This window comes from Schistocerca gregaria, unplaced genomic scaffold (genome assembly GCF_023897955.1).
Source record: "Schistocerca gregaria isolate iqSchGreg1 unplaced genomic scaffold, iqSchGreg1.2 ptg000378l, whole genome shotgun sequence".
In the NCBI taxonomy this organism is placed as follows: Eukaryota; Metazoa; Arthropoda; class Insecta; order Orthoptera; family Acrididae; genus Schistocerca; species Schistocerca gregaria.
Genome location: NW_026061824.1, coordinates 17,933,847 through 18,078,025, shown reverse-complemented (window position 1 = coordinate 18,078,025; position 144,179 = coordinate 17,933,847).

Sequence of the window (144,179 nt, the reverse complement as noted above, 5' to 3'; positions counted from 1 at the left end):
AAGTAATAGCCAGTAGGAAATAGTACAATTCAAGTTTTAGTTGTGGATTATTCACTTTTGAGCCGGCTTTGGTTGCTTGGACATGATCTAGGACCTTAAGAGTTTGCATGAAAGGAGGACTAGCAGCCGCGTTGCACGGAAGAATGTAAAAGTGTTCATATGTAGTAAAAACCTGAGAAATCCGTCCGTTTTCGTCATTTATTATCGAATCGACTTAAAGCCAGATCGTCACATATCCGCTTTTCTCTCTGAGACGGTTACATTTATCGTCTGCAAAGCTATGTCGCGTGCTGCGGTATGCGGAGACACTAAAAGCACCATAGTAGAACACAGAAGTAGCTTCTAAGTTGAAGCAATAGCCAGTAAGAAACAGTACAATTCAAGTTTTGGTAATCGATTATTGATTTTTAGCCGGCTTTGGTGCCCTGGACATGAGGTGGAACCTTAAGATTTTGCATGAAAGGAGGACTAGCTGCCGCGTTGCACGGGAGAATGTGAAAAGGGTTCATATGTAGTAAAAACCTGAGAAATCCGTCCGTTTTCGTCATTCGTTATCGAATCGACTTAAAGCCAGATCGTCACATTGGCCGCATTTCTCTCTGAGACGGTTACATTTATCGTCTGCAAAGCTATGTCGCGTGCTGCGGTATGCGGAGACACTAGAAGCACCATAGTAGAACAGAGAAGAAGCTTCTAAGTTGAAGTAATAGCCAGTAAGAAGCAGTACAATTCAAATTTTGGTTATCGATTATTGATTTTTAGCCGGCTTTGGTGCCTTGGACATGAGGTGGAACCTTAAGATTTTGCATGAAAGGAGGACTAGCAGCCGCGTTGCACGGGAGAATGTAAACAGTGTTCATATGTAATAAAAACATGAGAAATCCATCGGTTTTCGTCATTTGTTATCGAATCGACTTAAAGCCATATCGTCACATTGGCCGCTTTTCTCTCTGAGACGGTTACATTTATCGTCTGCAAAGCTATGTCGCGTGCTGCGGTATGCGGAGACACTAAAAGCACCATAGTAGACCACAGAAGAAGCTTCTAATTCGAAACAATAGCTAGTAAGAAGTAGTACAATTCAAGTTTTAGTTGTCGATTATTCACTTTTTAGCCGGCTTTGGTTTCTTGGACATGACCTAGGACCTTACGATTTTGCATGAAAGGAGGACTAGCAGCCGCGTTGCACGGCAGAATGTGAAAAGCGTTCATATGTAGTAAAAACCTGAGTTATCCGTCCGTTTTCGTCATTTGTTATCGAATCGACTTAAAGCCAGATCGTCACATTGGCCGCTTTTCTCTCTGAGGCGGTTACATTTATCGTCTGCAAAGCTATTTCGCGTGCTGCGGTATGCGGAGACACTAAAAGCACCATAGCAGAACACAGAAGAAGCTTCTAAGTTGAAGTAATAGCCAGTAAGAAGTAGTACAATTCAAGTTTTAGTTGTCGATTATTCACTTTTTAGCCGGCTTTATTGGCTTGGACATGACCTAGTACATTAAGATTTTGCATGAAAGGAGGACTAGCAGCCGCGTTGCACGGGAGAATGTGAAAAGGGTTCATATGTAGTAAAAACCTGAGAAATACGTCCGTTTTCGTCATTTGTTATCGAATCGACTTAAGGCCAGATCGTCACATGGCCGCTTTTCTCTCTGTGACCGTTACATTTATCGTCTGCAAAGCTATGTCGCGTGCTGCGGTATGCGGAGACACTAAAAGCACCATAATAGAACACAGAAGAAGCTTCTAAGTTGAAGCAATAGCCAGTAAGAAGCAGTACAATTCAAGTTTTGGTTATCGATAATTGATTTTTAGCCGGCTATTGTGCACTGGACATGAGGTGGAACCTTAAGATTTTGCATGAAAGGAGGACTAGCAGCCGCGTTGCACGGGAGAATGTGAAAAGGATTCATATGTAGTAAAAACCTGAGAAATCCGTCCGTTATCCTCATTTGTTATCGAATCGACTTAAAGCCAGATCGTCACATTGGCCGCTCTTCTCACTGAATCGGTTACATTTATCGTCTGCAAAGCTATGTCGCGTGCAGCGGTATGCGGAGACACTAAAAGCACCATAGTAGAACACAGAAGAAGCTTTTAAGTTGAAGCAATAGCCAGTAAGAAGTAGTACAATTCAAGTTTTAGTTGTCGATTATTCACTTTTTAGCCGGCTTTGGTGGCTTGGACATGACCTAGGACCTAAATATTTTGCATGAATGGAGGACTAGCAGCCGCGTTGCACGGGAGAATGGGAAAAGTGTTCATATGTAGTAAAAACCTGAGAAATCCGTCCGTGTTCGTCATTTGTTATCGAATCGACTTAAAGCCAGATCGTCACATTGGCCGCTTTTCTCTCTGAGACGGTTACATTTATCGTCTGCAAAGCTATGTCGCGTGCTGCGGTATGCGGAGACACTAAAAGCACTATAGTAGAACACAGAAGAAGCTTCTAAGTTGAAGTAATAGCCAGTAGGAAATAGTACAATTCAAGTTTTAGTTGTGGATTATTCACTTTTGTGCCGGCTTTGGTTGCTTGGACATGATCTAGGACCTTAAGAGTTTGCATGAAAGGAGGACTAGCAGCCGCGTTGCACGGAAGAATGTAAAAGTGTTCATATGTAGTAAAAACCTGAGAAATCCGTCCGTTTTCGTCATTTATTATCGAATCGACTTAAAGCCAGATCGTCACATATCCGCTTTTCTCTCTGAGACGGTTACATTTATCGTCTGCAAAGCTATGTCGCGTGCTGCGGTATGCGGAGACACTAAAAGCACCATAGTAGAACACAGAAGTAGCTTCTAAGTTGAAGCAATAGCCAGTAAGAAACAGTACAATTCAAGTTTTGGTTATCGATTATTGATTTTTAGCCGGCTTTGGTGCCCTGGACATGAGGTGGAACCTTAAGATTTTGCATGAATGGAGGACTAGCTGCCGCGTTGCACGGGAGAATGTGAAAAGGGTTCATATGTAGTAAAAACCTGAGAAATCCGTCCGTTTTCGTCATTCGTTATCGAATCGACTTAAAGCCAGATCGTCACATTGGCCGCATTTCTCTCTGAGACGGTTACATTTATCGTCTGCAAAGCTATGTCGCGTGCTGCGGTATGCGGAGACACTAAAAGCACCATAGTAGAACACAGAAGTAGCTTCTAAGTTGAAGCAATAGCCAGTCAGAAGCAGTACAATCCAAGTTTTGGTTATCGATTATTGATTTTTAGCCGGCTTTGGTGCCCTGGACATGAGGTGGAACCTTAAGATTTTGCATGAAAGGAGGACTAGCTGCCGCGTTGCACGGGAGAATGTGAAAAGTGTTCATATGTAGTAAAAACCTGAGGAATCCGTCCGTTTTCGTCATTCGTTATCGAATCGACTTAAAGCCAGATCGTCACATTGGCTGCATTTCTCTCTGAGACGGTTACATTTATCGTCTGCAAAGCTATGTCGCGTGCTGCGGTATGCGGAGACACTAGAAGCACCATAGTAGAACAGTGAAGAAGCTTCTAAGTTGAAGTAATAGCCAGTAAGAAGCAGTACAATTCAAGTTTTGGTTATCGATTATTGATTTTTAGCCGGCTTTGGTGCCTTGGACATGAGGTGGAACCTTAAGATTTTGCATGAAAGGAGGACTAGCAGCCGCGTTGCACGGGAGAATGTAAAAAGTGTTCATATGTAATAAAAACATGAGAAATCCATCGGTTTTCGTCATTTGTTATCGAATCGACTTAAAGCCATATCGTCACATTGGCCGCTTTTCTCTCTGAGACGGTTACATTTATCGTCTGCAAAGCTATGTCGCGTGCTGCGGTATGCGGAGACACTAAAAGCACCATAGTAGACCACAGAAGAAGCTTCTAATTTGAAACAATAGCTAGTAAGAAGTAGTACAATTCAAGTTTTAGTTGTCGATTATTCACTTTTTAGCCGGCTTTGGTGGCTTGGACATGACCTAGGACCTTAAGATTTAGCATGAAAGGAGGACTAGCAGCCGCGTTGCACGGCAGAATGTGAAAAGCGTTCATATGTAGTAAAAACCTGAGTTATCCGTCCGTTTTCGTCATTTGTTATCGAATCGACTTAAAGCCAGATCGTCACATTGGTTGCTTTTCTCTCTGAGACGGTTACGTTTATCGTCTGCAAAGCTATGTCGAGTGCTGCGGTATGCGGAGACACTAAAAGCACCATAGTAGAACACAGAAGAAGCTTCTAAGTTGAAGTAATAGCCAGAAAGAAGTAGTACAATTCAAGTTTTAGTTGTCGATTATTCACTTTTTAGCCGGCTTTGGTGGCTTGGACATGAACTACGACCTTAAGATTTAGCATGAAAGGAGGACTTGCAGCCGCGTTGCACGGGAGAATGTGAAAAGTGTTCATATGTAGTAAAAACCTGAGAAATCCGTCCGTTTTCGTCATTTGTTATCGAATCGACTTAACGCCAGATCGTCACATTGGCCGCTCTTCTCTCTGAAACGGTTACGTTTATCGTCTGCAAAGCTATGTCGCGTGCTGCGGTATGCGGAGACACTAAAAGCACCATAGTAGAACACAGAAGAAGCTTCTAAGTTGAAGTAATAGCCAGTAAGAAGTAGTACAATTCAAGTTTTAGTTGTCGATTATTCACTTTTTAGCCGGATTTGGTGGGTTGGACATGAGGTGGAACCTTAAGATGTTGCATGAAAGAAGGACTAGCAGCCGCGTTGCGCGGGAGAATGTGAAAAGTGTTCATATGTAGTACAAACCTGAGAATTCCGTCCGTTTTCGTCATTTGTTATCAAATCGACTTAAAGCCAGATCGTCACATTGGCCGCAGTTGTCTGAAACGGTTACATTTATCGTCTGCAAAGCTATGTCGCGTTCTGCGGTATGCCGAAACACTAAAAGCACCATAGAACACAGAAGAAGCTTCTTAGTTGAAGTAATAGCCAGTAAGAAGTAGTACAATTCAAGTTTTAGTTGTCGATTATTCACTTTTTAGCCGGCTTTGGTGGCTATGAGATGACCTAGGACCATAAGATTTTGCATGAAAGGAGGTCTAGCAGCCGCGTTGCATGGGAGAATGTGAAAAGTGTTCATATGTAGTAAAAGCCTGAGAAATCCGTCTGTTTTCGTCATTTGTTATCGATTCGACTTAAAGCCAGATCGTCACATTAGCCGCTTTTCTCTCTGAGACGGTTACGTTTATCGTCTGCAAAGCTATGTCGCGTGCTGCGGTATGCGGAGACACTAGAAGCACCATAGTAGAACACAGAAGAAGCTTCAAAGTTGAAGCAATAGCCAGTAAGAAGTAGCACAATTCAAGTTTTAGTTGTCGATTATTAACTTTTTAGCCGGCTTTGGTGGCTTGGACATGACCTAGGACCTTACGATTTTGCATGAAAAAAGGACTAGTAACCGCGTTGCACGGGAGAATGTGAAAAGTGTTCATATGTAGTAAAAACCTGAGAAATCCGTCCGTTTTCGTCATTTGTTATCGAATCGACTTAATGCCAGATCGTCACATTGGCCGCTTTTACCTCTGAGACGGTTACATTTATCGTCTGCAAAGCTATGTCGCGTGCTGCAATATGCGGAGACACTAAAAGCACCATAGAACACAGAAGAAGCTTCTAAGTTGATGTAATAGCCAGTTAGAAGTAGTAAAATTCAAATTTTAGTTGTCGATTATTCACTTTTTAGCCGGCTTTGGTGGCTTGGACATGACCTAGGACCTTAAGATTTTTCATGAAAGGAGGACTTGCAGCCGCGTTGCACGGGAAAATGTGAAAATTGTTAATATGTAGTAAAAACCTGAGAAATCCGTCCGTTTTCGTCATTTGTTATCGAATCGACTTAAAGCCAGATCGTCACATTGGCCGCTTTTCTCTCTGAGACGGTTACATTTATCGTCTGCAAAGCTATGTCGCGTGCTGCGGTATGCGGAGACACTAAAAGCACTGTAGTAGACTACAGAAGAAGCTTCTAAGTTGATGTAATAGCCACTAAGAAGTAGAACAATTCAAGCTTTAGGTATCGATTATTGACTTTTTACCCCTCTTTGGTGCCTTGGACATGAGCTAGGACCTTAATATCCTGCATGAAAGGAGGACTAGTAGCCGGGTTGCACGGGAGAATGTGAAAAGTGTTCATATGTAGTAAAAACCTGAGGAATCCGTCCGTTTTCGTCTTTTGTTATCGAATCGACTTAAAGCCAGATCGTCACATTGGCCGCTCTTCTCTCTGAAACGGTTGCATTTATCGTCTGCAAAGCTATGTCGCGTCCTGCGGTATGCGGAGACACTAAAAGCACCATAGTAGAACACAGAAGAAGCTTCAAAGTTGAAGCAATAGCCAGTAAGAAGTAGCACAATTCAAGTTTTAGTTGTCGATTATTCACTTTTTAGCCTGCTTTGGTGGCTTGGACATGACCTAGGACCTTAAGATTTTGCATGAAAGGAGGACTAGCAGCCGCGTTGCACGGGAGAATGTGAAAAGTGTTCATATGTTGTACAAACCTGAGAATTCCGTCCGTTTTCGTCATTTGTTATCAAATCGACTTAAGGCCAGATCGTCACATTGGCCGCAGTTGTCTGAAACGGTTACATTTATCGTCTGCAAAGCTATGTCGCGTTCTGCGGTATGCCGAAACACTAAAAGCACCATAGAACACAGAAGAAGCTTCTTAGTTGAAGTAATAGCCAGTAAGAAGTAGTACAATTCAAGTTTTAGTTGTCGATTATTCACTTTTTAGCCGGCTTTGGTGGCTATGACATGACCTAGGACCATAAGATTTTGCATGAAAGGAGGTCTAGCAGCCGCGTTGCATGGGAGAATGTGAAAAGTGTTCATATGTAGTAAAAGCCTGAGAAATCCGTCCGTTTCCGTCATTTGTTATCGATTCGACTTAAAGCCAGATCGTCACATTGGCCGCTTTTCTCTCTGAGACGGTTACATTTATCGTCTGCAAAGCTATGTCGCGTGCTGCGGTATGCGGAGACACTAAAAGCACCATAGTAGAACACAGAAGAAGCTTCAAAGTTGAAGCAATAGCCAGTAAGAAGTTGCACAATTCAAGTTTTTGTTGTCGATTATTAACTTTTTAGCCGGCTTTGGTGGCTTGGACATGACCTAGGACCTTACGATTTTGTATGAAAAAAGGACTAGTAACCGCGTTGCACGGGAGAATGTGAAAAGTGTTCATATGTAGTAAAAACTTGAAAAATCCGTCCGTTTCCGTAAGTTGTTATCGAATCGACTTAAAGCCAGATCGTCACACTGGACGTTCTTCTCTCTGAGACGGTTACATTTATCGTCTGCAAAGCTATGTCGCGTGCTGCGTTATGCGGAGACACTAAAAGCACCATACTAGAACACAGAAGAAGCTTCAAAGTTGAAGCAATAGCCAGTAAGAAGTAGTACAATTCAAGTTTTAGTTGGCGATTATTCACTTTTTAGCCTGCTTTGGTGGCTTGGACATGACCTCGGACCTTAAGATTTTGCATGAAAGGAGGACTAGCAGCCGCGTTGTACGGGAGACTGTGAAAAGTGTTCATATGTAGTAAAAACCTGAGAAATCCGTCCGTTTTCGTCATTTGTTATCGAATCGACTTAAAGCCAGATCGTCACATTGGCCGCTTTTACCTCTGAGACGGTTACATTTACCGTCTGCAAAGCTATGTCGCGTGCTGCAATATGCGGAGACACTAAAAGCACCATAGAACACAAAAGAAGCTTCTAAGTTGATGTAATAGCCAGTTAGAAGTAGTAAAATTCAAATTTTAGTTGTCGATTATTCACTTTTTAGCCGGCTTTGGTGGCTTGGACATGACCTAGGACCTTAAGATTTTATATGAAAGGAGGACTTGCAGCCGCGTTGCACGGGAGAATGTGAAAATTGTTCATATGTAGTAAAAACCTGATAAATCCGTCCGTTTTCGTCATTTGTTATCGAATCGACTTAAAGCCAGATCGTCACATTGGCCGCTTTTCTCTCTGAGACGGTTACATTTATCGTCTGCAAAGCTATGTCGCGTGCTGTGGTATGCGGAGACACTAAAAGCACCGTAGTAGAACACAGAAGAAGCTTCTAAGTTGATGTAATAGCCACTAAGAAGTAGAACAATTCAAGCTTTAGGTATCGATTATTGACTTTTTACCCCTCTTTGGTGTCTTGGACATGAGCTAGGACCTTAATATCCTGCATGAAAGGAGGACTAGTAGCCGGGTTGCACGGGAGAATGTGAAAAGTGTTCATATGTAGTACAAACCTGAGGAATCCGTCCGTCTTCGTCTTTTGTTATCGAATCGACTTAAAGCCAGATCGTCACATTGGCCGCTCTTCTCTCTGAAACGGTTGCATTTATCGTCTGCAAAGCTATGTCGCGTCCTGCGGTATGCGGAGACACTAAAAGCACCATAGTAGAACACAGAAGAAGCTTCAAAGTTGAAGCAATAGCCAGTAAGAAGTAGCACAATTCAAGTTTTAGTTGTCGATTATTCACTTTTTAGCCTGCTTTGGTGGCTTGGACATGACCTAGGACCTTAAGATTTTGCATGAAAGGAGGACTAGCAGCCGCGTTGCACGGGAGAATGTGAAAAGGGTTCATATGTAGTAAAAACCTGAGATATACGTCCGTTTTCGTCATTTGTTATCGAATCGACATAAGGCCAGATCGTCACATGGCCGCTTTTCTCTCTGTGACCGTTACATTTATCGTCTGCAAAGCTATGTCGCGTGCTGCGGTATGCGGAGACACTAAAAGCACCATAATAGAACACAGAAGAAGCTTCTAAGTTGAAGCAATAGCCAGTAAGAAGCAGTACAATTCAAGTTTTGGTTATCGATAATTGATTTTTAGCCGGCTATTGTGCACTGGACATGAGGTGGAACCTTAAGATTTTGCATGAAAGGAGGACTAGCAGCCGCGTTGCACGGGAGAATGTGAAAAGGATTCATATGTAGTAAAAACCTGAGAAATCCGTCCGTTATCCTCATTTGTTATCGAATCGACTTAAAGCCAGATCGTCACATTGGCCGCTCTTCTCACTGAATCGGTTACATTTATCGTCTGCAAAGCTATGTCGCGTGCAGCGGTATGCGGAGACACTAAAAGCACCATAGTAGAACACAGAAGAAGCTTTTAAGTTGAAGCAATAGCCAGTAAGAAGTAGTACAATTCAAGTTTTAGTTGTCGATTATTCACTTTTTAGCCGGCTTTGGTGGCTTGGACATGACGTAGGACCTAAATATTTTGCATGAATGGAGGACTAGCAGCCGCGTTGCACGGGAGAATGTGAAAAGTGTTCATATGTAGTAAAAACCTGAGAAATCCGTCCGTGTTCGTCATTTGTTATCGAATCGACTTAAAGCCAGATCGTCACATTGGCCGCTTTTCTCTCTGAGACGGTTACATTTATCGTCTGCAAACCTATGTCGCGTGCTGCGGTATGCGGAGACACTAAAAGCACTATAGTAGAACACAGAAGAAGCTTCTAAGTTGAAGTAATAGCCAGTAGGAAATAGTACAATTCAAGTTTTAGATGTGGATTATTCACTTTTGAGCCGGCTTTGGTTGCTTGGACATGATCTAGGACCTTAAGAGTTTGCATGAAGGGAGGACTAGCAGCCGCGTTGCACGGGAGAATGTAAAAGTGTTCATATGTAGTAAAAAACTGAGAAATCCGTCCGTTTTCGTCATTTATTATCGAATCGACTTAAAGCCAGATCGTCACATATCCGCTTTTCTCTCTGAGACGGTTACATTTATCGTCTGCAAAGCTATGTCGCGTGCTACGGTATGCGGAGACACTAAAAGCACCATAGTAGAACACAGAAGTAGCTTCTAAGTTGAAGCAATAGCCAGTAAGAAGCAGTACAATTCAAGTTTTGGTTATAGATTATTGATTTTTAGCCGGCTTTGGTGCCCTGGACATGAGGTGGAACCTTAAGATTTTGCATGAATGGAGGACTAGCTGCCGCGTTGCACGGGAGAATGTGAAAAGGGTTCATATGTAGTAAAAACCTGAGAAATCCGTCCGTTTTCGTCATTCGTTATCGAATCGACTTAAAGCCAGATCGTCACATTGGCCGCATTTCTCTCTGAGACGGTTACATTTATCGTCTGCAAAGCTATGTCGCGTGCTGCGGTATGCGGAGACACTAAAAGCACCATAGTAGAACACAGAAGTAGCTTCTAAGTTGAAGCAATAGCCAGTCAGAAGCAGTACAATCCAAGTTTTGGTTATCGATTATTGATTTTTAGCCGGCTTTGGTGCCCTGGACATGAGGTGGAACCTTAAGATTTTGCATGAAAGGAGGACTAGCTGCCGCGTTGCACGGGAGAATGTGAAAAGGGTTCATATGTAGTAAAAACCTGAGAAATCCGTCCGTTTTCGTCATTCGTTATCGAATCGACTTAAAGCCAGATCGTCACATTGGCCGCATTTCTCTCTGAGACGGTTACATTTATCGTCTGCAAAGCTATGTCGCGTGCTGCGGTATGCGGAGACACTAGAAGCACCATAGTAGAACAGAGAAGAAGCTTCTAAGTTGAAGTAATAGCCAGTAAGAAGCAGTACAATTCAAGTTTTGGTTATCGATTATTGATTTTTAGCCGGCTTTGGTGCCTTGGACATGAGGTGGAACATTAAGATTTTGCATGAAAGGAGGACTAGCAGCCGCGTTGCACGGGAGAATGTAAAAAGTGTTCATATGTAATAAAAACATGAGAAATCCATCGGTTTTCGTCATTTATTATCGAATCGACTTAAAGCTATATCGTCACATTGGCCGCTTTTCTCTCTGAGACGGTTACATTTATCGTCTGCAAAGCTATGTCGCGTGCTGCGGTATGCGGAGACACTAAAAGCACCATAGTAGACCACAGAAGAAGCTTCTAATTTGAAACAATAGCTAGTAAGAAGTAGTACAATTCAAGTTTTAGTTGTCGATTATTCACTTTTTAGCCGGCTTTGGTGGCTTGGACATGACCTAGGACCTTAAGATTTTGCATGAAAGGAGGACTAGCAGCCGCGTTGCACGGCAGAATGTGAAAAGCGTTCATATGTAGTAAAAACCTGAGTTATCCGTCCGTTTTCGTCATTTGTTATCGAATCGACTTAAAGCCAGATCGTCACATTGGCCGCTTTTCTCTCTGAGACGGTTACGTTTATCGTCTGCAAAGCTATGTCGCGTGCTGCGGTATGCGGAGACACTAAAAGCACCATAGTGGAACACAGAAGAAGCTTCTAAGTTGAAGTAATAGCCAGTAATAAGTAGTACAATTCAAGTTTTAGTTGTCGATTATTCACTTTTTAGCCGGCTTTGGTGGCTTGGACATGAACTACGACCTTAAGATTTTGCATGAAAGGAGGACTTGCAGCCGCGTTGCACGGGAGAATGTGAAAAGTGTTCATATGTAGTAAAAACCTGAGAAATCCGTCCGTTTTCGTCATTTGTTATCGAATCGACTTAACGCCAGATCGTCACATTGGCCGCTCTTCTCTCTGAAACGGTTACATTTATCGTCTGCAAAGCTATGACGCGTGCTGCGGTATGCGGAGACACTAAAAGCACCATAGCAGAACACAGAAGAAGCTTCTAAGTTGAAGTAATAGCCAGTAAGAAGTAGTACAATTCAAGTTTTAGTTGTCGATTATTCACTTTTTAGCCGGCTTTATTGGCTTGGACATGACCTAGTACATTAAGATTTTGCATGAAAGGAGGACTAGCAGCCGCGTTGCACGGGAGAATGTGAAAAGGGTTCATATGTAGTAAAAACCTGAGAAATACGTCCGTTTTCGTCATTTGTTATCGAATCGACTTAAGGCCAGATCGTCACATGGCCGCTTTTCTCTCTGTGACCGTTACATTTATCGTCTGCAAAGCTATGTCGCGTGCTGCGGTATGCGGAGACACTAAAAGCACCATAATAGAACACAGAAGAAGCTTCTAAGTTGAAGCAATAGCCAGTAAGAAGCAGTACAATTCAAGTTTTGGTTATCGATTATTGATTTTTAGCCGGCTTTGGTGCCCTGGACATGAGGTGGAACCTTAAGATTTTGCATGAAAGGAGGACTAGATGCCGCGTTGCACGGGAGAATGTGAAAAGGGTTCATATGTAGTAAAAACCTGAGAAATCCGTCCGTTTTCGTCATTCGTTATCGAATCGACTTAAAGCCAGATCGTCACATTGGCCGCATTTCTCTCTTAGACGGTTACATTTATCGTCTGCAAAGCTATGTCGCGTGCTGCGGTATGCGGAGACACTAGAAGCACCATAGTAGAACAGAGAAGAAGCTTCTAAGTTGAAGTAATAGCCAGTAAGAAGCAGTACAATTCAAGTTTTGGTTATCGATTATTGATTTTTAGCCGGCTTTGGTGCCTTGGACATGAGGTGGAACCTTAATATTTTGCATGAAAGGAGGACTAGCAGCCGCGTTGCACGGGAGAATGTAAAAAGTGTTCATATGTAATAAAAACATGAGAAATCCATCGGTTTTCGTCATTTGTTATCGAATCGACTTAAAGCCATATCGTCACATTGGCCGCTTTTCTCTCTGAGACGGTTACATTTATCGTCTGCAAAGCTATGTCGCGTGCTGCGGTATGCGGAGACACTAAAAGCACCATAGTAGAACACAGAAGAAGCTTCTAATTTGAAACAATAGCTAGTAAGAAGTAGTACAATTCAAGTTTTAGTTGTCGATTATTCACTTTTTAGCCGGCTTTGGTGGCTTGGACATGACCTAGGACCTTAAGATTTTGCATGAAAGGAGGACTAGCAGCCGCGTTGCACGGCAGAATGTGAAAAGCGTTCATATGTAGTAAAAACCTGAGAAATCCGTCCGTTTTCGTCATTTGTTATCGAATCGACTTAACGCCAGATCGTCACATTGGCCGCTCTTCTCTCTGAAACGGTTACATTTATCGTCTGCAAAGCTATGACGCGTGCTGCGGTATGCGGAGACACTAAAAGCACCATAGCAGAACACAGAAGAAGCTTCTAAGTTGAAGTAATAGCCAGTAAGAAGTAGTACAATTCAAGTTTTAGTTGTCGATTATTCACTTTTTAGCCGGCTTTATTGGCTTGGACATGACCTAGTACATTAAGATTTTGCATGAAAGGAGGACTAGCAGCCGCGTTGCACGGGAGAATGTGAAAAGTGTTCATATGTAGTACAAACCTGAGAAATCCGTCCGTTTTCGTCATTTGTTATCGAATCGACTTAAAGCCAGATCGTCACATTGGCCGCATTTCTCTCTGAGACGGTTACAATTATCGTCTGCAAAGCTATGTCGCGTGCTGCGGTATGCGGAGACACTAAAAGCACCATAGTAGAACACAGAAGTAGCTTCTAAGTTGAAGCAATAGCCAGTCAGAAGCAGTACAATCCAAGTTTTGGTTATCGATTATTGATTTTTAGCCGGCTTTGGTGCCCTGGACATGAGGTGGAACCTTAAGATTTTGCATGAAAGGAGTACTAGCTGCCGCGTTGCACGGGAGAATGTGAAAAGGGTTCATATGTAGTAAAAACATGAGGAATCCGTCCGTTTTCGTCATTCGTTATCGAATCGACTTAAAGCCAGGTCGTCACATTGGCCGCATTTCTCTCTGAGACGGTTACATTTATCGTCTGCAAAGCTATGTCGCGTGCTGCGGTATGCGGAGACACTAGAAGCACCATAGTAGAACAGAGAAGAAGCTTCTAAGTTGAAGTAATAGCCAGTAAGAAGCAGTACAATTCAAGTTTTGGTTATCGATTATTGATTTTTAGCCGGCTTTGGTGCCTTGGACATGAGGTGGAACCTTAAGATTTTGCATGAAAGGAGGACTAGCAGCCGCGTTGCACGGGAGAATGTAAAAATTGTTCATATGTAATAAAAACATGAGAAATCCATCGGTTTTCGTCATTTGTTATCGAATCGACTTAAAGCCATATCGTCACATTGGCCGCTTTTCTCTCTGAGACGGTTACATTTATCGTCTGCAAAGCTATGTCGCGTGCTGCGGTATGCGGAGACACTAAAAGCACCATAGTAGACCACAGAAGAAGCTTCTAATTTGAAACAATAGCTAGTAAGAAGTAGTACAATTCAAGTTTTAGTTGTCGATTATTCACTTTTTAGCCGGCTTTGGTGGCTTGGACATGACCTAGGACCTTAAGATTTAGCATGAAAGGAGGACTAGCAGCCGCGTTGCACGGCAGAATGTGAAAAGCGTTCATATGTAGTAAAAACCTGAGTTATCCGTCCGTTTTCGTCATTTGTTATCGAATCGACTTAAAGCCAGATCGTCACATTGGTTGCTTTTCTCTCTGAGACGGTTACGTTTATCGTCTGCAAAGCTATGTCGCGTTCTGCGGTATGCGGAGACACTAAAAGCACCATAGTAGAACACAGAAGAAGCTTCTAAGTTGAAGTAATAGCCAGTAAGAAGTAGTACAATTCAAGTTTTAGTTGTCGATTATTCACTTTTTAGCCGGCTTTGGTGGCTTGGACATGAACTACGACCTTAAGATTTTGCATGAAAGGAGGACTTGCAGCCGCGTTGCACGGGAGAATGTGAAAAGTGTTCATATGTAGTAAAAACCTGATAAATCCGTCCGTTTTCGTCATTTGTTATCGAATCGACTTAACGCCAGATCGTCACATTGGCCGCTCTTCTCTCTGAAACGGTTACATTTATCGTCTGCAAAGCTATGACGCGTGCTGCGGTATGCGGAGACACTAAAAGCACCATAGCAGAACACAGAAGAAGCTTCTAAGTTGAAGTAATAGCCAGTAAGAAGTAGTGCAATTCAAGTTTTAGTTGTCGATTATTCACTTTTTAGCCGGATTTGGTGGGTTGGACATGAGGTGGAACCTTAAGATGTTGCATGAAAGGAGGACTAGCAGCCGCGTTGCACGGGAGAAAGTGAAAAGTGTTCATATGTAGTACAAACCTGAGAATTCCGTCCGTTTTCGTCATTTGTTATCAAATCGACTTAAAGCCAGATCGTCACATTGGCCGCAGTTGTCTGAAACGGTTACATTTATCGTCTGCAAAGCTATGTCGCGTTCTGCGGTATGCCGAAACACTAAAAGCACCATAGAACACAGAAGAAGCGTCTTAGTTGAAGTAATAGCCAGTAAGAAGTAGTACAATTCAAGTTTTAGTTGTCGATTATTCACTTTTTAGCCGGCTTTGGTGGCTATGAGATGACCTAGGACCATAAGATTTTGCATGAAAGGAGGTCTAGCAGCCGCGTTGCATGGGAGAATGTGAAAAGTGTTCATATGTAGTAAAAGCCTGAGAAATCCGTCTGTTTTCGTCATTTGTTATCGATTCGACTTAAAGCCAGATCGTCACATTAGCCGCTTTTCTCTCTGAGACGGTTACGTTTATCGTCTGCAAAGCTATGTCGCGTGCTGCGGTATGCGGAGACACTAAAAGCACCATAGTAGAACACAGAAGAAGCTTCAAAGTTGAAGCAATAGCCAGTAAGAAGTAGCACAATTCAAGTTTTAGTTGTCGATTATTAACTTTTTAGCCGGCTTTGGTGGCTTGGACATGACCTAGGACCTTACGATTTTTCATGAAAAAAGGACTAGTAACCGCGTTGCACGGGAGAATGTGAAAAGTGTTCATATGTAGTAAAAACCTGAGAAATCCGTCCGTTTTCGTCATTTGTTATCGAATCGACTTAAAGCCAGATCGTCACATTGGACGCTTTTACCTCTGAGACGGTTACATTTATCGTCTGCAAAGCTATGTCACGTGCTGCAATATGCGGAGACACTAAAAGCACCATAGAACACAGAAGAAGCTTCTAAGTTGATGTAATAGCCAGTAAGAAGCAGTACAATTCAAGTTTTGGTTATCGATTATTGATTTTTAGCCGGCTTTGGTGCCTTGGACATGAGGTGGAACCTTAATATTTTGCATGAAAGGAGGACTAGCAGCCGCGTTGCACGGGAGAATGTAAAAAGTGTTCATATGTAATAAAAACATGAGAAATCCATCGGTTTTCGTCATTTGTTATCGAATCGACTTAAAGCCATATCGTCACATTGGCCGCTTTTCTCTCTGAGACGGTTACATTTATCGTCTGCAAAGCTATGTCGCGTGCTGCGGTATGCGGAGACACTAAAAGCACCATAGTAGAACACAGAAGAAGCTTCTAATTTGAAACAATAGCTAGTAAGAAGTAGTACAATTCAAGTTTTAGTTGTCGATTATTCACTTTTTAGCCGGCTTTGGTGGCTTGGACATGACCTAGGACCTTAAGATTTTGCATGAAAGGAGGACTAGCAGCCGCGTTGCACGGCAGAATGTGAAAAGCGTTCATATGTAGTAAAAACCTGAGAAATCCGTCCGTTTTCGTCATTTGTTATCGAATCGACTTAACGCCAGATCGTCACATTGGCCGCTCTTCTCTCTGAAACGGTTACATTTATCGTCTGCAAAGCTATGACGCGTGCTGCGGTATGCGGAGACACTAAAAGCACCATAGCAGAACACAGAAGAAGCTTCTAAGTTGAAGTAATAGCCAGTAAGAAGTAGTACAATTCAAGTTTTAGTTGTCGATTATTCACTTTTTAGCCGGCTTTATTGGCTTGGACATGACCTAGTACATTAAGATTTTGCATGAAAGGAGGACTAGCAGCCGCGTTGCACGGGAGAATGTGAAAAGTGTTCATATGTAGTACAAACCTGAGAAATCCGTCCGTTTTCGTCATTTGTTATCGAATCGACTTAAAGCCAGATCGTCACATTGGCCGCATTTCTCTCTGAGACGGTTACAATTATCGTCTGCAAAGCTATGTCGCGTGCTGCGGTATGCGGAGACACTAAAAGCACCATAGTAGAACACAGAAGTAGCTTCTAAGTTGAAGCAATAGCCAGTCAGAAGCAGTACAATCCAAGTTTTGGTTATCGATTATTGATTTTTAGCCGGCTTTGGTGCCCTGGACATGAGGTGGAACCTTAAGATTTTGCATGAAAGGAGTACTAGCTGCCGCGTTGCACGGGAGAATGTGAAAAGGGTTCATATGTAGTAAAAACATGAGGAATCCGTCCGTTTTCGTCATTCGTTATCGAATCGACTTAAAGCCAGGTCGTCACATTGGCCGCATTTCTCTCTGAGACGGTTACATTTATCGTCTGCAAAGCTATGTCGCGTGCTGCGGTATGCGGAGACACTAGAAGCACCATAGTAGAACAGAGAAGAAGCTTCTAAGTTGAAGTAATAGCCAGTAAGAAGCAGTACAATTCAAGTTTTGGTTATCGATTATTGATTTTTAGCCGGCTTTGGTGCCTTGGACATGAGGTGGAACCTTAAGATTTTGCATGAAAGGAGGACTAGCAGCCGCGTTGCACGGGAGAATGTAAAAATTGTTCATATGTAATAAAAACATGAGAAATCCATCGGTTTTCGTCATTTGTTATCGAATCGACTTAAAGCCATATCGTCACATTGGCCGCTTTTCTCTCTGAGACGGTTACATTTATCGTCTGCAAAGCTATGTCGCGTGCTGCGGTATGCGGAGACACTAAAAGCACCATAGTAGACCACAGAAGAAGCTTCTAATTTGAAACAATAGCTAGTAAGAAGTAGTACAATTCAAGTTTTAGTTGTCGATTATTCACTTTTTAGCCGGCTTTGGTGGCTTGGACATGACCTAGGACCTTAAGATTTAGCATGAAAGGAGGACTAGCAGCCGCGTTGCACGGCAGAATGTGAAAAGCGTTCATATGTAGTAAAAACCTGAGTTATCCGTCCGTTTTCGTCATTTGTTATCGAATCGACTTAAAGCCAGATCGTCACATTGGTTGCTTTTCTCTCTGAGACGGTTACGTTTATCGTCTGCAAAGCTATGTCGCGTTCTGCGGTATGCGGAGACACTAAAAGCACCATAGTAGAACACAGAAGAAGCTTCTAAGTTGAAGTAATAGCCAGTAAGAAGTAGTACAATTCAAGTTTTAGTTGTCGATTATTCACTTTTTAGCCGGCTTTGGTGGCTTGGACATGAACTACGACCTTAAGATTTTGCATGAAAGGAGGACTTGCAGCCGCGTTGCACGGGAGAATGTGAAAAGTGTTCATATGTAGTAAAAACCTGATAAATCCGTCCGTTTTCGTCATTTGTTATCGAATCGACTTAACGCCAGATCGTCACATTGGCCGCTCTTCTCTCTGAAACGGTTACATTTATCGTCTGCAAAGCTATGACGCGTGCTGCGGTATGCGGAGACACTAAAAGCACCATAGCAGAACACAGAAGAAGCTTCTAAGTTGAAGTAATAGCCAGTAAGAAGTAGTGCAATTCAAGTTTTAGTTGTCGATTATTCACTTTTTAGCCGGATTTGGTGGGTTGGACATGAGGTGGAACCTTAAGATGTTGCATGAAAGGAGGACTAGCAGCCGCGTTGCACGGGAGAAAGTGAAAAGTGTTCATATGTAGTACAAACCTGAGAATTCCGTCCGTTTTCGTCATTTGTTATCAAATCGACTTAAAGCCAGATCGTCACATTGGCCGCAGTTGTCTGAAACGGTTACATTTATCGTCTGCAAAGCTATGTCGCGTTCTGCGGTATGCCGAAACACTAAAAGCACCATAGAACACAGAAGAAGCGTCTTAGTTGAAGTAATAGCCAGTAAGAAGTAGTAAAATTCAAGTTTTAGTTGTCGATTATTCACTTTTTAGCCGGCTTTGGTGGCTATGAGATGACCTAGGACCATAAGATTTTGCATGAAAGGAGGTCTAGCAGCCGCGTTGCATGGGAGAATGTGAAAAGTGTTCATATGTAGTAAAAGCCTGAGAAATCCGTCTGTTTTCGTCATTTGTTATCGATTCGACTTAAAGCCAGATCGTCACATTAGCCGCTTTTCTCTCTGAGACGGTTACGTTTATCGTCTGCAAAGCTATGTCGCGTGCTGCGGTATGCGGAGACACTAAAAGCACCATAGTAGAACACAGAAGAAGCTTCAAAGTTGAAGCAATAGCCAGTAAGAAGTAGCACAATTCAAGTTTTAGTTGTCGATTATTAACTTTTTAGCCGGCTTTGGTGGCTTGGACATGACCTAGGACCTTACGATTTTTCATGAAAAAAGGACTAGTAACCGCGTTGCACGGGAGAATGTGAAAAGTGTTCATATGTAGTAAAAACCTGAGAAATCCGTCCGTTTTCGTCATTTGTTATCGAATCGACTTAAAGCCAGATCGTCACATTGGCCGCTTTTACCTCTGAGACGGTTACATTTATCGTCTGCAAAGCTATGTCACGTGCTGCAATATGCGGAGACACTAAAAGCACCATAGAACACAGAAGAAGCTTCTAAGTTGATGTAATAGCCAGTTAGAAGTAGTAAAATTCAAATTTTAGTTGTCGATTATTCACTTTTTAGCCGGCTTTGGTGGCTTGGACATGACCTAGGACCTTAAGATTTTTCATGAAAGGAGGATTTGCAGCCGCGTTGCACGGGAGAATGTGCAAATTGTTCATATGTAGTAAAAACCTGAGAAATCCGTCCGTTTTCGTCATTTGTTATCGAATCGACTTAAAGCCAGATCGTCACATTGGCCGCTTTTCTCTCTGAGACGGTTACATTTATCGTCTGCAAAGCTATGTCGCGTGCTGCGGTATGCGGAGACACTAAAAGCACCGTAGTAGAACACAGAAGAAGCTTCTAAGTTGATGTAATAGCCACTAAGAAGTAGAACAATTCAAGCTTTAGGTATCGATTATTGACTTTTTACCCCTCTTTGGTGCCTTGGACATGAGGTAGGACCTTAATATCCTGCATGAAAGGAGGACTAGTAGCCGGGTTGCACGGGAGAATGTGAAAAGTGTTCATATGTAGTAAAAACCTGAGGAATCCGTCCGTTTTCGTCTTTTGTTATCGAATCGACTTAAAGCCAGATCGTCACATTGGCCGCTCTTCTCTCTGAAACGGTTGCATTTATCGTCTGCAAAGCTATGTCGCGTCCTGCGGTATGCGGAGTCACTAAAAGCACCATAGTAGAACACAGAAGAAGCTTCAAAGTTGAAGCAATAGCCAGTAAGAAATAGCACAATTCAAGTTTTAGTTGTCGATTATTCACTTTTTAGCCTGCTTTGGTGGCTTGGACATGACCTAGGACCTTAAGATTTTGCATGAAAGGAGGACTAGCAGCCGCGTTGCACGGCAGAATGTGAAAACTGTTCATATGTTGTACAAACCTGAGAATTCCGTCCGTTTTCGTCATTTGTTATCAAATCGACTTAAAGCCAGATCGTCACATTGGCCGCAGTTGTCTGAAACGGTTACATTTATCGTCTGCAAAGCTATGTCGCGTTCTGCGGTATGCCGAAACACTAAAAGCACCATAGAACACAGAAGAAGCTTCTTAGTTGAAGTAATAGCCAGTAAGAAGTAGTACAATTCAAGTTTTAGTTGTCGATTATTCACTTTTTAGCCGGCTTTGGTGGCTATGACATGACCTAAGACCATAAGATTTTGCATGAAAGGAGGTCTAGCAGCCGCGTTGCATGGGAGAATGTGAAAAGTGTTCATATGTAGTAAAAGCCTGAGAAATCCGTCCGTTTCCGTCATTTGTTATCGATTCGACTTAAAGCCAGATCGTCACATTGGCCGCTTTTCTCTCTGAGACGGTTACATTTATCGTCTGCAAAGCTATGTCGCGTGCTGCGGTATGCGGAGACACTAAAAGCACCATAGTAGAACACAGAAGAAGCTTCAAAGTTGAAGCAATAGCCAGTAAGAAGTTGCACAATTCAAGTTTTAGTTGTCGATTATTAACTTTTTAGCCGGCTTTGGTGGCTTGGACATGACCTAGGACCTTACGATTTTGCATGAAAAAAGGACTAGTAACCGCGTTGCACGGGAGAATGTGAAAAGTGTTCATATGTCGTAAAAACTTGAAAAATCCGTCCGTTTCCGTAAGTTGTTATCGAATCGACTTAAAGCCAGATCGTCACACTGGCCGTTCTTCTCTCTGAAACGGTTACATTTATCGTCTGCAAAGCTATGTCGCGTGCTGCGGTATGTCGAAACACTAAAAGCACCATAGTAGAACACAGAAGAAGCTTGTAAGTTGAAGTAATAGCCAGTAAGAAGTAGTACAATTCAAGTTTTAGTTGTCGATTATTCACTTTTTAACAGGCTTTGGTGGCTATGACATGACCTAGGACCATAAGATTTTGCATGAAAGGAGGATTAGCAGCCGCGTTGCATGGGAGAATGTGAAATGTGTTCATATGTAGTAAAAACCTGAGAAATCCGTCCGTTTTCGTCATTTGTTATCGATTCGACTTAAAGCCAGATCGTCACATTGGCCGCTTTTCTCTCTGAGACGGTTACATTTATCGTCTGCAAAGCTATGTCGCGTGCTGCGTTATGCGGAGACACTAAAAGCACCATACTAGAACACAGAAGAAGCTTCAAAGTTGAAGCAATAGCCAGTAAGAAGTAGTACAATTCAAGTTTTAGTTGTCGATTATTCACTTTTTAGCCTGCTTTGGTGGCTTGGACATGACCTAGGACCTTAAGATTTTGCATGAAAGGAGGACTAGCAGCCGCGTTGTACGGGAGAATGTGAAAAGTGTTCATATGTAGTAAGAACCTGAGAAATCCGTCCGTTTTCGTCATTTGTTATCGAATCGACTTAAAGCCAGATCGTCACATTGGCCGCTTTTACCTCTGAGACGGTTACATTTATCGTCTGCAAAGCTATGTCGCGTGCTGCAATATGCGGAGACACTAAAAGCACCATAGAACACAGAAGAAGCTTCTAAGTTGATGTAATAGCCAGTTAGAAGTAGTAAAATTCAAATTTTAGTTGTCGATTATTCACTTTTTAGCCGGCTTTGGTGGCTTGGACATGACCTAGGACCTTAAGATTTTTCATGAGAGGAAGACTTGCAGCCGCGTTTCACGGGAGAATGTGAAAATTGTTCATATGTAGTAAAAACCTGATAAATCCGTCCGTTTTCGTCATTTGTTATCGAATCGACTTAAAGCCAGATCGTCACATTGGCCGCTTTTCTCTCTGAGACGGTTACATTTATCGTCTGCAAAGCTATGTCGCGTGCTGCGGTATGCGGAGACACTAAAAGCACCGTAGTAGAACACAGAAGAAGCTTCTAAGTTGATGTAATAGCCACTAAGAAGTAGAACAATTCAAGCTTTAGGTATCGATTATTGACATTTTACCCCTCTTTGGTGTCCTGGACATGAGCTAGGACCTTAATATCCTGCATGAAAGGAGGACTAGTAGCCGGGTTGCACGGGAGAATGTGAAAAGTGTTCATATGTAGTAAAAACCTGAGGAATCCGTCCGTTTTCGTCTATTGTTATCGAATCGACTTAAAGCCAGATCGTCACATTGGCCGCTCTTCTCTCTGAAACGGTTGCATTTATCGTCTGCAAAGCTATGTCGCGTCCTGCGGTATGCGGAGACACTAAAAGCACCATAGTAGAACACAGAAGAAGCTTCAAAGTTGAAGCAATAGCCAGTAAGAAGTAGCACAATTAGAGTTTTAGTTGTCGATTATTCACTTTTTAGCCTGCTTTGGTGGCTTGGACATGACCTAGGACCTTAAGATTTTTCATGAAAGGAGGACTTGCTGCCGCGTTGCACGGGAGAATGTGAAAATTGTTCATATGTAGTAAAAACCTGAGAAATCCGTCCGTTTTCGTCATTTGTTATCGAATCGACTTAAAGCCAGATCGTCACATTGGCCGCTTTTCTCTCTGAGACGGTTACATTTATCGTCTGCAAAGCTATGTCGCGTGCTGCGGTATGCGGAAACACTAAAAGCACCGTAGTAGAACACAGAAGAAGCTTCTAAGTTGATGTAATAGCCACTAAGAAGTAGAACAAGTCAAGCTTTAGGTATCGATTATTGACTTTTTACCCTTCTTTGGTGCCTTGGACATGAGCTAGGACCTTAATATCCTGCATGAAAGGAGGACTAGTAGCCGGGTTGCACGGGAGAATGTGAAAAGTGTTCATATGTAGTAAAAACCTGAGGAATCCGTCCGTTTTCGTCTTTTGTTATCGAATCGACTTAAAGCCAGATCGTCACATTGGCCGCTCTTCTCTCTGAAACGGTTGCATTTATCGTCTGCAAAGCTATGTCGCGTCCTGCGGTATGCGGAGACACTAAAAGCATCATAGTAGAACACAGAAGAAGCTTCTAAGTTGAAGTAATAGCCATTAAGAAGTAGTACAATTCAAGTTTTAGTTGTCGATTATTCACCTTTTAGCCGGCTTTGGTGGCTATGACATGACCTAGGACCATAAGATTTTGCATGAAAGGAGGTCTAGCAGCCGCGTTGCACGGGAGAATGTGAAAAGTTTTCATATGTAGTAAAAACCTGAGAAATTAGTCCGTTTTCGTAATTTGTTATCAAATCGACTTAAAGCCAGATCGTCACATTGGCCGCTTTTCTCTCTGAGACGGTTACATTTATCGTCTGCAAACCTATGTCGCGTGCTGCGGTATGCGGAGACACTAAAAGCACCATAGTAGAACACAAAAGAAGCTTCTAAGTTGAAGTAATAGCCAGTAAGAAGTAGTACAATTCAAGATTTAGTTGTCGATTATTCACTTTTTAGCCGGCTTTGGTGGCTTGGACATGACCTAGGACCTTAAGATTTTGCATGAAAGGAGGACTAGCAGCCGCGTTGCATGGGAGTATATGAAAAGTGTTCATATGTAGTAAAAACCTGAGAATTCCGTCAGTTTTCGTCATTTGTTATCGAATCGACTTAAAGCCAGATCGTCACATTGGCCGCTTTTCTCTCTGAGACGGTTACATTTATCGTCTGCAAAGCTATGTCGCGTGCTGCGGTATGCGGAGACACTAAAAGCACCGTAGTAGAACACAGAAGAAGCTTCTAAGTTGATGTAATAGCCACTAAGAAGTAGAACAATTCAAGCTTTAGGTATCGATTATTGACATTTTACCCCTCTTTGGTGTCTTGGACATGAGCTAGGACCTTAATATCCTGCATGAAAGGAGGACTAGTAGCCGGGTTGCACGGGAGAATGTGAAAAGTGTTCATATGTAGTAAAAACCTGAGGAATCCGTCCGTTTTCGTCTTTTGTTATCGAATCGACTTAAAGCCAGATCGTCACATTCGCCGCTCTTCTCTCTGAAACGGTTGCATTTATCGTCTGCAAAGCTATGTCGCGTCCTGCGGTATGCGGAGACACTAAAAGCACCATAGTAGAACACAGAAGAAGCTTCAAAGTTGAAGCAATAGCCAGTAAGAAGTAGCACAATTAAAGTTTTAGTTGTCGATTATTCACTTTTTAGCCTGCTTTGGTGGCTTGGACATGACCTAGGACCTTAAGATTTTGCATGAAAGGAGGACTAGCAGCCGCGTTGTACGGGAGAATGTGAAAAGTGTTCATATGTAGTAAGAACCTGAGAAATCCGTCCGTTTTCGTCATTTGTTATCGAATCGACTTAAAGCCAGATCGTCACATTGGCCGCTTTTACCTCTGAGACGGTTACATTTATCGTCTGCAAAGCTATGTCGCGTGCTGCAATATGCGGAGACACTAAAAGCACCATAGAACACAGAAGAAGCTTCTAAGTTGATGTAATAGCCAGTTAGAAGTAGTAAAATTCAAATTTTAGTTGTCGATTATTCACTTTTTAGCCGGCTTTGGTGGCTTGGACATGACCTAGGACCTTAAGATTTTTCATGAGAGGAGGACTTGCAGCCGCGTTGCACGGGAGAATGTGAAAATTGTTCATATGTAGTAAAAACCTGATAAATCCGTCCGTTTTCGTCATTTGTTATCGAATCGACTTAAAGCCAGATCGTCACATTGGCCGCTTTTCTCTCTGAGACGGTTACATTTATCGTCTGCAAAGCTATGTCGCGTGCTGCGGTATGCGGAGACACTAAAAGCACCGTAGTAGAACACAGAAGAAGCTTCTAAGTTGATGTAATAGCCACTAAGAAGTAGAACAATTCAAGCTTTAGGTATCGATTATTGACATTTTACCCCTCTTTGGTGTCTTGGACATGAGCTAGGACCTTAATATCCTGCATGAAAGGAGGACTAGTAGCCGGGTTGCACGGGAGAATGTGAAAAGTGTTCATATGTAGTAAAAACCTGAGGAATCCGTCCGTTTTCGTCTATTGTTATCGAATCGACTTAAAGCCAGATCGTCACATTGGCCGCTCTTCTCTCTGAAACGGTTGCATTTATCGTCTGCAAAGCTATGTCGCGTCCTGCGGTATGCGGAGACACTAAAAGCACCATAGTAGAACACAGAAGAAGCTTCAAAGTTGAAGCAATAGCCAGTAAGAAGTAGCACAATTAGAGTTTTAGTTGTCGATTATTCACTTTTTAGCCTGCTTTGGTGGCTTGGACATGACCTAGGACCTTAAGATTTTGCATGAAAGGAGGACTAGCAGCCGCGTTGTACGGGAGAATGTGAAAAGTGTTCATATGTAGTAAAAACCTGAGAAATCCGTCCGTTTTCGTCATTTGTTATCGAATCGACTTAAAGCCAGATCGTTACATTGGCCGCTTTTACCTCTGAGACGGTTACATTTATCGTCTGCAAAGCTATGTCGCGTGCTGCAATATGCGGAGACACTAAAAGCACCATAGAACACAGAAGAAGCTTCTAAGTTGATGTAATAGCCAGTTAGAAGTAGTAAAATTCAAATTTTAGTTGTCGATTATTCACTTTTTAGCCGGCTTTGGTGGCTTGGACATGACCTAGGACCTTAAGATTTTTCATGAAAGGAGGACTTGCTGCCGCGTTGCACGGGAGAATGTGAAAATTGTTCATATGTAGTAAAAACCTGAGAAATCCGTCCGTTTTCGTCATTTGTTATCGAATCGACTTAAAGCCAGATCGTCACATTGGCCGCTTTTCTCTCTGAGACGGTTACATTTATCGTCTGCAAAGCTATGTCGCGTGCTGCGGTATGCGGAGACACTAAAAGCACCGTAGTAGAACACAGAAGAAGCTTCTAAGTTGATGTAATAGCCACTAAGAAGTAGAACAAGTCAAGCTTTAGATATCGATTATTGACTTTTTACCCTTCTTTGGTGCCTTGGACATGAGCTAGGACCTTAATATCCTGCATGAAAGGAGGACTAGTAGCCGGGTTGCACGGGAGAATGTGAAAAGTGTTCATATGTAGTAAAAACCTGAGGAATCCGTCCGTTTTCGTCTTTTGTTATCGAATCGACTTAAAGCCAGATCGTCACATTGGCCGCTCTTCTCTCTGAAACGGTTGCATTTATCGTCTGCAAAGCTATGTCGCGTCCTGCGGTATGCGGAGACACTAAAAGCATCATAGTAGAACACAGAAGAAGCTTCTAAGTTGAAGTAATAGCCATTAAGAAGTAGTACAATTCAAGTTTTAGTTGTCGATTATTCACCTTTTAGCCGGCTTTGGTGGCTATGACATGACCTAGGACCATAAGATTTTGCATGAAAGGAGGTCTAGCAGCCGCGTTGCACGGGAGAATGTGAAAAGTTTTCATATGTAGTAAAAACCTGAGAAATTAGTCCGTTTTCGTAATTTGTTATCAAATCGACTTAAAGCCAGATCGTCACATTGGCCGCTTTTCTCTCTGAGACGGTTACATTTATCGTCTGCAAACCTATGTCGCGTGCTGCGGTATGCGGAGACACTAAAAGCACCATAGTAGAACACAAAAGAAGCTTCTAAGTTGAAGTAATAGCCAGTAAGAAGTAGTACAATTCAAGATTTAGTTGTCGATTATTCACTTTTTAGCCGGCTTTGGTGGCTTGGACATGACCTAGGACCTTAAGATTTTGCATGAAAGGAGGACTAGCAGCCGCGTTGCATGGGAGTATATGAAAAGTGTTCATATGTAGTAAAAACCTGAGAATTCCGTACGTTTTCGTCATTTGTTATCGAATCGACTTAAAGCCAGATCGTCACATTGGCCGCTTTTCTCTCTGAGACGGTTACATTTATCGTCTGCAAAGCTATGTCGCGTGCTGCGGTATGCGGAGACACTAAAAGCACCGTAGTAGAACACAGAAGAAGCTTCTAAGTTGATGTAATAGCCACTAAGAAGTAGAACAATTCAAGCTTTAGGTATCGATTATTGACATTTTACCCCTCTTTGGTGTCTTGGACATGAGCTAGGACCTTAATATCCTGCATGAAAGGAGGACTAGTAGCCGGGTTGCACGGGAGAATGTGAAAAGTGTTCATATGTAGTAAAAACCTGAGGAATCCGTCCGTTTTCGTCTTTTGTTATCGAATCGACTTAAAGCCAGATCGTCACATTGGCCGCTCTTCTCTCTGAAACGGTTGCATTTATCGTCTGCAAAGCTATGTCGCGTCCTGCGGGATGCGGAGACACTAAAAGCACCATAGTAGAACACAGAAGAAGCTTCAAAGTTGAAGCAATAGCCAGTAAGAAGTAGCACAATTAAAGTTTTAGTTGTCGATTATTCCCTTTTTAGCCTGCTTTGTTGGCTTGGACATGACCTAGGACCTTAAGATTTTGCATGAAAGGAGGACTAGCTGCCGCGTTGTACGGGAGAATGTGAAAAGTGTTCATATGTAGTAAAAACCTGAGAAATCCGTCCGTTTTCGTCATTTGTTATCGAATCGACTTAAAGCAAGATCGTTACATTGGCCGCTTTTACCTCTGAGGCGGTTACATTTATCGTCTGCAAAGCTATGTCGCGTGCTGCAATATGCGGAGACACTAAAAGCACCATAGAACACAGAAGAAGCTTCTAAGTTGATGTAATAGCCAGTTAGAAGTAGTAAAATTCAAATTTTAGTTGTCGATTATTCACTTTTTAGCCGGCTTTGGTGGCTTGGACATGACCTAGGACCTTAATATTTTGCATGAAAGGAGGACTAGCAGCCGCGTTGCATGGGAGTATATGAAAAGTGTTCATATGTAGTAAAAACCTGAGAATTCCGTCCGTTTTCGTCATTTGTTATCGAATCGACTTAAAGCCAGATCGTCACATTGGCCGCTTTTCTCTCAGAGACGGTTACATTTATCGTCTGCAAAGCTATGTCGCGTGCTGCGGTATGCGGAGACACTAAAAGCACCGTAGTAGAACACAGAAGAAGCTTCTAAGTTGATGTAATAGCCACTAAGAAGTAGAACAATTCAAGCTTTAGGTATCGATTATTGACATTTTACCCCTCTTCGGTGTCTTGGACATGAGCTAGGACCTTAATATCCTGCATGAAAGGAGGACTAGTAGCCGGGTTGCACGGGAGAATGTGAAAAGTGTTCATATGTAGTAAAAACCTGAGGAATCCGTCCGTTTTCGTCTTTTGTTATCGAATCGACTTAAAGCCAGATCGTCACATTGGCCGCTCTTCTCTCTGAAACGGTTGCATTTATCGTCTGCAAAGCTATGTCGCGTCCTGCGGTATGCGGAGACACTCAAAGCATCATAGTAGAACACAGAAGAAGCTTCTAAGTTGAAGTAATAGCCATTAAGAAGTAGTACAATTCAAGTTTTAGTTGTCGATTATTCACCTTTTAGCCGGCTTTGGTTGCTATGACATGACCTAGGACCATAACATTTTGCATGAAAGGAGGTCTAGCAGCCGCGTTGCACGGGAGAATGTGAAAAGTTTTCATATGTAGTAAAAACCTGAGAAATTAGTCCTTTTTCGTAATTTGTTATCAAATCACCTTAAAGCCAGATCGTCAAATTGGCCGCTTTTCTCTCTGAGACGGTTACATTTATCGTCTGCAAACCTATGTCGCGTGCTGCGCAATGCGGAGACACTAAAAGCACCATAGTAGAACACAAAAGAAGCTTCTAAGTTGAAGTAATAGCCAGTAAGAAGTAGTACAATTCAAGATTTAGTTGTCGATTATTCACTTTTTAGCCGGCTTTGGTGGCTTGGACATGACCTAGGACCTTAAGATTTTGCATGAAAGGAGGACTAGCAGCCGCGTTGCATGGGAGTATATGAAAAGTGTTCATATGTAGTAAAAACCTGAGAATTCCGTCCGTTTTCGTCATTTGTTATCGAATCGACTTAAAGCCAGATCGTCACATTGGCCGCTTTTCCCTCTGAGACGGTTAAATTTATCGTCTGCAAAGCTATGTCGCGTGCTGCGGTATGCGGAGACACTAAAAGCACCATAGTAGAACACAGAAGAAGCTTCTACGTTGAAGTAATAGCCAGTAAGAAGTAGTACAATTCAAGTTTTAGTTGTCGATTATGCACTTTTTAGCCGGCCTAGGTGGCTTGGACATGACCTAGGACCATAAGATTTTGCATGAAAGGAGGACTAGCAGCCGCGTTGCACGGGAGAATGTGAAAAGTGTTCATATGTAGTAAAAACCTGAGAAAGCCGTCCCTTTTCGTCATTTGTTATCGAATCGACTTAAAGCCAGATCGCCATATTGGCCGCTCTTCCCTCTGAGACGGTTACATTTATCGTCTGCAAAGCTATGTCGCCTGCTGCGGTATGCGGAAACACTAAAAGCACCATAGTAGAACACAGATGAAGCTTCTAAGTTGATGAAATAGCCACGAAGAAGTAGTACAATTCAAGTTTTGGTATCGATTATTGACTTTTTCCCTTCTTTGGTGTCTTGGACATGAGCTAGGACGTTAATATCCTGCACGAAAGGAGTACTAGCAGCCGCGTTGCACGGGAGAATGTGAAAAGTGTTCATATGTAGTAAAAACCTGAGAACTCCGTCCGTTTTAGTCATTTGTTATCGAACCGACTTAAAGCGTGATCGTCACATTAGCCGCTCTTCTCTCTGAAACGGTTACATTTATCGTCTGCAAAGCTATGTAGCGTGCTGCGGTATGCGGAGACACTAAAAGAACCATAGTAGAGCACAGAAGAAGCTTCTAAGTTGAAGTAATAGCCAGTAAGAAGTAGTACAATTCAAGTTTTAGTTGTCGATTATTAACTTTTTAGCCGGCTTTGGTGGCTTGGAAATGACCTAGGACCTTAAGATTTTGCATGAAAAAAGGACTAGTAACCGCGTTGCACGGGAGAATGTGAAAAGTGTTCATATGTAGTAAAAACCTGAAAAATCCGTCCGTTTCCGTAAGTTGTTATCGAATCGACTTAAAGCCAGATCGTCACATTGGCCGTTCTTCTCTCTGAAACGGTTACATTTATCGTCTGCAAAGCTATGTCGCGTGCTGCAATATGCGGAGACACTAAAAGCACCATAGAACACAGAAGAAGCTTCTAAGTTGATGTAATAGCCAGTTAGAAGTAGTAAAATTCAAATTTTAGTTGTCGATTATTCACTTTTTAGCCGGCGTTGGTGGCTTGGACATGACCTAGGACCTTAAGATTTTTCATGAAAGGAGGACTTGCAGCCGCGTTGCACGGGAGAATGTGAAAAGTGTTCATATGTAGTAAAAACCTGAGGAATCCGTCCGTTTTCGTCATTTGTTATCGAATCGACTTAAAGCCAGATCGTCACATTGGCCGCTTTTCTCTCTGAGACGGTTACATTTATCGTCTGCAAAGCTATGTCGCGTGCTGCTGTATGCGGAGACACTAAAAGCACCGTAGTAGAACACAGAAGAAGCTTCTAAGATGATGTAATAGCCACTAAGAAGTAGAACAATTCAAGCTTTAGGTATCGATTATTGACTTTTTACCCTTCTTTGGTGCCTTGGACATGAGCTAGTACCTTAATATCCTGCATGAAAGGAGGACTAGTAGCCGGGTTGCACGGGAGAATGTGAAATGTGTTCATATGTAGTAAAAACCTGAGGAATCCGTCCGTTTTCGTCTTTTGTTATCAAATCGACTTAAAGGCAGATCGTCACATTGGCCGCTCTTCTCTCTGAAACGGTTGCATTTATCGTCTGCAAAGCTATGTCGCGTCCTGCGGTATGCGGAGACACTAAAAGCACCATAGTAGAACACAGAAGAAGCTTCTAAGTTGAAGCAATAGCCAGTAAGATGTAGTACAATTCAAGTTTTAGTTGTCGATTATTCACTTTTTAGCCTGCTTTGGTGGCTTGGACATGACCTAGGACCTTAAGATTTTGCATGAAAGGAGGACTAGCAGCCGCGTTGTACGGGAGAATGTGAAAAGTGTTCATATGTAGTAAAAACCTGAGAAATCCGTCCGTTTTCGTCATTTGGTATCGAATCGACTTAAAGCCAGATCGTCACATTGGCCGTTTTTACCTCTGAGACGGTTACATTTATCGTCTGCAAAGCTATGTCGCGTGCTGCGGTATGCGGAGACACTAAAAGCACCATAGAACACAGAAGAAGCTTCTAAGTTGATGTAATAGCCAGTTAGAAGTAGTAAAATTCAAATTTTAGTTGTCGATTATTCACTTTTTAGCCGGCTTTGGTGGCTTGGACATGACCTAGAACCTTAAGATTTTTCATGAAAGGAGGACTTGCAGCCGCGTTGCACGGGAGAATGTGAAAATTGTTCATATGTAGTAAAAACCTGAGAAATCCGTCCGTTTTCGTCATTTGTTATCGAATCGACTTAAAGCCAGATCGTCACACTGGCCGCTTTTCTCTCTGAGGCGGTTACATTTATCGTCTGCAAAGCTATGTCGCGTGCTGCGGTATGCGGAGACACTAAAAGCACCGTAGTAGAACACAGAAGAAGCTTCTAAGTTGATGTAATAGCCACTAAGAAGTAGAACAAGTCAAGCTTTAGGTATCGATTATTGACTTTTTACCCTTCTTTGGTGCCTTAGACATGAGCTAGGACCTTAATATCCAGCAAGAAAGGAGGACTAGTAGCCGGGTTGCACGGGAGAATGTGATAAGTGTTCATATGTAGTAAAAACCTGAGAAATCCGTCCGTTTTCGTCTTTTGTTATCGAATCGACTTAAAGCCAGATCGTCACATTGGCCGCTTTTCTCTCTGAGACGGTTACATTTATCGTCTGCAAAGCTATGTCGCGTGCTGCGGTATGCGGAGACACTAAAAGCACCATAGTAGAACACAGAAGAAGCTTCAAAGTTGAAGCAATAGCCAGTAAGAAGTAGCACAATTCAAGTTTTAGTTGTCGATTATTAACTTTTTAGCCGGCTTTGGTGGCTTGGACATGACCTAGGACCTTAAGATTTTGCATGAAAAAAGGACTAGTAACTGCGTTGCACGGGAGAATGTGAAAAGTGTTCATATGTAGTAAAAACCTGAAAAATCCGTCCGTTTCCGTAAGTTGTTATTGAATCGACTTAAAGCCAGATCGTCACATTGGCCGTTCTTCTCTCTGAAACGGTTACATTTATCGTCTGCAAAGCTATGTCGCGTGCTGCGGTATGTCGAAACACTAAAAGCACCATAGTAGAACACCGAAGAAGCTTGTAAGTTGAAGTAATAGCCAGTAAGAAGTAGTACAATTCAAGTTTTAGTTGTCGATTATTCACTTTTTAACCGGCTCTGTCGGCTATGACATGACCTAGGACCATAAGATTTTGCATGAAAGGAGGACTAGCAGCCGCGTTGCACGGGAGAATGTGAAAAGTTTTCATATGTAGTAAAAACCTGAGAAATTAGTCCGTTTTCGTAATTTGTTATCGAATCGACTTAAAGCCAGATCGTTACGTTGGCCGCTTTTACCTCTGAGACGGTTACATTTATCGTCTGCAAAGCTATGTCGCGTGCTGCAATATGCGGAGACACTAAAAGCACCATAGAACACAGAAGAAGCTTCTAAGGTGATGTAATAGCCAGTTAGAAGTAGTAAAATTCAAATTTTAGTTGTCGATTATTCGCTTTTTAGCCGGCGTTGGTGGCTTGGACATGACCTAGGACCTTAAGATTTTTCATGAAAGGAGGACTTGCTGCCGCGTTGCACGGGAGAATGTGAAAATTGTTCATATGTAGTAAAAACCTGAGAAATCCGTCCGTTTTCGTCATTTGTTATCGAATCGACTTAAAGCCAGATCGTCACATTGGCCGCTTTTCTCTCTGAGACTTTTACATTTATCGTCTGCAAAGCTATGTCGCGTGCTGCGGTATGCGGAGACACTAAAAGCACCGTAGTAGAACACAGAAGAAGCTTCTAAGTTGATGTAATAGCCACTAAGAAGTAGAACAAGTCAAGCTTTAGGTATCGATTATTGACTTTTTACCCCTCTTTGGTGCCTTGGACATGAGCTAGGACCTTAATATCCTGCATGAAAGGAGGACTAGTAGCCGGGTTGCACGGGAGAATGTGAAAAGTGTTCATATGTAGTAAAAACCTGAGGAATCCGTCCGTTTTCGTCTTTTGTTATCGAATCGACTTAAAGCCAGATCGTCACATTGGCCGCTCTTCTCTCTGAAACGGTTGCATTTATCGTCTGCAAAGCTATGTCGCGTCCTGCGGTATGCGGAGACACTAAAAGCATCATAGTAGAACACAGAAGAAGCTTCTAAGTTGAAGTAATAGCCATTAAGAAGTAGTGCAATTCAAGTTTTAGTTGTCGATTATTCAACTTTTAGCCGGCTTTGGTGGCTATGACGTGACCTAGGACCATAAGATTTTGCATGAAAGGAGGTCTAGCAGCCGCGTTGCACGGGAGAATGTGAAAAGTTTTCATATGTAGTAAAAACCTGAGAAATTAGTCCGTTTTCGTAATTTGTTATCAAATCGACTTAAAGCCAGATCGTCACATTGGCCGCTTTTCTCTCTGAGACGGTTACATTTATCGTCTGCAAACCTATGTCGCGTGCTGCGGTATGCGGAGACACTAAAAGCACCATAGTAGAACACAAAAGAAGCTTCTAAGTTGAAGTAATAGCCAGTAAGAAGTAGTACAATTCAAGATTTAGTTGTCGATTATTCACTTTTTAGCCGGCTTTGGTGGCTTGGACATGACCTAGGACCTTAAGATTTTGCATGAAAGGAGGACTAGCAGCCGCGTTGCATGGGAGTATATGAAAAGTGTTCAAATGTAGTAAAAACCTGAGAATTCCGTCCGTTTTCGTCATTTGTTATCGAATCGACTTAAAGCCAGATCGTCACATTGGCCGCTTTTCCCTCTGAGACGGTTAAATTTATCGTCTGCAAAGCTATGTCGCGTGCTGCGGTATGCGGAGACACTAAAAGCACCATAGTAGAACACAGAAGAAGCTTCTACGTTGAAGTAATAGCCAGTAAGAAGTAGTACAATTCAAGTTTTAGTTGTCGATTATGCACTTTTTAGCCGGCCTTGGTGGCTTGGACATGACCTAGGACCATAAGATTTTGCATGAAAGGAGGACTAGCAGCCGCGTTGCACGGGAGAATGTGAAAAAAGTTCATATGTAGTAAAAACCTGAGAAAGCCGTCCCTTTTCGTCATTTGTTATCGAATCGACTTAAAGCCAGATCGTCACATTGGCTGCATTTCTCTCTGAGACGGTTACATTTATCGTCTGCAAAGCTATGTTGCGTGCTGCGGATTGCGGAGACACTAAAATCACCGTAGTAGAACACAGAAGAAGCTTCTAAGTTGAAGTAATAGCCAGTAAGAAGTAGTACAATTCAAGTTTTAGTTGTCGATTATTCACTTTTTAGCCTGCTTTGGTGGCTTGGACATGACCTAGGACCTTAAGATTTTGCATGAAAGGAGGATTAGCAGACGCGTTGCACGGGAGAATGTGAAAAGTCCTCATATGTAGTAAAAACCTGAGAAATCGGTCCGTTTTCGTCATTTGTTATCGAATCGACTTAAAGCCAGATCGCCATATTGGCCGCTCTTCCCTCTGAGACGGTTACATTTATCGTCTGCAAAGCTATGTCGCCTGCTGCGGTATGCGGAAACACTATAAGCACCATAGTAGAACACAGATGAAGCTTCTAAGTTGATGAAATAGCCACTAAGAAGTAGTACAATTCAAGTTTTGGTATCGATTATTGACTTTTTCCCTTCTTTGGTGTCTTGGACATGAGCTAGGTCGTTAATATCCTGCACGAAAGGAGGACTAGCAGCCGCGTTGCACGGGAGAATGTGAAAAGTGTTCATATGTAGTAAAAACCTGAGAACTCCGTCCGTTTTAGTCATTTGTTATCGAACCGACTTAAAGCGTGATCGTCACATTAGCCGCTCTTCTCTCTGAAACGGTTACATTTATCGTCTGCAAAGCTATGTAGCGTGCTGCGGTATGCGGAGACACTAAAAGAACCATAGTAGAGCACAGAAGAAGCTTCTAAGTTGAAGTAATAGCCAGTAAGAAGTAGTACAATTCAAGTTGTAGTTGTCGATTATTAACTTTTTAGCCTTCTTTGGTGGCTTGGAAATGACCTAGGACCTTAAGATTTTGCATGAAAAAAGGACTAGTAACCGCGTTGCACGGGAGAATGTGAAAAGTGTTCATATGTAGTAAAAACCTGAAAAATCCGTCCGTTTCCGTAAGTTGTTATCGAATCGACTTAAAGCCAGATCGTCACATTGGCCGTTCTTCTCTCTGAAACGGTTACATTTATCGTCTGCAAAGCTATGTCGCGTGCTGCAATATGCGGAGACACTAAAAGCACCATAGAAAACAGAAGAAGCTTCTAAGTTGATGTAATAGCCAGTTAGAAGTAGTAAAATTCAAATTTTAGTTGTCGATTATTCACTTTTTAGCCGGCGTTGGTGGCTTGGGCATGACCTAGGACCTTAAGATTTTTCATGAAAGGAGGACTTGCAGCCGCGTTGCACGGGAGAATGTGAAAAGTGTTCATATGTAGTAAAAACCTGAGGAATCCGTCCGTTTTCGTCATTTGTTATCGAATCGACTTAAAGCCAGATCGTCACATTGGCCGCTTTTCTCTCTGAGACGGTCACATTTATCGTCTGCAAAGCTATGTCGCGTGCTGCGGTATGTCGAAACACTAAAAGCACCATAGTAGAACACCGAAGAAGCTTGTAAGTTGAAGTAATAGCCAGTAAGAAGTAGTACAATTCAAGTTTTAGTTGTCGATTATTCACTTTTTAACCGGCTCTGTCGGCTATGACATGACCTAGGACCATAAGATTTTGCATGAAAGGAGGATTAGCAGCCGCGTTGCATGGGAGAATGTGAAAAGTGTTCATATGTAGTAAAAACCTGAGAAATCCGTCCGTTTTCGTCATTTGTTATCGATTCGACTTAAAGCCAGATCGTCACATTGGCCGCTTTTCTCTCTCAGACGGTTACATTTATCGTCTGCAAAGCTATGTCGCGTGCTGCGGTATGCGGAGACACTAAAAGCACCGTAGTAGAACACAGAAGAAGCTTCTAAGTTGATGTAATAGCCACTAAGAAGTAGAACAATTCAAGCTTTAGGTATCGATTATTGACATTTTACCCCTCTTTGGTGTCTTGGACATGAGCTAGGACCTTAATATCCTGCATGAAAGGAGGACTAGTAGCCGGGTTGCACGGGAGAATGTGAAAAGTGTTCATATGTAGTAAAAACCTGAGAAATCCGTCCGTTTTCGTCATTTGTTATCGAATCGACTTAAAGCCAGATCGTCACATTGGCCGCTTTTACCTCTGAGACGGTTACATTTATCGTCTGCAAAGCTATGTCGCGTGCTGCAATATGCGGAGACACTAAAAGCACCATAGAACACAGAAGAAGCTTCTAAGTTGATGTAATAGCCAGTTAGAAGTAGTAAAATTCAAATTTTAGTTGTCGATTATTCACTTTTTAGCCGGCTTTGGTGGCTTGGACATGACCTAGGACCTTAAGATTTTTCATGAAAGGAGGACTTGCAGCCGCGTTGCACGGGAGAATGTGAAAATTGTTCATATGTAGTAAAAACCTGAGAAATCCGTCCGTTTTCGTCATTTGTTATCGAATCGACTTGAAGCCAGATCGTCACATTGGCCGCTTTTCTCTCTGAGACGGTTACATTTATCGTCTGCAAAGCTATGTCGCGTGCTGCGGTATGCGGAGACACTAGAAGCACCATAGTAGAACAGAGAAGAAGCTTCTAAGTTGAAGTAATAGCCAGTAAGAAGCAGTACAATTCAAGTTTTGGTTATCGATTATTGATTTTTAGCCGGCTTTGGTGCCTTGGACATGAGGTGGAACCTTAAGATTTTGCATGAAAGGAGGACTAGCAGCCGCGTTGCACGGGAGAATGTAAAAAGTGTTCATATGTAATAAAAACATGAGAAATCCATCGGTTTTCGTCATTTGTTATCGAATCGACTTAAAGCCAGATCGTCACATTGGCAGCTCTTCTCTCTGAAACGGTAGCATTTATCGTCTGCAAAGCTATGTCGCGTCCTGCGGTAAGCGGAGACACTAAAAGCACCATAGTAGAACACAGAAGAAGCTTCTAAGTTGAAGCAATAGCCAGTAAGAAGTAGTACAATTCAAGTTTTAGTTGTCGATTATTCACTTTTTAGCCTGCTTTGGTGGCTTGGACATGACCTAGGACCTTAAGATTTTGCATGAAACGAGGACTAGCAGCCGCGTTGCACGGCAGAATGTGAAAACTGTTCATATGTTGTACAAACCTGAGAATTCCGTCCGTTTTCGTCATTTGTTATCAAATCGACTTAAAGCCAGATCGTCACATTGGCCGCAGTTGTCTGAAACGGTTACATTTATCGTCTGCAAAGCTATGTCGCGTTCTGCGGTATGCCGAAACACTAAAAGCACCATAGAACACAGAAGAAGCTTCTTAGTTTTAAGTAATAGCCAGTAAGAAGTAGTACAATTCAAGTTTTAGTTGTCGATTATTCACTTTTTAGCCGGCTTTGGTGGCTATGACATGACCTAGGACCATAAGATTTTGCATGAAAGGAGGTCTAGCAGCCGCGTTGCATGGGAGAATGTGAAAAGTGTTCATATGTAGTAAAAGCCTGAGAAATCCGTCCGTTTCCGTCATTTGTTATCGATTCGACTTAAAGCCAGATCGTCACATTGGCCGCTTTTCTCTCTGAGACGGTTACATTTATCGTCTGCTAAGCTATGTCGCGTGCTGCGGTATGCGGAGACACTAAAAGCACCATAGTAGAACACAGAAGAAGCTTCAAAGTTGAAGCAATAGCCAGTAAGAAGTTGCACAATTCAAGTTTTAGTTGTCGATTATTAACATTTTAGCCGGCTTTGGTGGCTTGGACATGACCTAGGACCTTACGATTTTGCATGAAAAAAGGACTAGTAACCGCGTTGCACGGGAGAATGTGAAAAGTGTTCATATGTAGTAAAAACTTGAAAAATCCGTCCGTTTCCGTAAGTTGTTATCGAATCGACTTAAAGCCAGATCGTCACACTGGCCGTTCTTCTCTCTGAAACGGTTACATTTATCGTCTGCAAAGCTATGTCGCGTGCTGCGGTATGTCGAAACACTAAAAGCACCATAGTAGAACACAGAAGAAGCTTGTAAGTTGAAGTAATAGCCAGTAAGAAGTAGTACAATTCAAGTTTTAGTTGTCGATTATTCACTTTTTAACAGGCTTTGGTGGCTATGACATGACCTAGGACCATAAGATTTTGCATGAAAGGAGGATTAGCAGCCGCGTTGCATGGGAGAATGTGAAATGTGTTCATATGTAGTAAAAACCTGAGAAATCCGTCCGTTTTCGTCATTTGTTATCGATTCGACTTAAAGCCAGATCGTCACATTGGCCGCTTTTCTCTCTGAGACGGTTACATTTATCGTCTGCAAAGCTATGTCGCGTGCTGCGTTATGCGGAGACACTAAAAGCACCATACTAGAACACAGAAGAAGCTTCAAAGTTGAAGCAATAGCCAGTAAGAAGTAGTACAATTCAAGTTTTAGTTGTCGATTATTCACTTTTTAGCCTGCTTTGGTGGCTTGGACATGACCTAGGACCTTAAGATTTTGCATGAAAGGAGGACTAGCAGCCGCGTTGTACGGGAGAATGTGAAAAGTGTTCATATGTAGTAAGAACCTGAGAAATCCGTCCGTTTTCGTCATTTGTTATCGAATCGACTTAAAGCCAGATCGTCACATTGGCCGCTTTTACCTCTGAGACGGTTACATTTATCGTCTGCAAAGCTATGTCGCGTGCTGCAATATGCGGAGACACTAAAAGCACCATAGAACACAGAAGAAGCTTCTAAGTTGATGTAATAGCCAGTTAGAAGTAGTAAAATTCAAATTTTAGTTGTCGATTATTCACTTTTTAGCCGGCTTTGGTGGCTTGGACATGACCTAGGACCTTAAGATTTTTCATGAGAGGAGGACTTGCAGCCGCGTTGCACGGGAGAATGTGAAAATTGTTCATATGTAGTAAAAACCTGATAAATCCGTCCGTTTTCGTCATTTGTTATCGAATCGACTTAAAGCCAGATCGTCACATTGGCGGCTTTTCTCTCTGAGACGGTTACATTTATCGTCTGCAAAGCTATGTCGCGTGCTGCGGTATGCGGAGACACTAAAAGCACCGTAGTAGAACACAGAAGAAGCTTCTAAGTTGATGTAATAGCCACTAAGAAGTAGAACAATTCAAGCTTTAGGTATCGATTATTGACATTTTACCCCTCTTTGGTGTCTTGGACATGAGCTAGGACCTTAATATCCTGCATGAAAGGAGGACTAGTAGCCGGGTTGCACGGGAGAATGTGAAAAGTGTTCATATGTAGTAAAAACCTGAGGAATCCGTCCGTTTTCGTCTTTTGTTATCGAATCGACTTAAAGCCAGATCGTCACATTGGCCGCTCTTCTCTCTGAAACGGTTGCATTTATCGTCTGCAAAGCTATGTCGCGTCCTGCGGTATGCGGAGACACTAAAAGCACCATAGTAGAACACAGAAGAAGCTTCAAAGTTGAAGCAATAGCCAGTAAGAAGTAGCACAATTAAAGTTTTAGTTGTCGATTATTCACTTTTTAGCCTGCTTTGGTGGCTTGGACATGACCTAGGACCTTAAGATTTTGCATGAAAGGAGGACTAGCAGCCGCGTTGTACGGGAGAATGTGAAAAGTGTTCATATGTAGTAAAAACCTGATAAATCCGTCCGTTTTCGTCATTTGTTATCGAATCGACTTAAAGCCAGATCGTCACATTGGCCGCTTTTCTCTCTGAGACGGTTACATTTATCGTCTGCAAAGCTATGTCGCGTGCTGCAATATGCGGAGACACTAAAAGCACCATAGAACACAGAAGAAGCTTCTAAGTTGATGTAATAGCCAGTTAGAAGTAGTAAAATTCAAATTTTAGTTGTCGATTATTCACTTTTTAGCCGGCGTTGGTGGCTTGGACATGACCTAGGACCTTAAGATTTTTCATGAAAGGAGGACTTGCTGCCGCGTTGCACGGGAGAATGTGAAAATTGTTCATATGTAGTAAAAACCAGAGAAATCCGTCCGTTTTCGTCATTTGTTATCGAATCGACTTAAAGCCAGATCGTTACATTGGCCGCTTTTACCTCTGAGACGGTTACATTTATCGTCTGCAAAGCTATGTCGCGTGCTGCAATATGCGGAGACACTAAAAGCACCATAGAACACAGAAGAAGCTTCTAAGTTGATGTAATAGCCAGTTAGAAGTAGTAAAATTCAAATTTTAGTTGTCGATTATTCACTTTTTAGCCGGCTTTGGTGGCTTGGACATGACCTAGGACCTTAAGATTTTGCATGAAAGGAGGACTAGCAGCCGCGTTGCATGGGAGTATATGAAAAGTGTTCATATGTAGTAAAAACCTGAGAATTCCGTCCGTTTTCGTCATTTGTTATCGAATCGACTTAAAGCCAGATCGTCACATTGGCCGCTTTTCTCTCTGAGACGGTTACATTTATCGTCTGCAAAGCTATGTCGCGTGCTGCGGTATGCGGAGACACTAAAAGCACCGTAGTAGAACACAGAAGAAGCTTCTAAGTTGATGTAATAGCCACTAAGAAGTAGAACAATTCAAGCTTTAGGTATCGATTATTGACATTTTACCCCTCTTTGGTGTCTTGGACATGAGCTAGGACCTTAATATCCTGCATGAAAGGAGGACTAGTAGCCGGGTTGCACGGGAGAATGTGAAAAGTGTTCATATGTAGTAAAAACCTGAGGAATCCGTCCGTTTTCGTCTTTTGTTATCGAATCGACTTAAAGCCAGATCGTCACATTGGCCGCTCTTCTCTCTGAAACGGTTGCATTTATCGTCTGCAAAGCTATGTCGCGTCCTGCGGTATGCGGAGACACTAAAAGCACCATAGTAGAACACAGAAGAAGCTTCAAAGTTGAAGCAATAGCCAGTAAGAAGTAGCACAATTAAAGTTTTAGTTGTCGATTATTCACTTTTTAGCCTGCTTTGTTGGCTTGGACATGACCTAGGACCTTAAGATTTTGCATGAAAGGAGGACTAGCTGCCGCGTTGTACGGGAGAATGTGAAAAGTGTTCATATGTAGTAAAAACCTGAGAAATCCGTCCGTTTTCGTCATTTGTTATCGAATCGACTTAAAGCCAGATCGTTACATTGGCCGCTTTTACCTCTGAGACGGTTACATTTATCGTCTGCAAAGCTATGTCGCGTGCTGCAATATGCGGAGACACTAAAAGCACCATAGAACACAGAAGAAGCTTCTAAGTTGATGTAATAGCCAGTTAGAAGTAGTAAAATTCAAATTTTAGTTGTCGATTATTCACTTTTTAGCCGGCTTGGGTGGCTTGGACATGACCTAGGACCTTAAGATTTTGCATGAAAGGAGGACTAGCAGCCGCGTTGCATGGGAGTATATGAAAAGTGTTCATATGTAGTAAAAACCTGAGAATTCCGTCCGTTTTCGTCATTTGTTATCGAATCGACTTAAAGCCAGATCGTCACATTGGCCGCTTTTCTCTCTGAGACGGTTACATTTATCGTCTGCAAAGCTATGTCGCGTGCTGCGGTATGCGGAGACACTAAAAGCACCGTAGTAGAACACAGAAGAAGCTTCTAAGTTGATGTAATAGCCACTAAGAAGTAGAACAATTCAAGCTTTAGGTATCGATTATTGACATTTTACCCCTCTTTGGTGTCTTGGACATGAGCTAGGACCTTAATATCCTGCATGAAAGGAGTACTAGTAGCCGGGTTGCACGGGAGAATGTGAAAAGTGTTCATATGTAGTAAAAACCTGAGGAATCCGTCCGTTTTCGTCTTTTGTTATCGAATCGACTTAAAGCCAGATCGTCACATTGGCCGCTCTTCTCTCTGAAACGGTTGCATTTATCGTCTGCAAAGCTATGTCGCGTCCTGCGGTATGCGGAGACACTAAAAGCACCATAGTAGAACACAGAAGAAGCTTCAAAGTTGAAGCAATAGCCAGTAAGAAGTAGCACAATTAAAGTTTTAGTTGTCGATTATTCACTTTTTAGCCTGCTTTGTTGGCTTGGACATGACCTAGGACCTTAAGATTTTGCATGAAAGGAGGACTAGCTGCCGCGTTGTACGGGAGAATGTGAAAAGTGTTCATATGTAGTAAAAACCTGAGAAATCCGTCCGTTTTCGTCATTTGTTATCGAATCGACTTAAAGCCAGATCGTTACATTGGCCGCTTTTACCTCTGAGACGGTTACATTTATCGTCTGCAAAGCTATGTCGCGTGCTGCAATATGCGGAGACACTAAAAGCACCATAGAACACAGAAGAAGCTTCTAAGTTGATGTAATAGCCAGTTAGAAGTAGTAAAATTCAAATTTTAGTTGTCGATTATTCACTTTTTAGCCGGCTTTGGTGGCTTGGACATGACCTAGGACCTTAAGATTTTGCATGAAAGGAGGACTAGCAGCCGCGTTGCATGGGAGTATATGAAAAGTGTTCATATGTAGTAAAAACCTGAGAATTCCGTCCGTTTTCGTCATTTGTTATCGAATCGACTTAAAGCCAGATCGTCACATTGGCCGCTTTTCTCTCAGAGACGGTTACATTTATCGTCTGCAAAGCTATGTCGCGTGCTGCGGTATGCGGAGACACTAAAAGCACCGTAGTAGAACACAGAAGAAGCTTCTAAGTTGATGTAATAGCCACTAAGAAGTAGAACAATTCAAGCTTTAGGTATCGATTATTGACATTTTACCCCTCTTCGGTGTCTTGGACATGAGCTAGGACCTTAATATCCTGCATGAAAGGAGGACTAGTAGCCGGGTTGCACGGGAGAATGTGAAAAGTATTCATATGTAGTAAAAACCTGAGGAATCCGTCCGTTTTCGTCTTTTGTTATCGAATCGACTTAAAGCCAGATCGTCACATTGGCCGCTCTTCTCTCTGAAACGGTTGCATTTATCGTCTGCAAAGCTATGTCGCGTCCTGCGGTATGCGGAGACACTAAAAGCATCATAGTAGAACACAGAAGAAGCTTCTAAGTTGAAGTAATAGCCATTAAGAAGTAGTACAATTCAAGTTTTAGTTGTCGATTATTCACCTTTTAGCCGGCTTTGGTGGCTATGACATGACCTAGGACCATAAGATTTTGCATGAAAGGAGGTCTAGCAGCCGCGTTGCACGGGAGAATGTGAAACGTTTTCATATGTAGTAAAAACCTGAGAAATTAGTCCGTTTTCGTAATTTGTTATCAAATCACCTTAAAGCCAGATCGTCAAATTGGCCGCTTTTCTCTCTGAGACGGTTACATTTATCGTCTGCAAACCTATGTCGCGTGCTGCGGTATGCGGAGACACTAAAAGCACCATAGTAGAACACAAAAGAAGCTTCTAAGTTGAAGTAATAGCCAGTAAGAAGTAGTACAATTCAAGATTTAGTTGTCGATTATTCACGTTTTAGCCGGCTTTGGTGGCTTGGACATGACCTAGGACCTTAAGATTTTGCATGAAAGGAGGACTAGCAGCCGCGTTGCATGGGAGTATATGAAAAGTGTTCATATGTAGTAAAAACCTGAGAATTCCGTCCGTTTTCGTCATTTGTTATCGAATCGACTTAAAGCCAGATCGTCACACTGGCCGCTTTTCCCTCTGAGACGGTTAAATTTATCGTCTGCAAAGCTATGTCGCGTGCTGCGGTATGCGGAGACACTAAAAGCACCATAGTAGAACACAGAAGAAGCTTCTACGTTGAAGTAATAGCCAGTAAGAAGTAGTACAATTCAAGTTTTAGTTGTCGATTATGCACTTTTTAGCCGGCCTTGGTGGCTTGGACATGACCTAGGACCATAAGATTTTGCATGAAAGGAGGACTAGCAGCCGCGTTGCACGGGAGAATGTGAAAAGTGTTCATATGTAGTAAAAACCTGAGAAAGCCGTCCCTTTTCGTCATTTGTTATCGAATCGACTTAAAGCCAGATCGTCACATTAGCTGCATTTCTCTCTGAGACGGTTACATTTATCGTCTGCAAAGCTATGTCGCGTGCTGCGGATTGCGGAGACACTAAAATCACCGTAGTAGAACACAGAAGAAGCTTCTAAGTTGAAGTAATAGCCAGTAAGAAGTAGTACAATTCAAGTTTTAGTTGTCGATTATTCACTTTTTAGCCTGCTTTGGTGGCTTGGACATGACCTAGGACCTTAAGATTTTGCATGAAAGGAGGATTAGCAGCCGCGTTGCACGGGAGAATGTGAAAAGTCCTCATATGTAGTAAAAACCTGAGAAATCGGTCCGTTTTCGTCATTTGTTATCGAATCGACTTAAAGCCAGATCGCCATATTGGCCGCTCTTCCCTCTGAGACGGTTACATTTATCGTCTGCAAAGCTATGTCGCCTGCTGCGGTATGCGGAAACACTAAAAGCACCATAGTAGAACACAGATGAAGCTTCTAAGTTGATGAAATAGCCACGAAGAAGTAGTACAATTCAAGTTTTGGTATCGATTATTGACTTTTTCCCTTCTTTGGTGTCTTGGACATGAGCTAGGACGTTAATATCCCGCACGAAAGGAGTACTAGCAGCCGCGTTGCACGGGAGAATGTGAAAAGTGTTCATATGTAGTAAAAACCTGAGAACTCCGTCCGTTTTAGTCATTTGTTATCGAACCGACTTAAAGCGTGATCGTCACATTAGCCGCTCTTCTCTCTGAAACGGTTACATTTATCGTCTGCAAAGCTATGTAGCGTGCTGCGGTATGCGGAGACACTAAAAGAACCATAGTAGAGCACAGAAGAAGCTTCTAAGTTGAAGTAATAGCCAGTAAGAAGTAGTACAATTCAAGTTTTAGTTGTCGATTATTAACTTTTTAGCCGGCTTTGGTGGCTTGGAAATGACCTAGGACCTTAAGATTTTGCATGAAAAAAGGACTAGTAACCGCGTTGCACGGGAGAATGTGAAAAGTGTTCATATGTAGTAAAAACCTGAAAAATCCGTCCGTTTCCGTAAGTTGTTATCGAATCGACTTAAAGCCAGATCGTCACATTGGCCGTTCTTCTCTCTGAAACGGTTACATTTATCGTCTGCAAAGCTATGTCGCGTGCTGCAATATGCGGAGACACTAAAAGCACCATAGAACACAGAAGAAGCTTCTAAGTTGATGTAATAGCCAGTTAGAAGTAGTAAAATTCAAATTTTAGTTGTCGATTAGTCACTTTTTAGCCGGCGTTGGTGGCTTGGACATGACCTAGGACCTTAAGATTTTTCATGAAAGGAGGACTTGCAGCCGCGTTGCACGGGAGAATGTGAAAAGTGTTCATATGTAGTAAAAACCTGAGGAATCCGTCCGTTTTCGTCATTTGTTATCGAATCGACTTAAAGCCAGATCGTCACATTGGCCGCTTTTCTCTCTGAGACGGTTACATTTATCGTCTGCAAAGCTATGTCGCGTGCTGCTGTATGCGGAGACACTAAAAGCACCGTAGTAGAACACAGAAGAAGCTTCTAAGATGATGTAATAGCCACTAAGAAGTAGAACAATTCAAGCTTTAGGTATCGATTATTGACTTTTTACCCTTCTTTGGTGCCTTGGACATGAGCTAGTACCTTAATATCCTGCATGAAAGGAGGACTAGTAGCCGGGTTGCACGGGAGAATGTGAAATGTGTTCATATGTAGTAAAAACCTGAGGAATCCGTCCGTTTTCGTCTTTTGTTATCAAATCGACTTAAAGGCAGATCGTCACATTGGCCGCTCTTCTCTCTGAATCGGTTGCATTTATCGTCTGCAAAGCTATGTCGCGTCCTGCGGTATGCGGAGACACTAAAAGCACCATAGTAGAACACAGAAGAAGCTTCTAAGTTGAAGCAATAGCCAGTAAGAAGTAGTACAATTCAAGTTTTAGTTGTCGATTATTCACTTTTTAGCCTGCTTTGGTGGCTTGGACATGACCTACGACCTTATGATTTTGCATGAAAGGAGGACTAGCAGCCGCGTTGTACGGGAGAATGTGAAAAGTGTTCATATGTAGTAAAAACCTGAGAAATCCGTCCGTTTTCGTCATTTGGTATCGAATCGACTTAAAGCCAGATCGTCACATTGGCCGTTTTTACCTCTGAGACGGTTACATTTATCGTCTGCAAAGCTATGTCGCGTGCTGCGGTATGCGGAGACACTAAAAGCACCATAGAACACAGAAGAAGCTTCTAAGTTGATGTAATAGCCAGTTAGAAGTAGTAAAATTCAAATTTTAGTTGTCGATTATTCACTTTTTAGCCGGCTTTGGTGGCTTGGACATGACCTAGAACCTTAAGATTTTTCATGAAAGGAGGACTTGCAGCCGCGTTGCACGGGAGAATGTGAAAATTGTTCATATGTAGTAAAAACCTGAGAAATCCGTCCGTTTTCGTCATTTGTTATCGAATCGACTTAAAGCCAGATCGTCACATTGGCCGCTTTTCTCTCTGAGACGGTTACATTTATCGTCTGCAAAGCTATGTCGCGTGCTGCGGTATGCGGAGACACTAAAAGCACCGTAGTAGAACACAGAAGAAGCTTCTAAGTTGATGTAATAGCCACTAAGAAGTAGAACAAGTCAAGCTTTAGGTATCGATTATTGACTTTTTACCCTTCTTTGGTGCCTTAGACATGAGCTAGGACCTTAATATCCAGCATGAAAGGAGGACTAGTAGCCGGGTTGCACGGGAGAATGTGAAAAGTGTTCATATGTAGTAAAAACCTGAGAAATCCGTCCGTTTTCGTCTTTTGTTATCGAATCGACTTAAAGCCAGATCGTCACATTGGCCGCTTTTCTCTCTGAGACGGTTACATTTATCGTCTGCAAAGCTATGTCGCGTGCTGCGGTATGCGGAGACACTAAAAGCACCATAGTAGAACACAGAAGAAGCTTCAAAGTTGAAGCAATAGCCAGTAAGAAGTAGCACAATTCATGTTTTAGTTGTCGATTATTAACTTTTTAGCCGGCTTTGGTGGCTTGGACATGACCTAGGACCTTAAGATTTTGCATGAAAAAAGGACTAGTAACTGCGTTGCACGGGAGAATGTGAAAAGTGTTCATATGTAGTAAAAACCTGAAAAATCCGTCCGTTTCCGTAAGTTGTTATCGAATCGACTTAAAGCCAGATCGTCACATTGGCCGTTCTTCTCTCTGAAACGGTTACATTTATCGTCTGCAAAGCTATGTCGCGTGCTGCGGTATGTCGAAACACTAAAAGCACCATAGTAGAACACCGAAGAAGCTTGTAAGTTGAAGTAATAGCCAGTAAGAAGTAGTACAATTCAAGTTTTAGTTGTCGATTATTCACTTTTTAACCGGCTCTGTCGGCTATGACATGACCTAGGACCATAAGATTTTGCATGAAAGGAGGATTAGCAGCCGCGTTGCATGGGAGAATGTGAAATGTGTTCATATGTAGTAAAAACCTGAGAAATCCGTCCGTTTTCGTCATTTGTTATCGAATCGACTTAAAGCCAGATCGTCACATTGGCCGCTTTTCTCTCTCAGACAGTTACATTTATCGTCTGCAAAGCTATGTCGCGTGCTGCGGTATGCGGAGACACTAAAAGCACCGTAGTAGAACACAGAAGAAGCTTCTAAGTTGATGTAATAGCCACTAAGAAGTAGAACAATTCAAGCTTTAGGTATCGATTATTGACATTTTACCCCTCTTTGGTGTCTTGGACATGAGCTAGGACCTTAATATCCTGCATGAAAGGAGGACTAGTAGCCGGGTTGCACGGGAGAATGTGAAAAGTGTTCATATGTAGTAAAAACCTGAGGAATCCGTCCGTTTTCGTCTTTTGTTATCGAATCGACTTAAAGCCAGATCGTCACATTGGCCGCTCTTCTCACTGAATCGGTTGTATTTATCGTCTGCAAAGCTATGTCGCGTGCTGCGGTATGCGGAGACACTAAAAGCACCATAGTAGAACACAGATGAAGCTTCTAAGTTGATGAAATAGCCACTAAGAAGTAGTACAATTCAAGTTTTGGTATCGATTATTGACTTTTTCCCTTCTTTGGTGTCTTGGACATGAGCTAGGACGTTAATATCCTGCACGAAAGGAGGACTAGCAGCCGCGTTGCACGGGAGAATGTGAAAAGTGTTCATATGTAGTAAAAACCTGAGAACTCCGTCCGTTTTAGTCATTTGTTATAGAACCGACTTAAAGCGTGATCGTCACATTAGCCGCTCTTCTCTCTGAAACGGTTACATTTATCGTCTGCAAAGCTATGTAGCGTGCTGCGGTATGCGGAGACACTAAAAGAACCATAGTAGAGCACAGAAGAAGCTTCTAAGTTGAAGTAATAGCCAGTAAGAAGTAGTACAATTCAAGTTTTAGTTGTCGATTATTAACTTTTTAGCCGGCTTTGGTGGCTTGGAAATGACCTAGGACCTTAAGATTTTGCATGAAAAAAGGACTAGTAACCGCGTTGCACGGGAGAATGTGAAAAGTGTTCATATGTAGTAAAAACCTGAAAAATCCGTCCGTTTCCGTAAGTTGTTATCGAATCGCCTTAAAGCCAGATCGTCACATTGGCCGTTCTTCTCTCTGAAACGGTTACATTTATCGTCTGCAGAGCTATGTCGCGTGCTGCAATATGCGGAGACACTAAAAGCACCATAGAACACAGAAGAAGCTTCTAAGTTGATGTAATAGCCAGTTAGAAGTAGTAAAATTCAAATTTTAGTTGTCGATTATTCACTTTTTAGCCGGCGTTGGTGGCTTGGACATGACCTAGGACCTTAAGATTTTTCATGAACGGAGGACTTGCAGCCGCGTTGCACGGGAGAATGTGAAAAGTGTTCATATGTAGTAAAAACCTGAGGAATCCGTCCGTTTTCGTCATTTGTTATCGAATCGACTTAAAGCCAGATCGTCACATTGGCCGCTTTTCTCTCTGAGACGGTTACATTTATCGTCTGCAAAGCTATGTCGCGTGCTGCGGTATGCGGAGACACTAAAAGCACCGTAGTAGAACACAGAAGAAGCTTCTAAGATGATGTAATAGCCACTAAGAAGTAGAACAATTCAAGCTTTAGGTATCGATTATTGACTTTTTACCCTTCTTTGGTGCCTTGGACATGAGCTAGTACCTTAATATCCTGCATGAAAGGAGGACTAGTAGCCGGGTTGCACGGGAGAATGTGAAATGTGTTCATATGTAGTAAAAACCTGAGGAATCCGTCCGTTTTCGTCTTTTGTTATCAAATCGACTTAAAGGCAGATCGTCACATTGGCCGCTCTTCTCTCTGAAACGGTTGCATTTATCGTCTGCAAAGCTATGTCGCGTCCTGCGGTATGCGGAGACACTAAAAGCACCATAGTAGAACACAGAAGAAGCTTCTAAGTTGAAGCAATAGCCAGTAAGAAGTAGTACAATTCAAGTTTTAGTTGTCGATTATTCACTTTTTAGCCTGCTTTGGTGGCTTGGACATGACCTACGACCTTAAGATTTTGCATGAAAGGAGGACTAGCAGCCGCGTTGTACGGGAGAATGTGAAAAGTGTTCATATGTAGTAAAAACCTGAGAAATCCGTCCGTTTTCGTCATTTGGTATCGAATCGACTTAAAGCCAGATCGTCACATTGGCCGTTTTTACCTCTGAGACGGTTACATTTATCGTCTGCAAAGCTATGTCGCGTGCTGCGGTATGCGGAGACACTAGAAGCACCATAGAACACAGAAGAAGCTTCTAAGTTGATGTAATAGCCAGTTAGAAGTAGTAAAATTCAAATTTTAGTTGTCGATTATTCACTTTTTAGCCGGCTTTGGTGGCTTGGACATGACCTAGGACCTTAAGATTTTTCATGAAAGGAGGACTTGCAGCCGCGTTGCACGGGAGAATTTGAAAATTGTTCATATGTAGTAAAAACCTGAGAAATCCGTCCGTTTTCGTCATTTGTTATCGAATCGACTTAAAGCCAGATCGTCACATTGGCCGCTTTTCTCTCTCAGACGGTTACATTTATCGTCTGCAAAGCTATGTCGCGTGCTGCGGTATGCGGAGACACTAAAAGCACCGTAGTAGAACACAGAAGAAGCTTCTAAGTTGATGTAATAGCCACTAAGAAGTAGAACAAGTTAGCTTTAGGTATCGATTATTGACTTTTTACCCTTCTTTGGTGCCTTAGACATGAGCTAGGACCTTAATATCCAGCATGAAAGGAGGACTAGTAGCCGGGTTGCACGGGAGAATGTGAAAAGTGTTCATATGTAGTAAAAACCTGAGAAATCCGTCCGTTTTCGTCTTTTGTTATCGAATCGACTTAAAGCCAGATCGTCACATTGGCCGCTTTTCTCTCTGAGACGGTTACATTTATCGTCTGCAAAGCTATGTCGCGTGCTGCGGTATGCGGAGACACTAAAAGCACCATAGTAGAACACAGAAGAAGCTTCAAAGTTGAAGCAATAGCCAGTAAGAAGTAGCACAATTCAAGTTTTAGTTGTCGATTATTAACTTTTTAGCCGGCTTTGGTGGCTTGGACATGACCTAGGACCTTAAGATTTTGCATGAAAAAAGGACTAGTAACTGCGTTGCACGGGAGAATGTGAAAAGTGTTCATATGTAGTAAAAACCTGAAAAATCCGTCCGTTTCCGTAAGTTGTTATCGAATCGACTTAAAGCCAGATCGTCATATTGGCCGTTCTTCTCTCTGAAACGGTTACATTTATCGTCTGCAAAGCTATGTCGCGTGCTGCGGTATGTCGAAACACTAAAAGCACCATAGTAGAACACCGAAGAAGCTTGTAAGTTGAAGTAATAGCCAGTAAGAAGTAGTACAATTCAAGTTTTAGTTGTCGATTATTCACTTTTTAACCGGCTCTGTCGGCTATGACATGACCTAGGACCATAAGATTTTGCATGAAAGGAGGATTAGCAGCCGCGTTGCATGGGAGAATGTGAAATGTGTTCATATGTAGTAAAAACCTGAGAAATCCGTCCGTTTTCGTCATTTGTTATCGATTCGACTTAAAGCCAGATCGTCACATTGGCCGCTTTTCTCTCTCAGACGGTTACATTTATCGTCTGCAAAGCTATGTCGCGTGCTGCGGTATGCGGAGACACTAAAAGCACCGTAGTAGAACACAGAAGAAGCTTCTAAGTTGATGTAATAGCCACTAAGAAGTAGAACAATTCAAGCTTTAGGTATCGATTATTGACATTTTACCCCTCTTTGGTGTCTTGGACATGAGCTAGGACCTTAATATCCTGCATGAAAGGAGGACTAGTAGCCGGGTTGCACGGGAGAATGTGAAAAGTGTTCATATGTAGTAAAAACCTGAGAAATCCGTCCGTTTTCGTCATTTGTTATCGAATCGACTTAAAGCCAGATCGTCACATTGGCCGCTTTTACCTCTGAGACGGTTACATTTATCGTCTGCAAAGCTATGTCGCGTGCTGCAATATGCGGAGACACTAAAAGCACCATAGAACACAGAAGAAGCTTCTAAGTTGATGTAATAGCCAGTTAGAAGTAGTAAAATTCAAATTTTAGTTGTCGATTATTCACTTTTTAGCCGGCTTTGGTGGCTTGGACATGACCTAGGACCTTAAGATTTTTCATGAAAGGAGGACTTGCAGCCGCGTTGCACGGGAGAATGTGAAAATTGTTCATATGTAGTAAAAACCTGAGAAATCCGTCCGTTTTCGTCATTTGTTATCGAATCGACTTGAAGCCAGATCGTCACATTGGCCGCTTTTCTCTCTGAGACGGTTACATTTATCGTCTGCAAAGCTATGTCGCGTGCTGCGGTATGCGGAGACACTAAAAGCACCGTAGTAGAACACAGAAGAAGCTTCTAAGTTGATGTAATAGCCACTAAGAAGTAGAACAATTCAAGCTTTAGGTATCGATTATTGACTTTTTACCCCTCTTTGGTGCATTGGACATGAGCTAGGACCTTAATATCCTGCATGAAAGGAGGACTAGTAGCCGGGTTGCACGGGAGAATGTGAAAATTGTTCATATGTAGTAAAAACCTGAGAAATCCGTCCGTTTTCGTCATTTGTTATCGAATCGACTTAAAGCCAGATCGTCACATTGGCAGCTCTTCTCTCTGAAACGGTAGCATTTATCGTCTGCAAAGCTATGTCGCGTCCTGCGGTAAGCGGAGACACTAAAAGCACCATAGTAGAACACACAAGAAGCTTCTAAGTTGAAGCAATAGCCAGTAAGAAGTAGTACAATTCAAGTTTTAGTTGTCGATTATTCACTTTTTAGCCTGCTTTGGTGGCTTGGACATAACCTAGGACCTTAAGATTTTGCATGAAAAGAGGACGTGCAGCCGCGTTGTACGGGAGAATGTGAAAAGTGTTCATATGTAGTAAAAACCTGAGAAATCCGTCCGTTTTCGTCATTTGTTATCGAATCGACTTAAAGCCAGATCGACACATTGGCCGCTTTTACCTCTGAGACGGTTACATTTATCGTCTGCAAAGCTATGTCGCGTGCTGCAATATGCGGAGACACTAAAAGCACCATAGAACACAGAAGAAGCTTCTAAGTTGATGTAATAGCCAGTTAGAAGTAGTAAAATTCAAATTTTAGTTGTCGATTATTCACTTTTTAGCCGGCTTTGGTGGCTTGGACATGACCTAGGACCTTAAGATTTTTCATGAAAGGAGGACTTGCAGCCGCGTTGCACGGGAGAATGTGAAAATTGTTCATATGTAGTAAAAACCTGAGAAATCCGTCCGTTTTCGTCATTTGTTATCGAATCGACTTGAAGCCAGATCGTCACATTGGCCGCTTTTCTCTCTGAGACGGTTACATTTATCGTCTGCAAAGCTATGTCGCGTGCTGCGGTATGCGGAGACACTAAAAGCACCGTAGTAGAACACAGAAGAAGCTTCTAAGTTGATGTAATAGCCACTAAGAAGTAGAACAATTCAAGCTTTAGGTATCGATTATTGACTTTTTACCCCTCTTTGGTGCATTGGACATGAGCTAGGACCTTAATATCCTGCATGAAAGGAGGACTAGTAGCCGGGTTGCACGGGAGAATGTGAAAATTGTTCATATGTAGTAAAAACCTGAGAAATCCGTCCGTTTTCGTCATTTGTTATCGAATCGACTTAAAGCCAGATCGTCACATTGGCAGCTCTTCTCTCTGAAACGGTAGCATTTATCGTCTGCAAAGCTATGTCGCGTCCTGCGGTAAGCGGAGACACTAAAAGCACCATAGTAGAACACAGAAGAAGCTTCTAAGTTGAAGCAATAGCCAGTAAGAAGTAGTACAATTCAAGTTTTAGTTGTCGATTATTCACTTTTTAGCCTGCTTTGGTGGCTTGGACATAACCTAGGACCTTAAGATTTTGCATGAAAAGAGGACGTGCAGCCGCGTTGTACGGGAGAATGTGAAAAGTGTTCATATGTAGTAAAAACCTGAGAAATCCGTCCGTTTTCGTCATTTGTTATCGAATCGACTTAAAGCCAGATCGACACATTGGCCGCTTTTACCTCTGAGACGGTTACATTTATCGTCTGCAAAGCTATGTCGCGTGCTGCAATATGCGGAGACACTAAAAGCACCATAGAACACAGAAGAAGCTTCTAAGTTGATGTAATAGCCAGTGAGAAGTAGTAAAATTCAAAATTTAGTTGTCGATTATTCACTTTATAGCCGGCTTTGATGGCTTGGACATGACCTAGGACCTTACGATTTTGCATGAAAGGAGGACTTGCAGCCGCGTTGCACGGGAGAATGTAAAAAGTGTTCATATGTAGTAAAAACCTGAGAAATCCGTCCGTTTCCGTCTTTTGTTATCGAATCGACTTAAAGCCAGATCGTCACATTGGCCGTTCTTCTCTCTGAAACGGTTACATTTATCGTCTGCAAAGCTATGTCGCGTGCTGCGGTATGCCGAAACACTAAAAGCACCATAGCAGAACACAGAAGAAGCTTCTAAGTTGAAGTAATAGCCAGTAAGAAGTAGTACAATTCAAGTTTTAGTTGTCGATTATTCACCTTTTAGCCGGCTTTGGTGGCTATGACATGACCTAGGACCATAAGATTTTGCATTAAAGGAGGTCTAGCAGCCGCGTTGCACGGGAGAATGTGAAAAGTGTTCATATGTAGTAAAAGCCTGAGAAATCCGTCTGTTTTAGTCATTTGTTATCGATTCGACTTAAAGCCAGATCGTCACATAGGCCGCTTTTCTCTCAGAGACGGTTACATTTATCGTCTGCAAAGTTATGTCGCGTGCTGCGGTATGCAGTGACACTAAAAGCACAATAGTAGAACACAGAAGAAGCTTGAAAGTTGAAACAATAGCCAGTAAGAAGTAGTACAACTCAAGTTTTAGTTGTCGATTATTAACTTTTTAGCCGGCTTTGGTGGCTTGGACATGACCTAGGACCTTAAGATTTTGCATGAAAAAAGGACTAGCAGAAGCGTTGCACGGGAGAATGTGAAAAGTGTTCATATGTAGTAAAAGCCTGAGAAATCCGTCTGTTTTAGTCATTCGTTATCGAATCGACTTAAAGCCAGATCGTCACATTGGTCGCTCTTCTCTCTGAAACGGTTACACTTATCGTCTGCAAAGCTATGTCGCGTGCTGCGATATGCGAAACCACTAAAAGCACCATAGTACAACACTGATGAAGCTTCTAAGTTGAAGTAATAGCCAGTAGGAAGTAGTCCAATTCAAGTTTTAGTTGTCGATTATTTACTTTTTAGCCGGCTTTTGTGGCTTGGACATGACCTAGGAACTTAAGATTTTGCATGAAAGGAGGACTAGCAGCCGCGTTACATGGGAGTATGTGAAAAGTGTTCATATGTAGTAAAAACCTGAGAAATCAGTCCGTTTTCGGCATTTGTTATCGAAACGACTTAAAGCCAAATCGTTACATTGGCCGCTTTTCCCTCTAAGACGGTTAAATTTATCGTCTGCAAAGCTATGTCGCGTGCTGCGGCATGCGGAGACACTAAAAGCACCATAGTAGAACACAGAAGAAGCTTGTACGTTGAAGTAATAGCCAGTAAGAAGTAGTACAATTCAAGTTTTAGTTGCCGGTTATGCACTTTTTAGCCGGCCTTGGTGGCTTGGACATGACCTAGGACCATAAGATTTTGCATGAAAGGAGGACTAGCAGCCGCGTTGCACATGAGAATGTGAAAAGTGTTCATATGTAGTAAAAACCTGAGAAATCCGTCCGTTTTCGTCATTTGTTATCGAATCGACTTGAAGCCAGATCGTCACATTGGCCGCTTTTCTCTCTGAGACGGTTACATTTATCGTCTGCAAAGCTATGTCGCGTGCTGCGGTATGCGGAGACACTAAAAGCACCGTAGTAGAACACAGAAGAAGCTTCTAAGTTGATGTAATAGCCACTAAGAAGTAGAACAATTCAAGCTTTAGGTATCGATTATTGACTTTTTACCCCTCTTTGGTGCATTGGACATGAGCTAGGACCTTAATATCCTGCATGAAAGGAGGACTAGTAGCCGGGTTGCACGGGAGAATGTGAAAATTGTTCATATGTAGTAAAAACCTGAGGAATCCGTCCGTTTTCGTCATTTGTTATCGAATCGACTTAAAGCCAGATCGTCACATTGGCCGCTCTTCTCTCTAAAACGGTTACATTTATCGTCTGCAAAGCTATGTCGCGTGCTGCGGTATGCGGAGACACTAAAAGCACCATAGTAGAACACAGAAGAAGCTTCTAAGTTGAAGAAACAGCCAGTAAGAAGTAGTACAATTCAAGTTTTAGTTGTAGATTATTCACTTTATAGCCGGCTTTTGTGGCTTGGACATGACCCAGGACCTTAGGATTTTGCATGAAAGGAGGACTTACAGCCGCGTTGCACGGGAGAATGTGAAAAGTGTTCATATGTTGTAAAAACCTGAGAAATCCGTCCGTTTTCGTCATTTGTTATCGAATCGACTTAAAGCCAGATCGTCACATTGGTCGCTCTTCTCTATGAAACGGTTATACTTATCGTCTGCAAAGCTATGTCGCGTGCTGCGATATGCGAAAACACTAAAAGCACCATAGTACAACACTGAAGAAGCTTCTAAGTTGAAGTAATAGCCAGTAAGAAGTAGTCCAATTCAAGTTTTAGTTGTCGATTATTTACTTTTTAGCCGGCTTTGGTGGCTTGGACATGACCTAGGACCTTACGATTTTGCATGAAAGGAGGACTAGCAGCCGCGTTGCACGGGAGAATGTGAAAAGTGTTCATATGCAGTAAAAACCTGAGAAATTCGTCCGTTTTCGTCATTTGTTATCGAATCGACGTAAAGCCAGATCGTCACATTGGCCGCTTTTCTCTCTGAGACGGTTACATTTATCGTCTGCAAAGCTATGTCGTGTGCTGCGGTATGCGGAGACACTAAAAGCACCATAGTAGAACACAGAAGAAGCTTCTAAGTTGAAGTAATAGCCAGTAAGAAGTAGTACAATTCAAGTTTTAGGTATCGATTATTGACTTTTTACCCTTCTTTGGTGCCTTGGACATGAGCTAGGACCTTAATATCCTGCATGAAAGGAGGACTAGCAGCCGCGTTGCACGGGAGAATGTGAAAAGTGTTCATATGTAGTACAAACCTGAGAAATCCGGCCGTTTTCGTCATTTGTTATCGAACCGACTTAAAGCCAGATCGTCACATTGGCCGCTTTTCTCACTGAGACGGTTGCATTTATCGTCTGCAAACCTATGTCGCGTGCTGCGGTATGCGGATACACTAAAAGCACCATAGCAGAACACAGAAGAAGCTTCTAAGTTGAAGTAATAGCCATTAAGAAGTAGTACAATTCAAGATTTAGTTGTCGATTATTCACCTTTTAGCCGGCTTTGGTGGCTATGACATGACCTAGGACCATAAGATTTTCATGAAAGGAGGTCTAGCAGCCGCGTTGCACGGGAGAATGTGAAAAGTTTTCATATGTAGTAAAAACCTGAGAAATTAGTCCGTTTTCGTAATTTGTTATCAAATCGACTTAAAGCCAGATCGTCACATTGGCCGCTTTTCTCTCTGAGACGGTTACATTTATCGTCTGCAAACCTATGTCGCGTGCTGCGGTATGCGGAGACACTAAAAGCACCATAGTAGAACACAAAAGAAGCTTCTAAGTTGAAGTAATAGCCAGTAAGAAGTAGTACAATTCAAGATTTAGTTGTCGATTATTCACTTTTTAGCCGGCTTTGGTGGCTTGGACATGACCTAGGACCTTAAGATTTTGCATGAAAGGAGGACTAGCAGCCGCGTTGCATGGGAGTATATGAAAAGTGTTCATATGTAGTAAAAACCTGAGAAATCAGTCCGTTTTCGTCATTTGTTATCGAATCGACTTAAAGCCAGATCGTCACATTGGCCGCTTTTCCCTCTGAGACGGTTAAATTTATCGTCTGCAAAGCTATTTCGCGTGCTGCGGTATGCGGAGACACTAAAAGCACCATAGTAGAACACAGAAGAAGCTTCTACGTTGAAGTAATAGCCAGTAAGAAGTAGTACAATTCAAGTTTTAGTTGTCGATTATGCACTTTTTAGCCGGCCTTGGTGGCTTGGACATGACCTAGGACCATAAGATTTTGCATGAAAGGAGGACTAGCAGCCGCGTTGCACGGGAGAATGTGAAAAGTGTTCATATGTAGTAAAAACCTGAGAAAGCCGTCCGTTTTCGTCATTTGTTATCGAATCGACGTAAAGCCAGATCGTCACATTGGCTGCTTTTCTCTCTGAGACGGTTACATTTATCGTCTGCAAAGCTATGTCGCGTGCTGCGGATTGCGGAGACACTAAAATCACCGTAGTAGAACACAGAAGAAGCTTCTAAGTTGAAGTAATAGCCAGTGAGAAGTAGTACAATTCAAGTTTTAGTTGTCGATTATTCACTTTTTAGCCTGCTTTGGTGGCTTGGACATGACCTAGGACCTTAAGATTTTGCATGAAAGGAGGATTAGCAGCCGCGTTGCACGGGAGAATGTGAAAAGTCCTCATATGTAGTAAAAACCTGAGAAATCGGTCCGTTTTCGTCATTTGTTATCGAATCGACTTAAAGCCAGATCGCCATATTGGCCGCTCTTCGCTCTGAGACGGTTACATTTATCGTCTGCAAAGCTATGTCGCGTGCTGCGGTATGCGGAAACACTAAAAGCACCATAGTAGAACACAGATGAAGCTTCTAAGTTGATGTAATAGCCACTAAGAAGTAGTACAATTCAAGTTTTGGTATCGATTATTGACTTTTTCCCTTCTTTGGCGTCTTGGACATGAGCTAGGACGTTAATATCCTGCACGAAAGGAGGACTAGCAGCCGCGTTGCACGGGAGAATGTGAAAAGTGTTCATATGTAGTAAAAACCTGAGAACTCCGTCCGTTTTAGTCATTTGTTATCGAACCGACTTAAAGCCTGATCGTCACATTAGCCGCTCTTCTCTCTGAAACGGTTACATTTATCGTCTGCAAAGCTATGTAGCGTGCTGCGGTATGCGGAGACACTAAAAGAACCATAGTAGAGCACAGAAGAAGCTTCTAAGTTGAAGTAATAGCCAGTAAGAAGTAGTACAATTCAAGTTTTAGTTGTCGATTATTCACTTTAAAGGCGGCTTTGGTGGCTTGGACATGACCTAGGACCTTAAGATTTTGCATGAAAGGAGGACTTGCAGCCGCGTTGCACGGGAGAATGTGAAAAGTGTTCATATGTAGTAAAAACCTGAGAAATCCGTCCGTTTCCGTCTTTTGTTATCGAATCGACTTAAAGCCAGATCGTCACATTGGCCGTACTTCTCTCTGAAACGGTTACATTTATCGTCTGCAAAGCTATGTCGCGTGCTGCGGTATGCGGACCCACTAAAAGCACCATAGCAGAACACAGAAGAAGCTTCTAAGTTGAAGTAATAGCCAGTAAGAAGTAGTACAATTCAAGTTTTAGTTGTCGATTATTCACTTTTTAGCCGGCTTTGGTGGCTATGACATGACCTAGGACCATAAGATTTTCCACGAAAGGAGGTCTAGCAGCCGCGTTGCATGGGAGAATGTGAAAAGTGTTCATATGTAGTAAAAGCCTGAGAAATGCGTCCGTTTTCGTCATTTGTTATCGATTCGACTTAAAGCCAGATCGTCACATTGGCCGCTTTTCTCTCTGAGGCGGTTACATTTATCGTCTGCAAAGCTATGTCGCGTGCTGCGGTATGCGGAGACACTAAAAGCACCATAGTAGAACACAGAAGAAGCTTCAAAGTTGAAGCAATAGCCAGTAAGAAGTAGCACAATTCAAGTTTTAGTTGTCGATTATTAACTTTTTAGCCGGCTTTGGTGGCTTGGACATGACCTAATACCTTAAGATTTTGCATGAAAAAAGGACTAGTAACCGCGTTGCACGGGAGAATGTGAAAAGTGTTCATATGTAGTAAAAACCTGAAAAATCCGTCCGTTTCGGTAAGTTGTTATCGAATCGACTTAAAGCCAGATCGTCACATTGGCCGTTCTTCTCTCTGAAACGGTTACATTTATCGTCTGCAAAGCTATGTCGCGTGCTGCGGTACGTCGAAACACTAAAAGCACCATAGTAGAACACCGAAGAAGCTTGTAAGTTGAAGTAATAGCCAGTAAGAAGTAGTACAATTCAAGTTTTAGTTGTCGATTATTCACTTTTTAACCGGCTTTGGTGGCTATGACATGACCTAGGACCATAAGATTTTGCATGAAAGGAGGACTAGCAGCCGCGTTGCACGGGAGAATGTGAAAAGTTTTCATATGTAGTAAAAACCTGAGAAATTAGTCCGTTTTCGTAATTTGTTATCAAATCGACTTAAAGCCAGATCGTCACATTGGCCGCTTTTCTCTCTGAGACGGTTACATTTATCGTCTGCAAACCTATGTCGCGTGCTGCGGTATGCGGAGACACTAAAAGCACCATAGTAGAACACAGAAGAAGCTTCTACGTTGAAGTAATAGCCAGTAAGAAGTAGTACAATTCAAGTTTTAGTTGTCGATTATGCACTTTTTAGCCGGCCTTGGTGGCTTGGACATGACCTAGGACCATAAGGTTTTGCATGAAAGGAGGACTAGCAGCCGCGTTGCACGGGAGAATGTAAAAAGTGTTCATATGTAGTAAAAACCAGAGAAAGCCGTCCCTTTTCGTCATTTGTTATCGAATCGACTTAAAGCCAGATCGTCACATTGGCTGCTTTTCTCTCTGAGACGGTTACATTTATCGTCTGCAAAGCTATGTCGCGTGCTGCGGATTGCGGAGACACTAAAAGCAACATAGTAGAACACAGAAGAAGGTTCTAAGTTGAAGAAACAGCCAGTAAGAAGTAGTACAATTCAAGTTTTAGTTGTAGATTATTCACTTTATAGCCGGCTTTTGTGGCTTGGACATGACCTAGGGCCTTAAGATTTTGCATGGAAGGAAGACTTGCAGCCGCGTTGCACGGGAGAATGTCAAAAGTGTTCATATGTTGTAAAAACCTGAGAAATCCGTCCGTTTTCGTCATTTGTTATCGAATCGACTTAAAGCCAGATCGTCACATTGGCCGTACTTCTCTCTGAAACGGTTACATTTATCGTCTGCAAAGCTATGTCGCGTGCTGCGGTATGCGGACCCACTAAAAGCACCATAGCAGAACACAGAAGAAGCTTCTAAGTTGAAGTAATAGCCAGTAAGAAGTAGTACAATTCAAGTTTTAGTTGTCGATTATTCACTTTTTAGCCGGCTTTGGTGGCTATGACATGACCTAGGACCATAAGATTTTCCACGAAAGGAGGTCTAGCAGCCGCGTTGCATGGGAGAATGTGAAAAGTGTTCATATGTAGTAAAAGCCTGAGAAATGCGTCCGTTTTCGTCATTTGTTATCGATTCGACTTAAAGCCAGATCGTCACATTGGCCGCTTTTCTCTCTGAGGCGGTTACATTTATCGTCTGCAAAGCTATGTCGCGTGCTGCGGTATGCGGAGACACTAAAAGCACCATAGTAGAACACAGAAGAAGCTTCAAAGTTGAAGCAATAGCCAGTAAGAAGTAGCACAATTCAAGTTTTAGTTGTCGATTATTAACTTTTTAGCCGGCTTTGGTGGCTTGGACATGACCTAATACCTTAAGATTTTGCATGAAAAAAGGACTAGTAACCGCGTTGCACGGGAGAATGTGAAAAGTGTTCATATGTAGTAAAAACCTGAAAAATCCGTCCGTTTCGGTAAGTTGTTATCGAATCGACTTAAAGCCAGATCGTCACATTGGCCGTTCTTCTCTCTGAAACGGTTACATTTATCGTCTGCAAAGCTATGTCGCGTGCTGCGGTACGTCGAAACACTAAAAGCACCATAGTAGAACACCGAAGAAGCTTGTAAGTTGAAGTAATAGCCAGTAAGAAGTAGTACAATTCAAGTTTTAGTTGTCGATTATTCACTTTTTAACCGGCTTTGGTGGCTATGACATGACCTAGGACCATAAGATTTTGCATGAAAGGAGGACTAGCAGCCGCGTTGCACGGGAGAATGTGAAAAGTTTTCATATGTAGTAAAAACCTGAGAAATTAGTCCGTTTTCGTAATTTGTTATCAAATCGACTTAAAGCCAGATCGTCACATTGGCCGCTTTTCTCTCTGAGACGGTTACATTTATCGTCTGCAAACCTATGTCGCGTGCTGCGGTATGCGGAGACACTAAAAGCACCATAGTAGAACACAGAAGAAGCTTCTACGTTGAAGTAATAGCCAGTAAGAAGTAGTACAATTCAAGTTTTAGTTGTCGATTATGCACTTTTTAGCCGGCCTTGGTGGCTTGGACATGACCTAGGACCATAAGGTTTTGCATGAAAGGAGGACTAGCAGCCGCGTTGCACGGGAGAATGTAAAAAGTGTTCATATGTAGTAAAAACCAGAGAAAGCCGTCCCTTTTCGTCATTTGTTATCGAATCGACTTAAAGCCAGATCGTCACATTGGCTGCTTTTCTCTCTGAGACGGTTACATTTATCGTCTGCAAAGCTATGTCGCGTGCTGCGGATTGCGGAGACACTAAAAGCAACATAGTAGAACACAGAAGAAGGTTCTAAGTTGAAGAAACAGCCAGTAAGAAGTAGTACAATTCAAGTTTTAGTTGTAGATTATTCACTTTATAGCCGGCTTTTGTGGCTTGGACATGACCTAGGGCCTTAAGATTTTGCATGGAAGGAAGACTTGCAGCCGCGTTGCACGGGAGAATGTCAAAAGTGTTCATATGTTGTAAAAACCTGAGAAATCCGTCCGTTTTCGTCATTTGTTATCGAATCGACTTAAAGCCAGATCGTCACATTGGTCGCTCTTCTCTATGAAACGGTTATACTTATCGTCTGCAAAGCTATGTCGCGTGCTGCGATATGCAAAAACACTAAAAGCACCATAGTACAACACTGAAGAAGCTTCTAAGTTGAAGTAATAGCCAGTAAGAAGTAGTCCAATTCAAGTTTTAGTTGTCGATTATTTACTTTTTAGCCAGCTTTGGTGGCTTGGACATGACCTAGGACCTTACGATTTTGCATGAAAGGAGGACTAGCAGCCGCGTTGCACGGGAGAATGTGAAACGTGATCATATGTAGTACAAACCTGAGAAATCCGTTCGTTTTCGTCATTTGTTATCAAATCGACTTAAAGCCAGATCGTCACATTGGCCGCAGTTCTGTCTGAAACGATTACATTTATCGTATGCAAAGCTATGTCGCGTGCTGCGGTATGCAGACACTAAAAGCACCATAGTAGAACACAGATGACGGTTGTAAGTTGATGTAATAGCCAGTAAGAAGTAGTACAATTCAAGTTTTAGGTATCGATTATTTACTTTTTACGCTTCTTTGGTGCCTTGGACATGAGCTAGGAACTTAAGATGTTGCATGAAAGGAGGACTAGCATCCGCGTTGCACGGGAGAATGTGAAAAGTGTTCATATGTAGTAAAAACCTGAGGAATCCGTCCGTTGTCGTCATTTGTTATCGAATCGACTTAAAGCCAGATCGTCACATTGGCCGCTCTTCTCTCTGAAACGGTTACATTTATCGTCTGCAAAGCTATGTCGCGTGCTGCGGTATGCGGAGACACTAAAAGCAACATAGTACAACACTGAAGAAGCTTCTAAGTTGAAGTAATAGCCAGTAAGAAGTAGTCCAATTCAAGTTTTAGTTGTCGATTATTTACTTTTTAGCCAGCTTTGGTGGCTTGGACATGACCTAGGACCTTACGATTTTGCATGAAAGGAGGACTAGCAGCCGCGTTGCACGGGAGAATGTGAAACGTGATCATATGTAGTACAAACCTGAGAAATCCGTTCGTTTTCGTCATTTGTTATCAAATCGACTTAAAGCCAGATCGTCACATTGGCCGCAGTTCTGTCTGAAACGATTACATTTATCGTATGCAAAGCTATGTCGCGTGCTGCGGTATGCAGACACTAAAAGCACCATAGTAGAACACAGATGAAGGTTGTAAGTTGATGTAATAGCCAGTAAGAAATAGTACAATTCAAGTTTTAGGTATCGATTATTTACTTTTTACGCTTCTTTGGTGCCTTGGACATGAGCTAGGAACTTAAGATGTTGCATGAAAGGAGGACTAGCATCCGCGTTGCACGGGAGAATGTGAAAAGTGTTCATATGTAGTAAAAACCTGAGGAATCCGTCCGTTTTCGTCATTTGTTATCGAATCGACTTAAAGCCAGATCGTCACATTGGTCGCTCTTCTCTCTGAAACGGTTACATTTATCGTCTGCAAAGCTATGTCGCGTGCTGCGATATGCGAAAACACTAAAAGCACCATAGTACAACACTGAAGAAGCTTCTAAGTTGAAGTAATAGCCAGTAAGAAGTAGTCCAATTCAAGTTTTAGTTGTCGATTATTTACTTTTTAGCCAGCTTTGGTGGCTTGGACATGACCTAGGACCTTACGATTTTGCATGAAAGGAGGACTAGCAGCCGCGTTGTACGGGAGAATGTGAAAAGTGTTCATATGTAGTAAAAACCTGAGAAATCCGTCCGTTTTCGTCATTTGTTATCGAATCGACGTAAAGCCAGATCGTCACATTGGCCGCTTTTCTCTCTGAGACGGTTACATTTATCGTCTGCAAAGCGATGTCGTGTGCTGCGGTATGCAGAGACACTAAAGGCACCATAGTAGAACACAGAAGAAGCTTCTAATTGAAGTAATAGCCAGTAAGAAGTAGTACAATTCAAGTTTTAGGTATCGATTATTGACTTTTTACCCTTCTTTGATGCCTTGGACATGAGCTAGGACCTTAATATCCTGCATGAAAGGAGGACTAGCAGCCGCGTTGCACGGGAGAATGTGAAAAGTGTTCATATGCAGTAAAAACCTGAGAAATCCGTCCGTTTTCGTCATTTGTTATCGAATCGACTTAAAGCCAGATCGTCACATTGGCCGCTCTTCTCTCTGAAACGGTTACATTTATCGTCTGCAAAGCTATGTCGCGTGCTGCGGTATGCGGAGACACTAAAAGCACCGTAGTAGAAAACAGAAGAAGCTTCTAAGTTGAAGTAATAGCCAGCAAGAAGTAGTACAATTCAAGTTTTAGTTGTCGATTATTCACGTTTTAGCCGGCTTTGGTGGCTTGGACATGACCTAGTACCTTAAGATTTTGCATGAAAGGAGGACTAGCAGCCGCGTTGCACGGGAGAATGTGAAAAGTGTTCATATGCAGTAAATACCTGAGAAATCCGTCCGTTTTCATCATTTGTTATCGAATCGACTTAAAGCCAGATCGTCACATTGGCCGCTCTTCTCTCTGAAACGGTTACATTTATCGTCTGCAAAGCTATGTCGCGTGCTGCGGTATGCGGAGACACTAAAAGCACCGTAGTAGAACACAGAAGAAGCTTCTAAGTTGATGTAATAGCCACTAAGAAGTATTACAATTCAAGTTTTAGGTATCGATTACTGACTTTTTACCCTTCTTTGGTGTCTTGGACATGAGCTAGGACCTTAATATCCTGCATGAAAGGAGGACTAGCAGCCGCGTTGCACGGGAGAATGTGAAAAGTGTTCATATGTAGTACAAACCTGAGAAATCCGTCCGTTTTCGTCATTTGTTATCGAACCGACTTAAAGCCAGATCTTCACATTAGCCGCTTTTCTCTCTGAGACGGTTGCATTTATCGTCTGCAAACCTATGTCGCGTGCTGCGGTATGCGGAGACACTAAAAGCACTATAGTAGAACACAAAAGAAGCTTCTAAGTTGAAGTAATAGCCAGTAAGAAGTAGTACAATTCAAGATTTAGTTGTCGATTATTCACTTTTTATCCGGCTTTGGTGGCTTGGACATGACCTAGGACCTTAAGATTTTGCATGAAAGGAGGACTAGCAGCCGCGTTGCATGGGAGTATGTAAAAACTGTTCATATGTAGTAAAAACCTGAGAAATCAGTCCGTCTTCGTAATTTGTTATCGAATCGACTTAAAGCCAGATCGTTACATTGGCCGCTTTTCCATCTGAGACGGTTAAATTTATCGTCTGCAAAGCTATGTCGCGTGCTGCGGTATGCGGAGACACTAAAAGCACCATAGTAGAACACAGAAGAAGCTTCTACGTTGAAGTAATAGCCAGTAAGAAGTAGTACAATTCAAGTTTTAGTTGTCGATTATGCACTTTTTAGCCGGCCTTGATGGCTTGGACATGACCTAGGACCATAAGGTTTTGCATGAAAGGAGGACTAGCAGCCGCGTTGCACGGGAGAATGTGAAAAGTGTTCATATGTAGTAAAAACCTGAGAAAGCCGTCCCTTTTCGTCATTTGTTATCGAATCGACTTAAAGCCAGATCGTCACATTGGCTGCTTTTCTCTCTGAGACGGTTACATTTATCGTCTGCAAAGCTATGTCGCGTGCTGCGGATTGCGGAGACACTAAAATCACCGTAGTAGAACACAGAAGAAGCTTCTAAGTTGATGTAATAGCCACTAAGATGTAGAACAATTCAAGTTTTAGGTATCGATTATTGTCTTTTTACCCTTGTTTGGTGCCTTGGACATGATCTAGGACCTTAATATCCTGCATGAAAGGAGGACTAGCAGCCGCGTTGCACGGGAGAATGTGAAACGTGATCATATGTAGTACAAACCTGAGAAATCCGTTCGTTTTCGTCATTTGTTATCAAATCGACTTAAAGCCAGATCGTCACATTGGCCGCAGTTCTGTCTGAAACGATTACATTTATCGTATGCAAAGCTATGTCGCGTGCTGCGGTATGCAGACACTAAAAGCACCATAGTAGAACACAGATGAAGGTTGTAAGTTGATGTAATAGCCAGTAAGAAGTAGTACAATTCAAGTTTTAGGTATCGATTATTTACTTTTTACGCTTCTTTGATGCCTTGGACATGAGCTAGGAACTTAAGATGTAGCATGAAAGGAGGACTAGCATCCGCGTTGCACGGGAGGATGTGAAAAGTGTTCATATGTAGTAAAAACCTGAGGAATCCGTCCGTTTTCGTCATTTGTTATGGAATCGACTTAAAGCCAGATCGTCACATTGGCCGCTCTTCTCTCTGAAACGGTTGCATTTATCGTCTGCAAAGCTCTGTCGCGTGCTGCGGTATGCGGAGACACTAAAAGCACCATAGTAGAACACAGAAGAAGCTTCTAAGTTGAAGAAACAGCCAGTAAGAAGTAGTACAATTCAAGTTTTAGTTGTAGATTATTCACTTTATAGCCGGCTTTTGTGGCTTGGACATGACCTAGGACCTTAAGATTTTGCATGAAAGGAGGACTTGCAGCCGCGTTGCACGGGAGAATGTGAAAAGTGTTCATATGTTGTAAAAACCTGAGAAATCCGTCCGTTTTCGTCATTTGTTATCGAATCGACTTAAAGCCAGATCGTCACATTGGTCGCTCTTCTCTATGAAACGGTTATACTTATCGTCTGCAAAGCTATGTCGCGTGCTGCGATATGCGAAAACACTAAAAGCACCATAGTACAACACTGAAGAAGCTTCTAAGTTCAAGTAATAGACAGTAAGAAGTAGTCCAATTCAAGTTTTAGTTGTCGATTATTTACTTTTTAGCCGGCTTTGGTGGCTTGGACATGACCTAGGACCTTACGATTTTGCATGAAAGGAGGACTAGCAGCCGCGTTGCACGGGAGAATGTGAAAAGTGTTCATATGTAGTAAAAACCTGAGAAATTCGTCCGTTTTCGTCATTTGTTATCGAATCGACGTAAAGCCAGATCGTCACATTGGCCGCTTTTCTCTCTGAGACGGTTACATTTATCGTCTGCAAAGCTATGTCGTGTGCTGCGGTATGCCGAGACACTAAAGGCACCATAGTAGAACACAGAAGAAGCTTCTAAGTTGAAGTAATAGCCAGTAAGAAGTAGTAAAATTCAAGTTTTAGGTATCGATTATTGACTTTTTACCCTTCTTTGGTGCCTTGGACATGAGCTAGGACCTTAATATCCTGCATGAAAGGAGGACTAGCAGCCGCGTTGCACGGGAGAATGTGAAAAGTGTTCATATGCAGTAAGAACCTGAGAAATCCGTCCGTTTTCGTCATTTGTTATCGAATCGACTTAAAGCCAGATCGTCACATTGGCCGCTCTTCTCTCTGAAACGGTTACTTTTATCGTCTGCAAAGCTATGTCGCGTGCTGCGGTATGCGGAGACACTAAAAGCACCGTAGTAGAACACACAAGAAGCTTCTAAGTTGAAGTAATAGCCAGTAAGAAGTAGTACAATTCAAGTTTTAGTTGTCGATTATTCACGTTTTAGCCGGCTTTGGTGGCTTGGACATGACCTAGTACCTTAAGATTTTGCATGAAAAGAGGACTAGCAGCCGCGTTGCACGGGAGAATGTGAGAAGTGTTCATATGCAGTAAACACCTGACAAATCCGTCCGTTTTCATCATTTGTTATCGAATCGACTTAAAGCCAGATCGTCACATTGGCCGCTCTTCTCTCTGAAACGGTTACATTTATCGTCTGCAAAGCTATGTCGCGTGCTGCGGTATGCGGAGACACTAAAAGCACCGTAGTAGAATCAGAAGAAACTTCTAAGTTGATGTAATAGCCACTAAGAAGTATTACAATTCAAGTTTTAGGTATCGATTACTGACTTTTTACCCTTCTTTAGTGTCTTGGACATGAGCTAGGACCTTAATATCCTGCATGAAAGGAGGACTAGCAGCCGCGTTGCACGGGATAATGTGAAAAGTATTCATATGTAGTACAAACCTGAGAAATCCTTCCGTTTTCGTCATTTGTTATCGAACCGACTTAAAGCCAGGTCGTCACATTGGCCGCTCTTCTCTCTGAAACGGTTGTATTTATCGTCTGCAAAGCTATGTCGCGTGCTGCGGTATGCGGAGACACTAAAAGCACCATAGTAGAACACAAAAGAAGCTTCTAAGTTGAAGTAATAGCCAGTAAGAAGTAGTACAATTCAAGATTTAGTTGTCGATTATTCACTTTTTATCCGGCTTTGGTGGCTTGGACATGACCTAGGACCTTAAGATTTTGCATGAAAGGAGGACTAGCAGCCGCGTTACATGGGAGTATGTGAAAAGTGTTCATATGTAGTAAAAACCTGAGAAATCGGTCCGTTTTCGTCATTTGTTATCGAATCGACTTAAAGCCAGATCGTTACATTGGCCGCTTTTCCCTTTGAGACGGTTAAATTTATCGTCTGCAAAGCTATGTCGCGTGCTGCGGTATGCGGAGAGACTAAAAGCACCATAGTAGAACACAGAAGAAGCTTCTACGTTGAAGTAATAGCCAGTAAGAAGTAGTACAATTCAAGTTTTAGTTGTCGATTATGCACTTTTTAGCCGGCCTTGGTTGCTTGGACATGACCTAGGACCATAAGATTTTGCATGAAAGGAGGACTAGCAGCCGCGTTGCACGGGAGAATGTGAAAAGTGTTCATATGTAGTAAAAACCAGAGAAAGCCGTCCCTTTTCCTCATTTGTTATCGAATCGACTTAAAGCCAGATCGTCACATTGGCTGCTTTTCTTTCTGAGACGGTTACATTTATCGTCTGCAAAGCTAAGTCGCGTGCTGCGGATTGCGGAGACACTAAAATCACCGTAGTAGAACACAGAAGAAGCTTCTAAGTTGATGTAATAGCCACTAAGATGTAGAACAATTCTAGTTTTAGGTATCGATTATTGTCTTTTGACCCTTGTTTGGTGCCTTGGACATGAGCTAGGACCTTAGTATCCTGCATGAAAGGAGGACTAGCAGCCGCGTTGCACGGGAGAATGTGAAACGTGATCATATGTAGTACAAACCTGAGAAATCCGTTCGTTTTCGTCATTTGTTATCAAATCGACTTAAAGCCAGATCGTCACATTGGCCGCAGTTCTGTCTGAAACGATTACATTTATCGTATGCAAAGCTATGTCGCGTGCTGCGGTATGCGGAGACACTAAAAGCACCATAGTAGAACAAAGAAGAAGCTTCTAAGTTGAAGCAATAGCCAGTAAGATGTAGTACAATTCAAGTTTTAGTTGTTGATTATTCACATTTAACTGTCTTTGGTGGCTTGGACATGACCTAGGACCTTAATATTTTGAATGAAACGAGGACTAGCAGCCGCGGTGCACGGGAGAATGTGAAAAGTGTTCATGTGTAGTAAAAACCTAAGAAATCCGTCCGGTTTCGTAATTTGTTATCGAATCGACTTACAGCCAGATCGTCACATTGGCCGCTTTTCTCTCTGAGACGGTTACATTTATCGTCTGCAAAGCTATGTCGCGTGCTGCGGTATGCGGGACACTAAAGGCACCATAGTAGAACACAGAAGAAGCTTCTAAGTTGAAGCAATGGCCAGTAAGAAGTAGTACAATTCAAGTTTTGGTTATCGATTATTGATTTTTAGCCGGCTTTGGTGCCTTGGACATGAGGTGGAACCTTACGTTTTTGCATGAAAGGAGGACTAGCAGCTGCGTTGCACGGGAGAATGTGAAAAGGGTTCATAAGTAGTAAAAACCTGAGAAATCCGTCCGTTTTCGTCATTTGTTATCGAATCGACTTGAAGCCAGATCGTCACATTGGCGGCTCTTCTCTCTGAAACGGTTACATTTATCGTCTGCAAAGCTATGTCGCGTGCTGCGGTATGCGGAGACACTAAAAGCACCATAGGAGAACACAGAAGAAGCTTCTAAGTTCAAGTAATAGCCAGTAAGAAGTAGTACAAATCAAGTTTTAGTTGTCGATTATTCACTTTTCTGCCGGCTTTGGTAGCTTAGACATGACCTAGGACCTTAAGGTTTTGCATGAAAGGAGGACTTGCAGCCGCGTTGCACGGGAGAATGTGAAAAGTGTTCATATGTAGTAAAAACCTGAGAAATCCGTCCGTTTTCGTCATTTGTTATCGAATCGACTTAAAGCCAGATCGTCACATTGGCCGCTTTTCTCTCTGAGACGGTTACATTTATCGTCTGCATAGCTATGTCGCGTGCTGCGGTATGCGGAGACACTAAAAGCACCATAGTAGAACACAGAAGAAGCTTCTAAGTCGAAGCAATAGCCAGTAAGAAGTAGTACAATTCAAGTTTTAGTTGTCGATTATTCACTTTTAGCCGGCTTTATTGGCTTGGACATGACCTAGTACCTTAAGATTTTGCATGAAAGGAGGACTAGCAGCCGCGTTGCACGGGAGAATGTGAAAAGGGTCCATATGTAGTTAAAACCTGAGAAATACGTCCGTTTTCGTCATTTGTTATCGAATCGACTTAAAGCCAGATCGTCACATTGGCCGCTTTTCTCTCTGAGACGGTTACATTTATCGTCTGCAAAGCTATGTCGCGTGCTGCGGTATGCGGAGACACTAAAAGCACCATAGTAGAACACAGAAGAAGCTTCTAAGTTGAAGCAATAACCAGTAAGAAGTAGTACAATTCAAGTTTTGGTTATCGATTATTGATTTTTAGCCGGCTTTGGTGCCTTGGACACGAGGTGGGACCTTAAGATTTTGCATGAAAGGAGGACTAGTAGCTGCGTTGCACGGTAGAATGTGAAAAGTGTTCATATGTAGTAAAAACCTGAGAAATCCGTCCGTTTTCGTCATTTGTTATCGAATCGACTTAAAGCCAGATCGTCACATTGGCCGCTTTTCTCTCTGAGACGGTTACATTTATCGTCTGCATAGCTATGTCGCGTGCTGCGGTATGCGGAGACACTAAAAGCACCATAGTAGAACACAGAAGAAGCTTCTAAGTCGAAGCAATAGCCAGTAAGAAGTAGTACAATTCAAGTTTTAGTTGTCGATTATTCACTTTTAGCCGGCTTTATTGGCTTGGACATGACCTAGTACCTTAAGATTTTGCATGAAAGGAGGACTAGCAGCCGCGTTGCACGGGAGAATGTGAAAAGGGTCCATATGTAGTAAAAACCTGAGAAATACGTCCGTTTTCGTCATTTGTTATCGAATCGACTTAAAGCCAGATCGCCACATTGGCCGCTTTTCTTTCTGAAACAGTTACATTTATCGTCTGCAAAGCTATGTCACGTGCTGCGGTATGCGGAGACACTAAAAGCACCATAATAGAACACAGAAGAAGCTCCTAAGTTGAAGCAATAGCCAGTAAGAAGTAGTACAATTCAAGTTTTAGTTGTCGATTATTCACTTTTTAGCCGGCTTTATTGGCTTGGACATGACCTAGTACATTAAGATTTTGCATGAAAGGAGGACTAGCAGCCGCGTTGCACGGGAGAATGTGAAAAGGGTTCATATGTAGTAAAAACCTGAGAAATACGTCCGTTTTCGTCATTTGTTATCGAATCGACTTAAGGCCAGATCGTCACATGGCCGCTTTTCTCTCTGAGACGGTTACATTTATCGTCTGCAAAGCTATGTAGCGTGCTGCGGTATGCGGAGACACTAAAAGCACCATAGTAGAACACAGAAGAAGCTTCTAGGTTGAAGCAATAGCCAGTAAGAAGCAGTACAATTCAAGTTTTTGTTATCGATAATTGATTTTTAGCCGGCTATTGTGCACTGGACATGAGGTGGAACCTTAAGATTTTGCATGAAAGGAGGACTAGCAGCCGCGTTGCACGGGAGAATGTGACAAGGATTCATATGTAGTAAAAACCTGAGAAATCCGTCCGTTATCCTCATTTGTTATCGAATCGACTTAAAGCCAGATCGTCACATTGGCCGCTCTTCTCACTGAATCGGTTACATTTATCGTCTGCAAAGCTATGTCGCGTGCTGCGGTATGCGGAGACACTAAAAGCACCATAGTAGAACAAAGAAGAAGCTTCTAAGTTGAAGCAATAGCCAGTAAGATGTAGTACAATTCAAGTTTTAGTTGTCGATTATTCACATTTAACTGTCTTTGGTGGCTTGGACATGACCTAGGACCTTAATATTTTGAATGAAACGAGGACTAGCAGCCGCGGTGCACGGGAGAATGTGAAAAGTGTTCATGTGTAGTAAAAACCTAAGAAATCCGTCCGGTTTCGTAATTTGTTATCGAATCGACTTACAGCCAGATCGTCACATTGGCCGCTTTTCTCTCTGAGACGGTTACATTTATCGTCTGCAAAGCTATGTCGCGTGCTGCGGTATGCGGAGACACTAAAGGCACCATAGTAGAACACAGAAGAAGCTTCTAAGTTGAAGCAATGGCCAGTAAGAAGTAGTACAATTCAAGTTTTGGTTATCGATTATTGATTTTTAGCCGGCTTTGGTGCCTTGGACATGAGGTGGAACCTTACGTTTTTGCATGAAAGGAGGACTAGCAGCTGCGTTGCACGGGAGAATGTGAAAAGGGTTCATAAGTAGTAAAAACCTGAGAAATCCGTCCGTTTTCGTCATTTGTTATCGAATCGACTTGAAGCCAGATCGTCACATTGGCCGCTCTTCTCTCTGAAACGGTTACATTTATCGTCTGCAAAGCTATGTCGCGTGCTGCGGTATGCGGAGACACTAAAAGCACCATAGGAGAACACAGAAGAAGCTTCTAAGTTCAAGTAATAGCCAGTAAGAAGTAGTACAAATCAAGTTTTAGTTGTCGATTATTCACTTTTCTGCCGGCTTTGGTAGCTTAGACATGACCTAGGACCTTAAGGTTTTGCATGAAAGGAGGACTTGCAGCCGCGTTGCACGGGAGAATGTGAAAAGTGTTCATATGTAGTAAAAACCTGAGAAATCCGTCCGTTTTCGTCATTTGTTATCGAATCGACTTAAAGCCAGATCGTCACATTGGCCGCTTTTCTCTCTGAGACGGTTACATTTATCGTCTGCATAGCTATGTCGCGTGCTGCGGTATGCGGAGACACTAAAAGCACCATAGTAGAACACAGAAGAAGCTTCTAAGTGGAAGCAATAGCCAGTAAGAAGTAGTACAATTCAAGTTTTAGTTGTCGATTATTCACTTTTAGCCGGCTTTATTGGCTTGGACATGACCTAGTACCTTAAGATTTTGCATGAAAGGAGGACTAGCAGCCGCGTTGCACGGGAGAATGTGAAAAGGGTCCATATGTAGTAAAAACCTGAGAAATACGTCCGTTTTCGTCATTTGTTATCGAATCGACTTAAAGCCAGATCGTCACATTGGCCGCTTTTCTCTCTGAGACGGTTACATTTATCGTCTGCAAAGCTATGTCGCGTGCTGCGGTATGCGGAGACACTAAAAGCACCATAGTAGAACACAGAAGAAGCTTCTAAGTTGAAGCAATAACCAGTAAGAAGTAGTACAATTCAAGTTTTGGTTATCGATTATTGATTTTTAGCCGGCTTTGGTGCCTTGGACACGAGGTGGGACCTTAAGATTTTGCATGAAAGGAGGACTAGCAGCTGCGTTGCACGGTAGAATGTGAAAAGTGTTCATATGTAGTAAAAACCTGAGAAATCCGTCCGTTTTCGTCATTTGTTATCGAATCGACTTAAAGCCAGATCGTCACATTGGCCGCTTTTCTCTCTGAGACGGTTACATTTATCGTCTGCATAGCTATGTCGCGTGCTGCGGTATGCGGAGACACTAAAAGCACCATAGTAGAACACAGAAGAAGCTTCTAAGTCGAAGCAATAGCCAGTAAGAAGTAGTACAATTCAAGTTTTAGTTGTCGATTATTCACTTTTAGCCGGCTTTATTGGCTTGGACATGACCTAGTACCTTAAGATTTTGCATGAAAGGAGGACTAGCAGCCGCGTTGCACGGGAGAATGTGAAAAGGGTCCATATGTAGTAAAAACCTGAGAAATACGTCCGTTTTCGTCATTTGTTATCGAATCGACTTAAAGCCAGATCGCCACATTGGCCGCTTTTCTTTCTGAAACAGTTACATTTATCGTCTGCAAAGCTATGTCACGTGCTGCGGTATGCGGAGACACTAAAAGCACCATAATAGAACACAGAAGAAGCTCCTAAGTTGAAGCAATAGCCAGTAAGAAGTAGTACAATTCAAGTTTTAGTTGTCGATTATTCACTTTTTAGCCGGCTTTATTGGCTTGGACATGACCTAGTACATTAAGATTTTGCATGAAAGGAGGACTAGCAGCCGCGTTGCACGGGAGAATGTGAAAAGGGTTCATATGTAGTAAAAACCTGAGAAATACGTCCGTTTTCGTCATTTGTTATCGAATCGACTTAAGGCCAGATCGTCACATGGCCGCTTTTCTCTCTGAGACGGTTACATTTATCGTCTGCAAAGCTATGTCGCGTGCTGCGGTATGCGGAGACACTAAAAGCACCATAGTAGAACACAGAAGAAGCTTCTAGGTTGAAGCAATAGCCAGTAAGAAGCAGTACAATTCAAGTTTTTGTTATCGATAATTGATTTTTAGCCGGCTATTGTGCACTGGACATGAGGTGGAACCTTAAGATTTTGCATGAAAGGAGGACTAGCAGCCGCGTTGCACGGGAGAATGTGACAAGGATTCATATGTAGTAAAAACCTGAGAAATCCGTCCGTTATCCTCATTTGTTATCGAATCGACTTAAAGCCAGATCGTCACATTGGCCGCTCTTCTCACTGAATCGGTTACATTTATCGTCTGCAAAGATATGTCGCGTGCTGCGGTATGCGGAGACACTAAAAGCACCATAGTAGAACAAAGAAGAAGCTTCTAAGTTGAAGCAATAGCCAGTAAGATGTAGTACAATTCAAGTTTTAGTTGTCGATTATTCACATTTAACTGTCTTTGGTGGCTTGGACATGACCTAGGACCTTAATATTTTGAATGAAACGAGGACTAGCAGCCGCGGTGCACGGGAGAATGAGAAAAGTGTTCATATGTAGTAAAAACCTAAGAAATACGTCCGGTTTCGTAATTTGTTATCGAATCGACTTACAGCCAGATCGTCACATTGGCCGCTTTTCTCTCTGAGACGGTTACATTTATCGTCTGCAAAGCTATGTCGCGTGCTGCGGTATGCGGAGACACTAAAAGCACCATAGTAGAACAAAGAAGAAGCTTCTAAGTTGAAGCAATAACCAGTAAGAAGTAGTACAATTCAAGTTTTGGTTATCGATTATTGATTTTTAGCCGGCTTTGGTGCCTTGGACAAGAGGTGGGACCTTAAGATTTTGCATGAAAGGAGGACTAGCAGCTGCGTTGCACGGTAGAATGTGAAAAGTGTTCATATGTAGTAAAAACCTGAGAAATCCGTCGGTTTTCGTCATTTGATATCGAATCGACTTAATGCCAGATCGTCACATTGGCCGCTTTTTTCTCTGAGACGGTTACATTTATCGTCTGCAAAGCTATGTCGCGTGCTGCGGTATGCGGAGACACAAAAAGCACCATGGTAGAACACAGAAGAAGCTTCTAAGTTGAAGCAATAGCCATAAGAAGCAGTGCAATTCAAGTTTTGGTTATCGATTATTGATTTTTAGCCGGCTTTGGTGCCTTGGACATGAGGTGGAACCTTAAGATTTTGCATGGAACTAGGACTAGCAGCTGCGTTGCACGGGAGAATGTGAAAAGGGTTCATATGTAGTAAAAACCTGAGAAATCCGTCCGTTTTCGTCACTTGTTATCGAATCTACTTAAAGAGAGATCGTCACATTCGCCGCTCTTCTCTCTGAATCGGTTACATTTATCGTCTGCAAAGCTATGTCGCGTGCTGCGGTATGCGGAGACACTAGAAGCACCATAGTAGAACACAGAAGAAGCTTCTAAGTTGAAGCAATAGCCAGTAAGATGTAGTACAATTCAAGTTTTAGTTGTCGATTATTCACATTTTAGCCGCCTTTGGTGGCTCGGACATGACCTAGGACCTTAATATTTTGAATGAAAGGAGGACTAGCAGCCGCGGTGCACGGTAGAATGTGAAAAGTGTTCATATGTAGTTAAAACCTGAGAAATCCGTCCGTTTTCGTCATTTGATATCGAATCGACTTAATGCCAGATCGTCACATTGGCCGCTATTTTCTCTGAGACGGTTACATTTATCGTCTGCAAAGCTATGTCGCGTGCTGCGGTATGCGGAGACACTAAAAGCACCATGGTAGAACACAGAAGAAGCTTCTAAGTTGAAGCAATAGCCATAAGAAGCAGTGCAATTCAAGTTTTGGTTATCGATTATTGATTTTTAGCCGGCTTTGGTGCCTTGGACATGAGGTGGAACCTTAAGATTTCGCATGGAACTAGGACTAGCAGCTGCGTTGCACGGGAGAATGTGAAAAGGGTTCATATGTAGTAAAAACCTGAGAAATCTGTCCGGTTTCGTAATTTGTTATCGAATCGACTTAAAGCCAGATCGTCACATTGGCCGCTTTTCTCTCTGAGACGGTTACATTTATCGTCTGCAAAGCTATGTCGCGTGCTGCGGTATGCGGAGACACTAAACGCAGCATAGGAGAACACAGGAAAAGCTTCTAAGTTGAAGTAGTAGCCAGTAAGAAGTAGTACAATTCAAGTTTTAGTTGTCGATTATTCACTCTTCAGCCGGCTTTGGTTCCTTAGACATAACCTAGGACCTTAAGATTTTGCATGAAACGAGGACTTGCAGCCGCGTTGCACGGGAGAATGTGAAAAGTGTTCATATGTAGTAAAAACCTGAGAAATCCGTCCGTTTTCGTCATTTGTTATCGAATCGACTTAAAGCCAGATCGCCACATTAACCGCTTTTCTTTCTGAAACAGTTACATTTATCGTCTGCAAAGCTATGTCACGTGCTGCGGTATGCGGAGACACTAAAAGCACCATAGTAGAACACAGAAGAAGCTCCTAAGTTGAAGCAATAGCCAGTAAGAAGTAGTACAATTCAAGTTTTAGTTGTCGATTATTCACTTTTTAGCCGGCTTTATTGGCTTGGAAATGACCTAGTACATTAAGATTTTGCATGAAAGGAGGACTAGCAGCCGCGTTGCACGGGAGAATGTGAAAAGGGTTCATATGTAGTAAAAACCTGAGAAATACGTCCGTTTTCGTCATTTGTTATCCAATCGACTTAAGGCCAGATCGTCACGTTGCCGCTTTTCTCTCTGTGACCGTTACATTTATCGTCTGCAAAGCTATGTCGCGTGCTGCGGTATGCGGAGACACTAAAAGCACCATAGTAGAACACATAAGAAGCTTCTAAGTTGAGGCAATAGCCAGTAAGAAGCAGTACAATTCAAGTTTTGGTTATCAATAATTGATTTTTAGCCGGCTATTGTGCACTGGACATGAGGTGGAACCTTAAGATTTTGCATGAAAGGAGGACTAGCAGCCGCGTTGCACGGGAGAATGTGAAAAGTGTTCATATGTAGTAAAAACCTGAGAAATCCGTCCGTGTTCGTCATTTTTTATCGAATCGACTTAAAGCCAGATCGTCACATTGGCCGCTTTTCTCTCTGAGACGGTTACATTTATCGTCTGCAAAGCTATGTCGCGTGCTGCGGTATGCGGAGACACTAAAAGCACCATAGTAGAACACAGAAGAAGCTTCTAAGTTGAAGCAATAGCCTGTAAGAAGTAGTACAATTCAAGTTTTAGTTGTCCATTATTCGCTTTTTAGCCGGCTTTGGTGGCTTGGACATGACCTAGGACCTTAAGATTTTGCATGAAAGGAGGAGTAGCAGCCGCGTTGCACGGGAGAATGTGAAATTTTTTCATATGTAGTAAAAACCTGAGAAATCCGTCCGTGTTCGCCATTTGTTATCGAATCGACTTAAAGCCAGATCGTCACATTGGCCGCTCTTCTGTCGGAAACGGTTACATTTATCGTCTGAAAAGCTATGTCGCGTGCTGCGGTATGCGGAGACACTAAAAGCACCATAGTAGAACACAGAAGAAGCTTCTAAGTTGAAGCAATAGCCAGTAAGAAGTAGTACAATTCAAGTTTTAGTTGTCGATTATTCACTTTTTAGCCGGCTTTGGTGGCTTGGACATGACGTAGGACCTAAATAATTTGCATGAAAGGAGGACTAGCAGCCGCGTTGCACGGGAGAATGTGAAAAGTGTTCATATGTACTAAAATCCTGAGAAATCCGTCCGTGTTCGTCATTTGTTATCGAATCGACTTAAAGCCAGATCGTCACATTGGCCGCTCTTCTGTCTGAAACGGCTACATTTATCGTCTGCAAAACTATGTCGCTCGCTGCGGTATGTGGAGACACTAATAGCACAATAGTAGAACACAGAAGAAGCTTCTAAGTTGAAGTAATAGTCAGTAAGAAGTAGTACAATTCAAGTTTTAGTTGTCGATTATTCACTTTTTAACCGGCTTTGGTTGCTTGGACATGACCTAGGACCTTAAGATTTTGCATGAGACTAGGACTAGCAGCCGCGTTGCACGGGAGAATGAGAAAAGTTTTCATATGTAGTAAGAACCTGAGAAATCCGTCCGTTTTCGTCATTTGTTATTGAATCGACTTAAAGCCAAATCGTCACATTGGTCGCTTTTCTCTCTGAGACGGTTACATTTACCGTCTGCAAAGCTATGTCGCGTGCAGCGGTATGCGGAGACACTAAAAGCACCATAGTAGAACACTGAAGAAGCTTCTAAGTTGAAGCAATAGCCAGTAAGAAGCAGTACAATTCAAGTTTTGGTTATCGATTATTGATTTTTAGCCGGCTATGGTGCACTGGACATGAGGTGGAACCTTAAGATTTTGCATGAAAGGAGGACTAGCAGCCGCGTTGCACGGGAGAATGTGAAAAGGATTCATATGTAGTAAAAACCTGAGAAATCCGTCCGTTATCCTCATTTGTTATCCAATCGACTTAAAGCCAGATCGTCACATTGGCCGCTCTTCTCACTGAATCGGTTACATTTATCGTCTGCAAAGCTATGTCGCGTGCTGCGGTATGCGGAGACACTAAAAGCACCATAGTAGAACAGAGAAGAAGCTTCTAAGTTGAAGCAATAGTCAGTAAGAAGTAGTACAATTCAAGTTTTAGTTGTCGATTATTCACTTTTTAGCCGGCTTTGGTGGCTTGGACATGACCTAGGACCTTAAGATTTTGCATGAAAGGAGGACTAGCAGCCGCGTTGGACGGGAGAATGTGAAAAGTTTTCTTATGTAGTAAAATCCTGAGAAATCCGTCCGTTTTCTTCATTTGTTATCGAATCGACTTAAAGCCAAATCGTCACATTGGTCGCTTTTCTCTCTGAGACGGTTACATTTATCGTCTGCAAAGCTATGTCGCGTACTGCGGTATGCGGAGACACTAAAAGCACCATAGTAGAACACAGAAGAAGCTTCTAAGTTGAAGCAAAGCCAGTAAGAAGTAGTACAATTCAAGTTTTAGTTGTCGATTATTCACTTTTTAGCTGGCTTTGGTGGCTTGGACATGACCTAGGACCTTAAGATTTTGCATGAAAGGAGGACTAGCAGCCGCGTTGCACGGGAGAATGTGAAAAGTGTTCATATGTAGTAAAAACCGGAGAAATCCGTTTTCCTCATTTGTTATCGAATCGACTTAAAGCCAGATCGTCACATTGGCCGATTTTCTCTCTGAGACGGTTACATTTATCGTCTGCAAAGCTATGTCGCGTGCTGCGGTATGCGGAGACACTAAAAGCACCATAGTAGAACACAGAAGATGCTTCTAAGTTGAAGCAATAGCCAGTAAGAAGTAGTACAATTCAAGTTTTAGTTGTCGATTATTCACTTTTTAGCCGGCTTTGGTGGCTTGGACATGACCTAGGAACTTAAGATTTTGAATGAAAGGAGGACTAGCAGCCGCGTTGCACGGGAGAATGTGAAATGTGTTCATATGTAGCAAAAACCTGAGAAATCCGTCCGCTTTCGTCATTTGTTATCGAATCGACTTAAAGCCAGGTCGTCCCATTGGCCGCTCTTCTGTCTGAAACGGTTACATTTATCGTCTGCAAAGCTATGTCGCGTGCTGCGGTATGCGGAGACACTAAAAGCACCATAGTAGAACACAGAAGAAGCTTCTAAGTTGAAGCAATAGTCAGTAATAAGTAGTAAAATTCAAGTTTTAGTTGTCGATTATTCACTTTTTAGCCGGCTTTGGTTGCTTGGACATGACCTAGGACCTTAAGATTTTGCATGAGACTAGGACTAGCAGCCGCGTTGCACGGGAGAATGAGAAAAGTTTTCATATGTAGTAAGAACCTGAGAAATCCGTCCGTTTTCGTCATTTGTTATTGAATCGACTTAAAGCCAAATCGTCACATTGGTCGCTTTTCTCTCTGAGACGGTTACATTTACCGTCTGCAAAGCTATGTCGCGTGCAGCGGTATGCGGAGACACTAAAAGCACCATAGTAGAACACTGAAGAAGCTTCTAAGTTGAAGCAATAGCCAGTAAGAAGCAGTACAATTCAAGTTTTGGTTATCGATTATTGATTTTTAGCCGGCTATGGTGCACTGGACATGAGGTGGAACCTTAAGATTTTGCATGAAAGGAGGACTAGCAGCCGCGTTGCACGGGAGAATGTGAAAAGGATTCATATGTAGTAAAAACCTGAGAAATCCGTCCGTTATCCTCATTTGTTATCCAATCGACTTAAAGCCAGATCGTCACATTGGCCGCTCTTCTCACTGAATCGGTTACATTTATCGTCTGCAAAGCTATGTCGCGTGCTGCGGTATGCGGAGACACTAAAAGCACCATCGTATAACACAGAAGAAGCTTCTAAGTTGAAGCAATAGTCAGTAAGAAGTAGTACAATTCAAGTTTTAGTTGTCGATTATTCACTTTTTAGCCGGCTTTGGTGGCTTGGACATGACCTAGGACCTTAAGATTTTGCATGAAAGGAGGACTAGCAGCCGCGTTGGACGGGAGAATGTGAAAAGTTTTCATATGTAGTAAAATCCTGAGAAATCCGTCCGTTTTCTTCATTTGTTATCGAATCGACTTAAAGCCAAATCGTCACATTGGTCGCTTTTCTCTCTGAGACGGTTACATTTATCGTCTGCAAAGCTATGTCGCGTACTGCGGTATGCGGAGACACTAAAAGCACCATAGTAGAACACAGAAGAAGCTTCTAAGTTGAAGCAAAGCCAGTAAGAAGTAGTACAATTCAAGTTTTAGTTGTCGATTATTCACTTTTTAGCTGGCTTTGGTGGCTTGGACATGACCTAGGACCTTAAGATTTTGCATGAAAGGAGGACTAGCAGCCGCGTTGCACGGGAGAATGTGAAAAGTGTTCATATGTAGTAAAAACCTGAGAAATCCGTTTTCCTCATTTGTTATCGAATCGACTTAAAGCCAGATCGTCACATTGGCCGATTTTCTCTCTGAGACGGTTACATTTATCGTCTGCAAAGCTATGTCGCGTGCTGCGGTATGCGGAGACACTAAAAGCACCATAGTAGAACACAGAAAATGCTTCTAAGTTGAAGCAATAGCCAGTAAGAAGTAGTACAATTCAAGTTTTAGTTGTCGATTATTCACTTTTTAGCCGGCTTTGGTGGCTTGGACATGACCTAGGACCTTAAATTTTGCATGAGAGGAGGACTAGCAGCCGCGTTGCACGGGAGAATGTGAAATGTGTTCATATGTAGTAAAAACCTGAGAAATCCGTCCGTTTTCGTCATTTGTTATCGAATCGACTTAAAGCCAGGTCGTCACATTTGCCGCTCTTCTGTCTGAAACGGTTACATTTATCGTCTGCAAAGCTATGTCGCGTGCTGCGGTATGCGGAGACACTAAAACCACCATAGTAGAACACAGAAGATGCTTCTAAGATGAAGCAATAGTCAGTAATGAGTAGTAAAATTCAAGTTTTAGTTGTCGATTATTCACTTTTTAGCCGGCTTTGCTGGCTTGGACATGACCTAGGAACTTAAGATTTTGCATGAAAGGAGGACTAGCAGCCGCGTTGCACGGGAGAATGTGAAATGTGTTCATAAGTAGTAAAAATCTGAGAAATCCGTCCGTTTTCGTCATTTGTTATCGAATCGACTTAAAGAAAGATCGTCACATTGGCCGCTTTTCTCTCTGAGACGGTTACATTTATCGTCTGCAAAGCTATTTCGCGTGCTGCGGTATGCGGAGACACTAAAAGCACCGTAGTAGAACACAGAAGAAGCTTCTAAGTTGAAGCAATAGCCAGTAAGAAGTAGAACAATTCAAGTTTTAGGTATCGATTATTCACGTTTTAGCCTGCTTTGGTGGCTTGGACGTGACCTAGGACCTTAAAATTTTGCATGAGAGGAGGACTTGCAGCCGCGTTGCACGGGAGAATGTGAAAAGTGTTCATATGTAGTAAAAACCTGAGAAATCCGTCCGTTTTCGTCATTTGTTATCGAATCGACTTAAAGCCAGATCGTCACATTGGCCGCTTTTCTCTCTGAGACGGTTACATTTAACGTCTGCAAAGCTATGTCGCGTGCTGCGGTATGCGGAGACATTAAAAGCACCATAGTAGAACACAGAAGAAGCTTCTAAGTTGAAGCAATAGCCAGTAAGAAGTAGTACAATTCAAGTTTTAGTTGTCGATTATTCACTTTTTAGCCGGATTTGGTGGCTTGGACATGACCTAGGAACTTAAGATTATGCATGAAAGGAGGACTAGCAGCCGCGTTGCACGGGAGAATGTGAAAAGTGTTCATATATAGTAAAAACCTGAGAAATCCGTCCGTTTTCGTCATTTGTTATCGAATCGACTTAAAGCCAGAATGTCACGTTGGCCGCTCTTCTGTCTGAAACGGTTACATTTATCGTCTGCAAAGCTATGTCGCGTGCTGCGGTATGCGGAGACACTAAAAGCACCATAGTAGAACACAGAAGAAGCTTCTAAGTTGAAGCAATAGCCAGTAAGAAGTAGTACAATTCAAGTTTTAGTTGTCGATTATTCACATTTTAGCCGCCTTTGGTGGCTTGGACATGACCTAGGACCTTAATATTTTGAATGAAAGGAGGACTAGCAGCCGCGGTGCACGGGAGAATGAGAAAAGTGTTCATATGTACTAAAAACCTAAGAAATCCGTCCGGGTTCGTAATTTGTTATCGAATCGACTTAAAGCCAGATCGTCACATTGGCCGCTTTTCTCTCTGAGACGGTTACATTTATCGTCTGCAAAGCTATGTCGCGTGCTGCGGTATGCGGCGACACTAAAAGCACCATAGTAGAACACAGAAGAAGCTCCTAAGTTGAAGCAATAGCCAGTAAGAAGTAGTACAATTCAAGTTTTAGTTGTCGATTATTCACTTTTCAGCCGGCTTTGGTGGCTTAGACATAACCTAGGACCTTACGATTTTGCATGAAACGAGGACTTGCAGCCGCGTTGCACGGGAGAATGTGAAAAGTGTTCATATGTAGTAAAAACCTGAGAAATCCGTCCGTTTTCGTCATTTGTTATCGAATCGACTTAAAGCCAGATCGCCACATTGGCCGCTTTTCTTTCTGAAACAGTTACATTTATCGTCTGCAAAGCTATGTCACGTGCTGCGGTATGCGGAGACACTAAAAGCACCATAGTAGAACACAGAAGAAGCTCCTAAGTTGAAGCAATGGCCAGTAAGAAGTAGTACAATTCAAGTTTTAGTTGTCGATTATTCACTTTTTAGCCGGCTTTATTGGCTTGGACATGACCTAGTACATTAAGATTTTGCATGAAAGGAGGACTAGCAGCCGCGTTGCACGGGAGAATGTGAAAAGGGTTCATATGTAGTAAAAACCTGAGAAATACGTCCGTTTTCGTCATTTGTTATCGAATCGACTTAAAGCCAGATCCTCATATTGGCCGCTCTTCTGTCTGAAACGGTTACATTTATCGTCTGCAAAACTATGTCGCTCGCTGCGGTATGCGGAGACACTAATAGCACCATAGTAGAACACAGAAGAAGCTTCTAAGTTGAAGCAATAGTCAGTAAGAAGTAGTACAATTCAAGTTTTAGTTGTCGATTATTCACTTTTTAGCCGGCTTTGGTGGCTTGGACATGACCTAGGACCTTAAGATTTTGCATGAGACTAGGACTAGCAGCCGCGTTGCACGGGAGAATGTGAAAAGTGTTCATATGTGGTAAAAACCTGAAAAATCCGTCCGTTTTCCTCATTTGTTATCGAATCCACTTAAAGCCGGATCGTCACATTGGCCGCTCTTCTCACTGAATCGGTTACATTTATCGTCAGCAAATCTATGTCGCGTGCTGCGGTATGCGGAGACACTAAAAGCACCGTAGTAGAACACTGAAGAAGCTTCTAAGTTGAAGCAATAGTCAGTAAGAAGTAGTACAATTCAAGTTTTAGTTGTCGATTATTCACTTTTTAGCCGGCTTTGGTGGCTTGGACATGACCTAGGACCTTAAGATTTTGCATGAAAGGAGGACTAGCAGCCGCGTTGCACGGGAGAATGTGAAAAGTTTTCATATGTAGTAAAATCCTGAGAAATCCGTCCGTTTTCTTCATTTGTTATCGAATCGACTTAAAGCCAAATCGTCACATTGGTCGCTTTTCTCTCTGAGACGGTTACATTTATCGTCTGCAAAGCTATTTCGCGTGCTGCGGTATGCGGAGACACTAAAAGCACCGTAGTAGAACACAGAAGAAGCTTCTAAGTTGAAGCAATAGCCAGTAAGAAGTAGAACAATTCAAGTTTTAGGTATCGATTATTCACGTTTTAGCCTGCTTTGGTGGCTTGGACGTGACCTAGGACCTTAAAATTTTGCATGAGAGGAGGACTTGCAGCCGCGTTGCACGGGAGAATGTGAAAAGTGTTCATATGTAGTAAAAACCTGAGAAATCCGTCCGTTTTCGTCATTTGTTATCGAATCGACTTAAAGCCAGATCGTCACATTGGCCGCTTTTCTCTCTGAGACGGTTACATTTAACGTCTGCAAAGCTATGTCGCGTGCTGCGGTATGCGGAGACATTAAAAGCACCATAGTAGAACACAGAAGAAGCTTCTAAGTTGAAGCAATAGCCAGTAAGAAGTAGTACAATTCAAGTTTTAGTTGTCGATTATTCACTTTTTAGCCGGATTTGGTGGCTTGGACATGACCTAGGAACTTAAGATTATGCATGAAAGGAGGACTAGCAGCCGCGTTGCACGGGAGAATGTGAAAAGTGTTCATATATAGTAAAAACCTGAGAAATCCGTCCGTTTTCGTCATTTGTTATCGAATCGACTTAAAGCCAGAATGTCACGTTGGCCGCTCTTCTGTCTGAAACGGTTACATTTATCGTCTGCAAAGCTATGTCGCGTGCTGCGGTATGCGGAGACACTAAAAGCACCATAGTAGAACACAGAAGAAGCTTCTAAGTTGAAGCAATAGCCAGTAAGAAGTAGTACAATTCAAGTTTTAGTTGTCGATTATTCACATTTTAGCCGCCTTTGGTGGCTTGGACATGACCTAGGACCTTAATATTTTGAATGAAAAGAGGACTAGCAGCCGCGGTGCACGGGAGAATGAGAAAAGTGTTCATATGTACTAAAAACCTAAGAAATCCGTCCGGGTTCGTAATTTGTTATCGAATCGACTTAAAGCCAGATCGTCACATTGGCCGCTTTTCTCTCTGAGACGGTTACATTTATCGTCTGCAAAGCTATGTCGCGTGCTGCGGTATGCGGCGACACTAAAAGCAGCATAGGAGAACACAGAAGAAGCTCCTAAGTTGAAGCAATAGCCAGTAAGAAGTAGTACAATTCAAGTTTTAGTTGTCGATTATTCACTTTTCAGCCGGCTTTGGTGGCTTAGACATAACCTAGGACCTTACGATTTTGCATGAAACGAGGACTTGCAGCCGCGTTGCACGGGAGAATGTGAAAAGTGTTCATATGTAGTAAAAACCTGAGAAATCCGTCCGTTTTCGTCATTTGTTATCGAATCGACTTAAAGCCAGATCGCCACATTGGCCGCTTTTCTTTCTGAAACAGTTACATTTATCGTCTGCAAAGCTATGTCACGTGCTGCGGTATGCGGAGACACTAAAAGCACCATAGTAGAACACAGAAGAAGCTCCTAAGTTGAAGCAATGGCCAGTAAGAAGTAGTACAATTCAAGTTTTAGTTGTCGATTATTCACTTTTTAGCCGGCTTTATTGGCTTGGAGATGACCTAGTACATTAAGATTTTGCATGAAAGGAGGACTAGCAGCCGCGTTGCACGGGAGAATGTGAAAAGGGTTCATATGTAGTAAAAACCTGAGAAATACGTCCGTTTTCGTCATTTGTTATCGAATCGACTTAAAGCCAGATCCTCATATTGGCCGCTCTTCTGTCTGAAACGGTTACATTTATCGTCTGCAAAACTATGTCGCTCGCTGCGGTATGCGGAGACACTAATAGCACCATAGTAGAACACAGAAGAAGCTTCTAAGTTGAAGTAATAGTCAGTAAGAAGTAGTACAATTCAAGTTTTAGTTGTCGATTATTCACTTTTTAGCCGGCTTTGGTGGCTTGGACATGACCTAGGACCTTAAGATTTTGCATGAGACTAGGACTAGCAGCCGCGTTGCACGGGAGAATGTGAAAAGTGTTCATATGTGGTAAAAACCTGAAAAATCCGTCCGTTTTCCTCATTTGTTATCGAATCCACTTAAAGCCGGATCGTCACATTGGCCGCTCTTCTCACTGAATCGGTTACATTTATCGTCAGCAAATCTATGTCGCGTGCTGCGGTATGCGGAGACACTAAAAGCACCATAGTAGAACACAGAAGAAGCTTCTAAGTTGAAGCAATAGCCAGTAAGAAGTAGTACAATTCAAGTTTTAGTTGTCGATTATTCACTTTTTAGCCGGCTTTGGTGGCTTGGACATGACGTAGGACCTAAATAATTTGCATGAAAGGAGGACTAGCAGCCGCGTTACACGGGAGAATGTGAAAAGTGTTCATATGTACTAAAATCCTGAGAAATCCGTCCGTTTTCCTCATTTGTTATCCAATCGACTTAAAGCCAGATCGTCACATTGGCCGCTTTTCTCTCCGAGACGGTTACATTTATCGTCTGCAAAGCTATGTCGCGTGCTGCGGTATGCGGTGACACTAAAAGCAGCATAGGAGAACACAGAAGAAGCTCCTAAGTTGAAGCAATAGCCAGTAAGAAGTAGTACAATTCAAGTTTTAGTTGTCGATTATTCACTTTTCAGCCGGCTTTGGTGGCTTAGACATAACCTAGGACCTTACGATTTTGCATGAAACGAGGACTTGCAGCCGCGTTGCACGGGAGAATGTGAAAAGTGTGCATATGTAGTAAAAACCTGAGATATCCGTCCATTTTCGTCATTTGTTATCGAATCGACTTAAAGCCAGATCGCCACATTGGCCGCTTTTCTTTCTGAAACAGTTACATTTATCGTCTGCAAAGCTATGTCACGTGCTGCGGTATGCGGAGACACTAAAAGCACCATAGTAGAACACAGAAGAAGCTCCTAAGTTGAAGCAATAGCCAGTAAGAAGTAGTACAATTCAAGTTTTAGTTGTCGATTATTCACTTTTTAGCCGGCTTTATTGGCTTGGACATGACCTAGTACATTAAGATTTTGCATGAAAGGAGGACTAGCAGCCGCGTTGCACGGGAGAATGTGAAAAGGGTTCATATGTAGTAAAAACCTGAGAAATACGTCCGTTTTCGTCATTTGTTATCGAATCGACTTAAAGCCAGATCGTCACATTGGCCGCTCTTCTGTCTGAAACGGTTACATTTATCGTCTGCAAAACTGTGTCGCTCGCTGCGGTATGCGGAGACACTAATAGCACCATAGTAGAACACAGAAGAAGCTTCTAAGTTGAAGTAATAGTCAGTAAGAAGTAGTACAATTCAAGTTTTAGTTGTCGATTATTCACTTTTTAGCCGGCTTTGGTGGCTTGGACATGACCTAGGACCATAAGATTTTGCATGAGACTAGGACTAGCAGCCGCGTTGCACGGGAGAATGTGAAAAGTGTTCATATGTGGTAAAAACCTGAGAAATCCGACCGTTTTCCTCATTTGTTATCGAATCCACTTAAAGCCGGATCGTCACATTGGCCACTCTTCTCACTGAATCGGTTACATTTATCGTCTGCAAATCTATGTCGCGTGCTGCGGTATGCGGAGACACTAAAAGCACCATAGTAGAACACAGAAGAAGCTTCTAAGTTGAAGCAATAGCCAGTAAGATGTAGTACAATTCAAGTTTTAGTTGTCGATTATTCACTTTTTAGCCGGCTTTATTGGCTTGGACATGTCCTAGTACATTAAGATTTTGCATGAAAGGAGGACTAGCAGCCGCGTTGCACGGGAGAATGTGAAAAGGGTTCATATGTAGTAAAAACCTGAGAAATACGTCCGTTTTCGTCATTTGTTATCGAATCGACTTAAAGAAAGATCGTCACATTGGCCGCTTTTCTCTCTGAGACGGTTACATTTATCGTCTGCAAGGCTATTTCGCGTGCTGCGGTATGCGGAGACACTAAAAGCACCGTAGTAGAACACAGAAGAAGCTTCTAAGTTGAAGCAATAGCCAGTAAGAAGCAGTACAATTCAAGTTTTGGTTATAGATTATTGATTTTTAGCCGGCTATGGTGCACTGGACATGAGGTGGAACCTTAAGATTTTGCATGAAAGGGGGACTAGCAGCCGCGTTGCACGGGAGAATGTGAAAAGGATTCATATGTAGTAAAAACCTGAGAAATCCGTCCGTTTTCCTCATTTGTTATCCAATCGACTTAAAGCCAGATCGTCACATTGGCCGCTCTTCTCACTGAATCGGTTGTATTTATCGTCTGCAAAGCTATGTCGCGTGCTGCGGTATGTGGAGACACTAAAAGCACCATAGTAGAACACAGAAGAAGCTCCTAAGTTGAAGCAATAGCCAGTAAGAAGTAGTAAAATTCAAGTTTTAGTTGTCGATTATTCAGTTTTTAGCCGGCTTTATTGGCTTGGACATGACCTAGTACATTAAGATTTTGCATGAAAGGAGGACTAGCAGCCGCGTTGCACGGGAGAATGTGAAAAGGGTTCATATGTAGTAAAAACCTGAGAAATACGTCCACTTTCGTCATTTGTTATCGAATCGACTTAAAGCCAGATCGTCACATTGGCCGATCTTCTGTCTGAAACGGTTACATTTATCGTCTGCAAAACTATGTCGCTCGCTGCGGTATGCGGAGACACTAATAGCACCATAGTAGAACACAGAAGAAGCTTCTAAGTTGAAGTAATAGTCAGTAAGAAGTAGTACAATTCAAGTTTTAGTTGTCGATTATTCACTTTTTTGCCGGCTTTGGTGGCTTGGACATGACCTAGGACCTTAAGATTTTGCATGAGACTAGGAATAGCAGCCGCGTTGCACGGGAGAATGTGAAAAGTGTTCATATGTGGTAAAAACCTGAGAAATCCGTCCGTTTTCCTCATTTGTTATCGAATCCACTTAAAGCCGGATCGTCACATTGGCCACTCTTCTCACTGAATCGGTTACATTTATCGTCTGCAAATCTATGTCTCGTGCTGCGGTATGCGGAGACACTAAAAGCACCATAGTAGAACACAGAAGAAGCTTCTAAGTTGAAGCAATAGCCAGTAAGAAGTAGTACAATTCAAGTTTTAGTTGTCGATTATTCACTTTTTAGCCGGCTTTATTGGCTTGGACATGTCCTAGTACATTAAGATTTTGCATGAAAGGAGGACTAGCAGCCGCGTTGCACGGGAGAATGTGAAAAGGGTTCATATGTAGTAAAAACCTGAGAAATACGTCCGTTTTCGTCATTTGTTATCGAATCGACTTAAAGAAAGATCGTCACATTGGCCGCTTTTCTCTCTGAGACGGTTACATTTATCGTCTGCAAAGCTATTTCGCGTGCTGCGGTATGCGGAGACACTAAAAGCACCGTAGTAGAACACAGAAGAAACTTCTAAGTTGAAGCAATAGCCAGTAAGAAGTAGAACAATTCAAGTTTTAGGTATCGATTATTCACGTTTTAGCCTGCTTTGGTGGCTTGGACGTGACCTAGGTCCTTAAGATTTTGCATGAGAGGAGGACTTGCAGCCGCGTTGCACGGGAGAATGTGAAAAGTGTTCATATGTAGTAAAAACCTGAGAAATCCGTCCGTTTTCGTTATTTGTTATCGAATCGACTTAAAGCCAGATCGTCACATTGGCCGCTCTTCTGTCTGAAACGGTTACATTTATCGTCTGCAAAACTATGTCGCTCGCTGCGGTATGCGGAGACACTAATAGCACCATAGTAGAACACAGAAGAAGCTTCTAAGTTGAAGAAATAGTCAGTAAGAAGTAGTACAATTCAAGTTTTAGTTGTCCATTATTCACTTTTCAGCCGGCTTTGGTGGCTTAGACATAACCTAGGACCTTACGATTTTGCATGAAACGAGGACTTGCAGCCGCGTTGCACGGGAGAATGTGAAAAGTGTTCATATGTAGTAAAAACCTGAGAAATCCGTCCGTTTTCGTCATTTGTTATCGAATCGACTTAAAGCCAGATCGCCACATTGGCCGCTTTTCTTTCTGAAACAGTTACATTTATCGTCTGCAAAGCTATGTCACGTGCTGCGGTATGCGGAGACACTAAAAGCACCATAGTAGAACACAGAAGAAGCTCCTAAGTTGAAGCAATGGCCAGTAAAAAGTAGTACAATTCAAGTTTTAGTTGTCGATTATTCACTTTTTAGCCGGCTTTATTGGCTTGGACATGACCTAGTACATTAAGATTTTGCATGAAAGGAGGACTAGCAGCCACGTTGCACGGGAGAATGTGAAAAGGGTTCATATGTAGTAAAAACCTGAGAAATACATCCGTTTTCGTCATCTGTTATCGAATCGACTTAAAGCCAGATCGTCACATTGGCCCCTCCTCTGTCTGAAACGGTTACATTTATCGTCTGCAAAACTATGTCGCTCGCTGCGGTATGCGGAGACACTAATAGCACCATAGTAGAACACAGAAGAAGCTTCTAAGTTGAAGTAATAGTCAGTAAGAAGTAGTACAATTCAAGTTTTAGTTGTCGATTATTCAGTTTTTAGCCGGCTTTGGTGGCTTGGACATGACCTAGGACCTTAAGATTTTGCATGAGACTAGGACTAGCAGCCGCGTTGCACGGGAGAATGTGAAAAGTGTTCATATGTGGTAAAAACCTGAAAATTCCGTCCGTTTTCCTCATTTGTTATCGAATCCACTTAAAGCCGGATCGTCACATTGGCCGCTCTTCTCACTGAATCGGTTACATTTATCGTCTGCAAATCTATGTCGCGTGCTGCGGTATGCGGAGACACTAAAAGCACCATAGTAGAACACAGAAGAAGCTTCTAAGTTGAAGCAATAGCCAGTAAGAAGTAGTACAATTCAAGTTTTAGTTGTCGATTATTCACTTTTTAGCCGGCTTTGGTGGCTTGGACATGACGTAGGACCTAAATAATTTGCATGAAAGGAGGACTAGCAGCCGCGTTACACGGGAGAATGTGAAAAGTGTTCATCTGTACTAAAATCCTGAGAAATCCGTCCGTTTTCCTCATTTGTTATCCAATCGACTTAAAGCCAGATCGTCACATTGGCCGCTTTTCTCTCTGAGACGGTTACATTTATCGTCTGCAAAGCTATGTCGCGTGCTGCGGTATGCGGTGACACTAAAAGCTGCATAGGAGAACACAGAAGAAGCTTCTAAGTTGAAGCAATAGCCAGTAAGAAGTAGTACAATTCAAGTTTTAGTTGTCGATTATTCACTTTTCAGCCGGCTTTGGTGGCTTAGACATAACCTAGGACCTTACGATTTTGCATGAAACGAGGACTTGCAGCCGCGTTGCACGGGAGAATGTGAAAAGTGTTCATATGTAGTAAGAACCTGAGATATCCGTCCATTTTCGTCATTTGTTATCGAATCGACTTAAAGCCAGATCGCCACATTGGCCGCTTTTCTTTCTGAAACAGTTACATTTATCGTCTGCAAAGCTATGTCACGTGCTGCGGTATGCGGAGACACTAAAAGCACCATAGTAGAACACAGAAGAAGCTCCTAAGTTGAAGCAATAGCCAGTAAGAAGTAGTACAATTCAAGTTTTAGTTGTCGATTATTCACTTTTAGCCGGCTTTATTGGCTTGGACATGACCTAGTACATTAAGATTTTGCATGAAAGGAGGACTAGCAGCCGCGTTGCACGGGAGAATGTGAAAAGGGTTCATATGTAGTAAAAACCTGAGAAATACGTCCGTTTTCGTCATTTGTTATCGAATCGACTTAAAGCCAGATCGTCACATTGGCCGCTCTTCTGTCTGAAACGGTTACATTTATCGTCTGCAAAACTATGTCGCTCGCTGCGGTATGCGGAGACACTAACAGCACCATAGTAGAACACAGAAGAAGCTTCTAAGTTGAAGTAATAGTCAGTAAGAGGTAGTACAATTCAAGTTTTAGTTGTCGATTATTCACTTTTTAGCCGGCTTTGGTGGCTTGGACATGACCTAGGACCATAAGATTTTGCATGAGACTAGGACTAGCAGCCGCGTTGCACGGGAGAATGTGAAAAGTGTTCATATGTGGTAAAAACCTGAGAAATCCGTCCGTTTTCCTCATTTGTTATCGAATCCACTTAAAGCCGGATCGTCACATTGGCCGCTCTTCTCACTGAATCGGTTACATTTACGTCTGCAAATCTATGTCGCGTGCTGCGGTATGCGGAGACACTAAAAGCACCATAGTAGAACACAGAAGAAGCTTCTAAGTTGAAGCAATAGCCAGTAAGAAGTAGTACAGTTCTAGTTTTAGTTGTCGATTATTCACTTTTTAGCCGGCTTTATTGGCTTGGACATGTCCTAGTACATTAAGATTTTGCATGAAAGGAGGACTAGCAGCCGCGTTGCACGGGAGAATGTGAAAAGGGTTCATATGTAGTAAAAACCTGAGAAATACGTCCGTTTTCGTCATTTGTTATCGAATCGACTTAAAGAAAGATCGCCACATTGGCCGCTTTTCTCTCTGAGACGGTTACATTTATCGTCTGCAAAGCTATTTCGCGTGCTGCGGTATGCGGAGACACTAAAAGCACCGTAGTAGAACACAGAAGAAACTTCTAAGTTGAAGCAATAGCCAGTAAAAAGTAGAACAATTCAAGTTTTAGGTATCGATTATTCACGTTTTAGCCTGCTTTGGTGGCTTGGACGTGACCTAGGACCTTACGATTTTGCATGAAAGGAGGACTTGCAGCCGCGTTGCACGGGAGAATGTAAAAAGTGTTCATATGTAGTAAAAACCTGAGAAATCCGTCCGTTTTCGTCGTTTGTTATCGAATCGACTTAAAGCCAGATCGTCACATTGGCCGCTCTTCTGTCTGAAACGGTTACATTTATCGTCTGCAAAACTATGTCGCTCGCTGCGGTATGCGGAGACACTAATAGCACCATAGTAGAACACAGAAGAAGCTTCTAAGTTGAAGTAATAGTCAGTAAGAAGTAGTACAATTCAAGTTTTAGTTGTCGATTATTCAGTTTTTAGCCGGCTTTGGTGGCTTGGACATGACCTAGGACCTTAAGATTTTGCATGAGACTAGGACTAGCAGCCGCGTTGCACGGGAGAATGTGAAAAGTTTTCATATGTAGTAAAAACCTGAGAAATCCGTTCGTTTTCGTCATTTGTTATTGAATCGACTTAAAGCCAAATCGTCACATTGGTCGCTTTTCTCTCTGAGACGGTTACATTTATCGTCTGCAAAACTATGTCGCGTGCAGCGGTATGCGGAGACACTAAAAGCACCATAGTAAAACACAGAAGAAGCTTCTAATTTGAAGCAATAGCCAGTAAGAAGCAGTACAATTCAAGTTTTGGTTATAGATTATTGATTTTTAGCCGGCTATGGTGCACTGGACATGAGGTGGAACCTTAAGATTTTGCATGAAAGGAGGACTAGCAGCCGCGTTGCACGGGAGAATGTGAAAAGGATTCATATGTAGTAAAAACCTGAGAAATCCGTCCGTTTTCCTCATTTGTTATCCAATCGACTTAAAGCCAGATCGTCACATTGGCCGCTCTTCTCACTGAATCGGTTGTATTTATCGTCTGCAAAGCTATGTCGCGTGCTGCGGTATGCGGAGACACTAAAAGCACCATAGTAGAACACAGAAGAAGCTCCTAAGTTGAAGCAATAGCCAGTAAGAAGTAGTACAATTCAAGTTTTAGTTGTCGATTATTCACTTTTTAGCCGGCTTTATTGGCTTGGACATGACCTAGTACATTAAGATTTTGCATGAAAGGAGGACTAGCAGCCGCGTTGCACGGGAGAATGTGAAAAGGGTTCATATGTAGTAAAAACCTGAGAAATACGTCCGTTTTCGTCATTTGTTATCGAATCGACTTAAAGCCAGATCGTCACATTGGCCGCTCTTCTCACTGAATCGGTTACATTTATCGTCTGCAAATCTATGTCGCGTGCTGCGGTATGCGGAGACACTAAAAGCACCATAGTAGAACACAGAAGAAGCTTCTAAGTTGAAGCAATAGCCAGTAAGAAGTAGTACAATTCAAGTTTTAGTTGTCTATTATTCACTTTTTAGCCGGCTTTATTGGCTTGGACATGTCCTAGTACATTAAGATTTTGCATGAAAGGAGGACTAGCAGCCGCGTTGCACGGGAGAATGTGAAAAGGGTTCATATGTAGTAAAAACCTGAGAAATACGTCCGTTTTCGTCATTTGTTATCGAATCGACTTAAAGAAAGATCGTCACATTGGCCGCTTTTCTCTCTGAGGCGGTTACATTTATCGTCTGCAAAGCTATTTCGCGTGCTGCGGTATGCGGAGACACTAAAAGCACCGTAGTAGAACACAGAAGAAGCTTCTAAGTTGAAGCAATAGCCAGTAAGAAGTAGAACAATTCAAGTTTTAGGTATCGATTGTTCACGTTTTAGCCTGCTTTGGTGGCTTGGACGTGACCTAGGACCTTAAGATTTTGCATGAGAGGAGGACTTGCAGCCGCGTTGCACGGGAGAATGTGAAAAGTGTTCATATGTAGTAAAAACCTGAGAAATCCGTCCGTTTTCGTCATTTGTTATCGAATCGACTTAAAGCCAGATCGTCACATTGGCCGCTCTTCTGTCTGAAACGGTTACATTTATCGTCTGCAAAACTATGTCGCTCGCTGCGGTATGCGGAGACACTAATAGCACCATAGTAGAACACAGAAGAAGCTTCTAAGTTGAAGTAATAGTCAGTAAGAAGTAGTACAATTCAAGTTTTAGTTGTCGATTATTCACTTTTTAGCTGGCTTTGGTGGCTTGGACATGACCTAGGACCTTAAGATTTTGCATGAGACTAGGACTTGCAGCCGCGTTGCACGGGAGAATGTGAAAAGTGTTCATATGTTGTAAAAACCTGAGAAATCCGTCCGTTTTCGTCATTTGTTATTGAATCGACTTAAAGCCAAATCGTCACATTGGTCGCTTTTCTCTCTGAGACGGTTACATTTATCGTCTGCAAAGCTATGTCGCGTGCAGCGGTATGTGGAGACACTAAAAGCACCATAGTAGAACACAGAAGAAGCTTCTAAGTTGAAGCAATAGCCAGTAAGAAGCAGTACAATTCAAGTTTTGGTTATAGATTATTGATTTTTAGCCGGCTATGGTGCACTGGACATGAGGTGGAACCTTAAGATTTTGCATGAAAGGAGGACTAGCAGCCGCGTTGCACGGGAGAATGTGAAAAGGATTCATATGTAGTAAAAACCTGAGAAATCCGTCCGTTTTCCTCATTTGTTATCCAATCGACTTAAAGCCAGATCGTCACATTGGCCGCTCTTCTCTCTGAATCGGTTGTATTTATCGTCTGCAAAGCTATGTCGCGTGCTGCGGTATGCGGAGACACTAAAAGCACCATAGTAGAACACAGAAGAAGCTCCTAAGTTGAAGCAATAGCCAGTAAGAAGTAGTACAATTCAAGTTTTAGTTGTCGATTATTCACTTTTTAGCCGGCTTTATTGGCTTGGACATGACCTAGTACATTAAGATTTTGCATGAAAGGAGGACTAGCAGCCGCGTTGCACGGGAGAATGTGAAAAGGGTTCATATGTAGTAAAAACCTGAGAAATACGTCCGTTTTCGTCATTTGTTATCGAATCGACTTAAAGCCAGATCGTCACATTGGCCGCTCTTCTGTCTGAAACGGTTACATTTATCGTCTGCAAAACTATGTCGCTCGCTGCGGTATGCGGAGACACTAATAGCACCATAGTAGAACACAGAAGAAGCTTCTAAGTTGAAGTAATAGTCAGTAAGAAGTAGTACAATTCAAGTTTTAGTTGTCGATTATTCACTTTCTAGCCGGCTTTGGTGGCTTGGACATGACCTAGGACCTTAAGATTTTGCATGAGACTAGGACTAGCAGCCGCGTTGCACGGGAGAATGTGAAAAGTGTTCATATGTGGTAAAAACCTGAGAAATCCGTCCGTTTTCCTCATTTGTTATCGAATCCACTTAAAGCCGGATCGTCACATTGGCCGCTCTTCTCACTGAATCGGTTACATTTATCGTCTGCAAATCTATGTCGCGTGCTGCGGTATGCGGAGACACTAAAAGCACCATAGTAGAACACAGAAGAAGCTTCTAAGTTGAAGCAATAGCCAGTAAGAAGTAGTACAATTCAAGTTTTAGTTGTCGATTATTCACTTTTTACCCTTCTTTGGTGGCTTGGACATGACGTAGGACCTAAATAATTTGCATGAAAGGAGGACTAGCAGCCGCGTTGCACGGGAGAATGTGAAAAGTGTTCATATGTACTAAAATCCTGAGAAATCCGTCCGTTTTCCTCATTTGTTATCCAATCGACTTAAAGCCAGATCGTCACATTGGCCGCTTTTCTCTCTGAGACGGTTACATTTATCGTCTGCAAAGCTATTTCGCGTGCTGCGGAATGCGGAGACACTAAAAGCACCGTAGTAGAACACAGAAGAAGCTTCAAAGTTGAAGCAATAGCCAGTAAGAAGTAGAACAATTCAAGTTTTAGGTATCGATTATTCACGTTTTAGCCTGCTTTGGTGGCTTGGACGTGACCTAGGACCTTAAGATTTTGCATGAGAGGAGGACTTGCAGCCGCGTTGCACGGGAGAATGTGAAAAGTGTTCATATGTAGTAAAAACCTGAGAAATCCGTCCGTTTTCGTCATTTGTTATCGAATCGACTTAAAGCCAGATCGTCACATTGGCCGCTCTTCTGTCTGAAACGGTTACATTTATCGTCTGCAAAACTATGTCGCTCGCTGCGGTATGCGGAGACACTAATAGCACCATAGTAGAACACAGAAGAAGCTTCTAAGTTGAAGTAATAGTCAGTAAGAAGTAGTACATTTCAAGTTTTAGTTGTCGATTATTCACTTTTTAGCCGGCTTTGGTGGCTTGGACATGACCTAGGACCTTAAGATTTTGCATGAGACTAGGACTAGCAGCCGCGTTGCACGGGAGAATGTGAAAAGTTTTCATATGTAGTAAAAACCTGAGAAATCCGTCCGTTTTCGTCATTTGTTATTGAATCGACTTAAAGCCAAATCGTCACATTGGTCGCTTTTCTCTCTGAGACGGTTACATTTATCGTCTGCAAAGCTATGTCGCGTGCAGCGGTATGCGGAGACACTAAAAGCACCATAGTAGAAAACAGAAGAAGCTTCTAAGTTGAAGCAATAGCCAGTAAGAAGCAGTACAATTCAAGTTTTGGTTATAGATTATTGATTTTTAGCCGGCTATGGTGCACTGGACATGAGGTGGAACCTTAAGATTTTGCATGAAAGGAGGACAAGCAGCCGCGTTGCACGGCAGAATGTGAAAAGGATTCATATGTAGTAAAAACCTGAGAAATCCGTCCGTTTTCGTCATTTGTTATCGAATCGACTTAAAGCCAGATCGCCACATTGGCCGCTTTTCTTTCTGAAACAGTTACATTTATCGTCTGCAAAGCTATGTCGCGTGCTGCGGTATGCGGAGACACTAAAAGCACCATAGTAGAACACAGAAGAAGCTCCTAAGTTGAAGCAATAGCCAGTAAGAAGTAGTACAATTCAAGTTTTAGTTATCGATTATTCACTTTTTGGCCGGCTTTATTGGCTTGGACATGACCTAGTACATTAAGATTTTGCATGAAAGGAGGACTAGCAGCCGCGTTGCACGGGAGAATGTGAAAAGGGTTCATATGTAGTAAAAACCTGAGAAATACGTCCGTTTTCGTCATTTGTTATCGAATCGACTTAAAGCCAGATCGTCACATTGGCCGCTCTTCTGTCTGAAACGGTTACATTTATCGTCTGCAAAACTATGTCGCTCGCTGCGGTATGCGGAGACACTAATAGCACCATAGTAGAACACAGAAGAAGCTTCTAAGTTGAAGTAATAGTCAGTAAGAAGTAGTACAATTCAAGTTTTAGTTGTCGATTATTCACTTTTTAGCCGGGTTTGGTGGCTTGGACATGACCTAGGACCTTAAGATTTTGCATGAGACTAGGACTAGCAGCCGCGTTGCACGGGAGAATGTGAAAAGTGTTCATATGTGGTAAAAACCTGAGAAATCCGTCCGTTTTCCTCATTTGTTATCGAATCCACTTATAGCCGGATCGTCACATTGGCCGCTCTTCTCACTGAATCGGTTACATTTATCGTCTGCAAATCTATGTCGCGTGCTGCGGTATGCGGAGACACTAAAAGCACCATAGTAGAACACAGAAGAAGCTTCTAAGTTGAAGCAATAGCCAGTAAGAAGTAGTACAATTCAAGTTTTAGTTGTCGATTATTCACTTTTTAGCCGGCTTTGGTGGCTTGGACATGACGTAGGACCTAAATAATTTGCATGAAAGGAGGACTAGCAGCCGCGTTGCACGGGAGAATGTGAAAAGTGTTCATATGTACTAAAATCCTGAGAAATCCGTCCGTTTTCCTCATTTGTTATCCAATCGACTTAAAGCCAGATCGTCACATTGGCCGCTTTTCTCTCTGAGACGGTTACATTTATCGTCTGCAAAGCTATGTCGCGTGCTGCGGTATGCGCAGACACTAAAAGCACCGTAGTAGAACACAGAAGAAGCTTCTAAGTTGAAGCAATAGCCAGTAAGAAGTAGAACAATTCAAGTTTTAGGTATCGATTATTCACGTTTTAGCCTGCTTTGGTGGCTTGGACGTGACCTAGGACCTTAAGATTTTGCATGAGAGGAGGACTTGCAGCCGCGTTGCACGGGAGAATGGGAAAAGTGTTCATATGTAGTAAAAACCTGAGAAATCCGTCCGTTTTCGTCATTTGTTATCGAATCGACTTAAAGCCAGATCGCCACATTGGCCGCTTTTCTTTCTGAAACAGTTACATTTATCGTCTGCAAAGCTATGTCACGTGCTGCGGTATGCGGAGACACTAAAAGCACCATAGTAGAACACAGAAGAAGCTCCTAAGTTGAAGCAATAGCCAGTAAGAAGTAGTACAATTCAAGTTTTAGTTGTCGATTATTCACTTTTTAGCCGGCTTTATTGGCTTGGACATGACCTAGTACATTAAGATTTTGCATGAAAGGAGGACTAGCAGCCGCGTTGCACGGGAGAATGTGAAAAGGGTTCATATGTAGTAAAAACCTGAGAAATACGTCCGTTTTCGTCATTTGTTATCGAATCGACTTAAAGCCAGATCGTCACATTGGCCGCTCTTCTGTCTGAAACGGTTACATTTATCGTCTGCAAAACTATGTCGCACGCTGCGGTATGCGGAGACACTAATAGCACCATAGTAGAACACAGAAGAAGCTTCTAAGTTGAAGCAATAGCCAGTAAGAAGTAGTACAATTCAAGTTTTAGTTGTCGATTATTCACTTTTCAGCCGGCTTTGGTGGCTTAGACATAACCTAGGACCTTACGATTTTGCATGAAACGAGGACTTGCAGCCGCGTTGCACGGGAGAATGTGAAAAGTGTTCATATGTAGTAAAAACCTGAGAAATCCGTCCGTTTTCGTCATTTGTTATCGAATCGACTTAAAGCCAGATCGCCACATTGGCCGCTTTTCTTTCTGAAACAGTTACATTTATCGTCTGCAAAGCTATGTCACGTGCTGCGGTATGCGGAGACACTAAAAGCACCATAGTAGAACACAGAAGAAGCTCCTAAGTTGAAGCAATAGCCAGTAAGAAGTAGTACAATTCAAGTTTTAGTTGTCGATTATTCACTTTTTAGCCGGCTTTATTGGCTTGGACATGACCTAGTACATTAAGATTTTGCATGAAAGGAGGACTAGCAGCCGCGTTGCACGGGAGAATGTGAAAAGGGTTCATATGTAGTAAAAACCTGAGAAATACGTCCGTTTTCGTCATTTGTTATCGAATCGACTTAAAGCCAGATCGTCACATTGGCCGCTCTTCTGTCTGAAACGGTTACATTTATCGTCTGCAAAACTATGTCGCACGCTGCGGTATGCGGAGACACTAATAGCACCATAGTAGAACACAGAAGAAGCTTCTAAGTTGAAGTAATAGTCAGTAAGAAGTAGTACAATTCAAGTTTTAGTTGTCGATTATTCACTTTTTAGCCGGCTTTGGTGGCTTGGACATGACCTAGGACCTTAAGATTTTGCATGAGACTAGGACTAGCAGCCGCGTTGCACGGGAGAATGTGAAAAGTGTTCATGTGTGGTAAAAACCTGAGAAATCCGTCCGTTTTCCTCATTTGTTATCGAATCCACTTAAAGCCGGATCGTCACATTGGCCGCTCTTCTCACTGAATCGGTTACATTTATCGTCTGCAAATCTATGTCGCGTGCTGCGGTATGCGGAGACAATAAAAGCACCATAGTAGAACACAGAAGAAGCTTCTAAGTTGAAGCAATAGCCAGTAAGAAGTAGTACAATTCAAGTTTTAGTTGTCGATTATTCACTTTTTAGCCGGCTTTATTGGCTTGGACATGTCCTAGTACATTAAGATTTTGCATGAAAGGAGGACTAGCAGCCGCGTTGCACGGGAGAATGTGAAAAGGGTTCATATGTAGTAAAAACCTGAGAAATACGTCCGTTTTCGTCATTTGTTATCGAATCGACTTAAAGAAAGATCGTAACATTGGCCGCTTTTCTCTCTGAGACGGTTACATTTATCGTCTGCAAAGCTATTTCGCGTGCTGCGGTATGCGCAGACACTAAAAGCACCGTAGTAGAACACAGAAGAAGCTTCTAAGTTGAAGCAATAGCCAGTAAGAAGTAGAACAATTCAAGTTTTAGGTATCGATTATTCACGTTTTAGCCTGCTTTGGTGGCTTGGACGTGACCTAGGACCTTAAGATTTTGCATGAGAGGAGGACTTGCAGCCGCGTTGCACGGGAGAATGGGAAAAGTGTTCATATGTAGTAAAAACCTGAGACATCCGTCCGTTTTCGTCATTTGTTATCGAATCGACTTAAAGCCAGATCGTCACATTGGCCGCTCTTCTGTCTGAAACGGTTACATTTATCGTCTGCAAAACTATGTCGCTCGCTGCGGTATGCGGAGACACTAATAGCACCATAGTAGAACACAGAAGAAGCTTCTAAGTTGAAGTAATAGTCAGTAAGAAGTAGTACAATTCAAGTTTTAGTTGTCGATTATTCACTTTTTAGCCGGCTTTGGTGGCTTGGACATGACCTAGGATCTCAAGATTTTGCATGAGACTAGGACTAGCAGCCGCGTTGCACGGGAGAATGTGAAAAGTTTTCATATGTAGTAAAAACCTGAGAAATCCGTCCGTTTTCGTCATTTGTTATTGACTCGACTTAAAGCCAAATCTTCACATTGGTCGCTTTTCTCTCTGAGACGGTTACATTTATCGTCTGCAAAGCTATGTCGCGTGCAGCGGTATGCGGAGACTTTAAAAGCACCATAGTAGAACACAGAAGAAGCTTCTAAGTTGAAGCAATAGCCAGTAAGAAGCAGTACAATTCAAGTTTTGGTTATAGATTATTGATTTTTAGCCGGCTATGGTGCACTGGACATGAGGTGGAACCTTAAGATTTTGCATGAAAGGAGGACTAGCAGCCGCGTTGCACGGGAGAAAGTGAAAAGGATTCATATGTAGTAAAAACCTGAGAAATCCGTCCGTTTTCCTCATTTGTTATCCAATCGACTTAAAGCCAGATCGTCACATTGGCCGCTCTTCTCACTGAATCGGTTGTATTTATCGTCTGCAAAGCTATGTCGCGTGCTGCGGTATGCCGAGACACTAAAAGCACAATAGTAGAACACAGAAGAAGCTCCTAAGTTGAAGCAATAGCCAGTAAGAAGTAGTACAATTCAAGTTTCAGTTGTCGATTATTCACTTTTTAGCCGGCTTTGGTGGCTTGGACATGACGTAGGACCTAAATAATTTGCATGAAAGGAGGACTAGCAGCCGCGTTGCACGGGAGAATGTGAAAAGTGTTCATATGTACTAAAATCCTGAGAAATCCGTCCGTTTTCCTTATTTGTTATCCAATCGACTTAAAGCCAGATCGTCACATTGGCAGCTTTTCTCTCTGAGACGGTTACATTTATCGTCTGCAAAGCTATGTCGCGTGCTGCGGTATGCGGTGACACTAATAGCAGCATAGGAGAACACAGAAGAAGCTCCTAAGTTGAAGCAATAGCCAGTAAGAAGTAGTACAATTCAAGTTTTAGTTGTCGATTATTCACTTTTCAGCCGGCTTTGGTGGCTTAGACATAACCTAGGACCTTACGATTTTGCATGAAACGAGGACTTGCAGCCGCGTTGCACGGGAGAATGTGAAAAGTGTTCATATGTACTAAAATCCTGAGAAATCCGTCCGTTTTCCTTATTTGTTATCCAATCGACTTAAAGCCAGATCGCCACATTGGCCGCTTTTCTTTCTGAAACAGTTACATTTATCGTCTGCAAAGCTATGTCACGTGCAGCGGTATGCGGAGACACTAAAGGCACCATAGTAGAACACAGAAGAAGCTCCTAAGTTGAAGCAATAGCCAGTAAGAAGTAGTACAATTCAAGTTTTAGTTGTCGATTATTCACTTTTTAGCCGGCTTTATTGGCTTGGACATGACCTAGTACATTAAGATTTTGCATGAAAGGAGGACTAGCAGCCGCGTTGCACGGGAGAATGTGAAAAGGGTTCATATGTAGTAAAAACCTGAGAAATACGTCCGTTTTCGTCATTTGTTATCGAATCGACTTAAAGCCAGAGCGTCACATTGGCCGCTCTTCTGTCTGAAACGGTTACATTTATCGTCTGCAAAACTATGTCGCTCGCTGCGGTATGCGGAGACACTAATAGCACCATAGTAGAACACAGAAGAAGCTTCTAAGTTGAAGTAATAGTCAGTAAGAAGTAGTACAATTCAAGTTTTAGTTGTCGATTATTCACTTTTTAGCCGGCTTTGGTGGCTTGGACATGACCTAGGACCTTAAGATTTTGCATGAGACTAGGACTAGCAGCCGCGTTGCACGGGAGAATGTGAAAAGTGTTCATGTGTGGTAAAAACCTGAGAAATCCGTCCGTTTTCCTCATTTGTTATCGAATCCACTTAAAGCCGGATCGTCACATTGGCCGCTTTTCTCACTGAATCGGTTACATTTATCGTCTGCAAATCTATGTCGCGTGCTGCGGTATGCGGAGACACTAAAAGCACCATAGTAGAACACAGAAGAAGCTTCTAAGTTGAAGCAATAGCCAGTAAGAAGTAGTACAATTCAAGTTTTAGTTGTCGATTATTCACTTTATAGCCGGCTTTATTGGCTTGGACATGTCCTAGTACATTAAGATTTTGCATGAAAGGAGGACTAGCAGCCGCGTTGCACGGGAGAATGTGAAAAGGGTTCATATGTAGTAAAAACCTGAGAAATCCGTCCGTTTTCCTTATTTGTTATCCAATCGACTTAAAGCCAGATCGTCACATTGGCCGCTTTTCTCTCTGAGACGGTTACATTTATCGTCTGCAAAGCTATTTCGCGTGCTGCGGTATGCGGAGACACTAAAAGCACCGTAGTAGAACACAGAAGGAGCTTCTAAGTTGAAGCAATAGCCAGTAAGAAGTAGAACAATTCAAGTTTTAGGTATCGATTATTCACGTTTTAGCCTGCTTTGGTGGCTTGGACGTGACCTAGGACCTTAAGATTTTGCATGAGAGGAGGACTTGCAGCCGCGTTGCACGGGAGAATGTGAAAAGTGTTCATATGTAGTAAAAACCTGAGAAATCCGTCCGTTTTCGTCATTTGTTATCGAATCGACTTAAAGCCAGATCGTCACATTGGCCGCTCTTCTGTCTGAAACGGTTACATTTATCGTCTGCAAAACTATGTCGCTCGCTGCGGTATGCGGAGACACTAATAGCACCATAGTAGAACACAGAAGAAGCTTCTAAGTTGAAGTAATAGTCAGTAAGAAGTAGTACAATTCAAGTTTTAGTTGTCGATTATTCACTTTTTAGCCGGCTTTGGTGGCTTGGACATGACCTAGGACCTTAAGATTTTGCATGAGACTAGGACTAGCAGCCGCGTTGCACGGGAGAATGTGAAAAGTTTTCATATGTAGTAAAAACCTGAGAAATCCGTCCGTTTTCGTCATTTGTTATTGAATCGACTTAAAGCCAAATCGTCACATTGGTCGCTTTTCTCTCTGAGACGGTTACATTTATCGTCTGCAAAGCTATGTCGCGTGCAGCGGTATGCGGAGACACTAAAAGCACCATAGTAGAACACAGAAGAAGCTTCTAAGTTGAAGCAATAGCCAGTAAGAAGCAGTACAATTCAAGTTTTGGTTATAGATTACTGATTTTTAGCCGGCTATGGTGCACTGGACATGAGGTGGAACCTTAAGATTTTGCATGAAAGGAGGACTAGCAGCCGCGTTGCACGGGAGAATGTGAAAAGGATTCATATGTAGTAAAAACCTGAGAAATCCGTCCGTTTTCCTCATTTGTTATACAATCGACTTAAAGCCAGATCGTCACATTGGCCGCTCTTCTCACTGAATCGGTTGTATTTATCGTCTGCAAAGCTATGTCGCGTGCTGCGGTATGCGGAGACACTAAAAGCACCATAGTAGAACACAGAAGAAGCTTCTAAGTTGAAGCAATAGCCAGTAAGAAGCAGTACAATTCAAGTTTTGGTTATCGATTATTGATTTTTAGCCGGCTATGGTGCACTGGACATGAGGTGGAACCTTAAGATTTTGCATGAAAGGAGGACTAGCAGCCGCGTTGCACGGGAGAATGTGAAAAGGATTCATATGTAGTAAAAACCTGAGAAATCCGTCCGTTTTCCTCATTTGTTATACAATCGACTTAAAGCCAGATCGTCACATTGGCCGCTCTTCTCACTGAATCGGTTGTATTTATCGTCTGCAAAGGTATGTCGCGTGCTGCGGTATGCGGAGACACTAAAAGCACCATAGTAGAACACAGAAGAAGCTTCTAAGTTGAAGCAATATCCAGTAAGAAGTAGTACAATTCAAGTCTTAGTTGTCGATTATTCACTTTTTAGCCGGCTTTGGTGGCTTGGACATGACCTAGGACCTTCAGATTTTGCATGAAAGGAGGACTTGCAGCCGCGTTGCACGGGAGAATGTGAAAAGTGTTCATATGTAGTAAAAACCTGAGAAATCCGTCGGTTTACCTCATTTGTTATCGAATCGACTTAAAGCCAGATCGTCACATTGGCCGCTTTTCTCTCAGAGACGGTTACATTTATCGTCTGCAAAGCTATGTCGCGTGCTGCGGTATGCGGAGACACTAAAAGCACCATAGTAGAACACAGAAGATGCTTCTAAGTTGAAGCAATAGCCAGTAAGAAGTAGTACAATTCAAGTTTTAGTTGTCGATTATTCACTTTTTAGCCGGCTTTGGTGGCTTGGACATGACCTAGGAACTTAAGATTTTGAATGAAAGGAGGACTAGCAGCCGCGTTGCACGGGAGAATGTGAAATGTGTTCAAATGTAGTAAAAACCTGAGAAATCCGTCCGTTTTAGTCATTTGTTATCGAATCGACTTAAAGCCAGGTCGTCACATTTGCCGCTCTTCTGTCTGAAACGGTTACATTTATCGTCTGCAAAGCTATGTCGCGTGCTGCGGTATGCGGAGACACGAAAAGCACCATAGTAGAACACAGAAGAAGCTTCTAAGTTGAAGCAATAGTCAGTAATAAGTAGTAAAATTCAAGTTTTAGTTGTCGATTATTCACTTTTTAGCCGGCCTTGCTGGCTTGGACATGACCTAGGAACTTAAGATTTTGCATGAAAGGAGGACTAGCAGTCGCGTTGCACGGGAGAATGTGAAATGTGTTCATATGTAGTAAAAATCTGAGAAATCCGTCCCTTTTCGTCATTTGTTATCGAATCGACTTAAAGAAAGATCGTCACATTGGCCGCTTTTCTCTCTGAGACGGTTACATTTATCGTCTGCAAAGCTATTTCGCGTGCTGCGGTATGCGGAGACACTAAAAGCACCGTAGTAGAACACAGAAGAAGCTTCTAAGTTGAAGCAATAGCCAGTAAGAAGTAGAACAATTCAAGTTTTAGGTATCGATTATTCACGTATTAGCCTGCTTTGGTGGCTTGGACGTGACCTAGGACCTTAAAATTTTGCATGAGAGGAGGACTTGCAGCCGCGTTGCACGGGAGAATGTGAAAAGTGTTCATAAATAGTAAAAACCTGAAAATCCGTCCGTTTTCCTCATTTGTTATCGAATCGACTTAAAGCCAGATCGTCACATTGGCCGCTTTTCTCTCTGAGACGGTTACATTTAACGTCTGCAAAGCTATGTCGCGTGCTGCGGTATGCGGAGACACTAAAAGCACCATAGTAGAACACAGAAGAAGCTTCTAAGTTGAAGCAATAGCCAGTAAGAAGTTGTACAATTCAAGTTTTAGTTGTCGATTATTCACTTTTTAGCCGGCTTTGGTGGCTTGGACATGACCTAGGAACTTAAGATTATGCATGAAAGGAGAACTAGCAGCTGCATTGCACGGGAGAATGTGAAAAGTGTTCATATATAGTAAAAATCTGAGAAATCCGTCCCTTTTCGTCATTTGTTATCGAATCGACTTAAAGAAAGATCGTCACATTGGCCGCTTTTCTCTCTGAGACGGTTACATTTATCGTCTGCAAAGCTATTTCGCGTGCTGCGGTATGCGGAGACACTAAAAGCACCGTAGTAGAACACAGAAGAAGCTTCTAAGTTGAAGCAATAGCCAGTAAGAAGTAGAACAATTCAAGTTTTAGGTATCGATTATTCACGTTTTAGCCTGCTTTGGTGGCTTGGACGTGACCTAGGACCTTAAAATTTTGCATGAGAGGAGGACTTGCAGCCGCGTTGCACGGGAGAATGTGAAAAGTGTTCATAAATAGTAAAAACCTGAGAAATCCGTCCGTTTTCGTCATTTGTTATCGAATCGACTTAAAGCCAGATCGTCACATTGGCCGCTTTTCTCTCTGAGACGGTTACATTTAACGTCTGCAAAGCTATGTCGCGTGCTGCGGTATGCGGAGACACTAAAAGCACCATAGTAGAACACAGAAGAAGCTTCTAAGTTGAAGCAATAGCCAGTAAGAAGTTGTACAATTCAAGTTTTAGTTGTCGATTATTCACTTTTTAGCCGGCTTTGGTGGCTTGGACATGACCTAGGAACTTAAGATTATGCATGAAAGGAGAACTAGCAGCTGCATTGCACGGGAGAATGTGAAAAGTGTTCATATATAGTAAAAACCTGAGAAATCCGTCCGTTTTCGTCATTTGTTATCGAATCGACTTAAAGCCAGAATGTCACGTTGGCCGCTCTTCTGTCTGAAACGGTTACATTTATCGTCTGCAAAGCTATGTCGCGTGCTGCGGTATGCGGAGACACTAGAAGCACCATAGTAGAACACAGAAGAAGCTTCTAAGTTGAAGCAATAGCCAGTAAGATGTAGTACAATTCAAGTTTTAGTTGTCGATTATTCACATTTTAGCCGCCTTTGGTGGCTTGGACATGACCTAGGACCTTAATATTTTGAATGAAAGGAGGACTAGCAGCCGCGGTGCACGGGAGAATGAGAAAAGTGTTCATATGTGCTAAAAACCTAAGAAATCCGTCCGGTTTCGTAATTTGGTATCGAATCGACTTAAAGCCAGATCGTCACATTGGCCGCTTTTCTCTGAGACAGTTACATTTATCGTCTGCAAAGCCATGTCGCGTGCTGCGGTATGCGGTGACACTAAAAGCAGCATAGGAGAACACAGAAGAAGCTCATAAGTTGAAGCAATAGCCAGTAAGATGTAGTACAATTCAAGTTTTAGTTGTCGATTATTCACTTTTCAGCCGGCTTTGGTGGCTTAGACATAACCTAGGACCTTACGATTTTGCATGAAACGAGACCTTGCAGCCGCGTTGCACGGGAGAATGTGAAAAGTGTTTATATGTAGTAAAAACCTGAGAAATCCGTCCGTTTTCCTCATTTGTTATCCAATCGACTTAAAGCCAGATCGTCACATTGGCCGCTCTTCTCACTGAATCGGTTGTATTTATCGTCTGCAAAGCTATGTCGCGTGCTGCGGTATGCGGAGACACTAAAAGCACCATAGTAGAACACAGAAGAAGCTTCTAAGTTGAAGCAATAGCCAGTAAGAAGCAGTACAATTCAAGTTTTGGTTATCGATTATTGATTTTTAGCCGGCTATGGTGCACTGGACATGAGGTGGAACCTTAAGATTTTGCATGAAAGGAGGACTAGCAGCCGCGTTGCACGGGAGAATGTGAAAAGGATTCATATGTAGTAAAAACCTGAGAAATCCGTCCGTTTTCCTCATTTGTTATCCAATCGACTTAAAGCCAGATCGTCACATTGGCCGCTCTTCTCACTGAATCGGTTGTATTTATCGTCTGCAAAGCTATGTCGCGTGCTGCGGTATGCGGAGACACTAAAAGCACCATAGTAGAACACAGAAGAAGCTTCTAAGTTGAAGCAATATCCAGTAAGAAGTAGTACAATTCAAGTCTTAGTTGTCGATTATTCACTTTTTAGCCGGCTTTGGTGGCTTGGACATGACCTAGGACCTTCAGATTTTGCATGAAAGGAGGACTTGCAGCCGCGTTGCACGGGAGAATGTGAAAAGTGTTCATATGTAGTAAAAACCTGAGAAATCCGTCGGTTTACCTCATTTGTTATCGAATCGACTTAAAGCCAGATCGTCACATTGGCCGCTTTTCTCTCAGAGACGGTTACATTTATCGTCTGCAAAGCTATGTCGCGTGCTGCGGTATGCGGAGACACTAAAAGCACCATAGTAGAACACAGAAGATGCTTCTAAGTTGAAGCAATAGCCAGTAAGAAGTAGTACAATTCAAGTTTTAGTTGTCGATTATTCACTTTTTAGCCGGCTTTGGTGGCTTGGACATGACCTAGGAACTTAAGATTTTGAATGAAAGGAGGACTAGCAGCCGCGTTGCACGGGAGAATGTGAAATGTGTTCAAATGTAGTAAAAACCTGAGAAATCCGTCCGTTTTAGTCATTTGTTATCGAATCGACTTAAAGCCAGGTCGTCACATTTGCCGCTCTTCTGTCTGAAACGGTTACATTTATCGTCTGCAAAGCTATGTCGCGTGCTGCGGTATGCGGAGACACGAAAAGCACCATAGTAGAACACAGAAGAAGCTTCTAAGTTGAAGCAATAGTCAGTAATAAGTAGTAAAATTCAAGTTTTAGTTGTCGATTATTCACTTTTTAGCCGGCCTTGCTGGCTTGGACATGACCTAGGAACTTAAGATTTTGCATGAAAGGAGGACTAGCATTCGCGTTGCACGGGAGAATGTGAAATGTGTTCATATGTAGTAAAAATCTGAGAAATCCGTCCCTTTTCGTCATTTGTTATCGAATCGACTTAAAGAAAGATCGTCACATTGGCCGCTTTTCTCTCTGAGACGGTTACATTTATCGTCTGCAAAGCTATTTCGCGTGCTGCGGTATGCGGAGACACTAAAAGCACCGTAGTAGAACACAGAAGAAGCTTCTAAGTTGAAGCAATAGCCAGTAAGAAGTAGAACAATTCAAGTTTTAGGTATCGATTATTCACGTATTAGCCTGCTTTGGTGGCTTGGACGTGACCTAGGACCTTAAAATTTTGCATGAGAGGAGGACTTGCAGCCGCGTTGCACGGGAGAATGTGAAAAGTGTTCATAAATAGTAAAAACCTGAAAATCCGTCCGTTTTCGTCATTTGTTATCGAATCGACTTAAAGCCAGATCGTCACATTGGCCGCTTTTCTCTCTGAGACGGTTACATTTAACGTCTGCAAAGCTATGTCGCGTGCTGCGGTATGCGGAGACACTAAAAGCACCATAGTAGAACACAGAAGTAGCTTCTAAGTTGAAGCAATAGCCAGTCAGAAGCAGTACAATCCAAGTTTTGGTTATCGATTATTGATTTTTAGCCGGCTTTGGTGCCTTGGACATGAGGTGGAACCTTAAGATTTTGCATGAAAGGAGGACTAGCAGCCGCGTTGCACGGGAGAATGTAAAAAGTGTTCATATGTAATAAAAACATGAGAAATCCATCGGTTTTCGTCATTTGTTATCGAATCGACTTAAAGCCATATCGTCACATTGGCCGCTTTTCTCTCTGAGACGGTTACATTTATCGTCTGCAAAGCTATTTCGCGTGCTGCGGTATGCGGAGACACTAAAAGCACCGTAGTAGAACACAGAAGAAGCTTCTAAGTTGAAGCAATAGCCAGTAAGAAGTAGAACAATTCAAGTTTTAGGTATCGATTATTCACGTATTAGCCTGCTTTGGTGGCTTGGACGTGACCTAGGACCTTAAAATTTTGCATGAGAGGAGGACTTGCAGCCGCGTTGCACGGGAGAATGTGAAAAGTGTTCATAAATAGTAAAAACCTGAAAATCCGTCCGTTTTCCTCATTTGTTATCGAATCGACTTAAAGCCAGATCGTTACATTGGCCGCTTTTCTCTCTGAGACGGTTACATTTAACGTCTGCAAAGCTATGTCGCGTGCTGCGGTATGCGGAGACACTAAAAGCACCATAGTAGAACACAGAAGAAGCTTCTAAGTTGAAGCAATAGCCAGTAAGAAGATGTACAATTCAAGTTTTAGTTGTCGATTATTCACTTTTTAGCCGGCTTTGGTGGCTTGGACATGACCTAGGAACTTAAGATTATGCATGAAAGGAGAACTAGCAGCTGCATTGCACGGGAGAATGTGAAAAGTGTTCATATATAGTAAAAACCTGAGAAATCCGTCCGTTTTCGTCATTTGTTATCGAATCGACTTAAAGCCAGAATGTCACGTTGGCCGCTCTTCTGTCTGAAACGGTTACATTTATCGTCTGCAAAGCTATGTCGCGTGCTGCGGTATGCGGAGACACTAGAAGCACCATAGTAGAACACAGAAGAAGCTTCTAAGTTGAAGCAATAGCCAGTAAGATGTAGTACAATTCAAGTTTTAGTTGTCGATTATTCACATTTTAGCCGCCTTTGGTGGCTTGGACATGACCTAGGACCTTAATATTTTGAATGAAAGGAGGACTAGCAGCCGCGGTGCACGGGAGAATGAGAAAAGTGTTCATATGTACTAAAAACCTAAAAAATCCGTCCGGTTTCGTAATTTGTTATCGAATCGACTTAAAGCCAGATCGTCACATTGGCCGCTTTCCTCTCTGAGACAGTTACATTTATCGTCTGCAAAGCCATGTCGCGTGCTGCGGTATGCGGTGACACTAAAAGCAGCATAGGAGAACACAGAAGAAGCTCATATGTTGAAGCAATAGCCAGTAAGATGTAGTACAATTCAAGTTTTAGTTGTCGATTATTCACTTTTCAGCCGGCTTTGGTGGCTTAGACATAACCTAGGACCTTACGATTTTGCATGAAACGAGACCTTGCAGCCGCGTTGCACGGGAGAATGTGAAAAGTGTTTATATGTAGTAAAAACCTGAGAAATCCGTCCGTTTTCGTCATTTGTTATCGAATCGACTTAAAGCCAGATCGCCACATTGGCCGCTTTTCTTTCTGAAACAGTTACATTTATCGTCTGCAAAGCTATGTCACGTGCTGCGGTATGCGGAGACACTAAAAGCACCATAGTAGAACACAGAAGAAGCTCCTAAGTTGAAGCAATAGCCAGTAAGAAGTAGTACAATTCAAGTTTTAGTTGTCGATTATTCACTTTTTAGCCGGCTTTATTGGCTTGGACATGACCTAGTACATTAAGATTTTGCATGAAAGGAGGACTAGCAGCCGCGTTGCACGGGAGAATGTGAAAAGGGTTCATATGTAGTAAAAACCTGAGAAATACGTCCGTAATCCTCATTTGTTATCGAATCGACTTAAAGCCAGATCGTCACATTGGCCGCTCTTCTCACTGAATCGGTTACATTTATCGTCTGCAAAGCTATGTCGCGTGCAGCGGTATGCGGAGACACTAAACCACCATAGTAGAACACAGAAGAAGCTTTTAAGTTGAAGCAATAGCCAGTAAGAAGTAGTACAATTCAAGTTTTAGTTGTCGATTATTCACTTTTTAGCCGGCTTTGGTGGCTTGGACATGACGTAGGACCTAAATATTTTGCATGAATGGAGGACTAGCAGCCGCGTTGCACGGGAGAATGTGAAAAGTGTTCATATGTAGTAAAAACCTGAGAAATCCGTCCGTTTTCGTCATTTATTATCGAATCGACTTAAAGCCAGATCGTCACATATCCGCTTTTCTCTCTGAGACGGTTACATTTATCGTCTGCAAAGCTATGTCGCGTGCTGCGGTATGCGGAGACACTAAAAGCACCATAGTAGAACACAGAAGTAGCTTCTAAGTTGAAGCAATAGCCAGTAAGAAGCAGTACAATTCAAGTTTTGGTTATAGATTATTGATTTTTAGCCGGCTTTGGTGCCCTGGACATGAGGTGGAACCTTAAGATTTTGCATGAATGGAGGACTAGCTGCCGCGTTGCACGGGAGAATGTGAAAAGGGTTCATATGTAGTAAAAACCTGTGAAATCCGTCCGTTTTCGTCATTCGTTATCGAATCGACTTAAAGCCAGATCGTCACATTGGCCGCATTTCTCTCTGAGACGGTTACATTTATCGTCTGCAAAGCTATGTCGCGTGCTGCGGTATGCGGAGACACTAAAAGCACCATAGTAGAACACAGAAGTAGCTTCTAAGTTGAAGCAATAGCCAGTCAGAAGCAGTACAATCCAAGTTTTGGTTATCGATTATTGATTTTTAGCCGGCTTTGGTGCCTTGGACATGAGGTGGAACCTTAAGATTTTGCATGAAAGGAGGACTAGCAGCCGCGTTGCACGGGAGAATGTAAAAAGTGTTCATATGTAATAAAAACATGAGAAATCCATCGGTTTTCGTCATTTGTTATCGAATCGACTTCAAGCCATATCGTCACATTGGCCGCTTTTCTCTCTGAGACGGTTATATTTATCGTCTGCAAAGCTATGTCGCGTGCTGCGGTATGCGGAGACACTAAAAGCACCATAGTAGACCACAGAAGAAGCTTCTAATTTGAAACAATAGCTAGTAAGAAGTAGTACAATTCAAGTTTTAGTTGTCGATTATTCACTTTTTAGCCGGCTTTGGTGGCTTGGACATGACCTAGGACCTTAAGATTTTGCATGAAAGGAGGACTAGCAGCCGCGTTGCACGGGAGAATGTGAAAAGTGTTCATATGTAGTAAAAACCTGAGAAATCCGTCCGTGTTCGTCATTTGTTATCGAATCGACTTAAAGCCAGATCGTCACATTGGCCGCTTTTCTCTCTGAGACGGTTACATTTATCGTCTGCAAAGCTATGTCGCGTGCTGCGGTATGCGGAGACACTAAAAGCACTATAGTAGAACACAGAAGAAGCTTCTAAGTTGAAGTAATAGCCAGTAGGAAATAGTACAATTCAAGTTTTAGTTGTGGATTATTCACTTTTGAGCCGGCTTTGGTTGCTTGCACATGATCTAGGACCTTAAGAGTTTGCATGAAAGGAGGACTAGCAGCCGCGTTGCACGGGAGAATGTAAAAGTGTTCATATGTAGTAAAAAACTGAGAAATCCGTCCGTTTTCGTCATTTATTATCGAATCGACTTAAAGCCAGATCGTCACATATCCGCTTTTCTCTCTGAGACGGTTACATTTATCGTCTGCAAAGCTATGTCGCGTGCTGCGGTATGCGGAGACACTAAAAGCACCATAGTAGAACACAGAAGTAGCTTCTAAGTTGAAGCAATAGCCAGTAAGAAGCAGTACAATTCAAGTTTTGGTTATAGATTATTGATTTTTAGCCGGCTTTGGTGCCCTGGACATGAGGTGGAACCTTAAGATTTTGCATGAATGGAGGACTAGCTGCCGCGTTGCACGGGAGAATGTGAAAAGGGTTCATATGTAGTAAAAACCTGAGAAATCCGTCCGTTTTCGTCATTCGTTATCGAATCGACTTAAAGCCAGATCGTCACATTGGCCGCATTTCTCTCTGAGACGGTTACATTTATCGTCTGCAAAGCTATGTCGCGTGCTGCGGTATGCGGAGACACTAAAAGCACCATAGTAGAACACAGAAGTAGCTTCTAAGTTGAAGCAATAGCCAGTCAGAAGCAGTACAATCGAAGTTTTGGTTATCGATTATTGATTTTTAGCCGGCTTTGGTGCCCTGGACATGAGGTGGAACCTTAAGATTTTGCATGAAAGGAGGACTAGCTGCCGCGTTGCACGGGAGAATGTGAAAAGGGTTCATATGTAGTAAAAACCTGAGAAATCCGTCCGTTTTCGTCATTCGTTATCGAATCGACTTAAAGCCAGATCGTCACATTGGCCGCATTTCTCTCTGAGACGGTTACATTTATCGTCTGCAAAGCTATGTCGCGTGCTGCGGTATGCGGAGACACTAGAAGCACCATAGTAGAACAGAGAAGAAGCTTCTAAGTTGAAGTAATAGCCAGTAAGAAGCAGTACAATTCAAGTTTTGGTTATCGATTATTGATTTTTAGCCGGCTTTGGTGCCTTGGACATGAGATGGAACCTTAAGATTTTGCATGAAAGGAGGACTAGCAGCCGCGTTGCACGGGAGAATGTAAAAAGTGTTCATATGTAATAAAAACATGAGAAATCCATCGGTTTTCGTCATTTGTTATCGAATCGACTTAAAGCCAGATCGTCACATTGGCTGCTTTTCTCTCTGAGACGGTTACACTTATCGTCTGCAAAGCTATGTCGCGTGCTGCGGTATGCGGAGACACTAAAAGCACTATAGTAGAACACAGAAGAAGCTTCTAAGTTGAAGTAATAGCCAGTAGGAAATAGTACAATTCAAGTTTTAGTTGTGGATTATTCACTTTTGAGCCGGCTTTGGTTGCTTGGACATGATCTAGGACCTTAAGAGTTTGCATGAAAGGAGGACTAGCAGCCGCGTTGCACGGGAGAATGTAAAAGTGTTCATATGTAGTAAAAAACTGAGAAATCCGTCCGTTTTCGTCATTTATTATCGAATCGACTTAAAGCCAGATCGCCACATATCCGCTTTTCTCTCTGAGACGGTTACATTTATCGTCTGCAAAGCTATGTCGCGTGCTGCGGTATGCGGAGACACTAAAAGCACCATAGTAGAACACAGAAGTAGCTTCTAAGTTGAAGCAATAGCCAGTAAGAAGCAGTACAATTCAAGTTTTGGTTATAGATTATTGATTTTTAGCCGGCTTTGGTGCCCTCGACATGAGGTGGAACCTTAAGATTTTGCATGAATGGAGGACTAGCTGCCGCGTTGCACGGGAGAATGTGAAAAGGGTTCATATGTAGTAAAAACCTGAGAAATCCGTCCGTTTTCGTCATTCGTTATCGAATCGACTTAAAGCCAGATCGTCACATTGGCCGCATTTCACTCTGAGACGGTTACATTTATCGTCTGCACAGCTATGTCGCGTGCTGCGGTATGCGGAGACACTAAAAGCACCATAGTAGAACACAGAAGTAGCTTCTAAGTTGAAGCAATAGCCAGTCAGAAGCAGTACAATCCAAGTTTTGGTTATCGATTATTGATTTTTAGCCGGCTTTGGTGCCCTGGACATGAGGTGGAACCTTAAGATTTTGCATGAAAGGAGGACTAGCTGCCGCGTTGCACGGGAGAATGTGAAAAGGGTTCATATGTAGTAAAAACCTGAGAAATCCGTCCGTTTTCGTCATTCGTTATCGAATCGACTTAAAGCCAGATCGTCACATTGGCCGCATTTCTCTCTGAGACGGTAACATTTATCGTCTGCAAAGCTATGTCGCGTGCTGCGGTATGCGGAGACACTAGAAGCACCATAGTAGAACAGAGAAGAAGCTTCTAAGTTGAAGTAATAGCCAGTAAGAAGCAGTACAATTCAAGTTTTGGTTATCGATTATTGTTTTTAGCCGGCTTTGGTGCCTTGGACATGAGGTGGAACCTTAAGATTTTGCATGAAAGGAGGACTAGCAGCCGCGTTGCACGGGAGAATGTAAAAAGTGTTCATATGTAATAAAAACATGAGAAATCCATCGTTTTTCGTCATTTGTTATCGAATCGACTTAAAGCCATATCGTCACATTGGCCGCTTTTCTCTCTGAGACGGTTACATTTATCGTCTGCAAAGCTATGTCGCGTGCTGCGGTATGCGGAGACACTAAAAGCACCATAGTAGACCACAGAAGAAGATTCTAATTTCAAACAATAGCTAGTAAGAAGTAGTACAATTCAAGTTTTAGTTGTCGATTATTCACTTTTTAGCCGGCTTTGGTGGCTTGGACATGACCTAGGACCTTAAGATTTTGCATGAAAGGAGGACTAGCAGCCGCGTTGCACGGCAGAATGTGAAAAGCGTTCATATGTAGTAAAAACCTGAGTTATCCGTCCGTTTTCGTCATTTATTATCGAATCGACTTAAAGCCAGATCGTCACATATCCGCTTTTCTCTCTGAGACGGTTACATTTATCGTCTGCAAAGCTATGTCGCGTGCAGCGGTATGCGGAGACACTAAACCACCATAGTAGAACACAGAAGAAGCTTTTAAGTTGAAGCAATAGCCAGTAAGAAGTAGTACAATTCAAGTTTTAGTTGTCGATTATTCACTTTTTAGCCGGCTTTGGTGGCTTGGACATGACGTAGGACCTAAATATTTTGCATGAATGGAGGACTAGCAGCCGCGTTGCACGGGAGAATGTGAAAAGTGTTCATATGTAGTAAAAACCTGAGAAATCCGTCCGTTTTCGTCATTTATTATCGAATCGACTTAAAGCCAGATCGTCACATATCCGCTTTTCTCTCTGAGACGGTTACATTTATCGTCTGCAAAGCTATGTCGCGTGCTGCGGTACGCGGAGACACTAAAAGCACCATAGTAGAACACAGAAGTAGCTTCTAAGTTGAAGCAATAGCCAGTAAGAAGCAGTACAATTCAAGTTTTGGTTATAGATTATTGATTTTTAGCCGGCTTTGGTGCCCTGGACATGAGGTGGAACCTTAAGATTTTGCATGAATGGAGGACTAGCTGCCGCGTTGCACGGGAGAATGTGAAAAGTGTTCATATGTAGTAAAAACCTGAGAAATCCGTCCGTTTTCGTCATTCGTTATCGAATCGACTTAAAGCCAGATCGTCACATTGGCCGCATTTCTCTCTGAGACGGTTACATTTATCGTCTGCAAAGCTATGTCGCGTGCTGCGGTATGCGGAGACACTAAAAGCACCATAGTAGAACACAGAAGTAGCTTCTAAGTTGAAGCAATAGCCAGTCAGAAGCAGTACAATCCAAGTTTTGGTTATCGATTATTGATTTTTAGCCGGCTTTGGTGCCTTGGACATGAGGTGGAACCTTAAGATTTTGCATGAAAGGAGGACTAGCAGCCGCGTTGCACGGGAGAATGTAAAAAGTGTTCATATGTAATAAAAACATGAGAAATCCATCGGTTTTCGTCATTTGTTATCGAATCGACTTAAAGCCATATCGTCACATTGGCCGCTTTTCTCTCTGAGACGGTTACATTTATCGTCTGCAAAGCTATGTCGCGTGCTGCGGTATGCGGAGACACTAAAAGCACCATAGTAGACCACAGAAGAAGCTTCTAATTTGAAACAATAGCTAGTAAGAAGTAGTACAATTCAAGTTTTAGTTGTCGATTATTCACTTTTTAGCCGGCTTTGGTGGCTTGGACATGACCTAGGACCTTAAGATTTTGCATGAAAGGAGGACTAGCAGCCGCGTTGCACGGGAGAATGTGAAAAGTGTTCATATGTAGTAAAAACCTGAGAAATCCGTCCGTGTTCGTCATTTGTTATCGAATCGACTTAAAGCCAGATCGTCACATTGGCCGCTTTTCTCTCTGAGACGGTTACATTTATCGTCTGCAAAGCTATGTCGCGTGCTGCGGTATGCGGAGACACTAAAAGCACTATAGTAGAACACAGAAGAAGCTTCTAAGTTGAAGTAATAGCCAGTAGGAAATAGTACAATTCAAGTTTTAGTTGTGGATTATTCACTTTTGAGCCGGCTTTGGTTGCTTGGACATGATCTAGGACCTTAAGAGTTTGCATGAAAGGAGGACTAGCAGCCGCGTTGCACGGGAGAATGTAAAAGTGTTCATATGTAGTAAAAAACTGAGAAATCCGTCCGTTTTCGTCATTTATTATCGAATCGACTTAAAGCCAGATCGTCACATATCCGCTTTTCTCTCTGAGACGGTTACATTTATCGTCTGCAAAGCTATGTCGCGTGCTGCGGTATGCGGAGACACTAAAAGCACCATAGTAGAACACAGAAGTAGCTTCTAAGTTGAAGCAATAGCCAGTAAGAAGCAGTACAATTCAAGTTTTGGTTATAGATTATTGATTTTTAGCCGGCTTTGGTGCCCTGGACATGAGGTGGAACCTTAAGATTTTGCATGAATGGAGGACTAGCTGCCGCGTTGCACGGGAGAATGTGAAAAGGGTTCATATGTAGTAAAAACCTGAGAAATCCGTCGGTTTTCGTCATTCGTTATCGAATCGACTTAAAGCCAGATCGTCACATTGGCCGCATTTCACTCTGAGACGGTTACATTTATCGTCTGCAAAGCTATTTCGCGTGCTGCGGTATGCGGAGACACTAAAAGCACCATAGTAGAACACAGAAGTAGCTTCTAAGTTGAAGCAATAGCCAGTCAGAAGCAGTACAATCCAAGTTTTGGTTATCGATTATTGATTTTTAGCCGGCTTTGGTGCCCTGGACATGAGGTGGAACCTTAAGATTTTGCATGAAAGGAGGACTAGCTGCCGCGTTGCACGGGAGAATGTGAAAAGGGTTCATATGTAGTAAAAACCTGAGAAATCCGTCCGTTTTCGTCATTCGTTATCGAATCGACTTAAAGCCAGATCGTCACATTGGCCGCATTTCTCTCTGAGACGGTAACATTTATCGTCTGCAAAGCTATGTCGCGTGCTGCGGTATGCGGAGACACTAAAAGCACTATAGTAGAACACAGAAGAAGCTTCTAAGTTGAAGTAATAGCCAGTAGGAAATAGTACAATTCAAGTTTTAGTTGTGGATTATTCACTTTTGAGCCGGCTTTGGTTGCTTGGACATGATCTAGGACCTTAAGAGTTTGCATGAAACGAGGACTAGCAGCCGCGTTGCACGGAAGAATGTAAAAGTGTTCATATGTAGTAAAAACCTGAGAAATCCGTCCGTTTTCGTCATTTATTATCGAATCGACTTAAAGCCAGATCGTCACATATCCGCTTTTCTCTCTGAGACGGTTACATTTATCGTCTGCAAAGCTATGTCGCGTGCTGCGGTATGCGGAGACACTAAAAGCACCATAGTGGAACACAGAAGAAGCTTCTAAGTTGAAGTAATAGCCAGTAAGAAGTAGTACAATTCAAGTTTTAGTTGTCGATTATTCACTTTTTAGCCGGCTTTGGTGGCTTGGACATGAACTACGACCTTAAGATTTTGCATGAAAGGATGACTTGCAGCCGCGTTGCACGGGAGAATGTGAAAAGTGTTCATATGTAGTAAAAACCTGAGAAATCCGTCCGTTTTCGTCATTTGTTATCGAATCGACTTAACGCCAGATCGTCACATTGGCCGCTCTTCTCTCTGAAACGGTTACAGTTATCGTCTGCAAAGCTATGTCGCGTGCTGCGGTATGCGGAGACACTAAAAGCACTATAGTAGAACACAGAAGAAGCTTCTAAGTTGAAGTAATAGCCAGTAGGAAATAGTACAATTCAAGTTTTAGTTGTGGATTATTCACTTTTGAGCCGGCTTTGGTTGCTTGGACATGATCTAGGACCCTAAGAGTTTGCATGAAAGGAGGACTAGCAGCCGCGTTGCACGGAAGAATGTAAAAGTGTTCATATGTAGTAAAAACCTGAGAAATCCGTCCGTTTTCGTCATTTATTATCGAATCGACTTAAAGCCAGATCCTCACATATCCGCTTTTCTCTCTGAGACGGTTACATTTATCGTCTGCAAAGCTATGTCGCGTGCTGCGGTATGCGGAGACACTAAAAGCACCATAGTAGAACACAGAAGTAGCTTCTAAGTTGAAGCAATAGCCAGTAAGAAACAGTACAATTCAAGTTTTGGTTATCGATTATTGATTTTTAGCCGGCTTTGGTGCCCTGGACATGAGGTGGAACCTTAAGATTTTGCATGAAAGGAGGACTAGCTGCCGCGTTGCACGGGAGAATGTGAAAAGGGTTCATATGTAGTAAAAACCTGAGAAATCCGTCCGTTTTCGTCATTCGTTATCGAATCGACTTAAAGCCAGATCGTCACATTGGCCGCATTTCTCTCTGAGACGGTTACATTTATCGTCTGCAAAGCTATGTCGCGTGCTGCGGTATGCGGAGACACTAGAAGCACCATAGTAGAACAATGAAGAAGCTTCTAAGTTGAAGTAATAGCCAGTAAGAAGCAGTACAATTCAAATTTTGGTTATCGATTATTGATTTTTAGCCGGCTTTGGTGCCTTGGACATGAGGTGGAACCTTAAGATTTTGCATGAAAGGAGGACTAGCAGCTGCGTTGCACGGCAGAATGTGAAAAGCGTTCATGTGTAGTAAAAACCTGAGTTATCCGTCCGTTTTCGTCATTTGTTATCGAATCGACTTAAAGCCAGATCGTCACATTGGCCGCTTTTCTCTCTGAGGCGGTTACATTTATCGTCTGCAAAGCTATTTCGCGTGCTGCGGTATGCGGAGACACTAAAAGCACCATAGCAGAACACAGAAGAAGCTTCTAAGTTGAAGTAATAGCCAGTAAGAAGTAGTACAATTCAAGTTTTAGTTGTCGATTATTCACTTTTTAACCGGTTTTATTGGCTTGGACATGACCTAGTACATTAAGATTTTGCATGAAAGGAGGACTAGCAGCTGCGTTGCACGGGAGAATGTGAAAAGGGTTCATATGTAGTAAAAACCTGAGAAATACGTCCGTTTTCGTCATTTGTTATCGAATCGACTTAAGGCCAGATCGTCACATGGCCGCTTTTCTCTCTGTGACTGTTACATTTATCGTCTGCAAAGCTATGTCGCGTGCTGCGGTATGCGGAGACACTAAAAGCACCATAATAGAACACAGAAGAAGCTTCTAAGTTAAAGCAATAGCCAGTAAGAAGCAGTACAATTCAAGTTTTGGTTATCGATAATTGATTTTTAGCCGGCTATTGTGCACTGGACATGAGGTGGAACCTTAAGATTTTGCATGAAAGGAGGACTAGCAGCCGCGTTGCACGGGAGAATGTGAAAAGGATTCATATGTAGTAAAAACCTGAGAAATCCGTCCGTTATCCTCATTTGTTATCGAATCGACTTAAAGCCAGATCGTCACATTGGCCGCTCTTCTCACTGAATCGGTTACATTTATCGTCTGCAAAGCTATGTCGCGTGCAGCGGTATGCGGAGACACTAAAAGCACCATAGTAGAACACAGAAGAAGCTTTTAAGTTGAAGCAATAGCCAGTAAGAAGTAGTACAATTCAAGTTTTAGTTGTCGATTATTCACTTTTTAGCCGGCTTTGGTGGCTTGGACATAACGTAGGACCTAAATATTTTGCATGAATGGAGGACTAGCAGCCGCGTTGCACGGGAGAATGGGAAAAGTGTTCATATGTAGTAAAAACCTGAGAAATCCGTCCGTGTTCGTCATTTGTTATCGAATCGACTTAAAGCCAGATCGTCACATTGGCCGCTTTTCTCTCTGAGACGGTTACATTTATCGTCTGCAAAGCTATGTCGCGTGCTGCGGTATGCGGAGACACTAAAAGCACTATAGTAGAACACAGAAGAAGCTTCTAAGTTGAAGTAATAGCCAGTAGGAAATAGTACAATTCAAGTTTTAGTTGTGGATTATTCACTTTTGAGCCGGCTTTGGTTGCTTGGACATGATCTAGGACCTTAAGAGTTTGCATGAAAGGAGGACTAGCAGCCGCGTTGCACGGAAGAATGTAAAAGTGTTCATATGTAGTAAAAACCTGAGAAATCCGTCCGTTTTCGTCATTTATTATCGAATCGACTTAAAGCCAGATCGTCACATATCCGCTTTTCTCTATGAGACGGTTACATTTATCGTCTGCAAAGCTATGTCGCGTGCTGCGGTATGCGGAGACACTAAAAGCACCATAGTAGAACACAGAAGTAGCTTCTAAACTGAAGCAATAGCCAGTAAGAAACAGTACAATTCAAGTTTTGGTTATCGATTATTGATTTTTAGCCGGCTTTGGTGCCCTGGACATGAGGTGGAACCTTAAGATTTTGCATGAATGGAGGACTAGCTGCCGCGTTGCACGGGAGAATGTGAAAAGGGTTCATATGTAGTAAAAACCTGAGAAATCCGTCCGTTTTCGTCATTCGTTATCGAATCGACTTAAAGCCAGATCGTCACATTGGCCGCATTTCTCTCTGAGACGGTTACATTTATCGTCTGCAAAGCTATTTCGCGTGCTGCGGTATGCGGAGACACTAAAAGCACCATAGTAGAACACAGAAGTAGCTTCTAAGTTGAAGCAATAGCCAGTCAGAAGCAGTACAATCCAAGTTTTGGTTATCGATTATTGATTTTTAGCCGGCTTTGGTGCCCTGGACATGAGGTGGAACCTTAAGATTTTGCATGAAAGGAGGACTAGCTGCCGCGTTGCACGGGAGAATGTGAAAAGGGTTCATATGTAGTAAAAACCTGAGAAATCCGTCCGTTTTCGTCATTCGTTATCGAATCGACTTAAAGCCAGATCGTCACATTGGCCGCATTTCTCTCTGAGACGGTAACATTTATCGTCTGCAAAGCTATGTCGCGTGCTGCGGTATGCGGAGACACTAAAAGCACTATAGTAGAACACAGAAGAAGCTTCTAAGTTGAAGTAATAGCCAGTAGGAAATAGTACAATTCAAGTTTTAGTTGTGGATTATTCACTTTTGAGCCGGCTTTGGTTGCTTGGACATGATCTAGGACCTTAAGAGTTTGCATGAAACGAGGACTAGCAGCCGCGTTGCACGGAAGAATGTAAAAGTGTTCATATGTAGTAAAAACCTGAGAAATCCGTCCGTTTTCGTCATTTATTATCGAATCGACTTAAAGCCAGATCGTCACATATCCGCTTTTCTCTCTGAGACGGTTACATTTATCGTCTGCAAAGCTATGTCGCGTGCTGCGGTATGCGGAGACACTAAAAGCACCATAGTGGAACACAGAAGAAGCTTCTAAGTTGAAGTAATAGCCAGTAAGAAGTAGTACAATTCAAGTTTTAGTTGTCGATTATTCACTTTTTAGCCGGCTTTGGTGGCTTGGACATGAACTACGACCTTAAGATTTTGCATGAAAGGATGACTTGCAGCCGCGTTGCACGGGAGAATGTGAAAAGTGTTCATATGTAGTAAAAACCTGAGAAATCCGTCCGTTTTCGTCATTTGTTATCGAATCGACTTAACGCCAGATCGTCACATTGGCCGCTCTTCTCTCTGAAACGGTTACAGTTATCGTCTGCAAAGCTATGTCGCGTGCTGCGGTATGCGGAGACACTAAAAGCACTATAGTAGAACACAGAAGAAGCTTCTAAGTTGAAGTAATAGCCAGTAGGAAATAGTACAATTCAAGTTTTAGTTGTGGATTATTCACTTTTGAGCCGGCTTTGGTTGCTTGGACATGATCTAGGACCCTAAGAGTTTGCATGAAAGGAGGACTAGCAGCCGCGTTGCACGGAAGAATGTAAAAGTGTTCATATGTAGTAAAAACCTGAGAAATCCGTCCGTTTTCGTCATTTATTATCGAATCGACTTAAAGCCAGATCCTCACATATCCGCTTTTCTCTCTGAGACGGTTACATTTATCGTCTGCAAAGCTATGTCGCGTGCTGCGGTATGCGGAGACACTAAAAGCACCATAGTAGAACACAGAAGTAGCTTCTAAGTTGAAGCAATAGCCAGTAAGAAACAGTACAATTCAAGTTTTGGTTATCGATTATTGATTTTTAGCCGGCTTTGGTGCCCTGGACATGAGGTGGAACCTTAAGATTTTGCATGAAAGGAGGACTAGCTGCCGCGTTGCACGGGAGAATGTGAAAAGGGTTCATATGTAGTAAAAACCTGAGAAATCCGTCCGTTTTCGTCATTCGTTATCGAATCGACTTAAAGCCAGATCGTCACATTGGCCGCATTTCTCTCTGAGACGGTTACATTTATCGTCTGCAAAGCTATGTCGCGTGCTGCGGTATGCGGAGACACTAGAAGCACCATAGTAGAACAATGAAGAAGCTTCTAAGTTGAAGTAATAGCCAGTAAGAAGCAGTACAATTCAAATTTTGGTTATCGATTATTGATTTTTAGCCGGCTTTGGTGCCTTGGACATGAGGTGGAACCTTAAGATTTTGCATGAAAGGAGGACTAGCAGCTGCGTTGCACGGCAGAATGTGAAAAGCGTTCATGTGTAGTAAAAACCTGAGTTATCCGTCCGTTTTCGTCATTTGTTATCGAATCGACTTAAAGCCAGATCGTCACATTGGCCGCTTTTCTCTCTGAGGCGGTTACATTTATCGTCTGCAAAGCTATTTCGCGTGCTGCGGTATGCGGAGACACTAAAAGCACCATAGCAGAACACAGAAGAAGCTTCTAAGTTGAAGTAATAGCCAGTAAGAAGTAGTACAATTCAAGTTTTAGTTGTCGATTATTCACTTTTTAACCGGTTTTATTGGCTTGGACATGACCTAGTACATTAAGATTTTGCATGAAAGGAGGACTAGCAGCTGCGTTGCACGGGAGAATGTGAAAAGGGTTCATATGTAGTAAAAACCTGAGAAATACGTCCGTTTTCGTCATTTGTTATCGAATCGACTTAAGGCCAGATCGTCACATGGCCGCTTTTCTCTCTGTGACTGTTACATTTATCGTCTGCAAAGCTATGTCGCGTGCTGCGGTATGCGGAGACACTAAAAGCACCATAATAGAACACAGAAGAAGCTTCTAAGTTAAAGCAATAGCCAGTAAGAAGCAGTACAATTCAAGTTTTGGTTATCGATAATTGATTTTTAGCCGGCTATTGTGCACTGGACATGAGGTGGAACCTTAAGATTTTGCATGAAAGGAGGACTAGCAGCCGCGTTGCACGGGAGAATGTGAAAAGGATTCATATGTAGTAAAAACCTGAGAAATCCGTCCGTTATCCTCATTTGTTATCGAATCGACTTAAAGCCAGATCGTCACATTGGCCGCTCTTCTCACTGAATCGGTTACATTTATCGTCTGCAAAGCTATGTCGCGTGCAGCGGTATGCGGAGACACTAAAAGCACCATAGTAGAACACAGAAGAAGCTTTTAAGTTGAAGCAATAGCCAGTAAGAAGTAGTACAATTCAAGTTTTAGTTGTCGATTATTCACTTTTTAGCCGGCTTTGGTGGCTTGGACATAACGTAGGACCTAAATATTTTGCATGAATGGAGGACTAGCAGCCGCGTTGCACGGGAGAATGGGAAAAGTGTTCATATGTAGTAAAAACCTGAGAAATCCGTCCGTGTTCGTCATTTGTTATCGAATCGACTTAAAGCCAGATCGTCACATTGGCCGCTTTTCTCTCTGAGACGGTTACATTTATCGTCTGCAAAGCTATGTCGCGTGCTGCGGTATGCGGAGACACTAAAAGCACTATAGTAGAACACAGAAGAAGCTTCTAAGTTGAAGTAATAGCCAGTAGGAAATAGTACAATTCAAGTTTTAGTTGTGGATTATTCACTTTTGAGCCGGCTTTGGTTGCTTGGACATGATCTAGGACCTTAAGAGTTTGCATGAAAGGAGGACTAGCAGCCGCGTTGCACGGAAGAATGTAAAAGTGTTCATATGTAGTAAAAACCTGAGAAATCCGTCCGTTTTCGTCATTTATTATCGAATCGACTTAAAGCCAGATCGTCACATATCCGCTTTTCTCTATGAGACGGTTACATTTATCGTCTGCAAAGCTATGTCGCGTGCTGCGGTATGCGGAGACACTAAAAGCACCATAGTAGAACACAGAAGTAGCTTCTAAACTGAAGCAATAGCCAGTAAGAAACAGTACAATTCAAGTTTTGGTTATCGATTATTGATTTTTAGCCGGCTTTGGTGCCCTGGACATGAGGTGGAACCTTAAGATTTTGCATGAATGGAGGACTAGCTGCCGCGTTGCACGGGAGAATGTGAAAAGGGTTCATATGTAGTAAAAACCTGAGAAATCCGTCCGTTTTCGTCATTCGTTATCGAATCGACTTAAAGCCAGATCGTCACATTGGCCGCATTTCTCTCTGAGACGGTTACATTTATCGTCTGCAAAGCTATGTCGCGTGCTGCGGTATGCGGAGACACTAAAAGCACTATAGTAGAACACAGAAGAAGCTTCTAAGTTGAAGTAATAGCCAGTAGGAAATAGTACAATTCAAGTTTTAGTTGTGGATTATTCACTTTTGAGCCGGCTTTGGTTGCTTGGACATGATCTAGGACCTTAAGAGTTTGCATGAAAGGAGGACTAGCAGCCGCGTTGCACGGGAGAATGTAAAAGTGTTCATATGTAGTAAAAACCTGAGAAATCCGTCCGTTTTCGTCATTCGTTATCGAATCGACTTAAAGCCAGATCGTCACATTGGCCGCATTTCTCTCTGAGACGGTAACATTTATCGTCTGCAAAGCTATGTCGCGTGCTGCGGTATGCGGAGACACTAGAAGCACCATAGTAGAACAGAGAAGAAGCTTCTAAGTTGAAGTAATAGCCAGTAAGAAGCAGTACAATTCAAGTTTTGGTTATCGATTATTGTTTTTAGCCGGCTTTGGTGCCTTGGACATGAGGTGGAACCTTAAGATTTTGCATGAAAGGAGGACTAGCAGCCGCGTTGCACGGGAGAATGTAAAAAGTGTTCATATGTAATAAAAACATGAGAAATCCATCGTTTTTCGTCATTTGTTATCGAATCGACTTAAAGCCATATCGTCACATTGGCCGCTTTTCTCTCTGAGACGGTTACATTTATCGTCTGCAAAGCTATGTCGCGTGCTGCGGTATGCGGAGACACTAAAAGCACCATAGTAGACCACAGAAGAAGATTCTAATTTCAAACAATAGCTAGTAAGAAGTAGTACAATTCAAGTTTTAGTTGTCGATTATTCACTTTTTAGCCGGCTTTGGTGGCTTGGACATGACCTAGGACCTTAAGATTTTGCATGAAAGGAGGACTAGCAGCCGCGTTGCACGGCAGAATGTGAAAAGCGTTCATATGTAGTAAAAACCTGAGTTATCCGTCCGTTTTCGTCATTTATTATCGAATCGACTTAAAGCCAGATCGTCACATATCCGCTTTTCTCTCTGAGACGGTTACATTTATCGTCTGCAAAGCTATGTCGCGTGCAGCGGTATGCGGAGACACTAAACCACCATAGTAGAACACAGAAGAAGCTTTTAAGTTGAAGCAATAGCCAGTAAGAAGTAGTACAATTCAAGTTTTAGTTGTCGATTATTCACTTTTTAGCCGGCTTTGGTGGCTTGGACATGACGTAGGACCTAAATATTTTGCATGAATGGAGGACTAGCAGCCGCGTTGCACGGGAGAATGTGAAAAGTGTTCATATGTAGTAAAAACCTGAGAAATCCGTCCGTTTTCGTCATTTATTATCGAATCGACTTAAAGCCAGATCGTCACATATCCGCTTTTCTCTCTGAGACGGTTACATTTATCGTCTGCAAAGCTATGTCGCGTGCTGCGGTACGCGGAGACACTAAAAGCACCATAGTAGAACACAGAAGTAGCTTCTAAGTTGAAGCAATAGCCAGTAAGAAGCAGTACAATTCAAGTTTTGGTTATAGATTATTGATTTTTAGCCGGCTTTGGTGCCCTGGACATGAGGTGGAACCTTAAGATTTTGCATGAATGGAGGACTAGCTGCCGCGTTGCACGGGAGAATGTGAAAAGTGTTCATATGTAGTAAAAACCTGAGAAATCCGTCCGTTTTCGTCATTCGTTATCGAATCGACTTAAAGCCAGATCGTCACATTGGCCGCATTTCTCTCTGAGACGGTTACATTTATCGTCTGCAAAGCTATGTCGCGTGCTGCGGTATGCGGAGACACTAAAAGCACCATAGTAGAACACAGAAGTAGCTTCTAAGTTGAAGCAATAGCCAGTCAGAAGCAGTACAATCCAAGTTTTGGTTATCGATTATTGATTTTTAGCCGGCTTTGGTGCCTTGGACATGAGGTGGAACCTTAAGATTTTGCATGAAAGGAGGACTAGCAGCCGCGTTGCACGGGAGAATGTAAAAAGTGTTCATATGTAATAAAAACATGAGAAATCCATCGGTTTTCGTCATTTGTTATCGAATCGACTTAAAGCCATATCGTCACATTGGCCGCTTTTCTCTCTGAGACGGTTACATTTATCGTCTGCAAAGCTATGTCGCGTGCTGCGGTATGCGGAGACACTAAAAGCACCATAGTAGACCACAGAAGAAGCTTCTAATTTGAAACAATAGCTAGTAAGAAGTAGTACAATTCAAGTTTTAGTTGTCGATTATTCACTTTTTAGCCGGCTTTGGTGGCTTGGACATGACCTAGGACCTTAAGATTTTGCATGAAAGGAGGACTAGCAGCCGCGTTGCACGGGAGAATGTGAAAAGTGTTCATATGTAGTAAAAACCTGAGAAATCCGTCCGTGTTCGTCATTTGTTATCGAATCGACTTAAAGCCAGATCGTCACATTGGCCGCTTTTCTCTCTGAGACGGTTACATTTATCGTCTGCAAAGCTATGTCGCGTGCTGCGGTATGCGGAGACACTAAAAGCACTATAGTAGAACACAGAAGAAGCTTCTAAGTTGAAGTAATAGCCAGTAGGAAATAGTACAATTCAAGTTTTAGTTGTGGATTATTCACTTTTGAGCCGGCTTTGGTTGCTTGGACATGATCTAGGACCTTAAGAGTTTGCATGAAAGGAGGACTAGCAGCCGCGTTGCACGGGAGAATGTAAAAGTGTTCATATGTAGTAAAAAACTGAGAAATCCGTCCGTTTTCGTCATTTATTATCGAATCGACTTAAAGCCAGATCGTCACATATCCGCTTTTCTCTCTGAGACGGTTACATTTATCGTCTGCAAAGCTATGTCGCGTGCTGCGGTATGCGGAGACACTAAAAGCACCATAGTAGAACACAGAAGTAGCTTCTAAGTTGAAGCAATAGCCAGTAAGAAGCAGTACAATTCAAGTTTTGGTTATAGATTATTGATTTTTAGCCGGCTTTGGTGCCCTGGACATGAGGTGGAACCTTAAGATTTTGCATGAATGGAGGACTAGCTGCCGCGTTGCACGGGAGAATGTGAAAAGGGTTCATATGTAGTAAAAACCTGAGAAATCCGTCGGTTTTCGTCATTCGTTATCGAATCGACTTAAAGCCAGATCGTCACATTGGCCGCATTTCACTCTGAGACGGTTACATTTATCGTCTGCAAAGCTATTTCGCGTGCTGCGGTATGCGGAGACACTAAAAGCACCATAGTAGAACACAGAAGTAGCTTCTAAGTTGAAGCAATAGCCAGTCAGAAGCAGTACAATCCAAGTTTTGGTTATCGATTATTGATTTTTAGCCGGCTTTGGTGCCCTGGACATGAGGTGGAACCTTAAGATTTTGCATGAAAGGAGGACTAGCTGCCGCGTTGCACGGGAGAATGTGAAAAGGGTTCATATGTAGTAAAAACCTGAGAAATCCGTCCGTTTTCGTCATTCGTTATCGAATCGACTTAAAGCCAGATCGTCACATTGGCCGCATTTCTCTCTGAGACGGTAACATTTATCGTCTGCAAAGCTATGTCGCGTGCTGCGGTATGCGGAGACACTAAAAGCACTATAGTAGAACACAGAAGAAGCTTCTAAGTTGAAGTAATAGCCAGTAGGAAATAGTACAATTCAAGTTTTAGTTGTGGATTATTCACTTTTGAGCCGGCTTTGGTTGCTTGGACATGATCTAGGACCTTAAGAGTTTGCATGAAACGAGGACTAGCAGCCGCGTTGCACGGAAGAATGTAAAAGTGTTCATATGTAGTAAAAACCTGAGAAATCCGTCCGTTTTCGTCATTTATTATCGAATCGACTTAAAGCCAGATCGTCACATATCCGCTTTTCTCTCTGAGACGGTTACATTTATCGTCTGCAAAGCTATGTCGCGTGCTGCGGTATGCGGAGACACTAAAAGCACCATAGTGGAACACAGAAGAAGCTTCTAAGTTGAAGTAATAGCCAGTAAGAAGTAGTACAATTCAAGTTTTAGTTGTCGATTATTCACTTTTTAGCCGGCTTTGGTGGCTTGGACATGAACTACGACCTTAAGATTTTGCATGAAAGGATGACTTGCAGCCGCGTTGCACGGGAGAATGTGAAAAGTGTTCATATGTAGTAAAAACCTGAGAAATCCGTCCGTTTTCGTCATTTGTTATCGAATCGACTTAACGCCAGATCGTCACATTGGCCGCTCTTCTCTCTGAAACGGTTACAGTTATCGTCTGCAAAGCTATGTCGCGTGCTGCGGTATGCGGAGACACTAAAAGCACTATAGTAGAACACAGAAGAAGCTTCTAAGTTGAAGTAATAGCCAGTAGGAAATAGTACAATTCAAGTTTTAGTTGTGGATTATTCACTTTTGAGCCGGCTTTGGTTGCTTGGACATGATCTAGGACCCTAAGAGTTTGCATGAAAGGAGGACTAGCAGCCGCGTTGCACGGAAGAATGTAAAAGTGTTCATATGTAGTAAAAACCTGAGAAATCCGTCCGTTTTCGTCATTTATTATCGAATCGACTTAAAGCCAGATCCTCACATATCCGCTTTTCTCTCTGAGACGGTTACATTTATCGTCTGCAAAGCTATGTCGCGTGCTGCGGTATGCGGAGACACTAAAAGCACCATAGTAGAACACAGAAGTAGCTTCTAAGTTGAAGCAATAGCCAGTAAGAAACAGTACAATTCAAGTTTTGGTTATCGATTATTGATTTTTAGCCGGCTTTGGTGCCCTGGACATGAGGTGGAACCTTAAGATTTTGCATGAAAGGAGGACTAGCTGCCGCGTTGCACGGGAGAATGTGAAAAGGGTTCATATGTAGTAAAAACCTGAGAAATCCGTCCGTTTTCGTCATTCGTTATCGAATCGACTTAAAGCCAGATCGTCACATTGGCCGCATTTCTCTCTGAGACGGTTACATTTATCGTCTGCAAAGCTATGTCGCGTGCTGCGGTATGCGGAGACACTAGAAGCACCATAGTAGAACAATGAAGAAGCTTCTAAGTTGAAGTAATAGCCAGTAAGAAGCAGTACAATTCAAATTTTGGTTATCGATTATTGATTTTTAGCCGGCTTTGGTGCCTTGGACATGAGGTGGAACCTTAAGATTTTGCATGAAAGGAGGACTAGCAGCTGCGTTGCACGGCAGAATGTGAAAAGCGTTCATGTGTAGTAAAAACCTGAGTTATCCGTCCGTTTTCGTCATTTGTTATCGAATCGACTTAAAGCCAGATCGTCACATTGGCCGCTTTTCTCTCTGAGGCGGTTACATTTATCGTCTGCAAAGCTATTTCGCGTGCTGCGGTATGCGGAGACACTAAAAGCACCATAGCAGAACACAGAAGAAGCTTCTAAGTTGAAGTAATAGCCAGTAAGAAGTAGTACAATTCAAGTTTTAGTTGTCGATTATTCACTTTTTAACCGGTTTTATTGGCTTGGACATGACCTAGTACATTAAGATTTTGCATGAAAGGAGGACTAGCAGCTGCGTTGCACGGGAGAATGTGAAAAGGGTTCATATGTAGTAAAAACCTGAGAAATACGTCCGTTTTCGTCATTTGTTATCGAATCGACTTAAGGCCAGATCGTCACATGGCCGCTTTTCTCTCTGTGACTGTTACATTTATCGTCTGCAAAGCTATGTCGCGTGCTGCGGTATGCGGAGACACTAAAAGCACCATAATAGAACACAGAAGAAGCTTCTAAGTTAAAGCAATAGCCAGTAAGAAGCAGTACAATTCAAGTTTTGGTTATCGATAATTGATTTTTAGCCGGCTATTGTGCACTGGACATGAGGTGGAACCTTAAGATTTTGCATGAAAGGAGGACTAGCAGCCGCGTTGCACGGGAGAATGTGAAAAGGATTCATATGTAGTAAAAACCTGAGAAATCCGTCCGTTATCCTCATTTGTTATCGAATCGACTTAAAGCCAGATCGTCACATTGGCCGCTCTTCTCACTGAATCGGTTACATTTATCGTCTGCAAAGCTATGTCGCGTGCAGCGGTATGCGGAGACACTAAAAGCACCATAGTAGAACACAGAAGAAGCTTTTAAGTTGAAGCAATAGCCAGTAAGAAGTAGTACAATTCAAGTTTTAGTTGTCGATTATTCACTTTTTAGCCGGCTTTGGTGGCTTGGACATAACGTAGGACCTAAATATTTTGCATGAATGGAGGACTAGCAGCCGCGTTGCACGGGAGAATGGGAAAAGTGTTCATATGTAGTAAAAACCTGAGAAATCCGTCCGTGTTCGTCATTTGTTATCGAATCGACTTAAAGCCAGATCGTCACATTGGCCGCTTTTCTCTCTGAGACGGTTACATTTATCGTCTGCAAAGCTATGTCGCGTGCTGCGGTATGCGGAGACACTAAAAGCACTATAGTAGAACACAGAAGAAGCTTCTAAGTTGAAGTAATAGCCAGTAGGAAATAGTACAATTCAAGTTTTAGTTGTGGATTATTCACTTTTGAGCCGGCTTTGGTTGCTTGGACATGATCTAGGACCTTAAGAGTTTGCATGAAAGGAGGACTAGCAGCCGCGTTGCACGGAAGAATGTAAAAGTGTTCATATGTAGTAAAAACCTGAGAAATCCGTCCGTTTTCGTCATTTATTATCGAATCGACTTAAAGCCAGATCGTCACATATCCGCTTTTCTCTCTGAGACGGTTACATTTATCGTCTGCAAAGCTATGTCGCGTGCTGCGGTATGCGGAGACACTAAAAGCACCATAGTAGAACACAGAAGTAGCTTCTAAACTGAAGCAATAGCCAGTAAGAAACAGTACAATTCAAGTTTTGGTTATCGATTATTGATTTTTAGCCGGCTTTGGTGCCCTGGACATGAGGTGGAACCTTAAGATTTTGCATGAATGGAGGACTAGCTGCCGCGTTGCACGGGAGAATGTGAAAAGGGTTCATATGTAGTAAAAACCTGAGAAATCCGTCCGTTTTCGTCATTCGTTATCGAATCGACTTAAAGCCAGATCGTCACATTGGCCGCATTTCTCTCTGAGACGGTTACATTTATCGTCTGCAAAGCTATGTCGCGTGCTGCGGTATGCGGAGACACTAAAAGCACCATAGTAGAACACAGAAGTAGCTTCTAAGTTGAAGCAATAGCCAGTCAGAAGCAGTACAATCCAAGTTTTGGTTATCGATTATTGATATTTAGCCGGCTTTGGTGCCCTGGACATGAGGTGGAACCTTAAGATTTTGCATGAATGGAGGACTAGCTGCCGCGTTGCACGGGAGAATGTGAAAAGTGTTCATATGTAGTAAAAACCTAAGGAATCCGTCCGTTTTCGTCATTCGTTATCGAATCGACTTAAAGCCAGATCGTCACATTGGCCGCATTTCTCTCTGAGACGGTTACATTTATCGTCTGCAAAGCTATGTCGCGTGCTGCGGTATGCGGAGACACTAGAAGCACCATAGTAGAACAGAGAAGAAGCTTCTAAGTTGAAGTAATAGCCAGTAAGAAGCAGTACAATTCAAGTTTTGGTTATCGATTATTGATTTTTAGCCGCCTTTGGTGCCTTGGACATGAGGTGGAACCTTAAGATTTTGCATGAAAGGAGGACTAGCAGCCGCGTTGCACGGGAGAATGTAAAAAGTGTTCATATGTAATAAAAACATGAGAAATCCATCGGTTTTCGTCATTTGTTATCGAATCGACTTAAAGCCATATCGTCACATTGGCCGCTTTTCTCTCTGAGACGGTTACATTTATCGTCTGCAAAGCTATGTCGCGTGCTGCGGTATGCGGAGACACTAAAAGCACCATAGTAGACCACAGAAGAAGCTTCTAATTTGAAACAATAGCTAGTAAGAAGTAGTACAATTCAAGTTTTAGTTGTCGATTATTCACTTTTTAGCCGGCTTTGGTGGCTTGGACATGACCTAGGACCTTAAGATTTAGCATGAAAGGAGGACTAGCAGCCGCGTTGCACGGCAGAATGTGAAAAGCGTTCATATGTAGTAAAAACCTGAGTTATCCGTCCGTTTTCGTCATTTGTTATCGAATCGACTTAAAGCCAGATCGTCACATTGGTTGCTTTTCTCTCTGAGACGGTTACGTTTATCGTCTGCAAAGCTATGTCGCGTGCTGCGGTATGCGGAGACACTAAAAGCACCATAGTAGAACACAGAAGAAGCTTCTAAGTTGAAGTAATAGCCAGTAAGAAGTAGTACAATTCAAGTTTTAGTTGTCGATTATTCACTTTTTAGCCGGCTTTGGTGGCTTGGACATGAACTACGACCTTAAGATTTTGCATGAAAGGAGGACTTGCAGCCGCGTTGCACGGGAGAATGTGAAAAGTGTTCATATGTAGTAAAAACCTGAGAAATCCGTCCGTTTTCGTCATTTGTTATCGAATCGACTTAACGCCAGATCGTCACATTGGCGGCTCTTCTCTCTGAAACGGTTACATTTATCGTCTGCAAAGCTATGACGCCTGCTGCGGTATGCGGAGACACTAAAAGCACCATAGCAGAACACAGAAGAAGCTTCTAAGTTGAAGTAATAGCCAGTAAGAAGTAGTACAACTCAAGTTTTAGTTGTCGATTATTCACTTTTTAGCCGGATTTGATGGGTTGGACATGAGGTGGAACCTTAAGATGTTGCATGAAAGGAGGACTAGCAGCCGCGTTGCGCGGGAGAATGTGAAAAGTGTTCATATGTAGTACAAACCTGAGAATTCCATCCGTTTTCGTCATTTGTTATCAAATCGACTTAAAGCCAGATCGTCACATTGGCCGCAGTTGTCTGAAACGGTTACATTTATCGTCTGCAAAGCTATGTCGCGTTCTGCGGTATGCCGAAACACTAAAAGCACCATAGAACACAGAAGAAGCTTCTAAGTTGAAGTAATAGTCAGTAAGAAGTAGTACAATTCAAGTTTTAGTTGTCGATTATTCACTTTTTAGCCGGATTTGGTGGGTTGGACATGAGGTGGAACCTTAAGATGTTGCATGAAAGGAGGACTAGCAGCCGCGTTGCACGGCAGAATGTGAAAAGTGTTCATATGTAGTACAAACCTGAGAAATCCGTCTGTTTTCGTCATTTGTTATCGATTCGACTTAATGCCAGATCGTCACATTGGCCGCTTTTACCTCTGAGACGGTTACATTTATCGTCTGCAAAGCTATGTCGCGTGCTGCAATATGCGGAGACATTAAAAGCACCATAGAACACAGAAGAAGCTTCTAAGTTGATGTAATAGCCAGTTAGAAGTAGTAAAATTCAAATTTTAGTTGTCGATTATTCACTTTTTAGCCGGCTTTGGTGGCTTGGACATGACCTAGGACCTTAAGATTTTTCATGAAAGGAGGACTTGCAGCCGCGTTGCACGGGAGAATGTGAAAATTGTTAATATGTAGTAAAAACCTGAGAAATCCGTCCGTTTTCGTCATTTGTTATCGAATCGACTTAAAGCCAGATCGTCACATTGGCCGCTTTTCTCTCTGAGACGGTTACATTTATCGTCTGCAAAGCTATGTCGCGTGCTGCGGTATGCGGAGACACTAAAAGCACTGTAGTAGAACACAGAAGAAGCTTCTAAGTTGATGTAATAGCCACTAAGAAGTAGAACAATTCAAGCTTTAGGTATCGATTATTGACTTTTTACCCCTCTTTGGTGCCTTGGACATGAGCTAGGACCTTAATATCCTGCATGAAAGGAGGACTAGTAGCCGGGTTGCACGGGAGAATGTGAAAAGTGTTCATATGTAGTAAAAACCTGAGGAATCCGTCCGTTTTCGTCTTTTGTTATCGAATCGACTTAAAGCCAGATCGTCACATTGGCCGCTCTTCTCTCTGAAACGGTTGCATTTATCGTCTGCAAAGCTATGTCGCGTGCTGCGGTATGCGGAGACACTAAAAGCACCATAGTAGAACACAGAAGAAGCTTCAAGGTTGAAGCAATAGCCAGTAAGAAGTAGCACAATTCAAGTTTTAGATGTCGATTATTCACTTTTTAGCCTGCTTTGGTGGCTTGGACATGACCTAGGACCTTAAGATTTTGCATGAAAGGAGGACTAGCAGCCGCGTTGCACGGGAGAATGTGAAAAGTGTTCATATGTTGTACAAACCTGAGAATTCCGTCCGTTTTCGTCATTTGTTATCAAATCGACTTAAGGCCAGATCGTCACATTGGCCGCAGTTGTCTGAGACGGTTACATTTATCGTCTGCAAAGCTATGTCGCGTTCTGCGGTATGCCGAAACACTAAAAGCACCATAGAACACAGAAGAAGCTTCTTAGTTGAAGTAATAGCCAGTAAGAAGTAGTAAAATTCAAGTTTTAGTTGTCGATTATTCACTTTTTAGCCGGCTTTGGTGGCTATGACATGACCTAGGACCATAAGATTTTGCATGAAAGGAGGTCTAGCAGCCGCGTTGCATGGGAGAATGTGAAAAGTGTTCATATGTAGTAAAAGCCTGAGAAATCCGTCCGTTTCCGTCATTTGTTATCGATTCGACTTAAAGCCAGATCGTCACATTGGCCGCTTTTCTCTCTGAGACGGTTACATTTATCGTCTGCAAAGCTATGTCGCGTGCTGCGGTATGCGGAGACACTAAAAGCACCATAGTAGAACACAGAAGAAGCTTCAAAGTTGAAGCAATAGCCAGTAAGAAGTTGCACAATTCAAGTTTTAGTTGTCGATTATTAACTTTTTAGCCGGCTTTGGTGGCTTGGACATGACCTAGGACCTTACGATTTTGCATGAAAAAAGGACTAGTAACCGCGTTGCACGGGAGAATGTGAAAAGTGTTCATATGTAGTAAAAACTTGAAAAATCCGTCCGTTTCCGTAAGTTGTTATCGAATCGACTTAAAGCCAGATCGTCACACTGGCCGTTCTTCTCTCTGAGACGGTTACATTTATCGTCTGCAAAGCTATGTCGAGTGCTGCGTTATGCGGAGACACTAAAAGCAGCATACTAGAACACAGAAGAAGCTTCAAAGTTGAAGCAATAGCCAGTAAGAAGTAGTACAATTCAAGTTTTAGTTGTCGATTATTCACTTTTTAGCCTGCTTTGGTGGCTTGGACATGACCTAGGACCTTAAGATTTTGCATGAAAGGAGGACTAGCAGCCGCGTTGTACGGGAGAATGTGAAAAGTGTTCATATGTAGTAAAAACCTGAGAAATCCGTCCGTTTTCGTCATTTGTTATCGAATCGACTTAAAGCCAGATCGTCACATTGGCCGCTTTTACCTCTGAGACGGTTACATTTACCGTCTGCAAAGCTATGTCGCGTGCTGCAATATGCGGAGACACTAAAAGCACCATAGAACACAGAAGAAGCTTCTAAGTTGATGTAATAGCCAGTTAGAAGTAGTAAAATTCAAATTTTAGTTGTCGATTATTCACTTTTTAGCCGGCTTTGGTGGCTTGGACATGACCTAGGACCTTAAGGTTTTTTATGAAAGGAGGACTTGCAGCCGCGTTGCACGGGAGAATGTGAAAATTGTTCATATGTAGTAAAAACCTGATAAATCCGTCCGTTTTCGTCATTTGTTATCGAATCGACTTAAAGCCAGATCGTCACATTGACCGCTTTTCTCTCTGAGACGGTTACATTTATCGTCTGCAAAGCTATGTCGCGTGCTGTGGTATGCGGAGACACTAAAAGCACCGTAGTAGAACACAGAAGAAGCTTCTAAGTTGATGTAATAGCCACTAAGAAGTAGAACAATTCAAGCTTTAGGTATCGATTATTGACTTTTTACCCCTCTTTGGTGTCTTGGACATGAGCTAGGACCTTAATATCCTGCATGAAAGGAGGACTAGTAGCCGGGTTGCACGGGAGAATGTGAAAAGTGTTCATATGTAGTAAAAACCTGAGAAATCCGTCCGTTTTCGTCATTTATTATCGAATCGACTTAAAGCCAGATCGTCACATATCCGCTTTTCTCTCTGAGACGGTTACATTTATCGTCTGCAAAGCTATGTCGCGTGCTGCAGTATGCGGAGACACTAAAAGCACCATAGTAGAACACAGAAGTAGCTTCTAAGTTGAAGCAATAGCCAGTAAGAAACAGTACAATTCAAGTTTTGGTTATCGATTATTGATTTTTAGCCGGCTTTGGTGCCCTGGACATGAGGTGGAACCTTAAGATTTTGCATGAATGGAGGACTAGCTGCCGCGTTGCACGGGAGAATGTGAAAAGGGTTCATATGTAGTAAAAACGTGAGAAATCCGTCCGTTTTCGTCATTCGTTATCGAATCGACTTAAAGCCAGATCGTCACATTGGCCGCATTTCTCTCTGAGACGGTTACATTTATCGTCTGCAAAGCTATGTCGCGTGCTGCGGTATGCGGAGACACTAAAAGCACCATAGTAGAACACAGAAGTAGCTTCTAAGTTGAAGCAATAGCCAGTCAGAAGCAGTACAATCCAAGTTTTGGTTATCAATTATTGATTTTTAGCCGGCTTTGGTGCCCTGGACATGAGGTGGAACCTTAAGATTTTGCATGAAAGGAGGACTAGCTGCCGCGTTGCACGGGAGAATGTGAAAAGTGTTCATATGTAGTAAAAACCTGAGGAATCCGTCCGTTTTCGTCATTCGTTATCGAATCGACTTAAAGCCAGATCGTCACATTGGCCGCATTTCTCTCTGAGACGGTTACATTTATCGTCTGCAAAGCTATGTCGCGTGCTGCGGTATGCGGAGACACTAGAAGCACCATAGTAGAACAGAGAAGAAGCTTCTAAGTTGAAGTAATAGCCAGTAAGAAGCAGTACAATTCAAGTTTTGGTTATCGATTATTGATTTTTAGCCGGCTTTGGTGCCTTGGACATGAGGTGGAACCTTAAGATTTTGCATGAAAGGAGGACTAACTAGCAGCCGCGTTGCACGGGAGAATGTAAAAAGTGTTCATATGTAATAAAAACATGAGAAATCCATCGGTTTTCGTCATTTGTTATCGAATCGACTTAAAGCCAGATCGTCACATTGGCCGCTTTTCTCTCTGAGACGGTTACATTTATCGTCTGCAAAGCTATGTCGCGTGCTGCGGTATGCGGAGACACTAAAAGCACCATAGTAGAACACAGAAGAAGCTTCAAAGTTGAAGCAATAGCCAGTAAGAAGTTGCACAATTCAAGTTTTAGTTGTCGATTATTAACTTTTTAGCCAGCTTTGGTGGCTTGGACATGACCTAGGACCTTACGATTTTGCATGAAAAAAGGACTAGTAACCGCGTTGCACGGGAGAATGTGAAAAGTGTTCATATGTAGTAAAAACTTGAAAAATCCGTCCGTTTCCGTAAGTTGTTATCGAATCGACTTAAAGCCAGATCGTCACACTGGCCGTTCTTCTCTCTGAGACGGTTACATTTATCGTCTGCAAAGCTATGTCGCGTGCTGCGTTATGCGGAGACACTAAAAGCACCATACTAGAACACAGAAGAAGCTTCAAAGTTGAAGCAATAGCCAGTAAGAAGTAGTACAATTCAAGTTTTAGTTGTCGATTATTCACTTTTTAGCCTGCTTTGGTGGCTTGGACATGACCTAGGACCTTAAGATTTTGCATGAAAGGAGGACTAGCAGCCGCGTTGTACGGGAGAATGTGAAAAGTGTTCATATGTAGTAAAAACCTGAGAAATCCGTCCGTTTTCGTCATTTGTTATCGAATCGACTTAAAGCCAGATCGTCACATTGGCCGCTTTTACCTCTGAGACGGTTACATTTACCGTCTGCAAAGCTATGTCGCGTGCTGCAATATGCGGAGACACTAAAAGCACCATAGAACACAGAAGAAGCTTCTAAGTTGATGTAATAGCCAGTTAGAAGTAGTAAAATTCAAATTTTAGTTGTCGATTATTCACTTTTTAGCCGGCTTTGGTGGCTTGGACATGACCTAGGACCTTAAGATTTTTTATGAAAGGAGGACTTGCAGCCGCGTTGCACGGGAGAATGTGAAAATTGTTCATATGTAGTAAAAACCTGATAAATCCGTCCGTTTTCGTCATTTGTTATCGAATCGACTTAAAGCCAGATCGTCACATTGGCCGCTTTTCTCTCTGAGACGGTTACATTTATCGTCTGCAAAGCTATGTCGCGTGCTGTGGTATGCGGAGACACTAAAAGCACCGTAGTAGAACACAGAAGAAGCTTCTAAGTTGATGTAATAGCCACTAAGAAGTAGAACAATTCAAGCTTTAGGTATCGATTATTGACTTTTTACCCCTCTTTGGTGTCTTGGACATGAGCTAGGACCTTAATATCCTGCATGAAAGGAGGACTAGTAGCCGGGTTGCACGGGAGAATGTGAAAAGTGTTCATATGTAGTAAAAACCTGAGAAATCCGCCCGTTTTCGTCATTTATTATCGAATCGACTTAAAGCCAGATCGTCACATATCCGCTTTTCTCTCTGAGACGGTTACATTTATCGTCTGCAAAGCTATGTCGCGTGCTGCGGTATGCGGAGACACTAAAAGCACCATAGTAGAACACAGAAGTAGCTTCTAAGTTGAAGCAATAGCCAGTAAGAAACAGTACAATTCAAGTTTTGGTTATCGATTATTGATTTTTAGCCGGCTTTGGTGCCCTGGACATGAGGTGGAACCTTAAGATTTTGCATGAATGGAGGACTAGCTGCCGCGTTGCACGGGAGAATGTGAAAAGGGTTCATATGTAGTAAAAACCTGAGAAATCCGTCCGTTTTCGTCATTCGTTATCGAATCGACTTAAAGCCAGATCGTCACATTGGCCGCATTTCTCTCTGAGACGGTTACATTTATCGTCTGCAAAGCTATGTCGCGTGCTGCGGTATGCGGAGACACTAAAAGCACCATAGTAGAACACAGAAGTAGCTTCTAAGTTGAAGCAATAGCCAGTCAGAAGCAGTACAATCCAAGTTTTGGTTATCGATTATTGATTTTTAGCCGGCTTTGGTGCCCTGGACATGAGGTGGAACCTTAAGATTTTGCATGAAAGGAGGACTAGCTGCCGCGTTGCACGGGAGAATGTGAAAAGTGTTCATATGTAGTAAAAACCTGAGGAATCCGTCCGTTTTCGTCATTCGTTATCGAGTCGACTTAAAGCCAGATCGTCACATTGGCCGCATTTCTCTCTGAGACGGTTACATTTATCGTCTGCAAAGCTATGTCGCGTGCTGCGGTATGCGGAGACACTAGAAGCACCATAGTAGAACAGAGAAGAAGCTTCTATGTTGAAGTAATAGCCAGTAAGAAGCAGTACAATTCAAGTTTTGGTTATCGATTATTGATTTTTAGCCGGCTTTGGTGCCTTGGACATGAGGTGGAAACTTAAGATTTTGCATGAAAGGAGGACTAGCAGCCGCGTTGCACGGGAGAATGTAAAAAGTGTTCATATGTAATAAAAACATGAGAAATCCATCGGTTTTCGTCATTTGTTATCGAATCGACTTAAAGCCAGTTCGTCACATTGGCCGCTTTTCTCTCTGAGACGGTTACATTTATCGTCTGCAAAGCTATGTCGCGTGCTGCGGTATGCGGAGACACTAAAAGCACCATAGTAGAACACAGAAGAAGCTTCAAAGTTGAAGCAATAGCCAGTAAGAAGTTGCACAATTCAAGATTTAGTTGTCGATTATTAACTTTTTAGCCGGCTTTGGTGGCTTGGACATGACCTAGGACCTTACGATTTTGCATGAAAAAAGGACTAGTAACCGCGTTGCACGGGAGAATGTGAAAAGTGTTCATATGTAGTAAAAACTTGAAAAATCCGTCCGTTTCCGTAAGTTGTTATCGAATCGACTTAAAGCCAGATCGTCACACTGGCCGTTCTTCTCTCTGAGACGGTTACATTTATCGTCTGCAAAGCTATGTCGCGTGCTGCGTTATGCGGAGACACTAAAAGCACCATACTAGAACACAGAAGAAGCTTCAAAGTTGAAGCAATAGCCAGTAAGAAGTAGTACAATTCAAGTTTTAGTTGTCGATTATTCACTTTTTAGCCTGCTTTGGTGGCTTGGACATGACCTAGGACCTTAAGATTTTGCATGAAAGGAGGACTAGCAGCCGCGTTGTACGGGAGAATGTGAAAAGTGTTCATATGTAGTAAAAACCTGAGAAATCCGTCCGTTTTCGTCATTTGTTATCGAATCGACTTAAAGCCAGATCGTCACATTGGCCGCTTTTACCTCTGAGACGGTTACATTTACCGTCTGCAAAGCTATGTCGCGTGCTGCAATATGCGGAGACACTAAAAGCACCATAGAACACAGAAGAAGCTTCTACGTTGATGTAATAGCCAGTTAGAAGTAGTAAAATTCAAATTTTAGTTGTCGATTATTCACTTTTTAGCCGGCTTTGGTTGCTTGGACATGATCTAGGACCTTAAGAGTTTGCATGAAAGGAGGACTAGCAGCCGCGTTGCACGGGAGAATGTAAAAGTGTTCATATGTAGTAAAAAACTGAGAAATCCGTCCGTTTTCGTCATTTATTATCGAATCGACTTAAAGCCAGATCGTCACATATCCGCTTTTCTCTCTGAGACGGTTACATTTATCGACTGCAAAGCTATGTCGCGTGCTGCGGTATGCGGAGACACTAAAAGCACCATAGTAGAACACAGAAGTAGCTTCTAAGTTGAAGCAATAGCCAGTAAGAAGCAGTACAATTCAAGTTTTGGTTATAGATTATTGATTTTTAGCCGGCTTTGGTGCCCTGGACATGAGGTGGAACCTTAAGATTTTGCATGAATGGAGGACTAGCTGCCGCGTTGCACGGGAGAATGTGAAAAGGGTTCATATGTAGTAAAAACCTGAGAAATCCGTCCGTTTTCGTCATTCGTTATCGAATCGACTTAAAGCCAGATCGTCACATTGGCCGCATTTCTCTCTGAGACGGTTACATTTATCGCCTGCAAAGCTATGTCGCGTGCTGCGGTATGCGGAGACACTAAAAGCACCATAGTAGAACACAGAAGTAGCTTCTAAGTTGAAGCAATAGCCAGTCAGAAGCAGTACAATCCAAGTTTTGGTTATCGATTATTGATTTTTAGCCGGCTTTGGTGCCCTGGACATGAGGTGGAACCTTAAGATTTTGCATGAAAGGAGGACTAGCTGCCGCGTTGCACGGGAGAATGTGAAAAGGGTTCATATGT